This window comes from Cololabis saira, chromosome 20 (genome assembly GCF_033807715.1).
Source record: "Cololabis saira isolate AMF1-May2022 chromosome 20, fColSai1.1, whole genome shotgun sequence".
Taxonomy (NCBI): domain Eukaryota; kingdom Metazoa; phylum Chordata; class Actinopteri; order Beloniformes; family Belonidae; genus Cololabis; species Cololabis saira.
The window spans coordinates 34,908,585-35,052,763 of NC_084606.1; the positions used below are offsets into that span (position 1 = coordinate 34,908,585).

Here is a 144,179-nt window from a genome sequence, read left to right on the forward strand (position 1 = left end):
TGAGACATTTTAACTAGAAATAAGACAAATATTCTCGTTAAGATTTTGAGTTTTTGCAGTGATCCATTTTACTTATCCTGTGAAGGACAGAGTCATATTGATAAGTTCAGAAAAGTGTTTTTTATTGTTGTGTTTTGATGTATTTGATGTAAGCCCAGTGGATATTTAAAGCTTACAGAAGGCTGCATTTAACTGCTGCTATGTCATTCCTGCAGTATTTCTGCAGCTGTTTTGGTCACTGCTATTATTTGTAATATATTATTGTGGCAAGGTGCGTGCCACGGGGGCCCGAGAGGACACAGAGTTTCGTTCAGACCCTTTTATTTCTCACCCAAAACGTGCAGAAACACACACAGCTCCTCAGCAGCAGCCTCACAGGACCCCACCTGCAGTCTCCCAGTCCTTATCAAGGCTGGCAGGCTGATGGGACACACCTGTTTCCCATCCACCTGAGTGGCTGCAGCTACTCCACTCTGCCACAATTATATTATTTGTAATATGATAAAATCCACCATCCCCCCTGATGTGTTTTTACAACTCGAGTACTAGGCATGACTGATTATTGTCTGCAGTTTATTATTGAATATGATGAAATGAAGGATCCCAACATTCAACAGTTCCTAATATGTTAATTGTTTTAACATCCAGCTGTTATTTTATAGAGAGGTGATGTTCTGCTGATGTCCAGGTTTCCTTCTGCCTCATTCAAACCATCCGTCTTCATGCTTGCTCTCGTTTCCCTCTGCCCGGCTCCGCTCAACACCCTCCGTGGAGCTTCTCTCTCTTTCCATGCAGTAATAAAAAGATGATTTGTCTCATTCATCTCTTGCCTGACGACCTCCAGCTCACAACCATGTTATTTCCAGATAATGGAGATGAGATGGAGAAGTGTTTGCAGCCCGAGACTGAGGATTAACGCTCCTTGACTGTTCTCCCCCCCCCTTCTCTTCTCCCCTCTTGACCTTCAGAGTCTTATCAGGCTCACCCACGCAGGACTACTTATATTTTTGTAAAAGGATACATGAGCTTTAAGGGAGCAGGGGGAAAAGTGAAAAATCAGTTAATTCGGGTCATTAGTTCACTGAGTTATTAAGCGATGCTTAACTGCTCCCAGCAACGGCCAGCGTGTCATTAAATGGGCTTTACGAGTGACACCTTCCTGCCGCCGGCGTCGCTTGACATTGCTGGAGGGAGCTCCGACTTTCAAGGTGGTGACACGGACATATGCATGCTAGGCCATCCTTAAAGACACAAACATAAAGATGAGCGCAAGGTAAATGTCAGAAAGATGATGGATGAGAGTAACCAGCAAATATTGACTCTTGTTGCTGGTGTGTGCCAAGAGAGAAATAGAAGAGGTCTGTGCAGAGGTCGATAGTTGAAACCAGTTGGTAGGAAAAATTGTCTTGGCTGTTGAACACTGTGCCAGGTCTATACACTCTCTACGGTCTTGAAAGGCACGTGGGAGTTTGTAGACTCGGAGAATGGTTTCAAATGTGTGCCTTGGTGGGGTGTTCTGTGGGGGGGGGGGGGGGGGGGCAAGGGTCGGACCAAGGGAAGGACCCAAGGACAGACCAATTGGACCAAGGGGTGGACGGGGGGCGGTTTTTCTGGCCTCAAAACTACATTATTGTGGGGAAGCTGAAAGGTGAAGTGCAACATCTTTTAGACCCCTGCCAATTTGCGTATAAGGATGGCCTAGGCACTGATGACGCTTTGAACACAATAACACACTTAGTTCTAAAACACCTTGAAAATCCTACTGCTTATGCAAGAGTACTGTTTATGGATTTTACATCTGCATTTAATACTATACTCCCTCACATTTTGTTAAGCAAATTAAAGCACGTGGAGGTGAATCCTTACATAATCAGATGGTACTTTTCATTTCTCACAGGTAGACAGTGAGAAATGTCTACCTGTATACATAGTATAAAATAAGACAGCAACAGGTGAAAGTCAACTCAACTCTCTCCGACATACAGGTTATCAATACTGGTGCTCCCCAGGGTTGCGTCAGTTCTCCTATTCTTTTTACATTATATACAAACGACTGCAGGAATCACCACTCAAACAACTACATTTTTAAGTTCTCAGATGATACGGCCATACTGATTCTCCTGACAGGCAGCTCAGATATTTCTGTGTACAAATCAGAGATAAAAGAGACTGTACAGTGTTGTGAGGTATATAGTCTGGTTTTAAATGCTAAGAAAACAAAAGAAATTGTGTTTGACCCCAGCTGCATTGGCGATCATAGCCCTGTTTTTATTGGTGAAGAGAGAGTTGAGCAGGTAACAGTATTTAAGTATTTAGGCATTTGTTTCGATTCTCATTTGCAATGGGCTCATCATGTGGAGTATATCTGTTCAAGAATCAGTCAACGCCTGCATTTTCTGCGTAGGCTCAGGATCCATGGAGTTGATAAACACATAATGTTGTTGTTCTGCAGAGCAACCATTGAATCTATTATCCGTTATGGCATCGCAACTTGGTTTGGTAATTTGACCGTTAAATTTAGATCACAACTCCAGAATTTGATCAAAAGGGCAGGGAAAATAATCGGTCTGCTGCCCCCATCCACTCTCCAGGAGATTTTTGAGCAGACAGTGATGAAGCAAGGTCAAAAAGCCATTGCTGACCCAAACCACATCCTGCATAAGGAGTATGTGTTAATGCCTTCAGGCAGAAGATACAGGCAACCTATCTGTAAATTGAACAGGTATAAATTCTCATTTGTCCCACTATCAATTAAATTACTGAACAGTAGGAGATGAAGTGTGTGTGTGTGTGTGTGTGTGTGTGTGTGTGTGTGTGTGTGTGTGTGTGTGTGTGTGTGTGTGTGTGTGTGTGTGTGTGTGTGTGTGTGTGTGTGTGTGTGTGTGTGTGTGTGTGAGATTGGGAGTGACGTGAGGAAAGAAATGTGCAATAATGTGTAGGTTTTTCTGTGTGGGTCAGTGCAATAATGTGGACATTTGTGCAATATGATTAGTCGGGCTTTGCAACAATGTGTAGGTTCTTTTGTGTAGGTCAGTGCAATAATGTGGACATCCGTGCAATTAGTTCAGTCGGGCTCTGTGCAATAAGTTTCTTCTTCTATTGTATAATGGGTTTTCTGGGAGTGGGAACTGATGTGGGTTAATTATAGTGTGGTTGATTCTATGTTTGGGCAAAGACTTCAGGGTTGTTTATATGTTTGTTGGAGTATGATTGTCGCCGTGCCTCGTGTCCAAGACAAATTTCTCCTAAGGGAGACAATAAAGATCCATCTTATCTTATCTTATCTTATTTCCGCTCTTTGCGTGTTTCTCAGACAAGTGTAATACAACAGACATGTGAACCACAGTAGCCTACTGTGGACCATTCAGCCCCTATCCAATCAGAGCAAGAGCTTGCGCCGTCTATCCAGTAGAAAGTTGGATTCAATGCGGGTGAACGTCGGACCAACTGTCGGACCAAGGGAAGGACCAAGGGACGGACCAAGGGGCGGACCAAGGGTTGGATCAAGGGATGGATCAAGGGATGGATCAAGGGACGGACCAAGGGTCGGACCAAGGGACGGACCACGGGTCGGACCAAGGGACGGACCACGGGTCGGACCAAGGGACGGACCAAGGGGCGGACCAAGGGTTGGATCAAGGGATGGATCAAGGGACGGACCAAGGGTTGGATCAAGGGATGGATCAAGGGACGGACCAAGGGTCGGACCAAGGGGCGGACCCAAGGACAGACCAATTGGACCAAGGGGCGGACAGGGGGCGGTTTTCTGGCCTCAAAACTACATTTCCGCTCTTTGCAGATGATGTGGTCTTGTTAGCGTCATCAAGCTGTTATCTCCAGCTCTCATTGAAGTGTTTCTCAGACAAGTGTAATACAACAGACATGATAACCTCCAAATCTTCACGTTCGAGTGTCTTATTGTTCATGAGTGTGGAAAGAGTGGAGCGGGAGACATGGCCAACAGAGAGGAGAGCACAAGGGATGGATCAAGGGACGGACCAAGGGTCGGATCAAGGTACGGAACAAGGGACGGACCAAGGGACGGACCAAGGGTTGGATCAAGGGATGGATCAAAGGACAGACCAAGGGACGGACCAAGGGGCGGACCCAAGGACAGACCAATTGGACCAAGGGGCGGACAGGGGGCGGTTTTCTGGCCTCAAAACTACATTTCCGCTCTTTGCAGAAGATGGCGAACAGAGAGGAGAGCACAATAGTCTGTGTTTGATTGTTCCTTCCCCTCACCTCTGGTCACGGGATGTAGGTTGTTGCCGAAAGAACAAGATCACATACTATTTATATACAAGCAACTGGCATGAGTTTCCTCCACAGGTTGTTTGTAGTTTGTCCTAGAGAAAGGGGCTAGTAGTTAAATCATTCTGAAGAGATTAAGTAGTTCAGTCACTGTTCCCTCCCAACAGAAGGAGCCAGATGAGGTGGTTCAGGCATCTGCCTAGGAAGGACGCCTTCCTGGGGATGTATTTGAAGCATGTCCAGCTAAGATAAGGCCCTGATGCAGACCCAAAACACGATGGAGCGACTATATTTCTTGGCAGCATCTATCCGGAGGAGCTGGAGGAGGTAACCACAAAGAGGGAGATCTGTGCCTCATTGCTTGGGCTGCTTTTCAGTTGATGGATGGTTGGTAACCAATGGTAACCAAACAACTCATTTTTACAATAATAAACACAGCCCATCAAAATGTTGGCAGTAGCTATCACCTCGCACATTTAAAATTATAAACCAACAAGCATTTAAAACTAACTAATTTAATTCAATTCAATTCAATTTTATTTGTATAGCGTCTAATACAACAGATGTTGTCTCTAGACGCTTTCCAGAGATCCAGAACATGAACATAAACATAAACATAAACATAAACATAAACATAAACATAAACATAAACCCCCGAGCAATTATTATATAAACAATGGCAGGTAAAAACTCCCATAGTGGGAGAAAAACCTTAAGCCAAACAGTGGCAAGGAAAAACTTGAGCAGGACCAGGCTCATAAGGGGGGACCCTCCGGCCGAAGGCCAGACTGGGGGAGTCAGGGACGTCAACAGCACACAGCAGGCAGGTGGAAGCAGCAGCGGGATGACCAGAGGTGGGGGGGGGGCGTCAGCAGCACACAACAGTCATGTGGAAGCAGCAGCGGGATGACCAGAGAGGGAGGGGGGGGGGGGTGCAGGCAGGCGGAAGCAGCAACAGCAGACATCCACGTAGGCAGGTGGAAGCAGCAACGGGATGACCGGGGATGGGGGAGGGCCGGGAACACAGGCCAGAACGCAGCTCCCGAGGCTCCAGCCTGCAAACATGCACAAAAGAGAAAAAAAGGGGGGCCGGCACAAGAAACTACAGGAACAATGGACAAAAATGATAGCTATGAGATATTTATAATAAATAAAAATGGTAATGGAGAAGAGAGGCAGGGAAAAGGAGAGGAGAAGAAGGGTGAGAGGCACCGCCCAGCGGATCATGTCGGTGCCCCCTGCAGCATAAGCCTATAGCAGCATATCTACCGCAAAGCTATATTTGAGACTAACTATTATAGTCTTGTTCTATAGCTGCAACTATGACTACTGACTCTAACACACTAGAGTTTACACTACCTAGAGATTTACCAACACCAGCTAGAGGTTTACTAAACACTAACTATAGGCTTTACTAAACAGAAAGGTTTTAAGTTTAGTTTTAAAGGTGGAGGTGGTGTCAGCCTCCTTAACCCAGATTGGAAGTTGGTTCCAAAGTAAAACTAAACTAAACTGACACTAAATAGTAGATGTCCACCTAACAAATGAATAACCAAAGACCCCTCCCCTCATCCATTGTAGTGTTAAAACGCATTTTCAACAGTGTTATTTGGCATCCTTCATTCATTTATTGGTGCAGGTTGCACAATAGTGTGGCGAAAAACACAAAACCCTTCCTGGTTGACTTCCCTGAATTTGAATCCGTTGTATTTGCATGCTCTGGCCGTGCTTGCAGGGGATTTCCCCAGGTACTCCGGCTTCCTCCCACGGTACATAAGCATACACAGTCATTGACGACTCCAAATTGGGATCCAGTGTGAACACTGATAGCTGTTTGGTTTGGATTGGCTCTACGCTCTGTGACAGTGACTAGTGCATCTTATTATTATGATTATTATGAAACGGTCCACGTTGTTTTAAGAAGAGAAGGAAATTTAAGTCACGGTGCGTGCGTGCCCTGCGGGGGCTATTCCTGTGCTTTGATTGCTTCATTTGTGTTTAGTTTAGCTCGCAGCAGAACAAGAAACAAAAGGGTGGCAGCACTTCTGAGAAAGGGTTGTCAAACACCTATGAGGTGTATGCACATTATGATGTTTGCGGACATGATGCGTCTCTTTTGACATGACTTAAACACAAGCAGTAACTCTATCTCAGGTGCTGAATTATTCAGGCCTCCAGGCGACACAGTTCTCATGCCGATACCAAGCATTTCACCCCCCATCTTATCTCCGTCCCTGGCCGTCAGCCAAGAGGGCGGTGGGATGTGTTTGAGAACTCAGACAGAAAGTGCAGTCAATGTTCAACGCCGCTGAGCTGATCCTCTGGGATTACTCCCACCAACACTGTGTTTCCTTGAATGTTGTTTGCTCCGGCGAGAAGGAAGCAGTGAATGTTTCAACCGGCAAACGTTGTCCCATCTCCGGGAAAGGTGAAACAACAGACAGTCTATTCCGGTCCCAAGTTAAATACTTAATCTTTAACCCCCGGTAAAACATTAGCAGAACTCTGAGGATGTTTGGGTCAGTTCCATGAAAAGGGACGTTTCAAAGGTGAAAGACGACATTAAAGTTGGTGTTAAGTTTACTTGGGTTTAAGTAAAACCAGCAGGCAGCTTTATCAAAGCAAGATCTGGAAATGCGGTTAAAGACCAGGGGCCTCATCTATAAAGCTTGCTTGCGCAGAAAAAGCGCCTGAAAGTTGCGGAAGCCGCCATCTACGCAAAGCCTCGGATCTAAAAAGAAAAAACTAACCAAAAATCTGCGGATCCCTACGACAACCCGGACCCTCCCGTAAGAATGTACTTAAGACACAGGGAACTGGCGACGCAGGCTGTGAGGTGGTGAAATGAAGCCAGATTCATGTCATACTCTTAATAATGTCATCACATATCACAACATATATCAGACTTATAATAAAATAGCGCTGATCGTGTCCCTCTGTGTGTGAAGCTCAGCGTCAGTCAGGACTCTGCTGCTGCAGCCGCAGTGCAGGACACGCCGGGAACCTCCTCTTCACCCACCGCTTTAGGACAGAACTAATGAGGGGCTGCGTTTAGGGAGCCCCACGGAGCCCCTAAAGGGACTCCTTTACGTGCGGGTGTAAAGGCTGAGGTATGGTTCTGCGGCACGGCGTCGTGGTTTTCGTCCACGCAGACCACACGCCGTCACCTGCGCCGTCACTGACGTGCACCTCCCGAAAATTGTAACTACGCGTCGAGGCGACGCAGACCACATGCAGAAAGAGAGGGCTGTGATTGGTTCGCTTGGAAGCAACGCATTTCCGGTTTCCGGTTTGAAGCAGTCGTGAACTTTCAGGGCTCTTTTCTTCGTTTATATGTGTTTTTTTTTGTTTTTTGTTGTTTGCACAATAGTTGTCCTTATCTCTTTGATTTAATGTGACCGGAAAAAGTCGGATAAACCATTCAGAAAAAGATCGCTAACTAGTGGCCGCGGGGGGTACTGCACCGCGACGAAATGGAGTGACGGAGCAGTCCGAAGGGTTCAGCACGGCGTCACGGCTGCGGCGTGTGCTCTGCATTGGTGTGACGCAGAACCTTAATTCAGCCTTAGGCCTAAATTAGGGTCCCACGTTAAAACGACGCAGAGCCTACGCCGTTGGCAGAGCCTACGCCGTAGGCTCTGCGTTGGTGTAACGCAGAACCATAAACCCGCCCTGAGCAGCTCTGAGGGGAGACGGGAGAGGAGGATGGGAAGCGGGGGGGTGAAGCGGGGCTGCGGGGCCGTTTTCGTATCGCTTTCATACAGTGTCTTGATAATTTGCAATTTAAGGCTGAGCCTACCGTTAGTTTTTAAACTGTAAAAAGTAAGGGGAAAAAAAACATGATTTTGAAAAGACGGGGGGACATGTCCCCCCTGTTGCGCCGGGGAACTCACGGCGTTTAGCGCAGCAACGGCGTGCTGCCACTCACTCTCTTTATTTCATACTGTTTATATACTTATTCTAACTTTTACTGTGACCACCAAATAATGTGGTTTTCCTGTCCTCCACCTCATCCACAACATCTAGATCTCAGTCTCCGTGAAATTCAGTGGCACAGTGGCTGGATACTTCTCATTCATTCTGAAGCCAAACAGGCTGCAGGAAGCCGCTGTGCATGCTCAGTAGGCTCATCCATATGCAAATACTACTGTGCATTACGCTTTTAAGGTAAAAAGTGGGCGTGTAGAGGGCGGGCTATGAGGCGGATTCAGCTGCGCAACCTTCCAGCTGGACTGTGATTCATAAAGGAACATTGCCTGCAAGTGTGCGTGCACGCGGTTTTATAGATCCGGATTTTTTTTTGTGCCCGCCATTTTCGGCTTTTGGGTGTACGTGCACTTTTAGTATGAATCCTACGCAGTCCATTTTAAATGAGGCCCCTGCTAATTTAGACTTGGGCTGATCCTATGTTGTGTATGTTCTTTCTTGTGTTTTTCATGTTTGTTTTTCATGCTTGCTCTCTGCATGTCTTATTTTTTTATATGGGTTTGTGAAGCACTATCCTGAGATTATTAAGCACTGTTTTCTTCTGAAAGTTTACACATCTCTTATTGAATTTGTCTGTTGTTAACCTGGCACTATAAAAGCCATAAATACAGGACTGTCTCAGAAAATTAGAATATTGTGATAAAATTCTTTATTTTCTTTAATGCAATTAAAAAAAAAACTAAAATGTCAGTTTAAGATTAAGATTACCAGAATATTCAAATTTTTTGAGATAGGATATTTGAGTTTTCTTAAACTGTAAGCCATGATCAGCAATATTAAAATAATAAAAGGCTTGCAATATTTCAGTTGATTTGTAATGAATCCAGAATGTATGACATTTTTGTTTTTGTAATTGCATTACAGAAAATCACAATATTCTAATTTTCTGAGGCAGTCCTGTATACACCACAGACTGTATAATAACTGCACAACCGGTTTTCTGAAAAGTGCCAATGAAGTCTTTTCTTTCCTCGTTATGATTGGTGCCATGTTTTTGAACGAGTCGAACAAACGGACCTTAATTTAGTTTTAATTTGAAAATATGAATCTATTTCAGTCTAAAACAGTGGTTCCCAACCTTTTTTCCTTGTTCCCCCCGACCCGTACGTACTAGCACCAAAATAATCTTTAATTGAAAAAATGAACATTAATTATGTTTTTTGATACATTTCTCTTTGGTTTACTCTGAATACATATGACTTTATTTTTCTCCAATGTCACCAATACATTAATAAAAGGAGAGAAAAACATTTCTGAAAAATGTCTCTTTTAATATGAGACCAACATTTTTTAACATTTTTCCTTTAACAACCTGTTGGAGTAGATTAAATGTTGAGTAATGATATAATAATAAGGAATTAAATCATTTCCTGTGTTTGTCACCAGTGTATAAAAAACACAAAAGATATTCAAGACATTCATAAATTATTCCTAACAATGTCTTATGAATGACTCATTCGCAAATATAATTTTTACAACTGCATAATTTCAAAGCAGACAAAGTTTGGCGCCCCCCCAGAGATCTCTGGCACCCCCCCAGGGGGGCCCGGACCCCAGGTTGGGACACACTGGTCTAAAATGTCAAAGGCGATTCTAGGTGGATAGGTTTTCTTTAAATATACTCTCCTACGTGCTCCTCTGGGACCAGGGAGTGTGTTTGTGTGCCACAATTACGGGTGACATCATTAACTTCAACATGCCCCGAGAAAAAACAAACACATTACCAGAGCCCTGACACCTCGGGGACAACACAACACGCTGCTTAATGGACCCAATAAAACACCACATGAAGGAATGTGACTCACAAAAAGTGCTTTTGCTTTTCTCATACGAGGACTGATCGTGGAGATGAACTCATCTATATATACAGAGGTGGTAGTAACCAGTTCCATTTACTCCATTACATTTACCTGAGTAAGTTTTGGGAAATGTTGTACTTTTAGGAGTAGTTTTGAATCACTATACTTTTTACTTTTACTTGAGTAGATTTGTGAAGAAGAAACTGTTCCTCTTCCTCCGCTACATTAGGGTACGTTGAGCTGTTACTTTTCTTTTATCCCTTTTATCCACGTACGCGTCAATCTCATGACATCACTGGGTGATTCTTTGGGAAAAATATTTGTTTTTGCATGTTTTGTCACATTTACACAGACTCAGAGTTTCTATGAGTTCATGGGCTTGTTCTAGTTCTGCTGGTTAAAAAAGAAAAGTACAAAGGATTGACATTTTGTGCTACTTGTGCTTAATTTATTTTTTTATTCTGTTATTTTATTTATTTTATTATTTATTAAAGTACTTGAATTTACTTTAAGATTATTTTAATTTAAGCTATTTTTTATTTTTTTTAATAATTTTAATTGATTTTATTGATTTAATTTGCCTGAAGATGATTATTTTGTACTTTTGTCTGTTTGAATGGTTGTGTTAAAAAAATAAATCAGACGTTACTCAACAGTTACTCAGTACTTGTAGTAGTAGTTTTTTCACCAAGTACTTTTTTACTTTTACTCAAGTAATTATTTGGATGACTACTTTTTACTTCTACTTGAGTCATATTATTCTGAAGTAACAGTACTTTTACTTGAGTACAATGTTTGGCTCCTCTACCCACCTCTGTATATATATTGATGTTCTGGAACACCTTACTCCGTCCTAGTTCAGTCACTGCACATATTTATCCAGGCTTGCCACCCGTCCCTTGAAATACGGAATTGTTCCATAATTGGGAATTAAAAGTTGCGTTCTGTATTGAACCAATACGGAGTTTATTCTGTTTTTCACAATTGTCCCATGATGCACGTCTGTCACACACACACACACACACACACACACACACACACACACACACACACACACACACACACACACACACACACACACACACACACACACACACACACACACACACACACACACGAACAACAAACTAATAATAATGAACAAAATAAAGGACAGGATATATTAAAGACAGCAACATGTGTTGGTTCTCTCTGTTATTTATTGACGTCATGTCTCTTCATTCGTTTCAGTAAATTCAACTAAGGTGAAACAAATATATTAATTAAATATATTATTTCCCACTACATTCAAAGTGAGATATTTCAAGCCTTTATTTGTTATCATTTTGATGATTATGACTCACAGTTTATGAAAACCCCAAATAAAAAAATTTGAATATTTTATGAAATCAATAAACAATTCAATCATCAAAATGATAAAGGCTTAATATATCTTGCTTTGCATGTATTGAGACTATGTAATATATTAGTTTCACCTTTTAAGTTGAATTATTGAAATAGATTAACTTTTATACCATATTCTAGTTGTCCGACCTTCACCTGTAGGTTATATTCTACATCTGGGCTGATGTGGACACGCATTTCAGTTGCATGGTTGTCTGTCTATACAGTCATGCAAGTTCAATGCTATTGAAGCACTTTAAACTTTAAATCAAAGCATTTTGTTTTTTCATATAAAATAAATACATTTTAGAAGTTTTGGGGATGTCCCTTTTTTTGGCGCCTACGCTGCTGAAATCGGGGCGTCCCTTATTTCTATTTCTGACAAGTGGCTGCCCTACTGTACCTACAATCCATCAATTTTCTGAACCCGCTTCCTCTAGTGAAGGGTCTGCAGAGTTTCCCAGCACAGACAGACACAGGTCCAGCAGAGGTCCTGTCTCGTGCATGATGCACTTTATGTCACTGAGCAGCGTTGTTCTGCTTTGGCTCACAAAGGAATCTGCTTATATTCTTGTGTAATGGGTATATATATATATATATATATATATGTATATATATGTATATATATATATATATATATATATATATATATATATATATATATATATATATATATATATATATAATATATATATATATAGAATCCAAATCAAACATTACATTCAAAATAACAATTAAAGCCTGTATGTTAAGTAAATATAATGAAATATGTTAGTTAAAGGGGACATATTATGAAAAACACGTTTTTTCTTGTTTTAACATATATAAAGTGGTCTCCCCTCACCCTGCCAGCACAGGGGAGACAAAATACCATGAATTTCTGCAAGGTTTCTGACCCCCGCCGGACAGAATCCCCCAGTGTCACGTGATTTTTTTTGAGCCGATTAGAATCTGCGCCTAGGGTGCCGCGGCGGAGCGGATCCGGGTTAAATCCGGGTTCCCGGGTGGTTTGGGAGCAGGGATTTCTAGGGTACGTCCCAGGCTGGATCAGCTTCACCCTCTGAGATTTTCAGCCAAATCTGTCGGTTTGATCCCCGACAACGGGCGATGCGCCCCGGAGCCATGCTGGGCGCCCGCCGTGGGGTTGCGGGGCCAGCGCGCAGTGACTAAAGGCTGATTTATGGTTCCGCGTTACACCAACGCAGAGCCTACGGCGTAGGGTACGCATCGATTTAACGCAGAACCGTAATTCAGGCTCCGATCCGTTTACAGGGTGTAACTGAATGCGAGCGTCCGACTATCGAGCTGCGTGACATCGGACGCTCTCTGTCCACACTGAAACTGTTAAACTCTCTCTGTCCACACTGAAACTGTTAAACTCTCTCTGTCCACACTGAAACCGTTAAACTCTCTCTGTCCACACTGAAACCGTTGAACTCTCTCTGTCCACACTGAAACCATTAAACTCTCTCTGTCCACACTGAAACTGTTAAACTCTCTCTGTCCACACTGAAACTGTTAAACTCTCTCTGTCCACACTGAAACTGTTAAACTCTCTCTGTCCACACTGAAACTGTTAAACTCTCTCTGTCCACACTGAAACCGTCGAACTCTCTCTGTCCACACTGAAACCGTTAAACTCTCTCTGTCCACACTGAAACCGTTAAACTCTCTCTGTCCACACTGAAACTGTTAAACTCTCTCTGTCCACACTGAAACCGTTGAACTCTCTCTGTCCACACTGAAACCGTTAAACTCTCTCTGTCCACACTGAAACCGTTAAACTCTCTCTGTCCACACTGAAACCGTTAAACTCTCTCTGTCCACACTGAAACCGTTAAACTCTCTCTGTCCACACTGAAACCGTTAAACTCTCTCTGTCCACACTGAAACCGTTAAACTCTCTCTGTCCACACTGAAACTGTTAAACTCTCTCTGTCCACACTGAAACTGTTAAACTCTCTCTGTCCACACTGAAACTGTTAAACTCTCTCTGTCCACACTGAAACTGTTAAACTCTCTCTGTCCACACTGAAACCGTTAAACTCTCTCTGTCCACACTGAAACCGTTAAACTCTCTCTGTCCACACTGAAACCGTTAAACTCTCTCTGTCCACACTGAAACCGTTAAACTCTCTCTGTCCACACTGAAACTGTTGAACTCTCTCTGTCCACACTGAAACCGTTAAACTCTCTCTGTCCACACTGAAACCGTTAAACTCTCTCTGTCCACACTGAAACCGTTAAACTCTCTCTGTCCACACTGAAACTGTTAAACTCTCTCTGTCCACACTGAAACTGTTAAACTCTCTCTGTCCACACTGAAACTGTTAAACTCTCTCTGTCCACACTGAAACCGTTAAACTCTCTCTGTCCACACTGAAACCGTTACACTCTCTCTGTCCACACTGAAACCGTTACACTCTCTCTGTCCACACTGAAACCGTTAAACTCTCTCTGTCCACACTGAAACCGTTAAACTCTCTCTGTCCACACTGAAACCGTTAAACTCTCTCTGTCCACACTGAAACCGTTAAACTCTCTCTGTCCACACTGAAACCGTTAAACTCTCTCTGTCCACACTGAAACCGTTAAACTCTCTCTGTCCACACTGAAACTGTTAAACTCTCTCTGTCCACACTGAAACTGTTAAACTCTCTCTGTCCACACTGAAACTGTTAAACTCTCTCTGTCCACACTGAAACCGTGTTAAACTCTCTCTGTCCACACTGAAACCGTTAAACTCTCTCTGTCCACACTGAAACTGTTGAACTCTCTCTGTCCACACTGAAACCGTTAAACTCTCTCTGTCCACACTGAAACCGTTAAACTCTCTCTGTCCACACTGAAACCGTTAAACTCTCTCTGTCCACACTGAAACTGTTAAACTCTCTCTGTCCACACTGAAACTGTTAAACTCTCTCTGTCCACACTGAAACTGTTAAACTCTCTCTGTCCACACTGAAACCGTTAAACTCTCTCTGTCCACACTGAAACCGTTAAACTCTCTCTGTCCACACTGAAACCGTTACACTCTCTCTGTCCACACTGAAACCGTTACACTCTCTCTGTCCACACTGAAACCGTTAAACTCTCTCTGTCCACACTGAAACTGTTAAACTCTCTCTGTCCACACTGAAACCGTTAAACTCTCTCTGTCCACACTGAAACCGTTGAACTCTCTCTGTCCACACTGAAACCGTTGAACTCTCTCTGTCCACACTGAAACCGTTAAACTCTCTCTGTCCACACTGAAACCGTGTTAAACTCTCTCTGTCCACACTGAAACCGTTAAACTCTCTCTGTCCACACTGAAACCGTTAAACTCTCTCTGTCCACACTGAAACCGTTAAACTCTCTCTGTCCACACTGAAACCGTTAAACTCTCTCTGTCCACACTGAAACCGTTAAACTCTCTCTGTCCACACTGAAACCGTTAAACTCTCTCTGTCCACACTGAAACTGTTAAACTCGCGGCCAGTTAGGACAGTCCAATACAAAAAAAATAAAGCAATGGATTTTATTTTGTCGCAGAAGCTTCTCCCATGGGACACAGTTTGTGTACGACGCAGCCGGGTGCTCTGGCCGGAGCGAGGTTTATTCTCCTCCCCTGCTAACCGTCATTCAGGGAGCCAATCAGCGCAGAGCCTCATTATCATAGCCTCCCCTCCCCTAAAATGAAGCACAGAAAATGAAGTGAGAAGCGGTAAAACTAGAGACATGGCCCACAGGCTGGATTTCTGATTTATGTAGAAAAAACAAGCTTTAGATTGTTTTTAAGACATTCAAGGCCTGTTTAAAATATACATTAAATGCCATAATATGTCCCCTTTAAGTTTGATTGACATACCTATAGCCGGCGGTAATTTTATTTTATTTTAGTTTTTTATTTACTTAGTTGTTGTTTTTAAAATTTTTAATTTATGTTATTTGTGAATTTATTTCTTGGGAAAAGGGGGCAGATTAGATAAGATTCTTCTTCTTTCTGCTCCCTCTTCATTCACAATTTATGAACATTTGTGTTTGTATTGAATTGTTTTTTTTTTTTGTTTTTTGAATGAAATAAAGAATAAAATAAAAAAATAAATATTAAAGTGAGGATGTGTGTGAAAAATGACCAGGTTTGTGTTTTTAACCATGAGTGTGTGAGTTTGTCTATGTTAAATGTTGATTTTATTATGTAAAGCACTTATTGTTGTATGAAAAGTGCTATATAAATAAAGTTTGATTTGATTTGATTTATAAAAGGATGTTCCACACTTTTTATAGTTATTTAAAAAATATATATGGTAATTTTAATATCAATTTGGAAAAACTTTTTAAAAGCAGTTGGGACTGGTTTAAGAAAACTTTGGACAAATGTAATGCTTATCAACAAAGAAAACAAATCAGTTTTACGATTGGATATATAGGAAAACAGCTTCCTGCATGCGAGGGTAATTATATTTACCATAAAAGACGCCGTGGTTCAAAGCATCCATTATTCCTACTTTTGGGGAGTAAATACTTGCCCCTGTCAGAGGATTGTTATATCCATGATTAATGCTGCAGGAGTATCAACATTACAGTCCCGGCTCTCACCTATCCTAACGCTTGTTTGAGATGAGAGCGTCCACTTCATCCTTTTATGATGATGAAGTGGAGGGATTGTGTTTGTGTGATTACGCAGCGCTGGGGTTTACTCGGGCAGCTGCTGACATCTCAGTCAGAGACGCTGCACACATTCAGCTCATTAAAGCGTTAGTTTTCATCGTTGTGGTGCAGAGGTCTGAAACTCTCAGGCCCAGTCAGCTTTAACTGATACGAGCATCATGGGAGTGGTTTTTGGGCTCTGGGGAGAACATGAGCACCTGCAGGTACACATGTGCTCAATCTGACTATATTATTAGAGTCTAATCAGCCAAAAACACATAAAAATACCAAATATCCAGTACTGGAGTTGAGGGGGGATGAGGGGGGATGCCATCCCCTCTGAAATAAAAACGGTCCAAATCATCCCCCCTGTAAAACTTCCATCCCTCCTTTCCATCCCTTATGTCATTTCATCAATGAATGTGGTTTTACTGCTATTTCAACATTTAGAGTCATCACCAGAAAAATAACACCAGAAAAATAACTTATTTGACAATTTTCACCTGTTTCAAGTAAATTTTCACTTGAAATAAGTAGAAAAATCTGCCAGTGGGACAAGATTTATCTTAAAAAAAAATCGTTGTTTTTTCCAGTGATGAGTCTTGTTTTAAGTGTAATGAGATTATTTTCACTAAAATGAGACATTTTAACTAGAAATAAGACAAATATTTGGTAACCCTTTCTTTCACAGTACAGTAATAACCAGGTAATACCGTGGTAATTACACTCTAATTACCTAGTAGTACTTTCTATGTACAAGGTAATTACATGGTAACTACCGGGTAATTTACCCAGTAAGTACTAGGTAATTATTACGTATTTTCTTGTACCATGTAATCATGTGTATTTACCATGTAATTACATGGTAAATACCTGGTTGTTTACTAAACATTACTAGGTAATTACAAAGACATTAGATGGGAACTACGAGGGAAATTACAGGTATTTACTAGGTTAATATTGGTAACTACCAATTTTCACTTGAAATAAGTAAATTTTCACTTAAAATGAGTAGAAAAATCTGCCAGTGGGACAAGATTTATCTTCTCAATCCAAGCAAAAAAAATCTTGTTCCACCGGCAGATTTTTCTACTTATTTTAAGTGAAAATCTACTTGAAAAAGGTGAAAATTGTTGTTTTTTCCAGTGATGACTCTTGTTTTAAGTGTAATGAGATTTTTTTTACTAAAATGAGACATTTTAACTAGAAATAAGACAAATATTCTTGTTAAGATTTTGAGTTTTTGCAGTGATCCATGTTACTTATCCTGTGAAGGACAGAGTCATATTGATAAGTTCAGAAAAGTGTTTTTTATTGTTGTGTTTTGATGTATTTGATGTAAGCCCAGTGGATATTTAAAGCTTACAGAAGGCTGCATTTAACTGCTGCTATGTCATTCCTGCAGTATTTCTGCAGCTGTTTTGGTCACTGCTATTATTTGTAATATATTATATTATTTGTAATCAGCACAAATTATCTGTCTCCATATGATAAAATCCACCATCCCCCCTGATTTTTTATACAACTCGAGTACTGGTTGTATGTGTGTACGTTACCATAGCAACCGGGTGGGTTAGGCAACCAAGGTCACACAGATTGGACCTGATCAGTTGCAACATGTCAGCCAAATGGTCAGTCAAAGATTCTGATGCTAAAAGTTGGATTTATAATATATTTGATTGACTGATAAAACGTATGTGGCTCATAATTCTGCTCTTATCTCTGGAAGTTACGTGTTTTTGTCGAGATTTTAATTAAAAAAAGTCTCAGTTAAAAGATGAAATCTTGATGAGGTGTGCACGTTCTAAGGCTCACATCTAGAGCCAAGGTTTGAAAATGTACATTTTCATTCTCCTGCCATGTTTCCTTTCAAAACGCTTCTTTTACAAAGTCATTTTCATCAGAGAAAAAAAGAAAACAATAAAAGACAAAGCCCGGCCGCTATCATTCCGGGATCTACCTTCATGCATCCTCGGTCTGATTGGGAGGAAAGTGTTTCTGGTGACGCACAAAGCTCAGCTCCGTCGTTGCAAAGCGCTGCAAAAACGGCGCCCTGATGAAAACATCACCAGCCTGATTGAGCAGATCCCGTTGTCGTCACTTCCACAGAGAGATGCAAAAAGTCTTTTCTCATTTGCAAAGCAATCTCACACCTTTGATGCAGGTCATAGGGATTTTTTTTTCTTATTACCGAAGTCGTATGGAACTCTTTCTTGCTAAAACTTTTTACCTTTTGCATGAGCAGGTGCTTCATTTGGGTTTTTTCTGTGACTGCTGATCCTTGGCATGTGATTTCACCCTCCTGGAAGCCGCTTTTAGAATAAAAAGGACTAAAAAAAGCATTGCGAGGGGGGGATGGAGGCCTATGAAGATGGAGGAGGGGGGTTGACATGACAAATGAACTGTCCAGAGAGCTATTTTGGGTATTACCATGTCACCCGCTTCCTCCTGCACGGAGACACGGCCACATCCTCTCCCGCTGCCAGAGACTCAGCGCTTTCTGCTGTTGTTTTTCTAGTGGAGGCTGTCAGATTGTTGAACTGAGGTTCATGTGCATGTGTGATGTGTACAGCTCATGCACAAACCCCAAAGGTGTTCATTAGCTGAAGTCTCAGGGGCCACAGACGCCGCCTGTCGAGGCTCCTAACTGCTGCAACAGGGGCGGTTTGGGGACCTGCAGCAAATCCCACAGTAACCACTCTTATTTATGAAGACGGAGAGATGAAGCACTCACAAGCAAACAGTTGTCATCCTGCAAAATCAATCAGAGTTGGTTTCCAAGTGGATTCCAGATACCCAAGTATGTGGAAGATTGTCTTCTGTGCACCTGTGTCTTTGTCTCCGTTTTGTTTAGACATGGGATCAATGTACTGTAGGCATGTGTAGCGTATGAGGTGTTTGTATCTTAACGTCCCCTCTGTGGTTACTGTACCTGTCTTGCCCCAATTCCATCTGTCTTGCCCTCTAATTAGTTCTCGTGTATTTATAGTCCTGCCCCCCCACAGTTTTACGTTATTCTAGTTCCTGTCTTCTCACATTTTCACCCACTACAGTTCTCTCTCTCTTGCATCATGAGATCATGAGATCTTTGATCTCATGAGGTTTAATTAAAAAAAATAAATAAAATACACTGATGATCTAGACCAGGGGTCGACAACCCAAAATGTTGAAAGAGCCATATTGGACCAAAAACACAAAAAACAAATATGTCTGGAGACGCAAAAAATGAAAAGTTTTGTATAAGCCTTAGAACGAAGGTAACACATGCTGCATGTTTCTATATTAGTTAGAACTGGGGGGAGATTTTTTTTTTTCATTATGCACTTCGAGAAAAAAGTCGAAATGTCGAGAAAAAAGTCAACATTTTGAGAAAAAAGTCGAAATGTCGAGAAATAAACTCGAATTGTCGAGAAAAAAGTCAAAATTTTCGAGAAAAAAGTCTAAATGTTGAGAAAAAAGTCAAAATTTCGAGAAAAAAGTCAAAATGTCGAGGAAAAAGTTGAAATGTCGAGATTAAAAAGGAAAGGAAAAAGGGAGAAAAAATTGAAAAAAAGAAAAAAAAGAAGAAAAAAAAGAGAAAAAAAGAAAAAAAAAGGTCAAACATTTTTGAAAAATTCAAAAAAACTTGAAAAAAGCGCTAATATATATATACATATACTTACATGATCACACACCTTTACTGTATTTTTTTATTTTACAATACAAATACATGGGTAGAAATGATTTGGCAGGCAAATGACTGCAGTGAGTCTGAAATAGATTAAACCTCATTGAGAAAACAGCTTATTCATCGTGACTCTTAAACTCTCATGATAGAGAAAATGAAGTCAACGTCACGCCTGGGTTTGTCTTGTACTGTACTCCTGCTTATTTTTTCCAGATGCTAAACATCAAAACCCAATGCTAAACATGTCCGTCCACCACAACTGAACAACTTCATATTTAAGTGACTTCAAAGAAAGAAACAAAACAAATCTTTGTCAAAAAAGTGGCTCATAAAACCCAATGCATTGTATGAACACAAAGCCCACAATGTTTGCAAGTACAGTCATTTGTTTACTTAAATGGGTCCAAAAATAATAAAAAATGTACCAGGAAACAGCAGCAGCAGCAGCAGGCGCTCCCATTCCCGCCATCCAACTCAGACGTGCCGTCCGTTCACAGTCTCTACCACGTCTTCAGCACTCTCCAGCCTCAATTAGTTCATTATTAGGCACATGAGTTGAACTAATGTCACAGGCCAGACAAGAGACACAAAACGTGACCTTTGAAGCGTCTGCAGAAATTTGACCTTCCCTGAACTCGCCGAGCTCGGGCTGGAAAAGCTGAGAAACGACGACGGTGTCAGTCACAAGCTCTGCTCGCTGGCTCTTACCGACTGACACATTAAACTGTAATTATATGCATGCAAATTCCTCTTACAGACTCATTTATGCATGGAAGTTTGTCCTTATTTGCAGGTTGATTATATGTTAATGGTGTTTTATTCTGAAAATCAGTGAGGAACGAACAAATGGGAAGCGATGAAAAAGAACAGCGTCCTCATTCTTCTGGTCTTTAGAAACATCCACTTTTTCTCACAATAAATCAAATAAAACATGAAGATTTCACAAATAATGAAGAATCCATACAGCAGTGTTAAATTAATCCAACCTTCTGCTTGGTGAAACGGGGACATTCCTGCAGAAACACGACAATATGTAGAGGAAAGCTTTCACTAGAGGAATATTAGCGTTTGTGGCCACAGAAATGTGGTGGATAAAAGTTAATAAAAGGGCGGTTTGCACATGGCAAATGAGTGACTGAACACATACAGGCCTGTTAGCACTGAGGAGTGTTGAATACACGTTGACACGGCAACAAGGCATCTCTCCGGCTGTAGCTTTGTGCACGCCTCCCGGCTCTGGAAATGCAGCGTCCTTCACATGGCAGAGGTTATATATTTCAAAGATAGTTCAAAAATAAATCTGTTTTTAATAAACAGAGCCTTCCTTAATTGCCTCCACGGTTGGAGAAGAGAATGTCGCGGCTCAGAGCCGTTTCTGAACGTTCTCTGAAGTCTGAGTCTGATCACTGCTGATGTGAGAACGGTCCGTGGACTTCACGGCCATCCGTTTTTTGTTTTGAAATGACAAAATAAAAATAGAGAAATAATCCAAAATAATCCGTTTCCCATCTTTTGTTTTGATAATAAAAAACGGAAAACGGATCATTATCCGTTATCCGTTATCCGACTTCATTGATGTGTTTGAAAATCGAAATTGGGAATTAAAACAGCGAGTGGAAAACTCTTTTCTCTATTTCCTATTCGTTTCCAACGGAAATAGGTTTAATGACGGAGTGAAGACAGATTAAACTCATGTTTCAATCCCAGGTTTCATATTTGATTTATTTTCGGTTTCAACATTAAAAAAAATCTAAAACTGTTAATTTTCATTGAGCATGTGCAATCCCCCCATTTGTCCTATCCTTGGGTCAGTGTATCTTTTGGTCATTGGATTTTTCCATCATGAGTGGGAATCAAAAAACAAAAAACGATTGGTTTATTTGATTTTCCTTTTAAAACAAAAAACAAATATTGAATTACACTGCATTTTTTCTTTTTTTGTGTTAATATGATTTAACAAAGATTCAAAACACGCTTTTATTTTCGTTTTCTATTTCATATAAGAAAAATGAAATCACTAGTCAACAGGAACGAAAAAACGAACCAAAAACAACCGTTTATTCATATTCGTGCACCGGAAGCTGGCATTTACAACCAAGTGAACTTAGTTCTGGATATTTGACAGGCATTCCTGTGACAATTCTCTCCAGGGGAAGTTGTTCTGTACCACCCCGTCCCACTCCAGCCAGCCACTCTAGGCTACTATTCCCCCCCCCTGTGTTTTCTGCGGTGCATTCACACTATACGTGAGGCATGTATTTTACTCGTATTTACTGACATTACGCCCCCAGATGTAGCTACAGTTGTCATAGCAACAGTAAACACCAGGTCAAAGCAGCAACGGGACTCGGGTCATTTGTTGTGGGGATAATGGGCTGACGTCAGTTCTAGAGCTTGTTAAAAGATAGAAAAATGTTCTTTACCACAGGCTGCTGCATGTTAGCATCTCAATATCATGTGAAAGTTCACTCTTCTGATGGATTTGAACTACATGCATTTGCAGCTACAACAATGTCAAGACGGTCATTCATGATTTCCACTGCAGCCTCCATGTTTCTACCGGGAGAAGGGTCGTGAAAAGCACGGAAAAATAATAATTAAAAAAAAAAACTAGAATAGGCTACAATATGCCGACAGTCCATTATGCCGAAGGTCGTGCTATAATTGTTACAACGTTTGGGTAGGCTTTGACCTTCATCAGGTTAACTGTCAGACAGCAGAAGAGGACAGTTCATGTAGGTGGAAAAACACGTCACTCATTGTGTCATTCAATCTTCATTCATAAATTCTGGCTCAGGTCTGACACTGAGTGGCCTAAATAGTAAACGGTCACGCAGCGCGCATCAATTACCACTTGAAACAAGAAACACACACAGGAAAAACGCCGAGATAAATATCTATCCATACAAAATAAAGAACAGCAACAACAATAATAATACATCTATTAGACCAAAAGGTAAAATAAAATTAACTTAGGCTTTTTTACCCACAAAATGACAAGATGGTGATAAAATAAAAATAATAAACTCTATTGTCATAGAACTTTTCTAAGTTTGCAAGGCACTTCAAAAACAGATTTTTTAAAAAGCACAGATACAAACAACACAGACAACGAAATATACAGGCCCTAATAGCTTATAAGATAATATAATAGGCTATATTAGGCTATGAATAATTTTATAAATGCACAACGACGTCTGAGTTAAGGAAGTCTGAGAGAGAGAGAGAGAGAGAGAGAGAGAGAGAGAGAGAGAGAGAGAGAGAGAGAGAGAGAGAGAGAGAGAATTAGCAGAGCCTACAGACGTTTAAAAGTCCAAACAAAAGTATTTACTCACAAGAAGTGATTGTAATCAATTACATAATTTAAAGTAGATTTTTTTTTTTAAATATGATAATACATCTAGGCCTATGCGTGGTCTAATGATCAGCTCTCAACGTAAGACTATATTAAATTCTCTGTGGATTAATGCTCCACCTGCATCAATTGGATCCTCGTCAAAAGGACATGTCATGTTCGTAGCCTAATAGTAGTGAAAAGAAAAGTTGTAACACTGATTTTTTTTTCTAATCAATGAAAGACGGCATAACTGCCTCAACTGCGCTCTTGGTTGGTAAAGAACAGCTCATTCGCGCGCTTGCTTTGTAAATGCCAGCTTCCGGTGCACGAATATGAATAAACGGTTGTTTTTGGTTCGTTTTTTCGTTCCTGTTGACTAGTGATTTCATTTTTCTTATATGAAATAGAAAACGAAAATAAAAGCGTATTTTGAATCTTTGTTAAATCATATTAACACAGAAAAAGAAAAAATGCAGTGTAATTCAATATTTGTTTTTTGTTTTAAAAGGAAAATCAAATAAACCAATCGTTTTTTGTTTTTTGATTCCCACTCATGACGGAAAAATCCAATGACCAAAAGATACACTGACCTCCTTGTTTTCAGTATCCTTGGAAACCAATAGGAAATAGAGAAAAGAGTTTTCCACTCGCTGTTTTAATTCCCAATTTCGATTTTCAAACATATCAATGAAATCGGATAACGGATAACGATCCATTTTCCGTTTTCTATTATTAAAACAAAAGATGGGAAACGGATTATTTTGGATTATTTCTCTATTTTTATTTTGTCATTTCAAAACAAAAAACGGATGGCCGCGAAGTACACGGACCGACGATGGCGTTTCCCGTCACTCGCAGTCCTCCCCGGCGGTGGCGGCCTCCAGCGCAGCCAGGGCCTCGGCCACCATGGAGTCCGTGACGCTCTGCACCTCCTCCTCCCCGTCCTCCTCCTCCTCGTCCTCCTCCTCGTCCTCCCCCTCATCCTCCTCCTCCTCGTCCTCGCTCTTGGCCACCGAAATCCCGCTCTCCAAGGTGGAAACGTCCGGAGTCTTTGCCGACGTGAGCTCGTCCCGCGTGCCGGCCGAGGACAGGCTGGTGGTGCTGGTGTGGATGTCCACGGACAAGACGCTGCCCTCGTCGCCCGTGTCGCACAGGTACTCCGGCGTCCCCCCCACGCCCTCGTCCGTGTCGTCCACCGACGGGCTCCGGGTGGTGACGGCGTTGTCCCAGCCGTTCCTGGCGGCCCGCTGCTCGCCGCAGCTCCTCTGCTTGTCCGACTGCTGCGTGTCGGGGTAGACGGGCACCTGGCACGGACCTTTCTCCGTCCAGCGCGCGTCCGGCTGGATGATGTACAGTCCCCCCTCCGAGGGCGGGCGGTGCAGCCGCTGGTTGACGTGGTTGTTGTCCGACTCCAGCTTCAGCGTGCTGTCGTTGGACCGGCTGTAGCCCAGGTTGTGGAAGCCCTGCTTCTGCTTGTGGGGGTCGCGGTGCGGCCCGCCGCCCCCGTCGGCGTGGCGGTGGGGCTGGTAGAGGGAGCCGCCTGCCGAGTCCGTCTTCCTCACGTCCACCGCCACCGAGGGGTCGTAGATGTAGCTGCAAGAGAGACAGTGGCAAGGCGGGTCACTTCAGCAACGCATGTAAAAGCAGGTGTTTCAACAACATGCACAAACATCCAGGTTGATCGGTGCAACTCTGGAGCCACGTTTCAACTAGGGCTGCAACGATTCGTCGACGTCGTCGACAAAAATCAATAATCAAAATTGTCGACAATGAATTCCATTGTGGACAATTGTCGCCAGACGTGTTTTTCCAATGGAGTGAGGCGTCTCACTTCAATACAATCTCTGCCGAGAGTCGCGCATGCACGATAGCGTCTCAGCGCAGCTGCAGGTAATAAAACTTCAAAAGTTTGGGAGCATTTTAGCCTGGATACCCCGAATAAAAAGATGACTTGATGACTTGAAGATGACAATTTAAAATTGTATTACTTGCGTATAAAGCCCAAAACGGCTTAGCTCCGCATTATTTGCAAGACCTGATAGTGCTTTATGTTCCTGGCAGAGATCTCCGTTCTCAGAGTGCAGGTTTACTCGTAGTTCCTAGAGTATCTAAATGTAGATTTGGAGGGCGGGCTGACACCACCTCCACCTTTAAAACTAAACTTAAAACATTTCTGTTTAGTAAAGCCTATAGTTAGTGTTTAGTAAACCTGTAGCTGGTGTTGGTAAATCTCTAGGTAGTGTAAACTCTAGTGTGTTAGAGTCGCTACAGTAGTTTCTTTGTTTATTTCATGTTATTTATTAGTGTTAATTGAGCCACTCACAGCTGCTCTCGTTGCTATAACCTCAATCATAATTGATGCAATTGCTCGGGGGTCACGTTCTGGGTCTCTGGAAAGTGTCTAGAGACAACTTTTGTTGTATTAGACGCTATACAAATAAAATTGAATTAAAATTTAATTGAATTGAATGCAGCGCGAAAGGCGAAAAAGCTTGTGTGATGATGACAATGATGGATTTGCGTCTAACTTTCAGTCAGGTGATCTATGAACTGTCAATTATCCATCAAGCTCCACAATGATCATGTTAACAATAAATCAGATAGATTTGTCTGGACATTTCTCTTGCGGGATGGTAGAAGACACTAAATCAATGCATCTCTATTATTGTGCGCCGTGCGGGCATGAATTCTCTGATTTGCGGATGCGGGATGAAGAAAACAGTCCCGCTATAGCAGGGCTCTAGTGCCATTTTTCTTGTGTTTATTATCATTTGCCACATAATTAAAGCAACCTCACATTAAATTTAAAAAAAATTACTAATTATCCGATTAGTCGACTAATCGCTTCAATGGTCGGTGACTAGTCGAATATTAAAATAGTTAGTTGCAGCCCTAGTTTCTACAGATAGTTAGGGACGGCAGCATCTATCTGTTAATTGATGTTCTGACAGTTTGTTGTTTCTTAGTCCAAACTCTTTTTTCTTCCCCCCTTTGACTTTTAAATGTGAACATTATTTACTTCTTTTAAATACGTCATTATAGAAAGTGTTCTTTATTTTTATTATTCCGGTAGTGAGGATGGTTTGATGGTGTCAGTTCTCACCACATTAACACTTTAAGGTGTAAAACTAAAGGGGTTGATCTTACTCTATTATCATGATCATGTTGATATTTTTCTGGATTAAATTTTCAAGTAAAGTTTATCTGTAGGAGACATTTATTATTAAGATAAGTCATGTAAACTAAGTCACTGATAAATTCTCCGAAAGACTAATTGATTAAGTTAATTGATATGAAAATAGTTGATAAGAAAATAGAAATTGGCCAAAATCTATTTTATCTGGTCAAATCTTTTAAGAAAACTGTAAATAAGAATCAGCGAAGAAAACTGCAATTTCTAAAAAAAATTTGGGCCACGCTCATTAATGGAAACCATTAAATATCAAATTTTTCACCAGCCCTGGCTTGCGTGCAAAATTTGGTGACTTTTGGGGCACATTTAGGGGGAAAAAAGACCCTCATTTCGTCGGAAGAAGGAAAAAACTTCCTACACATACAATAGGGCCTTCGCACTGTCAGTGCTCAGGCCCTAATAACCTAACAAATTAATAGAAACAAAGACAAAAATAGAATAAAACCAGACTTGGCCCTAATTATACCAGAAAACCTGATGGGAGAGAAACCTATTGAGCCGTTAACGAGTTTGACCAGAGTTTTAATTTTCATCTGGAATAATAATTGAATGCATTTCACTTCTTCATTCAACGTTCCTGATCACGCAACAAAAAAAATCTTCTACACGTGTTCCTGATAAATTGATCGTATAGGTGGATAAAGGTCAGACTGACTCATTGTGGTTCTTATGGCGGGTTTATGTGGCTGTGCCGGTGGTGGGGTGAGTGGAGCCGGCCGGCTCTCCCACATACATGCAGGTACAAGTGTGGGGCAGGTAGGGTTAATGCCAACGCCCTGTCAAATAAATAAGGGACACCTCATCAACCCGATTGCCTTCACCCTTCCTGGCTTGGAGATTTTTTTAGCCCCTTTTTTTGACTATTTGACTCGATTTGAATTGAATTGCATGCATATTTTTGAATGCCATGAACACATGGAAAACAAATTATTATCCTGCAATTCACTTTAATACAAAATAACAAAATGAACTGAATAAAATAAGTATCTTTCTTAAACAGAAACCTGTCCGGCTTAACTTAAAATTGTATAAATTAATATAAAATAATAGAAAGAAAGAAGAACATCCATTCTGTAATAGTGTGAATTTTTAGTGCAATAACAAAAGTGCAAACACAGAAATTACAGAAAGTCTGTAGTAAAGACTGCAGCTGCAGGTAATAAAACTTCAAAAGTTTGGGAGCATTTTAGCCTGGATACCCCGAATAAAAAGATGACTTGATGACTTGAAGATGACAATTTAAAATTTTATTACTTGCGTATAAAGCCCAAAACGGCTTAGCTCCGCATTATTTGCAAGACCTGATAGTGCCTTATGTTCCTGGCAGAGCTTTCCGCAAAAATAAGTATCTTTCTTAAACAGAAACCTGTCCGGCTTAACTTAAAATTGTATAAATTAATATAAAATAATAGAAAGAAAGAAGAACATCCATTCTGTAATAGTGCACATTTTTAGTGCAATAACAAAAGTGCAAACAGAAAATCTGTAGTAAAACAAAAAAAATAACTCATGAACTCAGCAGCTCAATGCCATTTTCCATTGGTTTTATGACAATTTTTTTGACTCTCACAGTAATACGGGACAAAGTGCGTCCCTTTTCAGCTCAATACGGGACGCTACTTTAGTTTATAAATACGGGACGACGGTTGTCAACCCTAGGGGTAGGTGGGCTTTATTCTGCCAGACGTCACCTGCTGCCAGCTCCTGGTGTCTTCCACACCCACCTCCCCCTCCTGAACCCTGCAGAGCTTCCTCCATCTCACACCTCCCCAGGTGATGCTTCTTCAGAGACCTCCTCCCGTCTCTCCTTCAGCGTCACCGTGGCGACGCTGCAGGTTCCTCATCTGCTCAAACTTTGCAACCTTTCTTGTTTTAAGCGTCTTCCCTTGAGCTCTTGTTTTCCCCGCATCCTACTGCCTCCTCCTCCTTGTGCTTCCTCTTTCTCGAGTCAAAAACTTTCGATAATAACTTTTCCTTCCACCCCGTTTTGGGTTTACTTCTCAGTGTTTATGAGCTGAACAGCAGTCCTGAGAATTAGGAGCATGACTTTCAAATGTATTGATTGATTCAATAACAGCTTTCTTTCTCCCCTGCCAGCGAGCAGCCGGAGAAACATCCCACCCGCCCACGCGGTTGTAGTCACACTCATCCACGCCGGCTCCCCCTCCGACTGAAGCCCCTCCATCCAACCCAGCCCCTTCTGTCTCCTTTCACAGCAGAGAGCTGAGAAAACGCAGCTTTTTCTCTGTTTCTCTAGCTCCCGGGCAGCGCTGGCGCCGTGTCCTCGCTGCCAAGGTGAAATTTGAAGCACGCTTTCAGATAGCGCGAGACAAACAAGAGGGGGGAAAAAAAAGGCCAATAAATCACAAGAGGTGGAGAAAAGAAAAGCTCTGTCCCAGAATGAGACGGGATTTTGGTTAACAGGAGGGCACTCGCTCTGCCTGCAAGCAGGAAGCAAACAAGTGCATGAAATGTTGCTCCTGTTATTGTTCTTTTTTATCTCAACGTAGACAAGCAGAACAAAGAAATCTCAATTTGAGACACATATTTGGGCTGGAGTGGTTGATTGTGCAGACTCTGGGCTTGTGTTTCGTTGAGGAGCTGACGCCAGACGGCCTGCTGCAGGCCAGACTCACCAGAGCATCAGATCACGCTCAGGGTATTGAATATCATTTCATAATAACCTCACCAACTCTTTCTGTTTCACACGTTCAAGATCACTTCATTTGGGGATGTTTCAGTTAACTTCAGCTTTTTAAGGGATGACGAACCTTTTCACTGAAACATACCGCAAAAACAAACCCATATATCAGGGGTCGGCAACCCGCGGCTCTAGAGGTTTTTCAAAAATGTTTGACCTTTTTTTCTTTTTTCTTTCTTTTTTCTTGTTTTTCTCATTTTTTCTTCTTTTTTTCCTTTTTTTTCTTCCTTTTTCCTTTCCTTTTTAATTTCGACATTTCAACTTTTTTCTCAACATTTCGACTTTTTCCTCAACATTTCGACTTTTTTCTCAAGATTGTACTTCAACATTAATCTCGATATTTCGACTTTTTTTCTCAACATTTCGACTTTTTTCTCGACATTTCGACTTTTTTTTCAAGATTGTACTTCAACATTAATCTTGACATTTCCACTTTTTTCTTAACATTTTGACTTTTTTCTTGAAATTTCAACTTTTTTCTCGAAGTGCATAATGGAAAAAAAATCTTCCCCCAGTTATAACTAATATAGAAACATGCAGCATGTGTTGCCTTCATTCTAAGGCTTGTGCATGTTTCTTGTGTTTTTGGTCCAATACGGCTCTTTCAACATTTTGGGTTGCCGACCCCTGATCTAGACATAAACTTAATGTTCCTAAATGTAGTTAAATTGTCTGATTTTAACCAGAAATATCTCATCAGGGTAAGAAAAATGTTCTCAGCTAGAGTTCTTAACACTATAAAATGGTTCATGCACCAGATAAAAAGTAAGACTTTCTTGGAAGAAACTTTCTTAGAAATGATCTTTTACTGTGTCTTGTTCTGCTGTTGCACACACTCGTCGGTTGGTCTCACACACTTTAATAACTCCTCTCAGTCTCAGTTTCTGCTGCACGTGTGTTTCACCCCGTCAGTCTCACACCTCTGGACCACCACCCGTTCAGTGTGTGTGTGTGTGTGTGTGTGTGTGTGTGTGTGTGTGTGTGTGTGTGTGTGTGTGTGTGAGCCGCCCTTGTTTAGGAGCACGTGAAACACTCGTTCATATAATCGTTATAATCTCCGGGCGGCCCCTGGTCATGTGGAAATGTAAGTATCCTCTCTTGTATTTCTGATGTTGTGTGCGTGTACAAATCCTTTGATCTCAGTGCATTTTAGTTTGAGGTAAAAGCAACCTTAAATGAAGTGGATCTACATGTAACTTTTTTTTTTTTCGTGCCATTATTTAAAAACAAAAATGTCAATGAAATATAAATGAATTAAAAAATACACGGGCAATACTAAGTACCCCCTTACTGCACACGTCTGCAAAAATGAATTGCTGTTTTTCATTTAAAAGTTATAATCAGAGCCGACTGGGAGATTTGCGAGGCCCTGTGCGAAATGGCTGGGGGGGCCCTTTTTGGGTTTTTCGGGTCGGATCGGGTGTCTATATGCGCAATTTTAACTCTCCAATTAGCAAAATACTGGATACCTTCCCCTGCCTCATCATCATTTGGCTTGCCTCGACGCGGGGCCCCACGGCTGCTTGAGACCCGGTCGGATCGGTGATTTTTGTAGCAAATTTATCAAACGAGCCTTTCAGAGAGGCATTAAACTCTTCCATTTTCTTTAGTTTTTTTCTTTTTTCATCCCCTGATGGAAATTTCCTGAATCTGTCTCGTTCTCTCGACATTGTGTGACAGTTTGTTCCACACTGTCTCCACCCGTCTGGATCAGAGCAGCTTGTGTCTGCGCTTGGTCTGACGCAGTTGTATTGAACAACAGACACGCGCATCATTGCACATATATTTATTGATATGCACAGACTAGTACACATTTAGGTCTGTAATGGAACGTGACTGTTGATATTTATAACGGAAAAAACGAAAAAAAAAAACGAAAACATTTTTTTTGAAAAAAAAAAAAAAAAAAAAAAAAAAAACGCCCATAGCGCGAGGCCCCCTGGGGCGCGAGGCCCCGTGCGGTCGCACGGTTCGCACACCCCTTGCGGCGGCCCTGGTTATAATTACATGAAAATGCTGCTATTAACCTTCTCAAATCCTATGAAAGCAATAAGGGGGTACTTGGTATTGGCTGGCTTTTTTTTTCTTTTCCTTTTAGACTTTATCATTGTTAAATAAACAATGGAGTGGAGAAAAGAGTTTGTTTTCCTAAAACTATGTGAGAGCTGTGATCGCATGATTTGTTACTGTTTTTAAACACATAAGAGAAATAGGATTAAAAGAGGGGACACTAACTTTTCCACATAGCTGCATGTCAAACTACAGTATTTAGAAGATAAAAAGGAACAAGTATTTCATTAAGGAAGAGGTATTACTACACTACTTCCTGGTGCATTGTGACTCAGTCCTTACTGTTGACCCAGTAACCTAAAAATCCCACCCCAGCCTCACTCGAAAACCGGCTAATCCCAGAAATGTGACACTCCTGACAATTAGGGAGGTATGCGTTTTTGTCACAAGCATTCACATGTGTGTCTTTGACATGGGGAAGGGGCAGGGGGGGGATTACAACCTAGGCATGCAAACCCCAGCAAGCACTGTACTGGATTTGTAATCAAGACTGTTGCTTCCCTGCATGTCTGCTTACGGACACAACACTGATTACGTTTACATGCAGTCAAAATTCGGGTTATTGCTAATATTCCGGTTACTGAAACATTGGGAATAATCTGTTTACATGCTTGAGCAAACAGGGTTATCCCTGTTTACATGGTGATTAATCATTTGGGATATCTGGATCAAACCAGCGACGCACGGAGAACGTGATGACGCAATTCCCGTCATTTCCGCTTCTTCTTCCTGTATCCAAATTCAAAACAAATGCTGCTTCGCGCAACTTTTCGCTCACCTTCTTGTAAATCTCGCTATCCCCGTACTTTCTACCGTCTATAAATGTCAAAATGTTCATATCCTTCATTACATTTATAAAATGATTACCGTATTTTCTGGACTATAAGCCGCACCTGCATATAAGATGCATAAAAAAAGATATGCAAGCCGCAGATATTTATGTTGTTAGATTAGATTTTTACTACATGTACAGAAGGATTTTGAACTGTAAATGATGTACATGTATGTACCTAAATAGATCCTTTCCAACAGTGTCTTTTAACACGGCAGCAACTTTGCTGATTAAAACGGGACAGAACCAAGAGAAAATAACTGGTATTTATTTATCTGTTTATCTGTTTGAAATCTGCTTCTACCTACTTCTATCTGCTAAAGAAGCAGTAGCGTATTCTTCTTTACATTTATTTTGTATTAGTTTTGATTCTAATTCCGGTTAGAGCGCCCCGAGTGGTGGAAGAAAAATCCACAGAATAGCTGCACCTTTGTATAAGCTGCATGGTTGAAAACCTATGAAAAAGTAGCGACTTATAGTCCAGAAAATACGGTAGTCTCCTTCTCACTCCAAAAGTGTGGCGTGGTCTTGCGTTTCTCATGTTTATAAGAACTTCCTGGACTCAAAAGACCAGGATTCCTTGCGAACAGAACATTTGCAGAAAACAAATTCATGTTCCGTTTGATGGGGATATTCCGTTAGGCGTTTACATGACCCAATATTCAGGTTTTAAAAGGAGTAACCCAGGGCTCATATTGGGGTTTTTAAAAACCGTAATATGAGCAAATCCGGGTTATTCAAAGGGGTTATTGGTGTTTACATGGCCGTACAAAACCGGGTTATTGCTAATATTCAGGTTTTAAAAGGGTTATTGATGCATGGAAACGTCTGACCATGATGCCTCGGGGGGGTTTCACGAGTATCCGTCCAGCCAACAAGTACAGTAAGCAACGGCTGAAGGCTATCGCCGTATTGACTCGCAGTTCGTACTAAAAGCCCACGTGAGGCTTGCAGTGCAGACATTTTTATAAATGAACCTCTCACTATCTGCATGAGACGAGACAAGAAATCATTATGGGGCCGAGTCGGCATTTGAATTGGCGCTGCGGAGCGGCAGATAAGGAGACGGGGAGAGGTTGATGCTGAGGAGGTGGACGGTGAAGCAAGCCCACCGCACTTGTGCGGCCTTAAATCACCGCCCGCTCCTTCTCACGTCAATAGCAAGCTTGCAGGCACATCACTTCACAAAGACATTCCTACACACATTCACAGAGATATCATTTTGATGATGCCCATCCAGCACACCGGCCGACCTTCGACAAGGAGAACACGTTTGATCTCTCCTGTAAAACTCTGCTGTAGCAACTCTGGGACATCAACAGACAGATTTGAGTCATGGAGGTTTTGTTGGTCTGAGTCTCCAGAGCTGCAGCCCTGAAGGCAGCAAGTGCTTTTTTTAGTTTCCCTGTTTCATACAAGCAGCATGTTTGTTACCACCAAGCACCTAAATCCAGAGGAGCATGTACATATTTTAGGCTCATCATAGGGCTGGGGATCGATTCAAATATCAAGAATCGATTCGATTCCGATTCTTAAGATTCAGAATCGATTATCACGCTTTGATTCGATCCAATCCAATTCGATCCGATATCAATTTGGGTTACTGTTAATAAAACTGTTTTTTCAGATGTTGCATGAATTATATGACTGTCTAGTTATGCAAAATATTACTACTAGTATTATATTGAGATTCAACAGCAAGTATTGCAGCTAATGATGCTGTAAGGACCAATCAGCTCCCAGAATGCTGATAGAACTGCTTTCAGAAACATCGTGGGTCAGAATTACCAAACAGATCCAGGGAGGAAACAGAGACGGATGAAATCGGTTTTATTTTTTCCCCATTTCTGAGAATTTGGTTTTTAACATTTATGCAAATGTAACCCCAAGACAGTATATAAAGCAAAGAAATATAGACAATTTATGCAATTATAACTGAAAACTTTAATGTTTTCATACCTTTAAACATATTTAAAGGCAAAAACATGGCACCAGTTATTCTTATGTCCAACAAAATATTCCTTTTTTGGGCAAAAACAAAAAAATAACCGAAAGTTGTAATGTAATGATGAAAAAAAAACATTTTTTTTTTTTAAATCGATCTTTAGACATATGAATCGATTTTTAGGAATTAATATGAGAATCGATTTAAAATCGGAGAATCGATCTTTTCAGCACAGGCCTAGCTCATCACGACCAAAAAGCAGGATCCACGTAAATGCCTTCATGGTCACACCACTCGTACCTTCTCAACTTCAACCTTTTTAGCCAAGTTTTTGACGGCAGCTAGGGAAATCCACTCCTCAGGTCATTAAATATACTTGCTTATACTGGTTTTATGTTTTGTGTTGGTTTTATGTTCCATTTTACATACTGTTTTATTAACTATTTTTACGCGTTGGTTTTAATTATCCCTTTTATGTCGGCTATTGTTGTACGACAGGGTACTGTAAAGGGCCACACGAATAAACTTGATTTGATTTGATTCTCCAAGTTCACACTTATTTACAAAAATAAACAGTGTGCATTGTTTCTTAAAGGGGACCTATTATGAAAAACATGTTTTTTCTTGCTTTAACATATATAAAGTGGTCTCCCCTCAGCCTGCCAATTCAGAGAAGGAGGAAAGCAACCAAATTCTGCAGTGTCTGTACAGCCGCCCGGATGAGCCGTCCAGTGTGATGTGGATCTACGAGCCAATAAGATTCTCTAACTCTGGCCAGAACAACAACAACAACTCCGCCAGTAAAAATGTCGAGAAAAAAGTGGAAATGTCAAGAAAAAAAGTGGAAATGTCGAGAAAAAAGTGGAAATGTCGAGAAAAAAGTGGAAATGTCGAGAAAAAAGTCAAAATGACGAGTAAAAAAGTCTAAATGTCGAGCAAAACAGTCGAAATGTCGAGAAAAAAGTCGAAATGTCGAGAAAAAAGTTGAAATTTCGAGAAAAAAGTCGAAATGTCGAGAAAAAAGTTGAAATTTCGAGAAAAAAGTCGAAATGTCGAGAAAAAAGTCAAAATGACGAGTAAAACGGTCGAAATGTCGAGCAAAACAGTCGAAATGTCGAGAAAAAAGTCGAAATGTCGAGAAAAAAGTCGAAATGTCGAGAAAAAAGTCAAAATGATGAGTAAAACAGTTGAAATGTCGAGCAAAACAGTCGAAATGTCGAGAAAAAAGTGGAAATGTTGAGAAAAAAGTGGAAATGTCGAGAAAAAAGTGGAAATGTCGAGAAAAAAGTCAAAATGACGAGTAAAACAGTCGAAATGTCGAGCAAAACAGTCGAAATGTCGAGAAAAAAGTCGAAATGTCGAGAAAAAAGTCGAAATGTCGAGAAAAAAGTTGAAATTTCGAGAAAAAAGTCGAAATGACGAGTAAAACGGTCGAAATGTCGAGCAAAACAGTCGAAATGTCGAGAAAAAAGTCGAAATTTCGAGAAAAAAGTCAAAATGACGAGTAAAACGGTCGAAATGTCGAGCAAAACAGTCGAAATGTCGAGAAAAAAGTCGAAATGTCGAGAAAAAAGTCGAAATGTCGAGAAAAAAGTCGAAATGTCGAGAAAAAAGTTGAAATGTCGAGAAAAAAGTCAAAATGACGAGTAAAACGGTCGAAATGTCGAGCAAAACAGTCGAAATGTCGAGAAAAAAGTCGAAATTTCGAGAAAAAAGTCGAAATGTCGAGAAAAAAGTCAAAATGACGAGTAAAACGGTCGAAATGTCGAGCAAAACAGTAGAAATGTCGAGAAAAAAGTCGAAATGTCGAGAAAAAAGTGGAAATGTCGAGAAAAAAGTTGAAATTTCGAGAAAAAAGTCGAAATGTCGAGAAAAAAAGTCGAAATGTCGAGAAAAAAGTTGAAATTTCGAGAAAAAAGTCGAAATGTCGAGAAAAAAAGTCGAAATGTCGAGAAAAAAGTCAAAATGTCGAGTAAAAAAGTCGAAATTTCGAGAAAAACAGTCGAAATGTCGAGAAAAAAGTCGAAATGTCAAGGAAAAAAGTCGAAATCTTGAGAAAAAAGTAGAAATGTGGAGATTAAAGGGGACCTATTATGAAAAACAGGTTTTTTCTTGCTTTAACATATATAAAGAGAAGGAGGAAAGCTACCAAATTCTGCAGTGTCTGTACAGCTCCCGGATGAGCCGTCCAGTGTGATGTGGATCTACGAGCCGTTCAGATGCTGCTCCCTTTCGTTACGTAACCAAAATACGATTTACATCGGTTGGCCTCCGGTGCGTGAAACCACGGCCACAACTAACTCCGCCGGCCGGAGCTTCCGACATTTTTTCGTAGCGGTGTATCGCGTCATTCAGGCAGCCAATCAGCACAGAGCCTCATTATCATAGCCCCGCCCACTCAGAATCCTGCATAGATAATGAGGTTAGAGAATGGGAAGATAAAGACATGGTTTAGAGGCTGAATTTCTCATTTATTTAGCAAAAACAATCAAAAGCTTGTTTTTAAGACATTCAAGGCCTGTTTAAAATAGGTATTAGATGCCATAATAGGCCCCCTTTAAGACACATCCTTATAACATTGTAAGGTTGGGTCAAATTAGGACTTTTTTGTGGTACAGAAGATGAACAGATTAAAATCGGCCTATACTTTGGAAGTGAACAAAAACTGTGATGTTTTCTTTGTTTTTTTGCTGTAAAAACAAAATGAAATGTCAGAATCATTTTTTTCCATTTTTTTTTTTTTTAATATGTGAGAAAGACAAAACAGAAATTAAGGTTATTTGTTTTGTTTGTACGATTAAAATGAGGAGGCGCAATCACACTGGTTATAATTAAATGCAGAGAAATATTGTGATTTTTGACCTTATCCTCACATAATCATGCTGTTTACACGATTTGCACGTAATACACTTCAATCTTGAAGTTGTTTAAATGCTACAGAGCATAGTCTGATTAATATTGTGAATCATGTTGCACTATATTTTCCCTGCACCACTGAGAGGTTTGTGTCCATCAAAGCCTTAATTACATCCACAGTCCTCCAAACACAGAGCATTACTCAGGTTTCTCCTTTTCCTCAAAGCTCTGGCTTTTTCTCTCCCCCCCCAGTCATCCTGATCTGCAGTGACTCAGACGGCGTTGAGGGCATGTGTTGAAAGGCAGCGGTGGCTACATGATCTGGCTACGATTGGACTATTGATTAGAAGATTCTGTCAGAATTTGGCTGTGCATGTAGACGTAGCCAACAACGCAGCTCAAAGAGGCGATGACTAAGAGAGGAGAGCGACAACGAATGACCTTGCTGTTTTCAGGTCAGAGAAGCCCTGCAGTTGGATGGTAACAAAGGTCATAAACAGAGCATCTTAAGATCTGAAGTCAAAGTCCTGAGTGTGCATAGATCCTCCTCATGTGATGGCAGTAGGACCTTTTTCTCGCAGCAGATACAGTTTAAGGCCCAGTCCCAATCCCCCACTAGTCTTACTTTTCAGTCCTACCCCTAAATTTTGCACGTTCCCGTAAGGGTAGTGATGTCCCAATTCCTCTTTGCATGTAGGGCTAGTGGACATAACGAGGGCTAGTGTGTATGAATCTAGCCCTTCACAGCGAGGGTTTTCGGATGTTGACTCGCCGACCGAGGGCTAGAGAAAATTTCCCAGAATGCTTTACGTCATCATTTGCAGACTGAATCAAACAAAAAAAAAGGCGGACATTTCTCATTTTTAGTGAATAAAATCAATATTTTGAGTTAGTTTCTGCATAAAAATGCGTTTTGATTACATTTCTAGCGAGAAATATATCTTTTACTTTCATAATATTCACTCAGTGAATGTACATAATCACTCGCTTGCTCGTTGTTGCGTTGTTTTTTCAGATCTCGCCAGAATAAAGGCTGATTTATGGTTCCGCGTTACACCAACGCAGAGCCTACGGCGTAGGTTAGGCGGCGACGCGTGCCGTACGCTGTACCCTACGGCGTAGGCTCTGCGGCGATTTAACGCAGAAACATAAATCGCGGCTCTTCTCATCCCCGAAAACGTTGGAGCAAATTTCTTAACAGCCGTTATTTGGATAAACTGAGCCCAGGTTGGGGATCTTAACGGTTACTTTTACGCCTGAAAAAATATTAAAACTTAATAAAGTGGCATATTAACAGCGCTACAGCGGAAATTAAAAGCTTTTAGCTCTGGGCTTCCTGATATGGTGTGACGTATGTGCAAACGTAACTACGCAGTCGCTTACGTACCCGAACCTAAACCACGCAGTGACGTAGCAAGTGGTGTCCCAATCCCTAGGGGAGATTACAAAGCCCTACCGCTGTGGCTTCATTTTGAGGGTTAAGTGGTAGTGAGTGAGGGCTAGTGGTAGTGAGTAGGGGGAACATTGGGATTGGCCCTAAATAGCGACTCTAGTTCTTGGCTTTAGTTCCTCCCTTCTGTATTCTTCGGATTCTTGCCAACTTTTTGTTCCAGATCTGCCCGTGGAGCAGTCACGTCTTTCCAGGCCACATTAGACACGTGATCTCTCCAACAAGCTGATGGTGATCCAATCAGTTGTGTTTGAGCAGGAACAACCTCTAAAACATGCAGGACAGTGGAGCCCTGAGGACTTGATGTGACAGAGAAACCTCTCTGCTCCAACCCTCTGGAAGTACGAGCTCTTCCACGCTTTCCCCTGGCAGAGCTCAGCCTACTCGCAGCAGATCATCACTGTTGCTACTTGTGTCCGTGATCTAATTCGTTACTCAGAACACCCGCCCATTGATGATTGGTTAAAATACAATCCTTAAGGCTCAGCTCCACCAAAACCTCAATCACTGCTTACAAACTCACGCTCCACTTCACATCACTTGTGAAGAAGATTCCAGGAACTTAAAGGGGACCTATTGTGAAAAACAGGTTTTTTCTTGCTTTAACATATATAAAGTGGCAACCAAATCCTGCAGTGTCTGTACAGCCGCCCGGATGAGCCGTCCAGTGTCATGTGGATCTACGAGCCGTTCAGATTCTGCGCATTTTCGTTACGTAACCAAAATGCAAACCACGCCCACAACTATAAAACCGTGTAACTGCATGTGAGCGTCCGACTATCGCGTCACACTGCGTGACATGGGACGCTCTCTGTCCATCTCCCTCCAGCAGCTGCCACTTTATTGAGGTTTTTGTAGTGAAATGAGGAGGAATCATAGAGATAACTTCTCATTTCAACTAACTGGATCAGCCGTTCCTCATCCGTGACCGTTTCCTACAGCGCTTTCAACCGGCTTTCAACGTGAGCGGCAGGAAGAAAATAGTTGAAGGCCGTCCGACAAATGTTCAGCTCAAAATGGTGCTGCGTCGCTGCGGCCAGTTAGGACAGTCCAATAGAAAATAAAGCAATGGAATTGATTTTGTCGCTGACGCTCGCTCGCATCGCATACAGTTATGACACGGTGTAAAGGCTGATTTATGGTTCCGCGTTACACCAACGCAGAGCCTACGGCGTAGGGTCTGCGTTGGTGTAACGCAGAACCGTAATTCAGGCTTAACTCCACCGGCCGGAGCTTCCACCATTTTTCCGTAGCGGTGTATCGCGTCATTCAGGCAGCCAATCAGCACAGAGCCTCATTATCATAGCCCCGACCACTCAGAATCCTGCATAGATAATGAGGTTAGAGAATGGGAAGATAAAGACATGGCTCAGAGGCTGAATTTCTAATTTATATAGAAAAAACAATCAAAAGCTTGTTTTTAAGATATTCAAGGCCTGTTTAAAATAGACATTAAATCCTTTAAGTTATCCAGCCTGACATGTTTGTTCTTCCTGCTCGTAGCCTTAACTACACTGTAGATCAGGGATATTCAATTGGCGGCCCGCGGCCCGCGGGCCACATGCGGCCCGCGGGCCACATGCGGCCCGCCAGGAGCTTTTATGTGGCCCCTGGTCATATTTAAAAAAAGGGGGTGTTTGTTGGAAAAAAAAAAAAAAAAAAAAAAAAATTTTTAATAATATTTTTATAACTGGCTACTATGGACTAAAATGGTTGTGCTCAATGCTTAATATAATATTCAAATAAGGAAATCTTGGTGGAAAGTGGTGCTTTGTCATTATGGCGTATTTTATTAAAAGTAGGTCAATATCAATTTCATTAAGTTTGCACAATGCATGGTTTCAAAATGAACTTGCATTCAAAATAATATTTATTTATCTGAATATTATATTTAACATTCACAATTACTAAATCTGGAGACAATGAATACATAATTCATATGTAAACTAGATATATTCAAATGTATAATACAAATGTATTATATTTACATAAGTCTTCGTCTTTGAGTGCAAAATACATTTTGAAAACCCCCACATTTTCAAATTGTGCGGCCCTCTCCATACAGTCCTTTTGCAGATGTGGCCCCCGGCCGAATCTAGTTGAATACCCCTGCTGTAGATACACTGAAGAGTTGAAATGGTCTGGAACCAGGCAGGGATAAGGAGGGTTTTGCCTTTTCAAACTGCTAAAACAGACTTCTGTTCATCCAGATTACAAAATAATGTAGAGACTAATACTTTACACTAAAATAATAAATGTAAGCTGCTCATAGTGACTTGTATGGTTGAAGATCTCGAAGAAAAAATTATTTTTACATCTGATTTCGGTGCATGGATGAGGTGGGGGGGGGGTCCTCTGGGATTAAAGTACAGAACATAAACAGATTTGAGAAATATTGTGGTGTCCAATAAGAGAAAGGGAAGATCGCAGAAGCAAACAGGCTGAAGAAACGACCTCTCACCTTTTTATCATCCTGCAGCATCGGCACCCCATTTGGCCGGCTGTGTTGTGGAGCTGTGGAGACACATTAACAATGTAATTAAACTTTAATTACAGACGAATGCTTAGAGCTAAAATAGCGCAGGCAAATAGAAAAAAACAACCCTCATATTGTTTTTCAGCACATGACATTTCTGCTCATCAAGGAAAGGTTACAGGTCGCTCTTCAGATTCACTTCTGTACGACTTGTGAATGCTATCGATCGCTCGCTGCTTCTGTCACGTTTTAAATGAAATCTTTTTCTTGTCTGCCTTGAAGATTTTAACCTCGTCAGTTAAGTTTTTCGCTTTGCCTTTGGTGATGTTTGGTCGCGAGGATGAAAACTCCGACTGCCTGAAGCGCAGATGAAGATGTTATTTCCATCCGTCCCTGCTGTATCTGTGTGGAAGAGTGTGTATCCGTGAGCAGGGAGGGAGTGACCTTTTCTCCCCTGGTGGTGTGTTTTCTCTCGGCTTTGGCATTTCATTGCCCAAGTAAATAATTAATCACTGACTCTTGAATGGTTCTGTCTGAAAGTAAAGGAGAAGGAAAGCCTGACGGAGGTGGAGGACAGGCTGTCTCTTTGTGGACGGACATGAAAGATATTTGCCCTCTGCAAAAAACAATTTCTGACCTGAAGCGCTTCATTTCAGTTTAACATAAAGCATTGAATGACTACAGAAACTATGCAGGGTGACATTTATACAGATCCACAATGCTCAACAAATTAATCACAGATTTCACGTCACAGTCAAAGTGAATTTATTAATTTAGTACATTTAAAAACAACAAATTGTATTTCAATTTAAATTAAATTAACATTTGCGAACAATCTCATTTTTTGGGGGGAATATTTGGTTGTATAGAAGATGCATAAATAGGTAAAAACATCAAAGAAAGGATATTTCTTTGTTTTGCCTGTGATGTTAAACAGAAATGTTTTTAAAAAGATTAAAGGTATAGTCTGTAATCGTATTCAAAAACATTTATTGTTATACTGGGTGAAATGGTCCTTACATCCTGAGAGTAGCCAGTGAACAGAGCCGCCGCAAGGGGTGTGCGAACCGTGCGACCGCACGGGCCTCGCGCCCCAAGGGGCCTCGCGCTATGGGCCGTTTTTGAAAAAAATTTTTTTTTTTTTTTTTTTTTTTTCGTTTTTTTTTTTTTTCGTTTTTTCCCTTATAAATATCAACAGTCACGTTCCATTACAGACCTAAATGTGTACTAGTCTGTGCATATCAATAAAATATATGTGCAATGATGCGCGTGTCTGTTGTTCAATACAACTGCTCAGACCAAGCGCAGACACAAGCTGCTCTGATCCAGACGGGTGGAGTTGGAACAAACTGTCACACAATGTCGAGAGAACGAGACAGAATCAGGAAATTTCCATCAGGGGATGAAAAAAGAAAAAAACTAAAGAAAATGGAAGAGTTTAATGCCTCTCTGAAAGGCTCGTTTGATAAATTTGTTAGAAAAATCACCAATCCGACCGGGTCTCAAGCAGCCGTGGGGCCCCGCGTCCAGGCAAGTCCAGATGATGATGAGGCAGGGGAAGGTATCTAGTATTTTGCTAATTGGAGAGTTAAAATTGCACATATAGACACCCGATCCGACCCAAAAAACCCCAAAATTTCGGGGGCCCCCCAAGTCATTTCGCACAGGGCCTCGCAAATCTCCCAGACGGCTCTGCCAGTGAATAATGTGTTCAGGAAAAGGAAAGAAAAATCTCTGACCTCTCTGACAGCTTTAATCCTGTAAAAACTCTGACCAATCTGTTTTTTGTGCACCGAATGGCACGGATTGGTCAGAGGACCAGAGGATTGGCAGGGGGGAAAGAACCAATCAGATGCCTTCATTTTAAGTCCCGCCCACGCCCCCCTCTGTCCTATGCGCGCACTTGTCACGTCGAAAATCTTGCCGGAAAACTTAACACACTCGAGTCACGTTTGCTGAAGAATTTTTTACAAAACAAGATGAAAAGGTAAAAAAAACAAAACATTTCCTTTGCCGAAAAGGTGTAGCTGAAGCCGTAGCTTATAGTGCCTACCCTTTTTTTCTTATGATCAGCTTAAATATGAAACAGTATTACTCCGTGGAAACAAACAATACATAAAAAGGACAAAAATAAGTAAGACAAAATATAAAATTGACGTTTCACATTCTAGAATATTTTTGATAGTATACTTTATATTGATAGTGTTTTATATTTATTTACAGTGTTTTCTTTAAACATTTCCTTAAACTTGAAGATAGAACTACACATTTTTAGGTTGTTATCACAACTATTCCAAATTTCTCTAGCCTTAATTGATGTCCATCTCTTTTTAATATTAGTTCTTGCTGTCGTCATCTCAAACATGAGTTTCCCCCTCAGATCATAGCGGGTTTCTTTTAACTTTAGGGGTCCGTGGGGATGGAGGTGTCTCCATCCCGGCGAGGGCAGAGAGCGCCGGTGCGGGTGGTGGTGCTGCGGTGCTGTGCAGGCTCTGTTGCCACAGCTACACCGTAGGGTACGGCGTAGGGTACGAGGCGATGCGCACCATTCTGCGTTGGTGTAACGCGGAACCATAAATCAGCCCTCAGTGTGTGCTGTGTCTGCTGTTCTGAATCTTCTCTGTTGTGCTCATTTTGCTGGGACGTCGGGTCCCTCCGCCGAGACACAACTTTTGCGGTATGCGCTCATTGTTTTGTCTAAAAATGATGCGCAGTGCCGACCCAATCAGAAACGGTACAGATATTCTGTATTTTTTTTATATTTATAAAAAAATTAAAATATAAAAAAATAAAGGATCCCCATAACTTTGATTGGGTGGGCTGGACGCACGTTTGGGTGGGCACAGCCCCCCCCCTAAAACCGGCCTCGCTTACAGGTGAATGAGACATGAGGTAGTTTTGTTGAAAATGTGCTGTCCAAAATGTCCAGGAAAACTGGACTCCTGCAAATGCGAGTTCCCCAAAGTTTGTGGGGGCGTGGCTTTGGACGGAGCGCTGACGGGAGGGAGAGGAGGGGGCGGGGCTTAAGCTTGAGTTATGGTTCTGCGTCAAAACGTCGCCGTGCCTACGGCGTGTGGTCTGCATCGACGCAGACCACACGCCGTCACTGACGCTGTCACTGACGTGCACCTCCCGAAAATTGTAACTACGCGTCGAGGCGACGCAGACCACACGCAGACGAGAGGGCTGTGATTGGTTCGCTTGGTAGAAACGCATTTCCGGTTTCCGGTTTGAAGCAGTCGTGAACTTTCAGCGCTCTTTTCTTTGTGTATGTGTGATTTTTTTTTGTTTTGTTTTTTTGCACAATAGTTGTCCTTATCTCTTTCATTCACCGTGACCGGAAAAAGTCGGATAAACCATTCAGGAAAAGATCGCGATTTAGCGGTCGCGGGGGGAACTGCACTGCGACGAAATGGAGTGATGGAGAAGTCCGAAGGGTTCACGACGGCGTCACGGTGACGGCGTAGGCACAACGCCGATTTGACGCAGAACCATAATTCAAGCTTTAGAGGAGGTGCCACTTTCAAATCTTGCTAGCTCTCCAACATTACTGACTATACCTTTAATGTTTGCCGCAGTAAACCCACTCTTATCTGAGAGCCGGAGACCTTATTTTGTACACATTTCTACAAGTTAATGTACTGGACAACATTAATGTTAACATTTCTCAATATATTAACAAGCAAAGGCAGCATTTTTGGCAGTTGTTTTCTCTTCATCCACTGTTAGTGCCAGAGTGAAAATCTTGTGAATTTTAGGACAACTATAAGCAGAAATGCAGTACGCTCAAAAGGGTTCACAGATGAAAGCTACTATTTGATAAATGTAACTTAAATAACAATAAAATTGTAACTGATTGTCTATGAAAACCGTATTAAAGCCTTCTATGTGGGAGTGCCTGCAGTTTTGATGCTAATGACGGAGCAGTGCAACAGTGAAGCTCGCTGGGATCAATTTATTGTAGGTGTTGCATCATTTTATGAGATTTGCTGACCTTTATAAAGAAAAAAACCCAGCCTTATCTGTTAAAAACCAGCATCATTTCTAGACATAGAAACATGGCGAAGCTCCAGTAAAGTGTAACAATTACTCCTGTACATTTCCGAGCAGCTGTAGGGCCGGGCTGCTGTGATGCAAGATTTTATTTACTCTGAGACTGTATACATCTTTTACACCCGAGGGAGTGAGCTAAGTGGTCCAGATGAGCTCTGCTTGGAGAACTGGTGTTGAAAAATGCTTGTGAGAGCAGTCAACCTGCCCCTCATGTTAATAGTGATGAAACCGATCCAAGTAGGGTGTGTTTACATGCTACTCGGTACATGGTAGCACTCCAGAAAAAATACTGTATTCCGTTAGAAAAAAACTTGGAGACTTTGACCTTATTTGGGGACCCTTTTTGGATTTTTTGCCTTCATTGGACTAGCTAATGATCTGAATCATATACTGCATTAATGAATGTGTTTTTGCAGGACTTGATTATTTACTTTATTATTCATTTGCTCCTGTATTGATATGCATATGTGAAAAGAAGCTAAATGATTTCGAATGATGTAATGTACTGACCATATGAGGGGGTGTGTTGTTGTATTTTTTTTGTTTTATTTTATTTTTTTCTCTTATTATTATTAATTATTATTATTTTTTTTTATTATTGTTATGAAAAGTAAAAAAAAAGGGGGAAAATATTGATATTTCTATTTTTATTGTAAATCTTATTTTTTTATTGCCCTCAATAAATATATCTATCCAAAAAAAGAAAAATGCTTGTGAGACCAGTCCACCTGCCCCTCATGTTAATACTGATGAAACCGATCCAAGGTGGGTGTGTTTACATGGTACTCGGTTGTATAAGAGGCCCTACAAACAAAACCATCCATCCACGCCAGTGAACGCGGATCCATTTTGTTGCATGAAAGGCTGTTTTATTTGTGGAAAAGCAACAATGGCTGATTCAGCTTTCCCAAGAGGCCGTATTATCCTCCTACAGGTCTGCTGCTGTATGTAGAGGCACAAAGACGTCCGAGCCAGAGGTGGGCATCACTGAAGATACCGGAAAAAAATCATCTCACTCCTCCCGTGTCTGACTGCCTTGTATTCTCCCCATTGAGACAGTCTCTTGTGATTTGAGGACGGTTTGACTGCAACCTAGCTGCAAAAATACCAACACATTCATCTACATGCTGACTAAACCTATGATATATTCACAGCTAGTTATGAAAAGTAGTGAAGCGTGGAGCACAGACACCCGAAGAGCAGAGCGGTGGTTCGACAGAAGGCACATTAAATAGAGGACCCCGTTTCACACACAGTTGATCTGGCGAGCGTCCGTCCCTTATCTCCCATGAAGGGGAGAGAGGAGCTCATTCTTCATGGGTACTTAGGACAATAACAGTCATGGAGCAGGCTGCTTGTTCGGGAAGAACAATGAAGTAACACTCAGCAGAGTCTAATACCGATACCCGTATCCGAAATACTCGCTGATATTATTGAAAATAAGGGTATTAGCATTGGTGAGTATTTACTTATATGCATCATGCAAACCACGCAATTGTTATAAACACAATCCATATTTTTCTGTACTGCTCTAAAAGCCAGCACAGGAAGTTACGCATTACTGCCTTGCAACTTCCTGTTTTGCTGGATAGAAAACAGCTTATGATTTGTTGGATACACGTCATGTGAGTTGTGTACTCGAGTTGTAAAAAAAAAAATCAGGAGGGATGGTGGATTTTATCATATGGGGACAGATAATTTGTGCTGCTTACAAATAATATAATATATTACCAAACAAATATGTACCAAAACAGCTGCAGAAATACTGCAGGAATGACATAGCAGCAGTTAAATGCAGCCTTCTGTAAGCTTTAAATATCCACTGGGCTTACATCAAATACATCAAAACACAACAATAAAAAACACTTTTCTGAACTTATCAATATGACTCTGTCCTTCACAGGATAAGTAAAATGGATCACTGCAAAAACTCAAAATCTTAACAAGAATATTTGTCTTATTTTTAGTTAAAATGTCTCATTTTAGTAAACAAATCTCATTACACTTAAAACAAGACTCATCACTGGAAAAAACAACAATTTTCACCTGTTTCAAGTAGATTTTCACTTGTAATAAGTAGAAAAATCTGCCAGTGGAACAAGATTCTTTTGCTTGTAATAAGAAGATAAATCTTGTCCCACTGGCAGATTTTCCTACTTATTTCAAGTCAGGAGCCAGTCACAACACAGATGATATGCACACTTGGATCACGTATTTCAAGTGAAAATTTACTTGAAACAGGTGAAAATTGTCAAATAAGTTATTTTTCTGGTGTTATTTTTCTGGTGATGACTCTAAATGTTGAAATAGCAGTAAAACCACATTCATTGATGAAATGACATAAGGGATGGAAAGGGGGGATGGCAGTTTTACAGGGGGGATGATTTGGACCGTTTTTATTTCAGGTGGGGGATCATTACACTTAAAACAAGAGTCATTATAAGAAAAATAACTTGTTATTTGACAGTTTTCCCCTGTTTCAAGTAAATTCTCACTTGAAATAAGTAGAAAAAAATCTGCCAGAGGAACAAGATTTATCTTTTCATTACAAGCAAAAAAATCTTGTTCCACTGGCAGATTTTTCTACTTATTTTAAGTGAAAATCTACTTGAAAAAGGTGAAAATTGTCAAATAACAAGTTATTTTTCTGGTAATGACACTTGTTTTAAGTATAATGAGATTTGTTTGACAAAAAATTTGACATTTTAACTAGAAATAAGACAAATATTCTTGTTAAGACTTTGAGTTTTTGCAATGTAAAGACGGAAATCCAGAGCAACGAAGACCAGCCCCTCATCAGTTTGGATTTTGCTGGCTAACTACACACTTTCCCACATTTGGTGATTGTTCGCCCCAAATGGCATGAGACCGAAGATATTTTTACTCATGTTTCATGAGAAAGGAAATGCAGGTAGACATCTTTACGATGGACATTTGAACCTTCAATGTGTTCAAAATGTCAAGATATAAATGCCTTTTTATTTCCTAGATTTCTTTAATTAATAGAATTGCTTTTTTAATGTCTATACGATTAAAAATACCACTGATATTGGATCAGTGCCCGAAAGAAAAAATGGTATCGGAAGATCTCTAATTACTAGTTTCATTCAAGCAGGCCAATATCTCCTGACAACCTGATTATCAGTTGGGCAGCAGCTCCGTGTGCACACACATCCTTCAGACGCCACTGGCTTCTCCCTCCTGCTGTTTTCTTGTTTACAGTGGCGTTTCTTTCCTTTGGTGTTATGTATATCCCACATGCAGGGGACGTGTGTTCACCGCTCTGCGCTCTGTGCGCCTCAGGAATACTTCAATGTGCTTCTCTCAATGGTTTGATGGCTGCTGGAATTCATACGAGGAGCTTCCACGAACTCAGCGCCTCCTAACAAACACGCTGTTACAATGAAGCATCCTGCAGGCTAAGTGGCTCCAACTGAACTGTTGGAAATTAATTACAATGTGTTTATTTCCTCCCTGGTACTTTGTATCCACTCTAAATCAAAACACTGCACCGTTGCTTTAGATGGGTGATTAAGCAATAAATGACTTGAACTCAATACTTCTTTATATGATGAAATAATAAACTATGCTAGAATGAAAGCTAGATCGATTGCAGGAAGACACTGCAATCGAAACATCTTCATTACCATTTAATTTTGAAATATAAGACTATTTCTTTGTATATCATTTACTCATGTCAGTAACAGATAACTTTAGCTTTATTATGGGATGGACATTTCTGCCAAGAATACTATTCAATAATGACTGGAGTCCTTATGAGCAATTTTCAAAGACTGGATGGACCTACAGGTGATTCACTCTCAACCAACACAGTCCCAGGACATACTAGTTTCACCTGGAGCACATTTCGGTGAATCTTTTTATTTTTAAACCAGTTCCTCACAGAACTTTTTGAAAGCTGAAACTTTGCATGCAAGCTAGTATTCTGTAAAATCAAGAACTTGCCCTCAATGTTTTAAATTCTCATTTATTTAACTGGTTAGTATGAATGGTTAGCAAAACTCTTAGGTACTTCAGTCCTACTTTGGTTGTGACGTTTTCATGCCAGGTATTGGTGCTGACTTACATAAACTACTTGTTTTTTGTAATTTAATGGGTTAGGGTTAGGGTTAAATTGTAAGATCAAGAGCTCAATGTAAAAAAACAAGCAAAAAAACCTCAAAGACGTCATGACGGTGGTTTGTTTGACAACCTCTAAAGCTCTACTAAAGTTATACATTACACTGCAGACCCGTATCTCGCTCTACCTGCTCCTAAAACAAACATGTCCATTAATCACAACGTGAAGACGTTCACAACATGTGGGTGCACTAAAGAGAAGACGGCATGTGATGAACTTTTTTTCATAAATGTTTGGCCTCGACTTCCACTCTCATGTGTGAAATCAACTTTACAAGCATATTTTGTTTAATTCCACTTTTATGAAATGGTGGTTTTCCACTAATGTGCAGTGTATACCAAATATACGTATATCAAAAGGTACATAGATGTTAAAGGGGACCTATTATGGCATCTAATACCTATTTTAAAGAGGCCTTGAATGTCTTAAAAACAAGCTTTTGATTGTTTTTGCTAAATAAATTAGAAATTTAGCCTCTAAAACCATGTCTTTATCTTTACCATTTCTAACCTCATTATCTATGAGGGATTCTGAGTGGGCGGGGCTATGATAATGAGGCTCTGTGCTGATTGGCTGCCTGAATGACGAGATACACCTGTCAGGGTGCGGTTTGCTGAGGACCCAAACGCAGGAGAGCAGGAGGCAGGAGTTGCAAAAAAGCAGGATTTATTGAAAAAAACAAAAAAAAAACAAAAGCGCTGCTGGCAGGATAAAGAAACTAAGGATTTCACAAGGATCAAAACTGGGCTAAGGAACACAGAGGGAGGAAACCGTACAGACCGACAAGGAGCAAGACCAGATATACACAAGGGGGTAACGAGACACAGGTGCAGACAATCAGGGCAGATGGGAAACAGGAGGGACAGAACTGAAACTCAAAAACTGGGGGGAAGTGTCAAAACCTGACAACATATGGGCTCAAATTAATGCCATAAGTATTTTGTATCTGTAAATAAACTTTGTACTTTTAGAAATATTTTGTGCGTGTGCAAAAAATATTTGTACTTGCAAAAAATATTTGTACTTGTAAAAATATTTTGTGCGTGTGCAAAAAATATTTGTACTTGCAAAACATATTTGTACTTCTAGATACAAAGCTACAAACTTTTTACAAAGCTACAAACTTTTTTTTACAAAGCTACAAACTTTTTTTACAAAGCTACAAACTTTTTTTACAAAAGCTACAAACTTTTTTTCAAAAGCTACAAACTTTTTTTACAACTACGAGTTATGGCACTGGTTTGACGTGCCAAAACTAAGAGCCAATCAACGATCTTTGGCACGGGTTTCAAAGGGTTTCTGGAGAGCCAATCAGATCATTGCATCGGCTACTAACGTCGCCGCCATATTGGGTGTGGCAAGACTGGGCTGCAAACTAATACAAGTAAATTGACTTATTTTCATAAAGCACCTTTCTACAAAGAAATGTAGGTTTTACGTCTCATTTATTCATTCACACACGCACTAATATACTTGGGAAACAGTTAGGCACCAAATATAATATATTTTTTAATTTTCTCAGACGGCAAAAATAAGAACTTTATTGATCCCACATAGGAGTAATTCATGTTATATTAGCTATAGAGAACAAGGTAGTGCCGAAAAACAATATATATCCCCCCTCACAAAAATAGAGACATATTTTTTTATCAACAAAACAAATAAAAAAAATTCAAATAACAAAATAACATATTTGAACCATTTTTCTCAATAAAATAACAATAACAATAAAATGTAATGTAATGTGTAAAGATGTAAAATATGCTTTGTTAATTAATTAATTTTTACGTACATTTCTTTGTAGAAAGGTGCTTTATGAAAATAAGTCCATTTACTTGTATTAGTTTGCAGCCCAGTCTTGCCACATCCAATATGGCGGCGACGTCAGTAGGCGATGCAATGATCTGATTGGCTCTCCAGAAACCCTTTGAAACCCGTGCCAAAGATCGCTGATTGGCTCTTAGTTTTGGCACGTCAAAACACTGCCATAACTCGTAGTTGTAAAAAAAGTTTGTAGCTTTTGAAAAAAAGTTTGTAGCTTTTGTAAAAAAAAGTTTGTAGCTTTGTAAAAAAAGTTTGTAGCTTTGTAAAAAAAAGTTTGTAGCTTTGTAAAAAAAGTTTGTAGCTTTGTAAAAAGTTTGTAGCTTTGTATCTAGAAGTACAATGTTTTGCAAGTACAAATATTTTTTGCACACGCACAAAATATTTCTACAAGTACAAATATTTTTTGCAAGTACAAATATTTTCTGCACACGCACAAAATATTTCTACAAGTACAAAGTTTATTTACAGATACAAAATACGGCATTAATTTGAGCCCATAACAACACTACTACGAAAAAATGGCAAAAGCTCCAGCTAGCGGAGTTACCGTGTCATAACTGCATGCGATGCGAGCGAGCGTGAGTGACAAAATCTATTCCATTACTTTATTTTCTATTGGACTGTCCTAACTAGCCACAGCGACACAGCGACGCAGCGACGCGGCGCACCGTTTTGAGCTGAACATTTGTCGGACGCCCTGCTTTTATTTTCTTCCTGTCGCTCGCGTTGAAAGCCGGTTGAAAGCGCTGTAGGAAACGGTCATGGATGAGGAACGGAATAATTTGGTTGCTTTCCTCCTTCTCTGAGTTGGCAGGTTGAGGGGAGACCACTTTATATATGTTAAAGCAGGAGAAAAACTGTTTTTCATAATAGGTCCCCTTTAAAATGTTCTTCCAGTATTCATGAAAGAAAACCATGTTTATGATGTATAGCCTTATCTGCTTTTCAATCCTCTGAAAATCAGTTAAGATCTTACTTTTTTTGCATTCTTGCTGCATGTTTACTCAGCTATTTTCTGTTATTATCAATGTCACACTAGTTTAAAATGAGTAATAAAAATATCTGGATGTGCGTACACATTTTTAGACATCAAAAAAACTCAAGTTCTATTTTTGTCCTGTTGTGGAAACGGACTTCTCATTTACAGTGAGATAGCAGGTAAACATGTGCTTTGGTTAACCTCTAACGTCCGTCCAGAACACAGTCATTCAGGCTGATTAGTGGCTGGCTGACTGTGTCAGAAAAGAAAGAAACAAGCTCGTTTGCATCAGAGTGGAGCTGGATTGCAAATTTGCAAGGCAAAAAGTAGCTCTGGCTTGTCCGAGTGCTGACAGTGTGATTGCAGTGTTCCCAGCCCCGGGCCGACCGCTGTGCTGCTGCTCGGCAGAAACAGCTCACAGTTGGACTGAGACTAGTCCTGCAGACGAGAGAGATGACTCAGTGCTATCTTCTCCTCAAGAGTTATAAACGCACCTCCCAGCAGCAGCAGCAGCCGGAGAATTACTAGTTTGGTTCCTTCAGATAAACCAGTGACTTAGCATAAAAAAGCAAAGAAACCTCCCTAAAGACTCAAGATAAACACAGTAGGCTGAGGTACATTTGTACTCGGAGCTGTCATCCTGCCACGCTGTGTTTGCTGAGTAAATAACCACAGTTACAATAATAGGAGTGGAAAAAAACTTAAGTTTAGTAAATGCCCATTTAGCTACACCCTGTTCCCTCTAAGTGAAAGCAAATAAAGACATGTAGAAAAGTTCCTCCTTTAACCCTATAGCATAGTGTGTCGTTCCATTAGACACTACCTCTAACAAACAACGATGTAAAACTTTGTATTTTTATTGTCACATCATTTATTTAACGAAAATCAAAAACAAAACTGTAAAAAAAACAATGTAAGCAATGCTCAGGGGGACACTAAGCATTGCTCACATGTAACCTTTGGCTCTGGGAAATTACACCACAACTTTTTCAGACGTAGAAAAAAAAATCTCATCAAAGAATAAAAAGTGATATATCAGCTGTAATTTGATACAATAAAACCATTCAAGTTGATAATTGCAGCCAAGCGCTGATAATCATCAGCCCTCTTGGTGTGGGGTTGATTTACAGTCACAGGACCTCATAGTCGGCTCTAAGTAATCCTGAGGTAAATGTGAATTTATGACATGAAAGAATCAAGGTTTTTGAAGGCCTTAGGGAAAGTCCAGATCTCAATCTTTTACTGTACATTACTGTCCAAGTGTTGAGCAGTGAGGTGCAGCGGAGACGACTTGGACCCGGACAGCTCGCAGTACTGCAGTCGACCGTGAACTCGATTGTGTACAAAAGGATTCTGAGTCAAATGTGAGGACTCTGGCCGGCAGATAAGGCTTAATCAAATCTGGGTTATGCAATAGGACGATGACACCAAGCACCAAAGAAAAAAGGAACAGAAAAAGAAAAGGAAAAGGTTAAGGGCCAATCCCAATACACCCCCTACTTTCTACCACTAGCCCTAAAAATGAAGCCACAAACCTTAGGACCCTTGTAATGTTCCCTAGGGATTGGGACACCACTTGCTACGTCACTGCGTGGTTTATGTTCGGGTACGTAAGCGACTGTGTTAGGGGTGTAACGGTACACAAAAATCTCGGTTCGGTACGTACCTCGGTTTGGAGGTCACGGTTCGGTTCATTTTCGGTACAGTAAGAAAACATAATGCAAAATATAAACGTGCTAGTTGTTTATTACACACACACAAAATAACATTGGCCCAGACTTAAAAAAAAAAAATATCTCCCTGATGTGCAAAATTGAACAGTTGCAACACTGAACAGTTTAAAGTTGTTGCTCAGATTAAATAACATTTATAAATAATTTACTTTTATTGCCAATACTAGCGGCATTACCCTGCATTCACACTGAAAGCGTCAGTGCCTGCAGCGGGGCGGGGGTGGGCAGGGTTTATAGCTGCGCTGCAGAACTGAAGGGAACAGTGGGAACAGTCTACACATATAGCGTACACATCTTAATTTTCCTATTTCACCATAGATTTGGGACGCCTTCTTTATATTTTAGCGTTATTTCCGCGTAGATAAGAGTGAGTTTGATGCTCCTTAACAAGTTTGGTCCGCGGATCAACATCAACCGTCAGCGAGCCCTTGCTCGCTGATTTATGGTTCCGCGTCACACCAACGCGGAACCGACGGCGTAGGGTTTGCGGCGACGCACACCGCACCGCGTCCCTACGCCGTCGGCTACGCCGCCGATTTAACACGGAACCATAATTCAGGCGAAGCTGCAGTCTGTCAGCGGTGATCACAGACACACCGGGTCGGAGCGGATTTGGTTGGCTACAACTGTTGCTTGTTGTTTCTCGGTGTGAGCGCAACTGCCTGTGCAGCTGCAGCAGCGCTCTGCTCCACAACGTGCGGTCCTCTACTTAATATGTCCGTGTGGAAACTCGTTCGGTACGCCTCCGTTCCGAACCGAACACGCTATACCGAACGGTTCGATACAAATACATGTACCGTTACACCCCTAGACTGTGTAGTTACGTTTGCACATACGTCACACCATATCAGGAAGCCCAGAGCTAAAAGCTATTTAAATTTCCGCTGTAGCGCTGTTAATATGCCACTTTTTTCAGGCGTAAAAGTAACCGTTAAGATCCCCAACCTGGGCTCAGTTTATCCAAATAACGCCTGTTAAGAAATTTGATCCGATGTTTTCGGGGGATGAGAAGAACTGCCGGCTCAGGAGATGATTTACGGTTCTGCGTTAAATCGACGCAGAACCTACGGCGTAGGCTCTGCGTTGGTGTAACGCGGAACCATAAATCAGCCTTTATTCTGGCGAGATCTGAAAAGACTTCGCAACAATGAGCAAGCGAGTGATTATGTACATTCACTGAGTGAATATTATGAAAGTAAAATATATATTTCGTAATGTAATCAAAATGCATTTTTATGCAGAAAATAACTCAAAATATTGATTTTATTCACTAAAAAATAAGAAATGTCCATCCTATTTTTTTGTTTGATTCAGCCTGCAAATGATGACGTAAAGCATTCTGGGAAATTTTCTCTGGCCCTCGGTCAGCTAGTCAGCATCTGAAATCCCTCGCTCTGAAGGGCTAGATTCATACACACTAGCCCTCGATATGTCCACTAGCCCTACATGCAAAGAGGAATTGAGACACCACTACCCTCACAGGAACACGCAAAATTTAGGGGTAGGGCTGAAAAGTAGGACTAGGGGGGGATTGGGACTGGCCCTTAAGGTACAGTAGCCCAGTTAAAGCTGATAGGACCTCAAGAAACTGTACGGATGGATACCTGAAGCAATGTTGTAAATAAGAATTGGCTTAAACCCCCTCTATAATGATATGAGAGACTGATACCACACACAAAACAGTTAAAGGTATTTGGGTAGCTTTGAAATTCGTTCAATAGATACCAAAAACAGTATTTTATCATCGACGTTGACTCCTGAGCTTTATTTTGATATCAATTTATTAAAATCTGTTCCCCCATACAAGACATAACATGAGATATTAATATTAATTAAAACATTATTAATTCATATTAATTAAAACTTTTATCATTTATTTTGGTTTCAGACAAAACTGATTAGAGAGCCTGCGTCTCATTTTAAGTGTCTTAAAATGAGGTGCCTGCCAGGTCATTTGTTACCTGCAGCAAATAAAGGGTGCAACTCTAAAATCATTTTTATGGCTGTGTTAAGAGAAATGCTTTTAGGACATTTGTGATTTTTCCAGGTTTAGAGCATCAGTCAGAAAAATAGCAATAAATAATAGTAACTGAGACAGTGGAGTGCATACGCACTACATTGTAGTGTAAGTTGAATATGTTTAAATGAAGCTGAAAACTATGATGCAGATAAAGCAGATGGAGTCAAAGCTGGGATTCAAACCTTTCACTTGTGTCAACCTCTTCTTCTAGGCTTCTCTCATTAAAAACAAGCACAGGCTGAGAGCTGCATCCAAACTCCCAAATGCCCGACCACGTTTCTCCTCTGGAGACGCTCCAAATTCATAACGAGTTCCCAGATTCAATCTGGGCATCAAATGATTGTCATTCATTCGGATATGGGCCCTTGTTGTCTGGCAATAATGGTGCTCTATCTGTTTTCTGCACCGTTCAATATATTAAATATTGCTCCTGTTTTTATGACAGGGAAGATGGCGGGAAGATTACCAAAAGGGAGAGAAATTTCAGCACCAGTAGCTCGGTGGGGCTTTCATTTTTTCTCTCTCACTTTTGCGCTTCCTTCGGAGGGAAATTGAAACATTTCATCCTGGAGAAATGGTGCAATAAAGCGAGAGAGCTGTAGAGTGTCCCCTAAATGTGGTATGGATTTAGGTCCAGGGGATACCTGCAGAAGTGTTAAAAAAGTTAAAGTTAAAAATACTTTTTGCTGATTGGGATTTTACCTGCAAGGAGCTTTGTTTGGAAACAGTATTTATTTAACATTGAGTTATTCAAGAGTGAATGTTACAACACAGAAAAAGATACTGCTCTAAATAAGGGCCACAATTCATACTATTCATCTCAACATTCTGCATCTAAGCGTTGAAAACAACAATGACAATAAAATAAATAATAGGGATGATAGTGATGCTCCCTAACAAGTATGCTTTTGGATTGCAGGAGGAAGTGGGATTAGCCAGAGAAAAGCTACACAGAAAGATATAAATGGCAAAAAAATTAGCTCCTAAAGAACTCTTTCCTGTTCTCTCTCACATATGGTCAAACATGCAGGTCTGTTTGCACCTTTGTCTTTGATTATTTCACTTAAAGATAACTTGATAAATCTGCAACATAACTATACCGCCACAGTACGTTTACATGCAGCAGTTCAATCGAATTTCTGATCGTATAAGACATCGTTTGGACTTTTAAACTGCATGTAAACACCTCAATACGATCTACTTCTGACCTACTTCGGACCTGTATCGGACATTTAATAATCGGATAGCAACACCTAGATCAGTGTTTCTCAATCCTGGTCCTCGAGTACCACTGTCCTGCATGTTTTAGATGCTACCCTGCTTCAGCACACCGTGATACAAGTACCTGTGTCATCAACAGAACTGTGCAGACCTTGGTGACAAGCTAATGAGGACCTTTAATTAGAATCAGGTGTGTTGGTGCAGGGAAACATCTAAAACATGCAGGACAGTGGTACTCGAGGACCAGGATTGAGAAGCACTGACCTAGATAATTCGTTCACAGTCGGAATTTTAACGCCATGTATACGGAGACATTGGATATTGCAGTCTGCACATGCTCAAGAATTTAAGTGAAAGGAGACGGCATGTGTTAAATAGTTGTTTAAACACCTTTAAAAAGATCGCGAAAGAGATGGCAGAAGCTTCATCAGGTCACCGGAGCAGATCAAAATAAAGTGGAAAAATATACGGAAGGCGTAACATTGGAGCCAAACAAAACAACCGTCAACCGGAATTGGCTCTTTGTTGAAATGGTTACAAATCGTTCCAATGGTTACAGCACCACCTAGCGTCACGGAGTCAGCCATGATCTGGCCATTTATCCGATTCTCTGAACAGCATGTAAACTCAGACAAGTGATTCGGTCTGGATGTCTTTATCTGATACGATCAGAAATCCGATTTCTTTGCTGCATGTAAACGTACTGTGTGTCAGAAGTAGGCTGTGGTGAAGGAAAGAGTCAATTGCTGGTGTGTCCTCATGCCACACCGTTGGTCAGCATCAACTCTGAACCATTTACTCAAATTAAGTTCTCAATCTGAAATAGTGGAATCAGTACATTTCAAAGACTGCAACTACATTACGCATTATGCAGTGTAAGCTTAAAACATAGCTACTCACTGGTTTTAAAGTCACAATATCTTCCTTGGGTTACAGGCATCTCCATGAATAACTGGCCTTGTGTACTATTCACGCCAATCAATCAAAAATAGACCAAGTCTCAGTGAGTGGAAGTGGAGGAAAAAATGAATACTTCCCAAAACAAAAGGGGCCTCTGTTGTCAGGAAGTATTTTTGATTGAATAAGGGAGATGTGCAGCAGAAAATTACCGCTGAGTAAAATGCTGCAATCCTTTAGCCACGGCAAGAGCCAGGAAAAGTAGATTTAAAAACTGGCACCACGTTGCCAGTTTTCTGCTTTTCTTCTCTGTCTGATAACCCAAAAGACATACTGGGCTCTGATGTCCCCAAATGAAGGTCACATGGAAACAAACTAAAGTAAATAGGGAGCAAAGCAAGATATTTGAAAATGTGATATTTGCTTTGGTGATTAGATCTCCAGCCTCCTCTCACCAGCTGAGGTATCAGCCCTCCGTCACCTTGAGACTCATTCCTCCTGCTGCATATTTGATACCGTATGTTAGTGTGGCGACCTGAGGCTGAAACCCATCCACAAGTATTTCTGTATATTTGTGAGTTTGAGTTGCAACTCCAAACATTACACAGTCCTACAGCAAAAAAAAAATAAATAGAGGTAGATTTTTTTGTTATTTTGGACACATAATAACATCTTTATTGTCAGCAGACAGTAAAGATGAGTTTGAAGTGTAGATGTGAATATTTTGCAGGAGGATTGTTTGAAGGGGACGTATTATGAAAAACAGGTTTTTTCTTGCTTTAACATATATAAAGTGGTCTCCCCTCAGCCTGCCAACTCAGAGAAGGAGGAAAGCAACCAAATTCTGCAGTGTCTGTACAGCCGCCCGGATGAGCCGTCCAGTCTGATGTGGATCTACGAGTCGTTCAGATTCGGCGCATTTTCGTTACTGAACCAAAATGCAAACCACGCCCACAACTATAAAACCGTGTAACTGCATGCGAGCGTCCGACTATCGTAGCACTGCGTGACATGGGACGCTCTCTGTCCATCTCCCTCCAGCAGCTGCCACTTTATTGAGGTTTTTGTGGTGAAATGAGGAGGAATCATAGAGATAACTTCTCATTTCAACTAACTGGACCAGCCGTTCCTCATCCGTGACCGTTTCCTACAGCGTTTTCAACCGGCTTTCACCGCGAGCGACAGGAAGAAAATAGAAGCAGCTGGGCGCCCGACAAATGTTCAGCTCAAAACGGCGCGCCACGGCGCGCCGCGTCGCTGCGGCCAGTTAGGACAGTCCAATAGAAAATAAAGCAAATGGATGGATGGAATTGATTTTGACACGGTGTAAAGTCTGAATTATGGTTCCGCGTTAAATCGACGCAGACCCTACGCCATAGGGTACGGCGTAGGCTCTGCGTTGGTGTAACGCGGAACCATAAATCAGCCTTAACTCCGCCAGCCGGAGCTTCCGCCTTTTTTTCGTAGCGGTGTATCGCGTCATTCAGGCAGCCAATCAGCACAGAGCCTCATTATCATAGCCCCGCCCACTAAGAATCCCACATAGATAATGAGGTTAGACATTGGGAAGATAAAGACATGGTTTAGAGGCTGAATTTCTAATTTATTTAGCAAAAACAATCAAAAGCTTGTTTTTAAGACATTCAAGGCCTGTTTAAAATAGGTATTAGATGCCATAATAGGTCCTCTTTAATGAACAAAAAAGCTGATACTTTCACCTGGATATTTGTTTTTCTGATTAAAGATCTTAGTGACCTCAGAGTTCTCTTAACTTGAGCTTATGTAATAGTTGTTTCACAACAGAAAAACCACAACCTATTTCTCAAAGCCTACTTGGGGGTTTTCTTGGAGTGTGTCTTTTGTGTGCGATGGGACAGTGAGAAGAGCGAGATAACGTTCATGTGGGTGACATGGACGGGGTGTGGTGATGAAAAAGTGGGCTAACTGGTCTGACATCCAGCTCGGTGTTTGTTGCTTCAGTCTCTTGTTCTTCAGCCCATCTTCTTCGTATGTATGGGAATGTATTTGACCGCGTTAAGGGCCAGTCCCAATACACCGCCTACTTTCTACCACTAGCCCTCACTCACTACCACTAGCCCTAAAAATGAAGCCACAAACCGTAGGGCCCTTGTAATGTTCCCTAGGGATTGGGACACCACTTGCTACGTCACTGTGTGGTTTACGTTCGGGTACGTAAGCGACTATGTAGTTACGTTTGCACATACGTCACACCATATCAGGAAGCCCAGAGATAAAAGCTGTTTTAATTTCAGCTGTAGCGCTGTTAATATGCCACTTTATTAAGTTTTAATATTTTTTCAGGCGTAAAAGTAACCGTTAAGATCCCCAACCTGGGCTTAGTTTATCCAAATATAAGAAATTTGATCCGATGTTTTTGGAGATGAGAAGAGCCGCGATTTATGGTTCTGCGTTAAATCGACGCAGAGCCTACGGCGTAGGTTACGCGGCGAGGTGCGCCGTACTGCGTTGGTGTAACGCGGAACCATAAATCAGCCTTTATTCTAGCGAGATCTCAAAAGACTTTGCAACAACGGGAAAGCGAGTGATTATGTACATTCACTGAGTGAATATTATGAAAGTAAAATATATATTTCTCGCTAGAAATGTAATCAAAACGCGTTTTTATGCAGAAAGCAACTCAAAATATTGATTTTATTCACTAAAAATGAGAAATGTCCGCCATTTTTTTTGTTTGAGTCAGTCTGCAAATGATGACGTAAAGCATTCTGGGAAATTTCTCTAGCCCTCGGTTGGCGAGTCAGCATCTGAAATCCCTTGCTCTGAAGGGCTAGATTCATACACACTAGCCCTCGATATGCCCACTACCTCTAGATGAAAAGAGGAATTGGGACACCACCACCCTCATGGAAACGCGCAAAATGTAGGGGTAGGGCTGAAAAGTAGGACTGGGGGGGGATTGGGACTGGGCCTTAAGCCCATCTTCTTCGTATGTCTGCGAGCCGAGGGGGGTGTATTTGACCGAGTTAAGTCACCTGCGTCTACTTGACTTATTTTTCCTGACGCTCTCTTTTCAGAAGCGCCGTGTTCCTGTTGGTTTACCCAATGCTTTTTCAAGGAAAGGCAGCCTAGATGGCGGTTAGGCGGGAAGGTGCCATCATGAGAAATGTGTCACTGATGTGCATGAATCGAGAAAACCTCAAACATCCAGCTTTTGAGGTGGTGTAGGGAAGTCTTTTTTTACGGATGTGTGACTATAACGTCTCAGTGGACCAAAACCGCTTCACAGCCTGGATTACAGGAGCACAGCAATTTCATCGCCTCTGATGTGTTTATATGCTTTGTTCAAAACCAAAATCATCTTAGAAATGCTGACATAAACTGAACAGCATGTATGCTGACATAGAAGGCACCTGCTTCTTGCTTCTTGAAAAGATTTCACCTCTAATCTGAGGGCGTTTGCACCTCTGAAGTGAAGAAGATGTAGGGAATGTAAGTAGTTGGTGTGGTTCGATGACGTTTCCCATGGTTACCCCACAATGCGGTACATGGCATCTCTGTAACGGCTGCTTTTGTCTTTCACTTTAGAAGTGAGGCAGGAAGACCCATCTGAGAAAATCTTTGATCGCAAAAATGTCATTCAACCGTAAACTAAAGAGAAAAGATAAAGAATCTAAAGTTTCTTTGAACAATCTCAATGTCTCAAGTCTCAACTTGTCAACAAAAAGAAAATCTCAACGATCACTTTTATCTGTTCTAGCTGCTTAAATATGTGGATTCACAGCTCTTATGCCATTTTAATTTAATGTCAAATAAGCATTCGATAAAACTTAAGCCCTTAGAACAGGGGTCGGCAACCCGCGGCTCTAGAGTCGCATGCAGCTCTTTAGCGCCGCCCTAGTGGCTCCTGGAGCTTTTTCAAAAAATTCTTGACCTTTTTTTTCCCTTTTTTTCTTCTTTTTTTCCTCTTTTTCTTTTCCTTTTTTTTATTTTTTTTTCTCTTTTTTCTTCCTTTTTCCTTTCCTTTTTAATCTCGACATTTCAACTTTTTTTTGTCAAAATTTTGACTTTTTTCTCGACATTTCGACTTTTTTCTCGACATTTCAACTTTTTTCTCGAGATTGTACTTCAACGTTAATCTCGACATTTCTACTTTTTTCTCAAAATTTTGACTTTTTTCTCAACATTTCAACTTTTTTCACGAAATTTTGACTATTTCCTCGACATTTCGACTTTTTTCCCTAAATTTTGACTTTTTTCTCGACATTTCGACTTTTTTCTCAAAGTGCATAAGTAAAAAAAAAGTCTTCCCCCAGTTATAACTAATATAGAAACATGCAGCATGTGTTTGCCTTCATTCTAAGGCTTATACAAGACTTTTCATTTTTTGCAGCTCCAGACATACTTGTTTTTTGTGTTTTTGGTCCAATATGGCTCTTTCAACATTTTGGGTTGCAGACCCCTGCCTTAGAAGATGCAACCTTTGGCTCTGGGAGATTACACCACAAATTTTTCAGACATAGAAAAAAAAATCTCATCAAAGAATAAAAAGTGATATTTCAGCTGTAATTTGATAAGATAAAACCTCTTCTGGATGTATTACGGTATTGCATCTCCACAGGAAGGACTTCAGTTATCAGCTGACCTGCTTCCACATGTCTGAACTCCTAAATCTGTTCATACGTTTACATAAATTGTGTGATAACTTCTGTTTCTCTTTACGAATGTACGGCCTTGATCCAAAGGCTGTTTCATGGTCGAAGTACTGTATACTTTCACTGTTTTATGACGTGTGTGCACTGTGCCGTTACATATCCAGATGGCACAATGAAGCTGCTACTCCGCTGATGTGTTGTTTTCACGGCTTTCGTGTCACAACAATATAAGCAGCCATTTTTTTATTTATTTATTTGTCCTCCTCCTCACAAGCACATCAACACCAGATCCAGGTCTGGAGGTGGGAGGAGCGAGGTGCTGTCAGGAGAAGCACTGGTAGTGACAACTGTGACTGCAGTGTCATTCACGGTTTGGCAGCTGCAGCAGGATGTGTGACAAGACAGATAAAAATGGACATTTTTATCACCTTAACTCCACAGTTTCAATCTCTAACCAAGCCACGCAGTAGATAAGACATCTAAAAGCAACCAAATGTATGATTATCTGGTGTGTGAAGAAGACCCGAAAATTAAAGAACCTAAAATTAATTGGTAACAATTTTCATCTTGTTAAAATGTTTGTTTTTTAAAGCAAAAAAACTGTTTTTTTAAGTCTCTAAATTAATATGCTATTAATACACTACATTTAAAGCATTTGAATTTTAAACTGCTGCAAAAATAGAGTTTAACTCTGTAAAAAAAATTAAATAATCACTAAAGTAGTTTGGTCCAGAAGTATTTGGAGGAAGACAAAGTTGTTTTGATTTGTCCTGATACATTTCAACACTGGACTTAATTTAAAAAAATAAAATCAACATGTGTACAAGTGTAAACGTTCACCTTCAGTTTAAGGGGGTTTCAAAAAAATATGCCATTTATCATTTAGGACTTACAGCCACTTTAAGAAAAATATTTTTTCTGGGGCTCAAAATTATTTGGACAAAGTGACATGATTGTAAATAAAATATTATTTTTATTACTTGGATGAAAATTGTGGGGGTTTCTTCCCTCAGTTTTATCTACAGTAACCCAAAAGCATGCTCTATTGGCCTCAGATCAAACAGCTTACTTGGCCATTGAAGTATATTACATTTCTTTGCCTTCAAAAAGCCTTGAGTTGCTTTTGGAGCCAAATGTTTCTGCTCATTATCTGTCTGCAATGTGAAACACCTATCCCAGCAGAAGAAGAAGAGCGGATTTGTCCTTACTGTGACATTAATGATATTGAAAATGAGTTCCATTTTGTATTTTATTGTCCTCTGTATCATGAGTTGCGTCAGAAATTATTTGATAGGTGTAAGAATTTGGATTTGATGTGGGTAAGTGATGCTGAGAGGCTGAAATGGATTTTTGATCATAAAGTATTTGCACTTGCTGACTATTTAGAGAAAGCGTGGGATAAACGAAGAAAAGTAACATATGTGAAAATATCCATTCTGGTTTTTGTTGGGGAGAAAGAAATATTAAGTATTTTTATTCATTTATTTTTTATTTATTTTGTTTTCCTGTACATTGTGCAGCTCCCAATTAAGTGAGTGTGATATTGTACATTGACGATTTTCTGTTTCTGGTGTTATAATCCTGTAAGGGATGGGTCTTCGGACATGACACAAAAATAAAAATCATTCATGCATTCATTCATTCATTCATTCATTCATTCTGTAATAAGATGGGCATAGTCTGAGCCAATAAGGACAAGGGGGCATGCATGATCAATAGACAGTAATGGAATGTCTCTGAGATGATGATACTGTTCTCGTAGCTGCTTCACAGGGTATGTGTGCTCTGACAGTCCAAGGTTCTTAGCAGTGAATGCTCCATGGATAACATGCTTTTCAGTTGGCTGGTTGATAGGGGAGATTGCAAAGGATACAGATGCTCCATGCAGTTGTACTATGTCCTGTCTCACTGTGCGTAGTGAGATGGTTTCAGGCTGAGTTATGAGACCCAAATACTGGACCGCTTGAGGGAGCAGAATAGATCTCTCTGCACCATCATCGAGGACGGGCATGAGTTGCAAGGGTCTTTTCCCCATTGTGGAGACACACGTTAACAACTTTCAGCATGACTTTACAGGAGCGCTTAGGTTTATCCATGTAGATGAGGTCTGAGGGAAAGGATGGTCACCATCACTGTGGCTGAATTGTTTGCACTTACATCATGGAGAACAGTCAGGTGAACCTCCTTACAGATGTTGCATGGCCGCTTTAATGTGCATTTGTCCATTTTGTGTGTTCTCCCACATTTAAGACATCTGTCTTTCTCCTTGATCCATTTCATAATGTCAGCTTTGGACAGTTTTTTGAATTCTGTGCATGAACCAAGGAAGTGGTCTTTAACATTACAGTGGGGACAGTAATGTTAAAAACCACTTCCTTATTTGAAATTCACAAGGTGAATGTTGGTTTAGTGAAGTTTCAGGATGATTGCCATGTTTCTAAAATAAAGAAAGAACAAATTAAATTATCTTGACAAATGAAATCAATTCACTCTTAAAGCATGTTGAAAAATGACCACAAATCTCTCCAATAACCAAAACATGATTCTCAATAACAAACCAAGAAAGGGTCAAATCTATCCATTCTTCGTGTCAGAGACACTTTAACTAAAGGAGTATAAAGAAACTACTTACATTGGATGTAAAACCAAAAGACTCATGGCAAACACCTGAAAACCCCTCAAACACTCAGTCAAGGTGTGAATGTTTGGAGACAAAGAGGAGGAAGTTCTTCAGACCTCTATTTATAAAGGTGGGATTTGGCTGAATGTGAGCAGAGAGAATAGGCCTATACACCTCAAATAATCATGTTACTTCTGTAGGCAGTCACATCATCGATAAACAGCAGTTTATTTAGCAGTCATACACCATAACACTCCCTCCACCGTGTTTGACACATGACGTGGTATAAAAATACACAATGACCTACAATATACCGTTGACCCCTAGTGGTGCTGGTTCACAGCATGCCATGAGCATGCAACAAGTTTATTGTCAAGATTTATCGTCTATTCAACGTCTACAGAGTCAAACCTCGCTTTGGGCATTTAAATATAGTGTTTGTGTTTCACGTCGTCAATTTCCAAACATCTGTAAAACCAGAGAAACAGACAATGATCACTGATGCACTACTGTTTCCCTGCCAGGACCACAACAAAACCATTTCAACCAGTTCCACCCAGACATGGAAACCAGTTGTGATAATTCCACTGAAAATTATACTTTTTTTTCAGAGAGAGAGATCACTCTGGAGGATTTTTTCTTCATGCCTTTGTTGTCACATGTTTGAATATTTTAATTTAACACTGTTCTCAGTGCGGCATCATTCAGTTAATTCAGTCATAAAAAGTTGCTAATTTCTAATCAATTTCTTTCTCTTGTTAATCAAACTATATATTCATACGTACATATTTTCCAACGAACTTTCGCAAAGTCAAATCACAGAATCAAATCAATATATCATCAAACCGTCGTCTGTTTGTTTAAAAATCATGTTCTGAGATAAATATTTTCTCCCCCTAGATGAAGAAAAAAAGGTATTTTTTTCTGTAGTTTGTATTTGACTTTTTATAAGTTTTTATTTTTTCAATAATAAAAATGATCACTTCCTCTCCCAACAGTTTCCTTGGTGTATATGTTACGGCTGTATTTTCTAAACTGTGCCCCCTAGTGGAGCCAGCTGGTATCACACGTACAAGGCTGCGTACCTCTGTACCAGGAAACCATTCCAACGCACCTGTGTACACAGACAGACGCCATCATTTAGATAAACTGCAAGTATATTCCAGGCCTTCATTTCTTCACCCAGGAAACGTTCTGCAATCATCTACTTTAGTTTTTTCTGAGGTGACACGTAAGAATGGGCGATATTTTACCGTTCACGATATACCGTCAAAAACGATAAATTCCCATTGGTGACATTTTTGTGTAAAGCCGGATTTATGGTTCTGCGTTAAATCGACGCACAACGTACATGTGCGTGAAGGAAGGAAGGAAGGAAAGAAGGAAGGAAGGAAGGAAGGAAGGAAGGAAGGAAGGAAGGAAGGAAGGAAGGAAGGAAGGAAGGAAGGAAGGAAGGAAGGAAGGAAGGAAGGAAGGAAGGAAGGAAGGAAGGAAGGAAGGAAGGAAGGAAGGAAGGAAGGAAGGAAGGAAGGAAATGAGCCTGAAAGAAAGAAAGACATGAGCCTGAAAGACAGAAAGAAAGAAATGAGCCTGAAAGAAAGAAAGAAAGAAAGAAAGAAAGAAAGAAAGAAAGAAAGAAAGAAAGAAAGAAAGAAAGAAAGAAAGAAAGAAAGAAAGAAAGAAAGAAAGAAAGAAAGAAAGAAAGAAAGAAAGAAAGAAAGAAAGAAAGAAAGAAAGAAAGAAAGATAAATTTCCGTTGATGACGTTTTTGTATTGGTATTTTTTTTATCGTTATCGGGATAAATGCCAGAAATTATCGTGATACATTTTTTAGTCCATACCGTCCATCCCTAGTGACACGTAAGATTCTTACTGTCTTATCTCTTAAATTTAAGCTGAAAGTCTGCCATTGGATCTTGTCTTGATTGTTTTACGTCAAATCGACTGTGGTGTAAAAAGGCAGAATCATAAAACCTCTGCCAGGGTTGAAATGACTTGAGCTAACTGTAAGCATTAATGAAAAAAGGATGAAAAATTGGGAAACGCACTTGCATATTCTGAAAAGTTGTCCAGAAAGAAAAGAGGAATCAAAGGAAGCCTTTTTGCAATATTCCACCTTAAAGCTGCACAACGTAACTTTCAGCTTTTCTGAGTTTGGCGGCATCTTTTGGACAAAAGCGGTAGTGTTTTACCAGAAAGAACACTATGTTTCCCATGAGCACCAGCGCGTACTGCTGGAAAACTCCTGTCCCGTCGCTGCATTTGTTTTGAGAGAAGACGGGACGCTTTTCTGTTTCACCAAGTGAACAGACGGATCGCAAAAAAAAAAAAAGTTAAACTGCTGGAAAGGAACTGGAATTTACCGGGATACCTTAAACAAGGAAGCCAGGGAGCGGTATATGGAGAAAATAATGATTATTAACGGTCTGGATCCATATGAAATCCCTCCTAAAGAATGGAGCTCCTCGTCGGAGCGCCAGTCTTTAGAAGGATTTACTGCCGCAGTTCTGCAGAACCACCGTCTCCGGCTACCTTGTTTAGGAGTGTTTGGCAGCTGCTTTGGTAAATGTTTGACTCGCCATGTGTTTCAATAAATTAGTATAATAGTACAACATACAGTACATGTTTTGTATTACTCTTACTTTTCTTTTCTTTTTTTTGACTGCTTTGAAGAGGCTCCGAGGTGTGAGCAATATTTTTTTTTCCTCGTGAAATTATTTTTTTCCTCTGCAGCTACAAATCAAATAGTTAATATTTTTTCCTCAACAAAATTAATCGCACCGCAGAGAGCTGGCCAACAACTGCGTTTAGCTGGAGAAGTGGGGAATAAAACCCGTTTGAATGATCCGACCGGTCTGTGAGTGTTTGTTTGTGGTTTAATAAACCCGTGTTTTGATCCGACGCCCGTCTGTGTGCGTGTTAGTTTGTTTACTGAGGAACGTTATGTTTGGTCGTTACAGCCGCGATCCAACCGAGCCGACTTTTACTCTTTTAATCTGTTATCTCAGATAATTGGCCGGCCTCCGTGGTTCTGCCTCCGAGCAGGAAAGCGGTGAAAAGTTAAACCATTATTGATCTTTTCCCCACGTCTGATGTGTGGAGCTACTGCAGCTACAACACAGCAACGGGTTACCAGCTTCTGCGGAGCTCTGAGCTCCAAGCCCTGCCCATTTTCGTCTCGACTATGAATCAGGAAGGAGGGGGAAGTGACGTATGCCGTAAAGCAGTCAAAGCCGTAGAAATGTGTAGTTTTTTAGTGTGGCAGGGTTCCTACCATGCTCCTCAAAGTTACATAGTGCCAGTGAAGGCGATACAGACCCCTCAGACCATGACAGAGGTTCATTAAACCTGTTGGAAGTTGATGTACCATCACAATGATGATGATGAAATATGATATTAAGGTGGAAAAGTTACGTAGTGCCGCTTTAAAACAGACAGTCACATCAGGAAAAATTTAATTTACCTGAGAGTGTACAAAAACAACTTTGTCTAGACGTAACATATTTTCATTCTGCACTAAAGACTTTCTGTTCTCTTTTGTTAGTGTGGATTTTCCCTCTCTGTTTACAGCCAGCTCCATGCTATCAAGCTACAACTGGCTTTTATCTAACATAAAAGTAATAATGAAAATAAACATTATCTTAAAACAATACCCAAAACAAAAGAAATTATGGACAGAATTTCCATGAGGTGAGTCTCTAATGTGACTCTGCAGAACGAGAGTCGCAGATTTTGATAAGGCCGGCCATTGAGAGCCTCTTATCAGCTCTGAGGCTTTAAAAATATAACTGAAATGTCAATACGCTATTTTAAAGTCGGTGACAAAAAAGTGGCTCGGCCTTGGTGCTGCTTTTCATAGCTTATCATGCACAGAAGATGCGATAAACTTCCTCACCTGATAATGCTTCCATAAAAGAGCTGGAGCGTTTCATCTGATTGATGTTGCTGCGCAACTTTTGACATTACACCTGTGAACACTATTAAACGCGTGTCCCTGTAGCTGAAGCCGGAGCTGCTTCCATAACGACACTTTCAATTTGAGTCTTTGACACACGATATCTGACCTTGAGGTGGCTGATTTGAATGAGGCGGGCGTGATGAGATAAGCGCATCCATGATGAGTTGTCACGGCAACAAATTTATATAAAGTCGGGCCTTGTTTTTTTTTTTAAATATTTTTTTATCCCCGATTTTTCCCTATTTTATCACCCAGTGCTCATACCTAAGTCAGTCCTGGGCATTGCTCCCTCTACCAACCCCGGGAGGCCCAACACTGAGCTCAGGTCTCCTCCTTTAGGCCGTCAGGTCACCCACCTTTTCGTCTCACTCCCACCTCTGGTGTGTATATCCTTTTCACTTTAAAAAAAAGACCTATTTATGTTAAGCATAGGATAAAAAGTTGAACTCGGATTTCTAGGAAGTATTTTCACAATCGTTATTTTAATAGCGGGACTCTTTCCAGCGGCGCCTGCGGCTGCGTCACGTGATTGCGCTGGACCGATAACAGCGGCCCCTGATGTAAACAAACCTGACGTAATGCCCCTTTGTCTTCCCAAATATGTAGAAAAATACAATTTAATGAGCTGAAAAGTGCACAAAAATGACTAAAAACAGTGTTATATGATGCCACAATGACGATGAATTATAAACTAAAGTGAAATAATAAAAAGTGCCCATAATGTGATTTCGTTTTTATCATTGTGTGTATTTTTCTCCTTAGACATATCTCTATGCAACACTATCTCCATTAATGTCACGACCATGATAAGTAATATACCTAACCTCAAGTTAATATAAAACCATTATGTACAACACGTGTAAAGTATATTTATTTGGGACTATTTCAGCATATCTTGATTGAATTTAAATTAATAACAATCAATCAACAATGGATTTGATCTACTTACTTAACTACACCTACAGGACTGTCTCAGAAAATTTGAATATTGTGATAAAGTTCTTTATTTTCTGTAATGCAATTATAAAAAACAAAAATGTCATACATTCTGGATTCATTACAAATCAACTGAAATATTGCAAGCCTTTTATTATTTTAATATTGCTGATTAGGAGTGCAGGACCTTGTTGCTGTGAGACGGCTGCACCACCAGCTGCGCCACCGTGCAGGCGGGCCTTGTTAACGGACGATACACAGCAGCGAAAAAAAACGTAATCATTTGATTCTACAGTACGTCACGGCTTACACCTGCCTACAAACCACGTATTGAGAAAAATCAACACAACAACCTCTGATGATCGTGAAACTGAGTCTGTCTCATTTGTGTTTGCGTATCATGACGTGAGGCGGCTCAACACGCATCGTCAGAGTGAAAACAAGTCCCGTCTCATGCGTATCACCCAGAAGCCCACACTTATCAATGCTTCTCCCCTCCTCTCTTTTACGAGCAAACAGAGCCGCTGCTGTTTTCCTCCCAGGGTTCCTCCTCACCCAGGGGGCCTGAACTTTACTTCAGCGAGTAAACAAGTGTGCCGAGCAGGCGGTGAAGAAGCGTGCGTTCATACTTTAGGTTTCTCTTCTGGAAGCAAAGACCTGCTTTGTAAAGAAATATCCCCCATGTCTGACATCCACACGTTAACCTGTGATCCAGGTTTGATGCCTGTTTTAATAAAACTGCTTTAAATTCAGCTTAGCAATATTTTCATTTTAAATTGATCAATTTTTTAATGATCTCCTGCAGATGTATCAGAAGTATTGTTTTTAACAAAATGTCTGTTGTTATAAACTAAGACAAAAAAATTGGAAATTACGAGAATAAAGTCATAATATAATGAGAATAAAGTCATAAAATTACGAGAATAAAGTCATAATGTTGCGAGAATAAAGTCGTAATAGAATAAAGTCGTAATATTATGAGAATAAAGTCGTAATATTACGAGAATAAGGTCGTAATATTATGAGAATAAAGTCGTAATATTACGAGAATAAAGTCGTAATATTATGAGAATAAAGTCGTAATATTATAAGAATATAATTTATGAGAACTCTAACAGGAAGAACATCTTCTCCCTGTCTTAAAATTAGGAATATTGAGCATCTTCTGAAGTTACATTTATATATTTATATATTCATAATATATTTAATATTACCACTTTATTCTCGTAATATCACGACTTTATTCTCAAAATATCACGACTTTATTCTCGTAATATTATGACTTTATTCTCGTAATTTTACGACTTTATTCTCGTAATTTTACGACTTTATTCTCATATTATTATGACTTTATTCTCGTAATTTCCCTTTTTTTTTTGTCTTAGTTTGGCCCCAATACTCCGTCGTATTATTAAGCTTCTAGGCAAGTAAAAATTAAGATTTTGATAAAACCACAGGAATCATTGATCTGCTGTCAAACCAGCTGTCAACATAGTATTACTGCTTTATTGAAGGTTAAATTCAAATGTCTCCTTGTCCTGTATTTATACAGTGAATTTATATCAGAAACATGTGGCAAACTTCTCTGGTTTAAACTTCTTAATCCACTTAAGGGCTCAAAGTCGAGATTATTTCCAATAAATATCTACTGGAGACATTCCACGTTAACTCAACCAGGAGTTTTCACCTCAGGTTTTTGCATTATGATTTATTTATTTACTTCATCTACAGGAGGGGGGGAATCACCAATAGTAGAGCCATGTGGGAACATTCAACAGACTGCAACCACTCTAACAGTGGGGTCAGATTTAACGCTTTTGTCTCAGTTATTGAGGGTATATAAGATTCATGAAGGGCCCTACTTGAAAAATAGTTGAAAACGTGTTTGTTGTTACATTTTTAGGTCTTAGGGCTCCGTTCGATTTCCCATCATAATGATGGGCTATGGTAATGAAGCACTGTGCTGATTGGCTGCCTGAATGACACGATACACCGCTACGGAAAAATGGCGGAAGCTCCGGCCGGCGGAGTTAAGCCTGGATAATAACATATATAATATAATATATAATAACTGCTCGGGGGTCATGTTCTGGGTATGGGTCTCTGGAAAGCGTCTAGAGACAACTCTGTTGTATTAGACGCTATATAAATAAAATTGAATTGAATTGAATTGAATTATGGTTCTGCGTTAAATCGACACAGAGCCTACACCGTAGGGTACGGCGTAGGGTACGCGGCGACGCGCACCGTACGGTGCGTGTGTTGGTGTCACGCGGAACCATAAATCAGCCTTTACACGTGTCCTGCATGCGATGTGAGCGAGCGTCAGCGACAAAATCAATTCCATTGCTTTATTTTCTATTGGACTGTCCTAACTGGCCGCAGCGCTGCGCCGTTTTGAGCTGAACATTTGTCGGACGCCCTGATTCTATTTTCTTCCTGTCGCTCACGTTGAAAGCCGGTTGAAAGCGCTGTAGGAAACGGTGACGGATGAGGAACGGCTGATCTAGTTAGTTGAAATGAGAAGTTATCTCTATGATTCCTCCTCATTTCACCACAAAAACCTAAACAAAGTGGCAGCTGCTGGAGGGAGATGGACAGAGAGCGTCCAATGTCACGCAGTGCTACGCGGAATTTGGTTGCTTTCCTCCTTCTCTGAGTTGTCAGGCTGAGGGGAAACCACTTTATATATGTTAAAGCAAGAAAAAACGTGTTTTCATAATAGGTCTCCTTTAAGATATCTAAAAAATTCCAAAAACTACCAGAAGTGAAAGAGGACATGAAGTTAGTAGGTGTGAGAGAAGAGGATGCAGAGGATAAGGTTGCTGCTGTTGCGACCCTTGAACGGACGGGACGCCCAAAATAAAAACACCACGGGAAAACAGAGAAATATTGCTTTGCGTGCATATCCATGTCTTTAATGTCCCCCAGAACATCTGAAGTACGACTACAAACAAGATTCACCAACGTGTCACAAACATGTTCACAGTCTCACTACCATTATTTCTAAATGGCTGGTGCAAGTACAAAACTGAAACAGTGGAAAACGAGAGCTTTGAAACACTAGACATCATGGTAAATGTACGCTTAGCAAACATGAGTAGTGGAAGTTATGAAGAGTTTTATCGTGTTTTGGAGAGCAATTTCTGAGATATTTGGCCCCTTGTCTCTGCATTTTTGTTGTTGTAAAGTCAACTGATGTTATTAAAAGAAACATGAACACCATTATTCTTTTAAGAAATGCTGCAATTTTCAGTCCACAGTATGAAACAGATGTGTGGTGACGTAACCAACTAATAATCGATAATTACGTTTGTGGCAACTAATTTTGTAATAGATTATTATCGACTACATCGATCTTTCATTGGAGCCCTACTCGTAGTAAACGTTTGTTCTAGGTGGGAGTTGGACTCCATCTGTCACAGTTTTGTTATTTAGTTTCTGTTTTATTTTGAAACCTGTGTCTTTGTTTCAGTTCTGTCTTGACTTCCCTGGTTCCATCTGCCCTGATCGTCTCCACCTCTGTCTCGTCAACCATTCTGTATATCTGGTCTTTCTCTTGCTCCCTGCTGGTCCGTACTGTTTGGTTCTTCATGTGTCCTGTCAGGTTCATGATAGGCTTTTGTGCTTTTTGTTAACCCTGCTCTGCAGCACTTTTCGTTTTTTTTTTTTTTTTTAACAATAAATCACCTATTTTGGAACTCCTGCCCCCTGGTCTCCTGCATCTGGGTCCAGCTCTACCACACCGTGACACAATCAGGGCTTTTTGTTACAGATTCATGACCATTTTTTGGCACAGTTTCTGCAACAGTTCACAGCTGAGTGTGAAGCAGCAGGAACGAGAGTCAGCATCTCCAAACCTGAGGCCGTGCTTTTCAGTTGGAAATAAGGGTGGTGTGCTCTCTCTGGGTTGGGAGTGAGGTGGTGCTGCCTCGGGAGAAGAAGTTTAAGGGCCAGTCCCAATCCCCCCCCTACCCCTACTTTTCATCCCTACCCCTAAATTTTGCGCGTTCCCATGAGGGTAGTGGTGTCCCAATTCCTCTTTGCATGTAGGGCTAGTGGACATAACGAGGGCTAGTGTGTATGAATCTAGCCCTTCACAGCGAGGGATTTCAGATGCTGACTTGGCGACCGAGGACCTGAGAAAATTTCCCATAATGCTTTACGTCATCATTTGCAGACTGAATCAAACAAAAAAACATGGCAGACATTTCTAATTTTTTAGTGAATAAAATCAATATTTTTTTTTTAGTTAGTTTCTGCATAAAAATGCGGTTTGATTACATTTCTAGCGAGAAATATATATTTTACTTTCATAATATTCACTCAGTGAATGTACATAATCACTCGCTTGCCCGTTGTTGTGAGTCTTTTCAGATCTCGCCAGAATAAAGGCTGATTTATGGTTCCGCGTTACACCAACGCAGAGCCTACGGCATAGGTTATATGTCGATTTAACGCGGAACCATAAATCAGCTCCCGAGCCGGCGGCTCTTCTCATCCCCCGAAAACATCGGAGCAAATTTCTTAACAGGCGTTATTTGGATAAACTGAGCCCAGGTTGGGGATCTTAACGGTTACTTTATGCCTGAAAAAATATTAAAACTTAATAAAGTGACATATTAACAGCGCTACAGCTGAAATTAAAACAGCTTTTAGCTCTCGGCTTCCTGATATGGTGTGACATATGTGCAAACGTAATTACGCAGTCGCCTACGTACCTGAACGTAAACCACGCAGTGACGTACTGTAGCAAGTGGTGTCCCAATCCCTCGGGAAGATTACAAATCCCTACCGCTTGTGGCTTCATTTTTAGGGCTAGTGGTAGTGAGTGAGGGCTAGTGGTAGAAAGTAGGGTGAACATTGGGATTGGCCCTAAGTCTCTTGGGGTCTTGTTCATGAGAGACAAAAGACTCTCCCCCTATAGCTCTATATAAGTATACAGATTGGGTGAGATGAGGTGGGTTACCCAGGACGGACTCAGAGTTGAGGTAGTTTGGGGTTTCGGTGAGATGTCCAACCAGGAGGAGGCCTCAGGGCAGACCCAGGACACGGTACAGCCATCATTATTCATTTATAAATACGGTAACCCTTTCACTTCAATAATATTTAATTCAAGCTCCATAAAATAGTACTCATGCCAACCCTAAATATGACATGACGTGTTTACCGGAGCCTAAGATGACAATCATGTCGAACAAAATAAAGTGGGCAGCAAAGTTTTGAGAGACATTTGAATGATGTTTTTCGGAAGACTCATGAGAGACTATTTTGTCGGCTCAAACGTTCATAATCACATAAAGATGACAAAAACAAATGCAAACTCTGTCATCTGAAAAGCTGGACGCGCTACCCGGATGAAACCAATTACAGTGATCACACTGATTGCAAAAAATGGATGTTATTTTTCCTGCTGTCTGTTTTGTTTGCCACTTTGAGGTACTGCTGATTAATTACCCAAAGCAACGATTTGTCACAACGGCCCCAGACTGTTGTTTTGTTTGTTTTTTTACTTTAATTGCTCTAACCTTCAGCTAAAGAAGAAAATATAAATATATATAATTATCTTATAATCATATAAGACAAGCAAATTACTTTTGCCTGTACAGGACTGTCTCAGAAAATTAGAATATTGTGATAAAGTCCTTTATTTTCTGTAATGCAAAAATGTCCTACATTCTGGATTCATTACAAATCAACTGAAATATTGCAAGCCTTTTATTATTTTAATATTGCTGATCATGGCTTACAGCTTAAGAAAACTCAAATGTCCTATCTCAAAAAATTAGAATATTCTGGGAATCTTAATCTTAAACTGTAAGCCATAATCAGCAATATTAAAATAATAAAAGGCTTGCAATATTTCAGTTGATTTGTAATGAATCCAGAATGTATGACATTTTTGTTTTTTTAATTGCATTACAGAAAAATAAATAACTTTATCACAATATTCTAATTTTCTGACACAGTCCTGTATATTTACTCATTTCTAGCTGAGGTTATTTCAATTTTGATCAAATCATGTAGCTCTCTATTTTTAATAATAAAAAGAAAAGCAAAAGAGGCCAGGGGCATCCTCACTGCAGAGCATGTTAGTGTATTATATAATAATAATAATTGTGTGAGTCGTCCAACATTAAAACATTTAATTGTCCTTTAGAGATAGATAGATCATTTTAAGTCCCTTTCTTTGACGTTATTCTTTCATGGGAACTGGTTTCCCTTCTCTTACGAGCCATAACTCTACCACGCTATCTTGTCCCATCTGTTTTCCACAGACAATGCAAACACCAGCACTGAGCTCGTGTTTACATCTCGCTCCAGGTGCAGTCCTGCAGCGGCAGCAGCATTACAAAGCAAACGAGGGCTAAATATGATTTGCATCCACTTTTAATGTCTTGTTTTGTCTAATGGGAGGAGTCGGCCACGAAAGGAAACAAAAAAAAAAAAAAGAAGGAGGTTAGCAAACCACAACTGAGCCCGTGTGCATAAATCAGCGTCAGTGACTTGGTAAATGTCACCTGCCCTGGAGCTAAAAAGCTGTTTTAAGAGACTCGTTGACGTATGACCAGTACTGGAGTTGAGGGGGGATGAGGGGGATGGCATCCCCCCCTGAAATAAAAACGGTCCAAATCATCCCCCCCTGAAATAAAAACGGTCCAAATCATCCCCCCCTGAAATAAAAACGGTCCAAATCATCCCCCCCTGAAATAAAAACGGTCCAAATCATCCCCCCTGTAAAACTGCCATCCCCCCTTTCCATCCCTTATGTCATTTCATCAATGAATGTGGTTTTACTGCTATTTCAACATTTAGAGTCATCACAAGAAAAATAACTTATTTGACAATTTTCACCTGTTTCAAGTAAATTTTCACTTGAAATAAGTAGAAAAATCTGCCAGTGGGACAAGATTTATCTTATTACAAGCAAAAATCTTGTCCCACTGGCAGATTTTTCTACTTATTTCAAGTGAAAATCTACTTGAAACAGGTGAAAATTGTTGTTTTTTCCAGTGATGAGTCTTGTTTTAAGTGTAATGAGATTTTTTTTTTACTAAAAATTAGACATTTTAACTAGAAATAAGACAAATATTCTGTTTATGATTGTAATCGTAAACATTTCAAACAATAAAAAGAAAAAAATACCATGTGAAATGATCCAACTTTAAAGCTTGCACAACCAAAACATGTTTTGTATTATTAGGTTACTTTAAATGTGAGCGGGCTGTCAGGTTAAAGTTTATCTGATCTTCCAGACGGATAGAGGCAGAGAAACAGCCACATGCGTGGCTTTTAAGTGTAATGAGATTGTTTTACTAAAATGAGACATTTTAACTAGAAATAAGACAAATATTCTTGTTAAGATTTTGAGTTTTTGCAGTGATCCATGTTACTTATCCTGTGAAGGACAGAGTCATATTGATAAGTTCAGAAAAGTGTTTTTTATTGTTGTGTTTTGATGTATTTGATGTAAGCCCAGTGGATATTTAAAGCTTACAGAAGGCTGCATTTAACTGCTGCTATGTCATTCCTGCAGTATTTCTGCAGGTGTTTTTTTATATTAAAAAATTATAATTAAATTAAATTAAAAATAAAAAAAAAAATAAAAAATTATAATTAAATTAAATTAATATATTAAATATTATTATAATATGTGTAATCAGTACAAATTATCTGTCCCCATATGATAAAATCCACCATCCCCCCTGATTTTTTTTTTTACAACTCGAGTACTGCGTATGACAGCATTAATGCAAGGCGATTAACATCAGATGATGACAAACAGAGGATATTGACAGTTTTGGGCCCTGAATCAACAGGTGGAGGGTTCAGAGAGGCGACATGTTGCATGTGTAAATACAGGCCAAGGCCGTGTACATGAGCTGTGACAGTAGCCACTCCTCCTCCTCCACCTCCATCCCAACTACACCCTCCATTCACTCATTAACCTCACCTGCACGAGCACCGGGCTCTGCCTATTATGGAAATTTTCAAGCCTGACTCTTTTGTTCGGAGGGAAACCAGGGAACATACTGCCCTTGTTTCAGGTGTACTTTAGTTTAGAGGCATTATTTAAGACTCCCTATACTTAAACTGTACAACTTTGCAGCTGACAGAGTCAATAAATCACAATCTTCTCCACATTTCTACCCAACCTTTAGATGCTAGTGTAATAACAGGGAAGAATACTGATCTTTCTTCAAAAATAGCGTGTTTTGTGATAATTTTTTTTGGTTTTATTGTCGTGTTGTGGCAATATTGTTGCAAAAACGTTTCTTCTCTGAAATCTTATGGAGTTTTATGATGTCCCTAATGAGAACCTTTGATTTCTGTTTTTTCCCCCCACTTTTCTTAATATAACAAATAACTACAGAGGTCTGTGATGTGAGGGTAAGGAAGCTTCTCAACTAGTTTTAAATTCTCCAAATTTTTTTGAAAAGATTTACTGCACTAACTTGAAGTGGATTAAGTATTTTTCTATGAATGGTTCTTTGAGCCTTTACTTTCTTATCTGTTTTCAACGTTTTAGTATGTTTTTTATTGCCATTGCAATAAAAAAACAGGTGTGCAACAGGTGTATTTCCAGAAAGAAGGTCTTAAATCAAAATATGAAGTTTAAAAAGTGCTGTTTGTTTACTATAAAGTAACTTGTGACAGTTTTGACGTTGTTTCGTTGCTTTTTTCACGTTGTTTTCTGCAGTTCCACTCGCCATATGGCTGACACAACGCGCTTTACAAAGGCTTAATAACAACACTTTCCTCTGTAAAGCACACTTCACATCAGCGTCGTCCTGTAAGACCCACAACGGAGATAAACTCTGGAGAATAAATTAATAAATAAAATAGTAATATGAATACTTTTCCAGCCTACCTGTCGTGGTAAGCGAAGGTGTGGCACTTTGCCCCAGGTATCAAAAACACACGGGCGCCATCTAACTTATCTCTCTTCCGGGCCTTTTACTGAGCAAAAAAAAAGTAGAAATGCAAGTGTGGGAAAAGGAGGTTTTTCTCAGATGTTGTCAGGGGTTTGAACTCCGAGGGTTGTGTGTGTGAAGTTGCAGCTGCTCGCTGCTCCACAGGTCCATGTCTGCTGCTGGAGCTCTGATGGGAGTTTAAACGAGGATTTATGGTTCCACGTTACAGCAACGCACGACACCTACCGCGTAGGGTTACGCGGCGACGCATAGACTACTCCGTAGACTACGCCGTCGATTTAACGCGGAACCATAAATTCAGGCTTGAGAAGCTGCTGGACCTCGGTGACGACACCGCACTTCCGCTTGCACCCTTCACAATAAAAGCAAATGGGGCAACGATTTTCTTTCTTCATATCTGGCAGAGGTGTCAAAAGTATTCACATTCATTACTCAGGTAGAAGTATAGATACTAGAGTTTAAAAATACTCCTGTAGAAGTTGAAGTATCAACTCAAGTTGTTTACTCAAGTAAAAGTATAAAAGTAAAAGTAATGTAAGGGGGAAAAAGCCATTAAGGACAAAAGCCATTGAAAATGAATGGATCTTAGTATAATGCAAATATATTAAAGAACCATATACCGTATGTGTACTATTGAGCATTAACATGTGTTTCAGAGAGCAGGAGATATGATGACTAGTTGCCTATAAGTATTGTAATGGTGCAAAAAGTCAAACTTCAGAGGCATGTTATCATTTATCCTAACCTTTATTGGAATGTACATCCAAGTTTAGTTGCAGGAATCTGAGGGAACGGATGTAAGAACAAAACTGGACAAGAACATCTGAAACAACCACAACCAAATTCACTCTATCCGGATGGAGCAATTTAACTGGATAGTTTTTATTTAAAGGCCGAAATGAAATAGAGTAACGAGGCTGTTTTTAAAGTGAAGTATAGATAACCAAAATTTCTACTTAAAGGAGCCGTCTGTAAGAAATGTCCAAAACTGGTACTGCAGTCACTTTCCAAATATTGTTGAGCGGCGTGTACCCTCCCCCATCTCCCCCGACCAGAGGTTGCCAGGTAGGCTGCAGAATGCAGCAGGAACGTAGGCTGCCATGGCTGTGATAATTAGAGCCGAGCTGGCAACCCGGATGCCGAAACAATACTGACTTGGTGATTGGGAGATAGGTGGAGGGTGGAGCTTCAGAAACAATACTGACTTGGTGATTGGGAGATAGGTGGAGGGTGGAGCTTCAGGCCAAAACAAAAAATGACAACATAAACATCAGTTGAGGGCTGCAACTCCTCTTTTTAAACTGGAATATCCTGGCTTGAGTGCTGTTGTCAGTGACATAAGTATTTGAAATGAACATGATTTTTAAATGTCTGTTGACATATCGGGGTCATTTTATGATTTGTTTTATTATTGCTCTTACATACAGCTCCTTTAAGTAAGGTAACGGAGTATTTGTACTTCGTTACAAGACACCTCTGGTCCTAACCTAGGCCGGATTATCCGTATCCTGAACCGGGCGAGCGGCCAGCGGCACCGGTCAATGAGGGGGAACCAAATCAAATGACTAACTGGACCATATATGTCATATTTTGTTATTTTCTCTATATATTTGCTGGAAGAGGAGCAAAGAGGTACAGCAGTAACCAATGATATAATAAAAATACGTGAATATAATAATAATAATAATAATTTAAGAAAAGAATTACGTTTCAGTGAGTGCCTTAACAACTTAAAGGGGACCTATTATGGCATCTAATACCTATTTTAAACAGGCCTTGAATGTCTTAAAAACAAGCTTTTGATTGTTTTTGCTAAATAAATTAGAAATTCAGCCTCTGAGCCATGTCTTTATCATCCCATTCTCTAACCTCATTATCTATGCAGGATTCTGAGTGGGCGGGGCTATGATAATGAGGCTCTGTGCTGATTGGCTGCCGGAATGACGCGATACACCGCTACGAAAAAATGTCGGAAGCTCCGGCCGGCGGAGTTAGTTGTGGCCGTGGTTTCACGTATCGGAGGCCAAACTATGTAAATCTATGTAAAACTATGTAAATCGCATTTTCGTTACGTAACGACGGGAGCAGAATCTTATTGGCTCGTAGTTCCACATCACACTGGACGGATCATCCAGGCGGCTGTACAGACACTGCAGAATTTGGTTGCTTTCCTCCTTCTCTGAGTTGGCAGGCTGAGGGGAGACCACTTTATATGTGTTAAAGCAAGAACCTGTTTTTCAGAATAGGTCCCCTTTAACCTTAAATCTAACAGCCTACACATTGCTATTTTATTAATGTGCTGTTCCCTACCTTCACATCAGCTCATTCAATTCAATTCAATTCAATTCAATTTTATTTATATAGCGTCTAATACAACAGATGTTGTCTCTAGACGCTTTCCAGAGATCCAGAACATGAACATAAACATAAACATAAACATAAACCCCCGAGCAATTATTATATAAACAATGGCAGGTAAAAACTCCCATAGTGGGAGAAAAACCTTAAGCCAAACAGTGGCAAGGAAAAACTCCCCTTTAGGAGGGAAGAAACCTTGAGCAGGACCAGGATCATAAGGGGGGACCCTCCTGCCGAAGGCCAGACTGGGGGAGTCAGGGACGTCAGCAGCACACAGCAGGCAGGTGGAAGCAGCAGCGGGATGACCAGAGGGGGGGGGGGGGGGGGGGGGGGTGCAGGCAGGCGGAAGCAGCAACGGCAGACATCCACGTAGGCAGGTGGAAGCAGCAACGGGATCACCGGGGATGGGGGGGGGGGACACAGGCCAGAACGCAGCTCCCGAGGCTCCAGCCTGCAAACATGCACAAAAGAGAAAAAAGGGGGGCCGGCACAAGAAACTACAGGAACGATGGACAAAAATGATAGCTATGAGATATTTATAATAAATAAAAATGGTAATGGAGAAGAGAGGCAGGGAAAAGGAGAGGAGATGAAGGGTGCGAGGCACCGCCCAGCGGATCATGTCGGTGCCCCCCTGCAGCATAAGCCTATAGCAGCATATCTACCGCGAAGCTATATTTGAGACTAACTATTATAGTCTTGTTCTATAGCTGCAACTATGACTACTGACTCTAACACACTAGAGTTTACACTACCTAGAGATTTACCAAAACCAGCTAGAGGTTTACTAAACACTAACTATAGGCTTTACTAAACAGAAAGGTTTTAAGTTTAGTTTTAAAGGTGGAGGTGGTGTCAGCCTCCTTAACCCAGATTGGAAGTTGGTTCCATAGTAATGGTGTATAATAATAATTCAGTAGGCCTGTTTTATTGTTTAGTCATATGCTGTAATAGTTTTGCATGTAGTCCTCAGACAGGCCATATATGATGGAAATGATGGTAGTTAACATGTGGTGTTACCGGTACATTGGATTGGAGCGTCAGTGTAGTACGGCGTTTGTAGACTCATGTCTATCTGTGGTGTTACTCTTCGTTGGTTGCTTGTCTTACATTTATTTGTAGTATGAGTGTTGAGCATGTACTTCAGCAATACGTTCATGTAAATCTATGGTCTTTATAACCATTGTAAATTTCCTTTTTTTTTTACAGTAAGATGTGGGAGGAGGGGGCACTTCAAGGGTGGTCACTCTGGGGATACACACTAATTCGGGGGTCGGCAACCCGCGGCTCTAGAGCCGCATGCGGCTCTTCAGCACCGCCCTAGTGGCTCCTGGAGCTTTTTCAAAAATGTTTGACCTTTTTTTTCCTTTTTTTCTTATTTTTTTCTTTTTTTTCTTCTTCTTTTTTCCTTTTTCTTCCTTTTTCCTTTCCTTTTTAATCTTGACATTTCCAATTTTTTCTAGAAATTTTGACTTTTTTCTCGGAATTTCGACTTTTTTCTCGACATTTTGACTTTTTTCTTGAGATTGTACTTCAACATTTATCTCGACATTTCAACATTTTTCTCGAAATTTCGACTCTTTTCTAGACATTTCGACTTTTTCTCGAAGTGCATAATGAAAAAAAATATTCCCCCAGTTATAACTAATATAGAAACATGCAGCATGTGTTGCCTTCATTCTAAGGCTTAAACAAGACTTTTCATTTTTTGCGGTTCCAGACATATCTGCTCTTTCAACATTTTGGATTGCCGACCCCTGCACTAAGTTAATCCGGGTCTGGTCCTAACCCTCCATTTTTTAAGTGGACCTCCTCATAAGAAAATTAAATTGTTTATCTTTCTATATAGTAGAAGAAAGATAGATAGAAAGACTTTATTTTTCATTGTATGTCAGACATGAAATGAAATATAGAACGCTTCTCCATTTTGTACCACAATAAATAAATGCCATAAATATAATAAAATAAGAACGAATAAAACAATTTAAAGATAGAAATAAAAGCAAGGCAGAGTAGAATATTCGGATTTCTGCTGGTTGAAGTGAGGCTCTGTAATCAACTGATTTTCAGAAGTTATTAAATATATTTGAGCTGATTTCAAACAGGAAATAAAACTTCACATCAAATATAATTTCTATATTATAAAAATGGAACGGAAATGAACATGCGAAAGTTCACTGGTGTTGCTGCAAGAACTTCAGGAAGAAGTGACCTGTAAATCCAAAAATCAAATGTTGGTTAATCTAATGTAGAAATAACCAATTGCTCTTTTGTGAAATAGGAACTGATGAAAGGAAATGATAAAATATTACTAGCAGTAGAATGACATTTACAGTGTCTGTATTCCTTGCTGTTGTATGATTTCACCAGGATTCTTTCTTATGGATTGGTGTGTGTACACAGACGGGGATGAACTGAGTATTTACCTGCGTCATGGTTTAAATATACACAAAAAAGGCAAGCTGGGTTGCACCCACAGCTTCTTCTCCAGTACGAAGTACTAGTACAAATATGAGCCTTGCTTTGTTATCTTGTGGTACTACGTTAAGTTGTTTGTTTTTGTCTTTTGACTTTCATTTAAAGAATATATATTTGAAAGAAATTTGTATCTCAGTTCATAGAGTGTATATGAATTTGAGTGCTTGATTGTGAAGCATGGCGACTGTATATATATATATATATATATATGTATACACACATTTCTTTTTTTTTTAGACCAAAAAGGTATAAGCTGAAGCCTCATGGCTTATTTTGCCTATCCTTTTCAACAAAAGGCAGACTACAGAAAAAGAAGAAAAAAAAAGATACTAATAAGAAGAAAACGAACGAATAAAACAAAGAAAATGAACAAAGAAGAGAAGAAAATAAATGTGGTCACTCACGATTGAGGACAGCATCATTTAGACGGTTGGATATTTAAGCAATAGCTTATCTTTTTTTTTTAAAGATTTTTTTGGGCTCTAGTGACCCTTTATTCAAGCTGCAGATATGAAAGGGGGTAGAGAGAGAGATCGGGGATGACATGCAGCAAAGGTGCGCAGGCCGGGATTGGAACCTGCGACCGCTGCAGGAGGACTGTAGCCTCAGTATATGAGCCGCTGCTTAACCCACTGCGCCACCGAGCGGCCCAGCAATAGTTTATCATAATAAATATATAGTTGGTAATAATTAAAGTATAGTTTCTGTTAGCGTATCAAGATAATTTATATTACTGTTCTATATTTATCTCTTATTTTAGATTTATAATTTTTTTTAAATTTGTAAATTGAGTTGCTTTTTTTTTAGCTCCTCATCCAGGCGGTTCCACAGTTTCACCTTCCACACTGATACTTGATATTTGATTTGTTCTTGGCCATTTCTGCTCAAAAATGCCCCTTAGGTTGTAGCTACTTTCACTCACCTGTTAGTTAGTTAGTTAGTTAGTTAGTTAGTTAGTTAGTTAGTTAGTTAGTTAGTTAGTTAGTTAATATTTACCTGGAACAACTCCAGGATACAGCGTGGGAGCATCTGGTTGTGCCTTGTACATTGTTATTGTTGCTGTCTTGAATTTGATTAAATGGTGTAGTTTTATGGTGTTTGACCGGATGAAAAGTGGATTTGTTGGTGCGTAGTATTCTGCATGGTTGACAATTCTGATTGCTTTTTTTTGGAGTAGAAATATTTGATAGTTGTTCCCCCATGATGGGATGAGGAAGTGATAACGTCTGAGCCAGTGAAGGCTGCAACCTAGGGCTGGGCGATATATCGAGATTTTAATATATATCGATATATTTTCAAACGCAATATGGTACAAGATAATATCGTTTATATCGATTATTTAAAAAAAAAAAAAGTTTTTTTTTTTTTTTTACGATTTTGTTATAGCTTATTTTGTGACAAATTGACTTGAAATGTTTTATTTGAGATTTGCACAAATGTTTTGTTATTTGCACAACTGTCAACCTCAGTGGAAAAGTCTGCCTGTTACTGTCTACATTGTATTAATTGCACAGTGTATTTTAATTTAATTGTTATGCAGGAAAGGGATATTTGTTTTATTTTATTCAAGAAGCATTTTTATTCTATATATGCAGGCAGTTTATTTTTATTTCATTTGTTTTATACATTTTGATATTGTGCAGACCTCTGTTAATAAAGGAACCTGTGTGACATTTGGCACGAGGCTTTGTATTAAAACTGACTGTTTTTTTAAGGGTTTGCCTCAGAAAAAATGAAGCTAACAGAGATGCTATGCTATAATGGTTTGGGGGAAACCCCAATTATGGCACAGAAAAAATATCGAGATATATATCGAGTATCGACATTCAGCTAGAAAATATAGAGATATGACTTTTGGTCCATATCGCCCAGCCCTACTGCAACCCATATTATAGTATATAGAATGTTCCTTTATATAAATGGATGATGATGGGATTGTGTTTGCAGATCCATGTTGCTTCCACACTGGATTCATATTTTTTGTTTTACTGCTTGAAAAACAAAAATGAAAAATAATTTTCTACCCAACCTTTACATTAGAGGCTAGTGGCTATTTTCCCCTAACAGGGGAAAATACTGATCTTTCTACAAAAATAGCGTGTTTTGTAAGAAATGTTTTTGGTTTTATTGTCGTGTTGTGGCAATATTGTTTCCAAAAAGGTTTCTTCTCTGAAATCTTCTCTGAAAAATGGAGTTTTATGTTGTCCTTAAAGAGACCCTAGACCACAGAAGGACACCTTTGAGAACCTTTGATTTCTGTTTTTTTTCCCCACTTTTCTTAATATAACAAATAACTATATAAGTCTGTGATGTGACGGTAAGGAAGCAGTGCACTGTATTTTTTATATATTTTTTGCTAACTATAGAGTTATTCCAGTGATTTTACTGAAACCACAAGAGCATCCTGCATAACAGTTATAAACTTTAACTGTGCGCTAACTTCCTGTGTTGACCTGGTCACCTGTGTGCAGCTTGACGGCTTTAACCTGACCTCACACCGCCACCGCTGATCATATGACTCAGATGCGATTAGAGGGAAATAACTCTCAACAATTGCTCAAAATGTGGGAGCAACATGGTCCCGTTGTGTGACGTATAATCCAGGTAGATGCTTTTTTTTGTCCCTCATTTCATTATTTATTTCCAAGAATTGTACATAAAAAATAAAAAAGGGTTTAGTAGAAAGGCCAGGTGACAGAATTCAAGAACATTTTAAAGTTCTGCAATCTCTTTCCCACTTACACTAAGAATGCCACCACATGACATGAATTAATTTAGAATTTATTAAAGGATAGCCCCTTGAGATGTAACATCTCATTTTCAAGGGGGTCCCAAGAAAACATACAATATTACAATAGAATCACATTACAGTACAGACATACATGACATCAAACAAACCCCCTCCCACACACAACCCCTACACACATAAGTCTATTTACAAAATAGGCTAATTAAATACCCGAAACAATGAGATAAATATAACATAACAGAGAGAAAAGAAAAAATAAATAAATAAAATAAATAAAAATAAATAAATAAAAAAAGGACTGGGGAAAGATTTTTCTTTTCATTATGCACTTGGAGAAAAAAGTCGAAATGTCGAGAAAAAAGTCGAAATGTCGAGAAAAAAGTCAAAATTTCGAGAAAAAAGTCAAAGTGTCACGATTAATGTTGAAGTACAATCTTGAGAAAAAAGTCGAAATGTTGAGAAAAAATTTGAAATGTCAAGAAAAAAGTCGAAATGTCAATAAAAAAATCCAAAATTTAAAGAAAAAAGTCGAAATGTTGAGGAAATAGTCAAAGTTTCGTGAAAAAAGTCGAAATGTCGAGAAAAAAAGTCGAAATGTCGAGATTAAAAAGGAAAGGAAAAAGGAAGAAAAAAAGAGAAAAAAAGGAAAAAAAGAAAAAAAAGAAGAAAAAAAGGGAAAAAAAGGAAAAAAAGAAAAAAAAGAAGAAAAAAAGGAAAAAAAAGGTCAAACATTTTTGAAAAAGCTCCAGGAGCCACTAGGGCTGCAACATAACAGAGAGAAAAGAAAAAATAAATCAATAAAATAAATAAAAATAAATAAATAGAAAAAAGGACACAAAATACATTATTAAATTAAAAACATAGGCAATTTGTTTTAAGATGAGAATATAATGCCAACTTAAAACAATGAAAAGAGGTAATAGAACGCAAAAAGAGGGGAAGATTATTCCAATCTGATGGAGCTTTAAAATAAAATGATCTTTTACCAACCTCTTTTGAAATTCTAGGAACAAAGAAAAAAGGAACATTCTTATGTCTGAGTGAGTATGGAGAGGTCTTTAAAATATGGAGGACAGTGAATGACTTTCTAGCGTCCTGGTTTGGAGAGTTTTGTGTGACATGATGGACAAATAATTGCCATGAGGAAAACACACCTGAAAAACCGGTCTGAGTGTTTATCCATACACAAAGCCAGTTCACCCTTGAATGGGTTAAAAAAAAAGAAAAAAAAAGCCTAAACAATGTCAGAAGAAAGGAGAAAATGTAGTTGGACAATGACAATTCTGCTTATATGTATGTATGTATACTAGGAGTGAATGCTATCTCCTCTGGCAGCTGTCAACATCTGTGTGGTTTTTGTGTGACTCTCGTGAGATTTTCAGATGTGTTTTGAGGATGTGAGTGTCCTGTGAGGATGGAGTTTATTATGACATCCTGGCTCGGACACAAAACATGACAACAGTGTGACACATCGGATACAAAATAGTGTCCCTCTAGATATTTCTCAAAGATTGGGCCTGTGCCATCCCAGAGATGCTTCCCATCAGTTTTCACTCCACTGCTTCTGTCTTCTTCTTCTTGTTCTTCTCTCTAAAGTCTCTCTTTTTTTAATAAAAGTTTTCATGGAGAATGAAGTCTGGAGACAGAGGACATTTTTCTTTTTCCAAATTGAAGACTTATGATATGGATAATCATCAATGGAAATGTCAAACATGTTAAATGTGAGTGTACTGCCAGAAGATTGTCTTCTAATACGAGCTTCTCATTTAAGGTGTCGCCACAGCAGATCCCCTGCTTCCATTTGACCTGTTTCCATCTTCATTTGTCCCACCAGCAAACTGCATATCCTGTTTACCACAACCAGGTCTTCCCTGTCCCAGGCAGCTCCATCTCCAACCCCCTTCTACCTGTGTATTCACTATCCCCAGTACTCCAGTTGTGAAAATAAATCAGGGGGGATGGTGGATTTTATCATATGGGGACAGATCATTTGTGCTGATTATAAATAATATAATATATTACAAATAATAGCAGTGACCAAAACACCTGCAGAAATACTGCAGGAATGACATAGCAGCAGTTAAATGCAGCCTTCTGTAAGCTTGAAATATCCACTGGGCTTACATCAAATACATCAAAACACAACAATAAAAAACACTTTTCTGAACTTATCAATATGACTCTGTCCTTCACAGGATAAGTAACATGGATCACTGCAAAAACTCACAATCTTAACAAGAATATTTGTCTTATTTCTAGTTAAAATGTCTCATTTTAGTAAAAAAATCTCATTACACTTAAAACAAGACTCATCACTGGAAAAAACAACAATTTTCACCTGTTTCAAGTAGATTTTTACTTAAAATAAGTAGAAAAATCTGCCAGTGGAACAAGATTTTTTTGCTTGTAATGAGAAGATAAATCTTGTCCCACTGACAGATTTTCCTACTTATTTCAGGTGAAAATTGTCAAATAAGTTATTTTTCTGGTGTTATTTTTCTGGTGATGACTCTAAATGTTGAAATAGCAGTAAAACCACATTCATTGATGAAATGACATAAGGGATGGAAAGGAGGGATGGCAGTTTTACAGGGGGGATGATTTTGATTGTTTTTATTTCAGAAGGGGATGCCATCCCCCCTCATCCCCCCTCAACTCCAGTACTGACTATCCCTCCTCCTTATGTGTCCGAGCATCTCAATCCAGCCCTGAGATGTGTGTTCATGCTTTAATTCTATCCATCCTTGTCACTCCCTAAGAAAATGATTGTATTCTTAACTGTCACCTCCAGCTCTGCTTCCTGTCTCTTAGTCAGTGTTCCCATCATCTCCATAGAGGGGATGGTTTCAATACTGGTTTGTAAAGCTGTCTCTTTCCTGCCACTGCTACTCTTCTATCACAGATCACTTTAGGCAAATCTTCCCCAACCCATTTCAGCTCTGCCTGCACTTTTCTTCTTCACCTCTTGTCCAAACTTTCCATTGTTCTGCACAGCTCAGCTAAAGTATTTACATATTTAGCTTCACATTTATTTTCACTCGCTGATTACTTTAATTGTCACTATCTGCTTGTTTAAACCGAGGGTCGGCAACCCGCGGCTCTAGAGCTCTTTAGTGCCGCCCTAGTGGCTCCCTGGAACTTTTTCAAAAATGTTTGACCTTTTTTTTTTCTTTTTTTCTTTTTCCTTTTTCCTTTCCTTTTTAATCTCGACATTCCGACTTTTTTTCTCGAAATCTTGACTTTTTCCTCGACATTTCCACTTTTTTCCACGAAATTTTGACTTTTTTTCTCGACATTGACATTTTTCTCATGATTGTATTTCAACATTAATCTTGACATTTTGACTTTTTTCTCAAAATTTTGACTTTTTTCTCAACATTTCGACTTTTTTCTCGAAGTACATACAGTAATGAAAAAAAAAAAATCCTCCCCCTAGCATGTGTTGCCTTCATTCATTCTAAAGCTTATACAAGACTTTTCATTTTTTTGCGGCTCCAGACATATTTGTTTTTTGCGTTTTTGGTCCAATATGGCTCTTTCAACATTTTGGGTTGCCGACCCCTGCTCTAAACAAACCTGGTTAGTATTATGTCTTAAAAACCATTTGTAGCAGAGCGAGTGCTACGGGGCCCGACCGACAGGATAGAGGAGGACATGGAGTTTTGTGCAGAACCCTTTTATTCACTCCACACACCGCCACACGTGCACAAGCACCACACAGGTCAGCAGATCCAGCTTTAGGCCACGTTTACACGTAGCCGGGTATTTACAAAAACGGATATTTTCCCCTCTCCGTTTTCAAAAATATCCTCGTTTACACGGACTCGCATGAAAACGCTGGTAACGTCATGCCAGCCAATCAGAATCCTGGAAAAAACATCAACAAATGACACGTGTAACTTCCAGTTAAGGCTGATTTATGGTTCCGCGTTACACCAACGCAGAGCCTACGGCGTAGGGTACGCGGCGACGCACACCGTACGGCGCGCATCGCCGCGTACCCTACGCCGTAGGCTCTGCGTCGATTTAACGCGGGACCTGTCACGGCTCAGACAGGACAGAGAACCCACATGCACAACACCAGGCAGAATCAGAGTCCAAGAGGCTTTATTCGGGTCCAAGGCAGGCAGGGGTCAAAACCGGGCAGACAGGCAGATCAGGCAAACAAGTCCAAGGGGACAGGCAAAAATCAAAAACCGAGAGTCATACCGGGAGTCATGCAGGGTTACAGGCAGGCAGGCAGGAACAGGACAGAAATCAGGAAGGCTGGAAAGCGAGGCAAAAGCACACGACAATCTGGCAACAGGTATGAGGGAATGGGCAGGTTTAAGAAGGGGAAACTGATGAGGGAAACCAGGTGTGGAGCTGGGCCAGGGAAGCACAGGTGAAGGGAATGAGGCTGATGAGGGTGGCAGGATCCAGATGACAGGAGAGTGAGTTAAACAGTAAAAAAAACCTATCCTACACTGTGAAACTGTGACAGAACCCCCCCCTCAAGGGACAGATTCCAGATGTCCCAAAACCACCCACCCAGGGTGGGAGGAGGGGGTCCGGAGGAGGGCCCCGGCCAACAAACGGCCAAAGCTCCGGGGGCCGTCCTCGGTGCCGGGCAGACCGGTGAGGCAGTTCGGGGGGTCGCCCTTGGGGCATAACAGGCGGATCCGGGGGTCGGTCTCGGGGCTTGGCAGGCTGGTCAGGGGGTCGGTCTGGGGGCTTGGCAGGCTGGTCAGGGGGTCGGTCTGGGGGCTTGGCAGGCGGGTCAGGGGGTCGGTCTGGGGGCTTGGCAGGCGGGTCAGGGGGTCGGTCTGGGGGCTTGGCAGGCGGGTCAGGGGGTCGGTCTGGGGGCTTGGCATGCTGGTCAGGGGGTCGGTCTCGGGGCTTGGCAGGCGGGTCAGGGGGTCGGTCTCGGGGCTTGGCAGGCGGGTCCGGGGGTCGGTCTCGGGGCTTGGCAGGCGGATCCGGGGGTCGGTCTCGGGGCTTGGCAGGCGGATCCGGGGGTCGGTCTCGGGGCTTGGCAGGCGGGTCAGGGGGTCGGTCTCGGGGCTTGGCAGGCGGGTCAGGGGGTCGGTCTCGGGGCTTGGCAGGCGGGTCAGGGGGTCGGTCTCGGGGCTTGGCAGGCGGGTCAGGGGGTCGGTCTCGGGGCTTGGCAGGCGGGTCAGGGGGTCGGTCTCGGGGCTTGGCAGGCGGGTCAGGGGGTCGGTCTCGGGGCTTGGCAGGCTGGTCAGGGGGTCGGTCTGGGACTGCGGCAGGCTGGTCAGGGGGTCGGTCTGGGACTGCGGCAGGCTGGTCAGGGGGTCGGTCTGGGACTGCGGCAGGCTGGTCAGGGGGTCGGTCTGGGACTGCGGCAGGCTGGTCAGGGGGTCGGTCTGGGACTGCGGCAGGCTGGTCAGGGGGTCGGTCTGGGACTGCGGCAGGCTGGTCAGGGGGTCGGTCTGGGACTGCGGCAGGCTGGTCAGGGGGTCGGTCTGGGAGTGTGGCAGACTGGTCAGGGGGTCGGTCTGGGACTGCGGCAGGCTGGTCAGGGGGTCGGTCTGGGACTGCGGCAGGCTGGTCAGGGGGTCGGTCTGGGACTGCGGCAGGCTGGTCAGGGGGTCGGTCTGGGACTGCGGCAGATCCACCCAGGATCGCCTCAGGAACAAGAGTCGGGGCAGACAGGAGGCGGGGAGCCGGAGTCGGGGCAGACAGGAGGCGAGGAGCCGGAGTCGGGGCAGACAGGAGGCGGGGGGCCGGAACAGGGGCAGACAGGATGCGGGGGGCCGGAACAGGGGCAGACAGGATGCGGGGGGCCGGAACAGGGGCAGACAGGATGCGGGGGGCCGGAACAGGAGCAGACAGGATGCGGGGGGCCGGAACAGGGGCAGACAGGATGCGGGGGGCCGGAGCAGGAGCTGGAGCTGGAACAGGAGCCGGAGCAGCAGCTGGAACAGGAGCCGGAGCCGGAGCAGGAGCTGGAGCCGGAACAAGCTGGGGCTGGCGCTGACGCCGTCGTCGTTGCCTGCCCTGAAGGCTCCTGGGCCCACCCAGAGCCAGGCGTGTTCCCCAAAAGGGGTCCCAATACTCCTCCTCCTTGGCCCAGCGCATGTTATCAGCCGATTCTCGGGGAGCAGGAACAAGCTGGAGCTGGGGCCGACGCCGTCGTTGTCTCCCCTGAGCCTGCAGGCCTCTGGGCCCACCCAGAGCCAGGCGTGTTCCCCAGAAAGGGGGAAGGGACTGGGGTGGGTCTGGGACCACCTCGGGAACAGCAACAGGCCGGAACTGGGGCCATGTCCCCGTCCCCTTCACCGTACGGTGGTAGAACTCCACTCGGTCCCCATAAAAAAAATCCCACAAATCCTCTTCCTTACGTGGTAGGTCCATGTTGGCTGGGTTCAGTCTTGGCCAGATTGTACTGTCACGGCTCAGACAGGACAGAGAACCCACATGCACAACACCAGGCAGAATCAGAGTCCAAGAGGCTTTATTCGGGTCCAAGGCAGGCAGGGGTCAAAACCGGGCAGACAGGCAGATCAGGCAAACAAGTCCAAGGGGACAGGCAAAAATCAAAAACCGAGAGTCATACCGGGAGTCATGCAGGGTTACAGGCAGGCAGGCAGGAACAGGACAGAAATCAGGAAGGCTGGAAAGCGAGGCAAAAGCACACGACAATCTGGCAACAGGTATGAGGGAATGGGCAGGTTTAAGAAGGGGAAACTGATGAGGGAAACCAGGTGTGGAGCTGGGCCAGGGAAGCACAGGTGAAGGGAATGAGGCTGATGAGGGTGGCAGGATCCAGATGACAGGAGAGTGAGTTAAACAGTAAAAAAAACCTATCCTACACTGTGAAACTGTGACAGGACCATAATTCAGGCTTTACTTCCAAGATGGAACGAGAGTCTGAGAGAATTTAAAACAGGTAAAATAAAATAAAATATTGACGGTGGCCAAACAAATTGTAAACACAGGTCGCACACATGACGCTGCTGGTGACGTTTCTGTCGCATAATGTGACGTAAATCTCCGTTTTCCTCCGTTTCCTCTGTTTAGACGCAAACGTGAAAACGGAGTTTTTGAAAATCTCCACTTTGGCCGGAGTTTTCAGAAATGATCGTTTTTGGGGGCTTTGACCTCCGTTTTCGTGTAAACGAACGGCCAAAACGCATCTCTTTTGTCCATGTTGCAGCATCCTTTGCCGGACACCGGAACCTGCAGGTGGTCGTGGGTGGCTTGTAGCTTGCATTACGGAGCACAAGTCTTTCCCCGACCCTGCACCCCTACCTGGGACTTGCTGATTGGGCCGGAGCTTCGGGAGCTGCGTGCTGGCCTGCGGTCCCCATCCCCGGTCATCCCGTTGCTGCTTCCACCTGCCTGCGGTCCCCACCCCTGGTCATCCCGTGGCTGCTTCCACCTGCCTGCTGTGCTGTTGCCGTCCCTGACCCACCAGTCTGGCCCTCGGCAGGAGGGTCCCCCCTGATGAGCCTGGTCCTGCTCAAGGTTTCTTCCCTCCTAAAGGGGAGTTTTTCCTTGCCACTGTTTGGCTTAAAGGTTTTTCTCCCACTAGGGGAGTTTTTACCTGCCATTGTTTATGTAATAATTGCTCGGGGGTCATGTTCTGGGTATGGGTCTCTGTAAAGCGTCTAGAGACAACTCTGTTGTATTAGTTATATAAATAAAATTGAATTGAATTGAATTGAATTGAATTGAATTGAATTGAATTGAATTGAAAACGCCTCCGTTTTTGCCCCGTGTAAACGGGGCCTTAGTCTCACCAGCAGCTTCTCAGTCCGACCCCGCTGCAGTCTCCCGGTCCTCCTTATCAAGGCTGGCAGGGTGGAGAGGCTGACGGGCCACACCTGTGTCCCGTCAGCCTGAGTGGCTGATGGGACACAGGTGTGTCCCGTCAGCCTGAGTGGCTGACGGGCCACACCTGTGTCCCGTCAGCCTGAGTGGCTGCAGCTACTCCACCCTGCCACATCATTGATGAGAGTTAACAATAATAATAATAATAACTTGCACTAGGTCACTTTACAAAGGTCATATATTATTTATCCACTCCATTTCTACTTGGTGATGGTAAACTACATGTGTAGCTACAGCTGCCCTGTGAAAACATCCCAGTTTAGTTGACTACTGACCCACTTACAGTCACATGGAGTAAAAAAAACGACAACCTTTTTTCTATTCTAAGATTTTATGTATCAGGACATCCAAATCAAATCATCTGGTGTTTAACGGGTCTTTAGATTAGGTAATTACAGCCTCACATGGACAACGGAAATAAGAGGTCAAATAGCAGCCAGGCTGTTAAATGAATTCAAAGCCAATGGTGATACAACAAAAGATTAAAGTGAATTACTTTTTTTTTTTTTTGCCGTGTAGTGTTTATTATATACGTTACATCTCAACTATGTTTCATTCCAGATGGAGTTCAGTCATTACACAATACACAGAGAGCCGAACCAGTCGCGTCAAGGTTCGGTGCCTTCATGTGAGATATAGATGCAAATAAAACATTTGCACCAAACTGTTTTCAGCTTCTGCTTGATCCAGATGTCTGATGAAACTCAGCCACTCTGGGGGAACAGTTCCACCTCATTTACTGGCTGCTCAGTAACCACTAAACACATCCTGCAGTGAGAGCGTTTGCTGCTTTTTCCAAGGTCAAACATCAGCTTTGGTCTTCACAAACACTGACTGTGTTAACAAAAAACACAGGTTTGAACACGTGTAAAATAGTGGTGATTCTCCTCGTTGTTGGGCATCACAAACGTACAGACGGGGATGAACTGAGTATTGATGAGTTGATATTGAAAGGGTTTTTCAGACTAAATTCCTTAAGGTTGTCATCAGTGGTGTAAAGTACTTCGTTACTGTACTTAAGTAAGATTTTTGAGAATTTCTACTTTTATTGATACTTTCATTTTTCTCATTTCTTTGCAATCCTTTTTTGAAAATAAATTTGTACTTTGAATTTTGTATTTTGTACTTTTTACTTTTTACTTTTGTACTTAAGTACATTTTACACCATGTACTTTTGGTACTTTATTATATTTAATTTGAGGTACTTTTATACTTTTACTTAAGTAATGTTCTTAATGGGTACTTTTTACTTTTACTTAAGTAATTTTCAAGCAGAAAATCTGTACTTTTACTTAAGTACAATATTTTTGTACTTTTTCCACCTCTGGTTGTCATTGACCAAAAGTTAACATGGAAACAACACACTGAATACATTAAAGGGAACATTTCAAAATCACTCGCAATCCTGTATAAATCCATAAATGTACTGAATTCCAAGGCCTTGCATTTGATCTACCACTCATTGATGTTCCCTATTTATCTTACTGTGTGGAATTGTGGGGATCCACCTTTAAAACCACCTTAAATTCAATAATAAAACTGCAAAAACGAGTCATACGTGTCATTAATAAGGCTGATTACTACGCTCACACAGAGACACTTTTTCTAAATTCTCATGTTATTAAATTTGATGATTTGTTTTATTATAAAATCATGCAAATTATGTTCAAAGCAAAATCAAAAATGCTCCCTGACTCAATACAGACGTTCTTTTCAATTCAGGAGACTCCGTATAATCTTAGAGGTGTCTGCAATTTTACTGTACAAAAAGCTAAAAAAGGTATGAAAAGGAGACGTGTCTCCATTACTGGAGTTTAAATCTGGCAACATAAATTTAAAAACATGTAATTCTCTTTTTTTCTCTTTTCTCTTGGTTTGCAAATGGTTTGCAAAGCTATTTTTGAAGCTTATAAGTGCGATTGACTCTCTGTTAAAGGAGCATGAGGCTCCTTTTAAGAAATGAGACTCTCTAGCGCCACCCTTCACCACGACGGCCGTCGGGGGTACTGCAGCCAACCGAATTGCAGCACATTTTGCAGCACACAGCCTGTTCAAGGCAACGGAGAGATACACTAGAGGGCTCATTCTTTTTGGTTTGGAACGCTTCATCTGACATTATTACTAGAAAACTTAAAACGTATGCAAATTTTTTTCATAAATCCTGCCTCAAGCTCCTTTAATGTTTCTTTGCTTTTTTATTGTTTCTTTGCCCTTTGTTGTTTCTTTGCTTTTCTGTAGTTTTTTTTGCTTTTCTATTCTCTTTTTGGTTTTCTGGAGGTCGGTAGCCAAAAAAAGAAACTTGATAATAAAGGATAGGCTTTTATAAGCAGTTTGCTTTTACCTTTTCAGTCATTGTTCAACACATGATTATTGGTTTTGTGTGAAATGTTAACGCATGTGCACAATGTTTTTTGGTGTTGTTTTTGTGTTGTCAGGATTGAATAATCTTTCTTCTTTTTTTTCTTTTTTACTTTTTTTCTTCTTCTTTTTTTTCTTCTTTTTTTCTTCCTTTTTCCTTTCCTTTTTAATCTCGACATTTCGACTTTTCTCTAAATTTTGACTTTTTTTCTCGACATTTCGACTTTCCTCTCAAGATTTCGACTTTTTTCTCGAAATTTTGACTTTTTTCTCGACATTTTGACTTTTTTCTGAAGATTTTTTGCTTTTCTATTCTCTCTTTGGTTTTCTGGAGGTCGGTAGCCAAAAAAGAAAGTTGTTAATAAAGGATAGGCTTTTATAAGCAGTTTGCTTCTGCCTTTTCAGTCATTGTTCAACAACATGATTATTGGTTCTGTGTGAAATGTTAATGCTGTGCACAATGTTTTTTGGTGTAGTGTTGTTTTTGTGTTGTCAGGACTGAATAAACTTCATTCATTCATTCATTGATTCATTCATTGATTCATTCATTCAGTATTTACCTGCGTCATAGTTTAAATGTACACAAAAAAGGGCAAGCTGGATTGCAATCCTTAGTTTAAACCAAAGGAATGTGAGCTCAGACTCAGACTGAGCATTTTCTGCAGTGTATTTATTCCTCCTGTGTTCCCTGTGATGGGATTAACCCCGCGGCTGCTTCAATCTCTTTAACTTATCACGAGAAAACAGCTCTTTTAACATTTCCCATTTCCTACTGTTCACCTGAAATTGAAACAGAGAAACGGCGGTGGAGACGCATGCGTGTCTCTCCTCGCAGCTTCAGAGGAATTAGGTCAGGGCTCGCGGGTCGTTATCTGCTCCTCACTGAAGGCCGTCCTTCATGTGACGGGAGAATGGGAGGAAATGATGAGAATAGTGGATAAAATGAGCGCTAGATGTAGAGGTTGTTTCAGTGATGGTGTTCAATACCAGTGACCTCACGGTGACCTCTTTTTGTGCAACAAAAATAAGATGAAATTTGAAAGTGTGTCATGAAAAAGCCCGGCCTCGTTCTTCTAGCGTTCTCTCTGCTTATTATCCATATGTGTGGCTAGCGGTTTATTTGAGGTTTCTTCAAAGAAAAATGTACAAAGTGGTTACCAGTAGGGTCGCCACCCGTTCCTTGAAATACAGATTTTTTTCCGTATTTGGGAATTAAAAGTCGCGTTCCGTATTGATCCAATACAGACACGTATTATGCTCTTATTTATTGATGTCATAATATACAGGTGAAGGTTGGAAAATTTGAATATATTGCAAAACTTCATTCGTAGTAAATTGAACTTAAGGTGAAACAAATATATTATTTCCCACTACATGCAAAGTGAGATATTTCAAGCCTTTATTTGTTATAATTTTGGTGATTATGGCTCACAGTTTATGAAAACCCCAAATAAAAAATCTCAAAAAATTAGAATATATTATGAAATCAATAAACAATTAAATCATCAAAATTATAACAAATAAAGGCTTAACATAGCTTGCTTTGCCTGTAATGAGACTATGTAATATACATGTATTAGTTTCACCTTTTAAGTTGAATTATTGAAACAAACTAACTTTTACACTATATTCTTCACCTGTAGCTAATATTATACGTCTGGGCTGATGTGGACATACGTATCATTCAATTCAATTCAATTCAATTCAATTTTATTTATATAGCGTCTAATACAACAGAGTTGTCTCTAGACGCTTTCCAGAGACCCATACCCAGAACATGACCCCCGAGCAGTTATTACATAAACAATGGCAGGTAAAAACTCCCCTAGTGGGAGAAAAACCTTAAGCCAAACAGTGGCAAGGAAAAACTCCCCTTTAGGAGGGAAGAAACCTGGACCAGGACCTGGATCATAAGGGGGGACCCTCCTGCCGAAGGCCAGACTGGTGGTCAGGGACAGCAACAGCACAGCAGGCAGGTGGAAGCAGCAGCGGGATGACCAGGGGTGGGGACTGCAGGCCACCACGCAGCTCCCGAAGCTCCGGCCCAATCAGCAAGTCCCAGGTTGGGGTGCAGGGTCGGGGAAAGACTTCTTCATAGGAGGCTATTTTAGTTGCTATATGGTTGGCTGTCTGTACAGTCATGCAAGTTCAATGCTATTAAAGCACTTTAAACTTTAAATCAAAGCATTTTGTTTTTTCATATAAAATAAACACATTTCTATGCATTTTAGAAGTTTTGGGGATGTCCCTTCTTTTTGGCGCCTGCGCTGCTGAAATCCTGCATGTTTCGGTCAGTTGATGTAAGACGTTTTATTTTTTTAAAGACAAATCTAAACCACTTTCAATAATACAGTATATATTATAGTTCATCAAAATAAATCAAATCATTTCTCACAAACCACTCCTAAAGTGCTTCCACCTAACTTGTTATTTGACAATTTTCACCTGTTTCAAGTCAATTTTCACTTGAAATAAGTAGAAAAATCTGCCAGTGGGACAAGATTTATCTTCTTATTACAAGCAAAAAAATCTTGTTCCACTGGCAGATTTTTCTACTTATTTCAAGTGAAAATCTACTTGAAACAGGTGAAAATTGTTGTTTTTTTTTTCCAGTGATGAGTCTTGTTTTAAGTGTAACTAGATTTTTTTACTAAAAATGAGACATTTTAACTAGAAATAAGACAAATATTCTTGTTAAGATTTTGAGTTTTTTCAGTGCAGAATAGAGATTTAAATGTTTATGATTGTAATCGTAAACATTTCAAACAATAAAAAGAAAAAAATACCATGTGAAATGATCCAACTTTAACACAACCAAAACATGTTTTCTTGTTTAAAGTGTTAAAGCGACTGGTTTATCTGATAGAGGCAGAGAAACAGCCACATGCCTGGCAAATAGGCTTCTCCATTTCACAAAATAAAGGTTTCAATTAGATGCAATGATTATAACAAAGGTTCTGGCTTACAGAGTTAATACTGCTGACAAGAAAGCGGCTATTTTAAGCCTGGGTAAATAATGCCGTACTGTACGTAGCGTGTGACCTGTGGAGACCTCCTGCTCCACAAACAAGAGGTATAATTATATGCTTGTGCGGCGCTGCAGGTGGAATGTGCTAGCGATAGTCAAGCCCTTGTTGTCCTTAGGACTGGAAACCAACAGACATGAGCTCACCATCATTACAATGAGAGGTGTGGCCATGGCCGTGACTGCTGTGGACCTGATGTTGCCGTGGAGACAAGACACACACACACACGCATACACACACACACACACACAAAATAGCTTAGAGTGACACCACTGGGAAATTAAAACGGTAGCCCAAAGCAACAGGATTTTATTGGTGCATCACAGCTTGATCCTGGGATTGATCACTTGGCAGGTTTTGTGTGTTTGAAGCGGGTCACCGTGCAGGTGCACCGCACATGCATCACCTAATTAGAATGACACCGTCATGCGCCAGTGTTGGGGGAAATACTCACCACGCTCATCTGGCCTTCAGCATCAAGCACAGGCGAGCAATTACTGGCCCATCAAAGCATTTTACAGCTTTGTTCTGTATCTGTGTGTGTGTGTGTGTGTGTGTGTGTGTGTGTGTGTGTGTGTGTATGTTGAGGGTGTTGCTATTGTTTGTGTTTTCTGGCTCTGGTTAGGATAATAATGATAAAAATTAAAAACAACCCCACATGCACGACCCGTTTCACCGCCTGCTCTGCAACGTTACATGGAGCCACTGATAATTCTGAACTGGGTTGACTGGGGCCAATTAAATCTGAGTTCATTTGTTTTAGACGCTTTCATGACTAAGGCCCCGTTTACACGTAGCAAAAACGGTGGTGTTTTCATGCGTTTTGGCCGTTCGTTTACACGAAAACGAACGGAACCATATTATCCAGAATCACGGCATACACTTTCATTGCTATGCTGATGATACGCAGCTCTATTTGTCTATGAAGCCGGATGAAATAGAACCGTTGGTTAAACTTCAGGCATGTCTTAGGGACATCAAGGACTGGTTGTCCAGAAATTTCTTGCTTCTAAATTCAGATAAAACAGAGGTTATCATTCTTGGTCCAGAGCATCTTAGGAAGGGATTAGATGGTGTTGCGATGGCTTCCAGTGCAACTGTGAGAAACCTTGGTGTTGTTTTCCATCAGGATTTGTCATTTAAACCATATGTCAATCAGGTTTGTAAATAGCGTTTTTCCATCTCCGTAATATTGCAAAGATTAGGAATATCATCTCGCAGAGTGATGCAGAAAAACTAGTTAATGCGTTTGTAATGTATCTTCTAGACTGGATTACTGTAATGTGTTGTTAGCAGGATGTCCAAGTAATTTGCTGAATAGGCTCCAGCTGATCCAGAATGCAGCAGCACGAGTGCTGACAGGAATCAGCAGGAGAGACCACGTCTCTCCAGTGTTAGCGTCGCTCCATTGGCTACCTGTAAAATTCAGAATTCAATTTAAAATTTTATTACTTGCATATAAAGCCTAAAACGGCTTAGCTCCGCAGTATTTACAAGATTTGATAGTGCCTTATGTTCCTGGCAGAGCTCTCCGCTCCCAGGGTGCAGGTTTACTTGTAGTTCCTAGAGTATCTAAATGTAGATTTGGAGGGCGGGCGTTCTGCTATCAGGCACCATTACTTTGGAACCAACTTCCAATCTGGGTTAAGGAGGCTGACACCACCTCCACCTTTAAAACTAAACTTAAAACATTTCTGTTTAGTAAAGCCTATAGTTAGTGTTTAGTAAACCTCTAGCTGGTGTTGGTAAATCTCTAGGTAGTGTAAACTCTAGTGTGTTAGAGTCAGTAGTCATAGCTGCAGCTATAGAACAAGACTATAATAGTTAGTCTCAAATATAGCTTTGCGGTAGATATGCTGCTATAGGCTTATGCTGCAGGGGGGCACCGACATGATCCGCTGGGCGGTGCCTCTCACCCTTCTCCTCTCCTCTTCCCTTCCTCTCTTCTCCATTACCATTTTTATTTATTATAAATATCTCATAGCTATCATTTTTGTCCATCGTTCCTGTAGTTTCTTGTGCCGGCCCCCCTTTTTTCTCTTTTGTGCATGTTTGCAGGCCGGAGCCTCGGGAGCTGCGTTCTGGCCTGTGTCCAACCCCCCCCCCCAATCCCCGGTCATCCCGTTGCTGCTTCCACCTGCCTACGTGGATGTCTGCTGTTGCTGCCATAGACATATATAAAGGCTAGATGACTCACGGCGGAGTCTCCAGCGTCGTTCACCCGCGGCCATCTTGCCACAGGAGACTCTCTGGTGCGCATGCGTGCGCTATAGTTGTTGCTGTTGGAGGGTGAGTGGTCTGTACAGACAAAAATACTCATAACTTGCTGAAATCTTGACGGATTTACAAACGGATTGGTTCATCATAAACGTCATTAACGTGGGTATGATTCGGGATGCTTGGACATGTTGAAATTGTATCTCTTCGTTGCGAAAAACGACCTAATCATGCAGCATATACAATAGTTGTGTATCACCACTAACTAACGTTACCTGCCCAAGTTATCAAGGGTGATCACCAGTACTCAAGTTGTAAAAAAAAAAAAATCAGGGGGGATGGTGGATTTTATCATATGGGGACAGATAATTTGTGCTGATTACAAATAATATAATATATTACAAATAATAGCAGTGACCAAAACACCTGCAGAAATACTGCAGGAATGACATAGCAGCAGTTAAATGCAGCCTTCTGTAAGCTTTAAATATCCACTGGGCTTACATCAAATACATCAAAACACAACAATAAAAAACACTTTTCTGAACTTATCAATATGACTCTGTCCTTCACAGGATAAGTAACATGGATCACTGCAAAAACTCAAAATCTTAACAAGAATATTTGTCTTATTTCTAGTTAAAATGTCTCATTTTAATGCAAAAATCTTATTACACTTAATGGATAGAGGTGTGTATATATATATATATATATATATATATATATATATATATATATATATATATATAGACACATATATGTAATGTGATGTCATGATGTAAATACATCATAATGTAATAATATATGAATATGTTATGTCATATGAATACATGTTATATGGTAATAATATGTATATGTTATAATGTAACTATAAATATTACTAAGAATACTATAGAAATATTGATTTAATATAAATACCATGTCATGGCTATCTGTTTCTGGTTATTTTCATATAAAAGTACGTTTTTCAATGTTTATAATTATTCACAAGTATGCAGTGTCATAACTACATCTCTGACGTTCATGACAAACCAAACTGTTTGAAAATCTGTTAAGAATTGAGCAAGTTAAGGTTGTTTAAGCAGTACATGCTCCATTAAACACAATGTTAAAGTGAGCGAGCTCTCCTGTGGCAAGATGGCCGCCGTGTGACGACGTCGCTCTCCATTGGCAGCAGCGCGGACGAGTCATCTAGCCTTTATATATGTCTATGGTTGCTGCTTCCGCCTGCCTGCACCCCCCCCGCCCCCCCCACCTCTGGTCATCCCGCTGTTGCTTCCACCTGCCTGCTGTGTGCTGCTGACGTCCCTGACTCCCCCAGTCTATGGAGCCAAATCAAGGCCAAAAGTTTTGCTAATTTGAAAAAAAAATTTGAACCTGAATTTTTTTTTTACAGTTTCAATTTTATTTTTTTCAGTATCAGATCTTTTTTTCAGTTTCAAATCTTTTTATTTCAGTTTCAAATCTTTTTTTCAGTTTCAAATCTTTTTTTTTCAGTTTCACGTCTTTTTTTTTCAGTTTCACATCTTTTTTTTCAGTTTCAAATTTCAAAGTTTCAAATTTTTTTTTCAGGTTCAGACTTTTGGCCCGGATCTGGCGTGGGGGGCGTGGCATCAACTGAGAGGGGCGTGGCATCATGAGTGACAGCAGAACAGAGAAGGCGGGGGACGTTCCTCAGTCATGTTGCCTTCAGGAAACGTAGGTTGCAGAAGTGATCAGTAGAAGTATGATTCAACACTGTATATACACCATATTCACGTGATTGGCAGTGGAAAAAACTGATATTAGTGACACATTTCTGTTTAAAAAGCTGTTTTAGACCGTATTTGGCACCAATCGCAGTATAAAAGCAATAAACTATGCCAGACTGTACAGTTCAACAGCCACACTTTAAAGTTTGACATTTCCCACTTCAACATACTACCAAGTACGGTAGCACTAATATCAATTTTTTCCACTGCCAATCACGTGAATATGGTGAATATACAGTGTTGAATCATACTTCTACTGATCACTTCTGCAACCTACGTTTCCTGAAGGCAACATGACTGAGGAACGTCCCCCGCCTTCTCTGTTCTGCTGTCACTCATGATGCCACGCCCCTCTCAGTTGATGCCACGCCCCCCACGCCAGATCCGGGCCAAAAGTCTGAACCTGAAAAAAAAATTTGAAACTTTGAAATTTGAAACTGAAAAAAAGAGAAGTGAAACTGAAAAAAAAGACGTGAAACTGAAAAAAAAAGATTTGAAACTGAAAAAAAGATTTGAAACTGAAATAAAAAGATTTGAAACTGAAAAAAAGATCTGATACTGAAAAAAATAAAATTGAAACTGTAAAAAATTTTCAGGTTCAAATTTTATTTTCAAATTAGCAAAACTTTTGGCCCTGATTTGGCTCCATACCAGTCTGGCCTTCGGCAGGAGGGTCCCCCCTTATGAGCCTGGTCCTGGTCCAGGTTTCTTCCCTCCTAAAGGGGAGTTTTTCCTTGCCACTGTTTGGCTTAAGGCTTTTCTCCCACTAGGGGAGTTTTTACCTGCCATTGTTTATATAATAATTGCTCGGGGGTTTATGTTTATGTTTATGTTCATGTTCATGTTCTGGATCTCTGGAAAGCGTCTAGAGACAACATCTGTTGTATTAGACGCTATATAAATAAAATTGAATTTAATTGAATTGAATTATTCAGGCTTGACACGTGTCATTTGTTGACGTTTTTTTTCCAGGATTCTGATTGGCTAGCATGACTTTATCTTCTCGTTACACTGCCCCCTGTAGGTTTGGCTGCTCATAGCACCTTAACAGATATTTATGCGGGTTCGTGTAAACAAGGATATTTTTCAAAACGTAGAGGGGGAAATATCCGTTTTTGTAAATACACAGCTATGTGTAAACGTGGCCTAAAACTGAGCAACCTCTAACTGCGGTGAGAAGGAAGGAGCAGCACTGTTGAGGCAAAAGAGTGAACCATTTTATTACATTAAAATGTTTCATACAAACAATGCATACACACTAGTTTCATATTGCTTCAGACATAAGTTTCTTTTCTCTTTGATTTTTCAGTTAAACAACTCTGTAACAAAATCTAAGTACAACATTTATGAAAATATAAATCTCTAAACAGGTAAGTCAGTCCTGACAATACAAACAATACCATAGAAACATTCATTACCAGTATGTCAACTATGAGTTGCAAACGTAATTTATTAAAAGTCATTCAAGTTACTTAACATACAATAATACTGTTTACTGGCTTCCATAATGACACATTCAAATATACTCTTAGACTGGCATTCCAATATATTTTTATAAGAGGACTCTTTTAAACTTTTTTTTTTTTTAATTTATTAATTTTTTTTTTTTTAAGCAAAGATAGCACATTTTCTCTATCATAAACATAATCACAGTCAACACTTTAACAGTTTGGTAACAATATAATTACAGTACAAGCCTCAAAAACAAATGAGACGGTCAATAAAATGAAATAAACTATAGTAGGGACTTTGGACCTAATTAATAAATTTAAAGCTTGATGCTGTTACCCAGTCCGAAAGGGCCATTGTCTCAACTTTCAAAACTAGTAAACGTAAGATAATATGGACTAGCCCTTACATAGTAAACGTTGAAGTGAAAGTGTTTTTTTTTTATTTACTATTACTATTAATTACTATTGATATTTCATGCCTGTCAGATGATTCCACTTATCAGAGCTTGAAAAAGGTGAATTTAAGGGTACCGCGGACATGCTTTATAGAAAGCTTCCCCAGCAACTGAAAGGTACAACCTCACGGATATATCTTTGAGATTGTCAGCACATTTTAATTTCAGCCTGTGATGAAGCCTCGAGTCAGACACTACGTCAGAAATTTCACACCATGCGCCTCATGTTCACTATGTGTGCTATTGTTTATCCTACTTTTGAATGAAGAAACAATGCAATTTGTTTTTCTGGAAATATTTGATAAGTGTATTATCATGTCATCTTGTTCACACTACCAGGCCAAATCAAGTTTTTAGCAGATCCGATCCACCGGTCTACATCCGGCTCGCTCATGTGACGCTATCCTGGAAGTGGAAAATGCAGTTCCTCTACCGACCACTAGGGGCTGGCTCCAAAGATTAAAACATTCTCCTTTGACCTCCATGGTAAAACTGATCAGTTTTGCAGCTAAAATAAACATATTTTCAGTCTGGCAACTTTTTGGTCTCCATGGCTTCCACATCCGTGACAACTGTAGAGTAGGTTGAAATTTTAACAAACCTTAGGTAAAAGTTTATAATGCCACAAATGTATGCATGATTAGGGCTGTATCTTTTCCAGTCTAATATGCTAAACTGTTATCACTTTAGCTACTAAGCAATTAGCATTTCTATTGAATCTGACATATAAGCTCTGAACTAAAAGCTAGACTAAAACTCAGCTTTGGCTGTGGTTGAAGCTTAGCTAAGCAGCCAGAAACAGCATTTAGCTTGTTCTACCTCTTGCAGCAGCAGAATGAATGAATACAAGTTAATATTAATGGGTATTGTAGGTTAACATGAACTAAGCCTAAATAAATGAGCTAGCTTGTGGTAACTGAGCTAAAGTGTGTTTGAGCTAGAGTCTAGGCTTGATCAGTGGTAGAGCGGGTTGTCCAATGAAGGTTGGCGGTTCGAATCCCGCTCCGTCCCAGTTGCTGTCTTAGTGTCCCTGGGCAAGACACCTTACCAAGCTTGCCCCGTGTGAATGTGTTTGAATGTTGGTGGTGGTCGGAGGGGCCGTTTGGTCAATATGGCAGCCACGCCTCCATCAGTCTGCAGGGCAGCTGTGGCTACAAACGTAGCTACCACCACCGGTGAGAATGTGTATGAATGAATAATGGTCTAAGTGTAGCACTTTGAGATTCATTGAATGGAAAGTGCGTTACAAGTTAAATTCATTATTATTATTGATCATTATGCCCATTGGCCCTTTTTTTCTTTTTAATTAACTGGGATTCAGCAGAGACAGCTTTGTTCTTAGAGTCTCTGATCCGATTATGATCCAATCTTTCTGACTGGTTGCTATGGTAATCTAAATGCATAGGATGGATGTAAAGTTACAGGAAAGCGCCAGAGTTTGAGGACCCTAATACTTTATTTAAGGAAGCTGACTCCACCCTTGTGTCAGTACAGCAGAGCGTATGAGCTACGCAGGTTAGCTGTGAGCTAATCTGTCTGTCTGTCACAACAGTAGTACAGCACTACAGTAGATGTAGTCGTCGTTTGTGTCACACAAAAAAAAACAAACTAACAAACAAAAAAACAAACTGCATGTGATTTGAATCCAATTAAGAAAAAAAAATATTTTATGAAGTGTTTGACTGTTAAAAAGTGTATTCATAGACAAAATCTGGATTTGCTAAATTCAGACTTGGGATAGCAGTGTGAACATAGCCTACATCCACCGATGTGGCAAAAGGATTGAATGTTACTCCTTGAAAATTGAAATGTTACAACTGTATGTTAAATCAGCATGACCTGACTTACCATGCTTCACCACTGCCATGCACTGTGGAAAATTTAAACCAGTATACTGTCCAGAGCTTAAATGCTGCATTACTAAGCCATAAATGTGGGCTTTTCATACGACTAGCTTTTTGCTATGGTCTTGCAAAAATATTCATACCATGGTAGAATAGTACATGGCGTCTTTAGTGTGAAATTTCGGACACAGATAGTGCCTTTGAGGCCTACAAAACCTCTGCCACCTTTTGTAAACTATGCAACAGAACTTGGAATTCAAAATTAATGCTGAAACGTTTTCCATAAAATCAACATTTTCTTTGAATTTGTGCTCAGACGTTCAAAAACAAATACATTTTCTTTTCCCTACAGCTAGTTTTTCCCCTGCACATTCAGTATCTTGAATATCTTATGCAAAGCTGTTTTTTTTCTTTTTTTTTTCTTCTGTTTTACAAAAGGTGATACAACTACAGGCTTTGAAATGATTCTCCGACATCATGTCCCCAATCATTTCCCTGACCAGGAGCAGATAATTCAATTCTACTGATTTCCAAAAGGGCTCCACCTTTCCATTTTAAAGATGACAGGATCTTTGCTTTTTGTTAAAAACAGGCAAATGTGGGGAGAATGTAGCATTTCAAGTAAGCCTCCAAAGATATCCTGCGTGTTTCGATCAGTTGATGTAAGACATTTTCTTTTTTTACAGACAAATCTAAACCACTTTCAATAATTTATACTACAGTTCATCAAAATAAATCAAATAATTTCTCACAAACCACTCCTAAAGTGCTTCCACCTAATGGTTAAATTTCTAAATGTAGCCACGTTTTCTTCAAAACTTACTCTCTCCTTCTATACTGAAACATTTGAAGTAACTCCATTACACCTAAAGCAAGTACACTGGTTAAGGCGTGAATGTGTATGGTGCTATGCTACACTGTATGCTCAATAGTGGTGTTTCCCTTAACACAAACTGCACACAAACTGATGGAACCGCCAGTAAATTCACATCAAATTTACGTAAACTGTTCCAAAAAAAAACTCCTACAGCTATCATTATACAAAGCAATGCCATCAATCTCTCCTGATGTTGACTGGATTTCGGTAGATTTAACTTCAATGCAAGTATTATGCAACGGTGCGTATAGTGTGTTTACAAAGTCCCTGCATTTTCATAAATCTTGTAATCTGCACATAAAGAACATTTTGAATTCCAGGCACTCACTTTGATTGCATTAAGCACAACATAACATTTTTAAGGAGTTGCACAAATTGCAGCAGCCAAAAAAGATATGTACATATGTCAATAGTTCGTCCTTTTTGTACAGTACTCTCTGATGTTATTACAAACATAAATCTAAGTTTTTAATAACAATATTATGTCTTAATGTGTTCAATGTAAATAAAAAAATGAAGATGGATAAGATCACTGCTTTAAAAATGTTTGACCAAGACATTTGAATAATAACTTAGTTCTTCAAATGCAAAAGGACACATAATGGCAAACTAATACCCTACAGCTTACATTTTTCTTCTTTTGTAAAACAGTATTTTTAACAGTCTTCATGTGTAAAAGTAATATAAGGAGTATCATAAGTTGAAAGTAAGTTATACAATATTTGAGTGCAGCGTTAAAATGGTCGGCCCACTAACTACCCACAGGGCTGACATCTGCAGCTGAATCACATGGCTGTAAACAAGAATCAACTGCAACCCCAGAGATTCTAAGCTTTGTCACCTGTCTCCACCCTCCTGGCTGGACTCCTCTTGCTCCTGTGTTCTCCATCTTTCACTGCAGCAGTTCTGCCTTTTTTGTAGGTGTTGTCGACTCACCCTCTCCAGAGTCTGACACGTTGATGGGGCTATCCCTGGAAAAGACCTCTGTTGACTCCCTCCAGACGCAGTCGGAAATGCTCTTGAAGGAATGGTTGCCACATTTGGGGCGGACCTTCTGGGAGGCGTTGTTGACGATCTGTCGGCTGTTGGAGGTGGCTATCTTTATCTTCAGGGCAGCATCCACACGGTCCACAACTGTATATGTGCCGATGCTGCCGTCCTCAAATCCAATAATGATGTTTAGTGCTCGCTGGGAGAGAGACAGGAAGGTGGGTGTCTTGTAAAGTGAACATGTGCCGATGCTCTTACCATCAGCAAGGCGCATCACGATCAGATTGGACACTACACCTGCATCATCGTCCTCATCACAGTTTCGGAAACAGACATACACAAGGTAACGCCCATCTCTTGATAATTTCTGACGCCAGATTATGCCTGCAGCATGTACAAGCCTCAGCTTCCCACTGTGAAGATCAAGGACATTAATATTCTCATCCCCTTTGGAGACTATTCCTAATTTTCCATTGGGCGAGATCTGAAATTCCTCTAGATTTTTGAGGAAGTTGGGTGGCAGCTGGACACGCCTGCACACTGATTCATCTGCCACACTCCAGATGAAGACGGTTTCCGTGGATGTGATGAAGACCACACAGTCTGGGCAGTCAGGAATGAGCTTGAAGTTGACAATGCTAATGCCGTCATCACAGACAAACTTCTTTGACACACTGCCTGACCAAAGGCTGACAGCTAGGAGTTTGTTCTTGGATGTTCCCACCAGGAAAGTGTTTGCTGTGGTGATCAGTGCACTTTGGAGAGTGACTAAGATGTTGCACACTTTGTGTCCAGTTGCAAGCCTCCAGACTCTGGAGGCATTCTGCTCACAAAGGGACACCACAAACTGGTCATTGTGGGTGATTAGCAGCTGTGATATTCTCTGTCCATTGATGCGGAAGATGTTTTCTCCAGTGTTAATTTGCCAGATGTACTGACTAGACTTGTCATCTGAAGTCACCATGAGATCCCCTGAGGAGGTAAGGACGCAGTTCTCCACTATGCCCTCGTGTTTGAAGACCATCTCAATAAACCCAGTGCTAAAGTTCCACTTATGGACAGCTTCTGAGCCATCCATGGTGAAGACGTAGTCCTCTCGACCAGAGAGCTGCAAGGTCTGTATCTTCTTGCCTGTTTTGTCAATGTTGGACATGGCGGTGATTATATCAATATCCCAAACCGACAGAACTCCACTGCTGGCAACAGAAAGAAGCAGGTTGTGGTGAACTGATTTGATAAGTTTAACAATAGCTCCTGAGATCTCAATCAGACTAGCCATGCACTGTCCACTGTCCCTCCTCCAGACAAAGATGGAGGAGGTGTTCTCCATGGAGGCCACAATGCTTTGCCCATTCTTGGAAAGAACAGCAGCAACAAAGCGTTCAGTACGTTTAGCTTTGAACTTCTCAACCATCTTCCAAACTTTTGTGTCAAGAACCTCGATACTCCTTGCCTTGCAAAGAAGAATGGACCGCTGGTCTTCAGATAACTCAATGCCCACCACTTCACTGTCATCCCCTCTACAATCATAGTCCTCCATCAACTTCGGGTTGGTTACCTCTTTGGTGCTCCATACTGACAAGCTGCCTTCATTGTCAATCATCACCATTTGGTTAAGGGTGTCCAGTACAAGGATGGATTTGACAAACCCACCAGAAAACTCAGACGTCACTGTGGCCAACTTGTCCCCATTACCTAGATGAAAGATGGAAGTGGTGTTGAGGTACTGGCCACAGAAGGCATACATTCCATCTGGTGAGCACTGGACACAAGTAACCTCGTACCAGCAATGGAACTGGTAGAGAGGCCACCCATACAAGAGGTCAATGACATTGACTTCTTTACTGGCCTCAAGCCAAGCCAAAGCATGATGGGTAGACAGAGTAAAACCATTGATGAAAGCAACTTCACCGCTGACACCACTGTGCTTTGATCCTTTGATTTCAACCTCTGACAAAAGGCAGGATTTGTGATTATCATAGATGAGCAGGGTATTTTTGGTTGTGGCAACAACCAGGTACTTCTCATCAGAGGTTAGCCTGATTCCCAGCACAACAGATCTGGCTGTGTCAATCTGTCGTAGGAGTTGCCTGCTCTCTACATCCCAGGTGCTGACAGACCCATCTTCTAATGCTACAAGGACAATGTTTGGTGCTAAAGTGGGCAAGATTTCAACGATCTGCATGTAGCTGGAGCAAAGAGGAAGTCTTTCTGGACTGTAGGTGACATCCATAGAGGAGTGAAGAGGCATAATGGAGCAGTACTTTGGGCCATCTTTGTCACACTCCAGAAGGAGATGTCTAAGCTTAGGTAGGGAGGTGACCACTGGCAATAGTCTCTGCTGTAGCTCTGCGGACAGAGACGCAGGGTTTTTTAGAACTTTTACTTTGACACTACGAAGAGTGGTGGCTAGAAACTTGAGCTCCTTTTCTTGGGTGTAGCTGTAAGCTGTGTCAATGTCTGTTAAAGCCTTTTCAAATTGTCCAATCTTGATCATTGTGTACAGCCAGCTGAAGTTCATGATCACACCAAACATCAGATCATCCGTTCGCCCACTCCTGGTGAGGTGGTACACGAGCTCTGTCATCTTTCTGTGATTGACAAAGAAAATGTCAGGCTCCAAAAGGTTGCACTGGAACACCCAAGGCTGTTCGGGAGTCTGTCTGTCGTAGGAGTATTTATCAGATGATGTTTTTTCATGGGACTGTTGATGATGAGGGTTCTTGTGATGAGAAATGTTCAGGGAAGTGAAATGGTTGTTGTCATAAGTAAAGATCTTTTTCCTTCCTCCTGACCAGGCCCCAAGGAAGTACTCAGCCAAGAGGCTGTGCATCTGATGCACATCCTCCTCATTGCTGAGGTACAGCTTCTGGGCTATGAGATGAAGGTGCCTGTTGGCCCAAACCAACAAGGTGACGTTCCGTACCTGCCGTTCTATCAGATAGCCCTCAAGCTCTTCCCTGAGCTTTGCAACTAAGTCATAGGAGATTCTCAGAGGGTTTTTGAGGTAATTTGCCACAATGACATCGCCAAGAACAATGTTGTCAAGAGACAGGATATCTTCCAACTCAACTTCCGTTAGCCCAGCCTTGGCCATGGTGATATACCCTAATGCTCTGAAGACAAACCGTTGGCCCAGTTTGTTCTCCACAGAGTAGAAAAGTTGTTCTATGCTCTCATGCACTGTTGAGCAGAGCGACTTATCATCCACATCTTTGTGAGACCTCCAATGAACTACTTCTCTGTAGATGAGATTAACAAACATTGGCAATGTACACTTGGCAAGTGCCTCGTTGACATATATTTGTTGGCCTGAAGTTACCTTTCGCTTCACCCCAAGCAATTGCTGTTTTAATGTTTGGCTGCAAAGTTTTCGGTCTCTCTGGATTAACTCCACGTAATATCCGTCATCATGGATGAGGTGGCGGAGCTTCTGCAAGATTCCATGTTTATTGGGCAGCGTTGATACAACAATGCGAACTGTGCGAGGCAGATGTATGGGAAGCCACCACAGCTTGCGAGCTTCGTCTCCATCTGAGAGCTGCTCCAGGCAGTCTAAGACGATTACCAAGGGCCTGTGGAATGATGATTCCCCTAGGAGGTTGATGAAGAGCTCCCTCATCTCCTGAATCTTGTTAGGCAAAAAGTGAATCAGGCAGCGGTAGTTTATCGCGATCTGTTCACAGATGCTCTGGAGGAGAGTTCGTAGGTCAGTAGAGAGCAGGCTTGAGCCAATAAACCGAACGACTACCACAGGGTCTGTTTCAGGGCCCATCTCTTTCTGAAGCCATGTGTAGGCCTGAAAACAACAAAAACAACAAAACAGCACTGAGAATTGATGACTAAATTAGATAGACTTATATTCTGTATCTGGTCTTTCATAATGTTCCAAAACTACTTCTTGGGACAAGAACTGAGAATTGTCTTCAGGTGGCGAACACTTATTTATATTTAATGAAAGTCTGATAACTAGATCCTCCTCCCTGGAATATTCCATGAAGAGAGAAGGGGATTTAATTAACTGTCATTATAACAGTAGGTGTTAAAAAGTGGGTGTTAAATATTTTAAATCTATGAAACACCAAATTCCCAGTAGAGATTTCAGGAAGCAGAAAATGGACAACACTGAAGGCTCCTACTCCACTATTAGCTTTGAAACAAAAGATCTGTCTTTGGAACATTTACTATGTAAATATATGTATGTATATATATATATATATATATATATATATATATATATATATATATATATATATATATATATATATACATATATATATATACATACACATACCACAGTCTGTGTGAATACTCGATTCTGATTGGCTGGCAGGTGTAGGTTATAACTTAACCTAGAAAACAAGTTTGGTCAAGTTGCCTGATAACTTTAATATCATTGCGCTGGATCAACTGCCAGGTGGTAACCACGGCAACGGAGATTCAGAGAAGAAGAGCCGGCTACCGCAGTACGGTGACATGAGTGATTTTGTAATTTCTTTTAATTTATTTGGTGAATTTAACAATTTTGATGACTGGGATGCAGAAGAGGAGAGAACAGAAAATGAAAAGAAACCGGAGAAACGGCAGAAGGAGGTGACATAGCCTACAGAGCACGGTTGCTGGCCGTCTCTCTGATGCTGGGCTGGAAAATCGCTGGGAGAGCAGCCTGCAGGCTTACTGGACTCCATCAGTACAGGAGAGACCAAAATGGAGCAACATTTTATCATCTCCCAATGCTCCGGCAAGCAGTGGCGAGGATCGCGAGCCTAAAACTTTAAACGAACAAGCGGCTGCAGATGAGAGATTAAATAGTCCGCTCAGCCGCTCAGCTGTGGCTTGTTATAAAACTAATGATTTCAACTGAAAACACATTAAAGCATGAATAACTGATTTAATATTTATGTTTTTTGGTAAGTGACCGTGGTATAAGCGGGATAATGCCCTTCGAGGTGGACATTATCATAAATATATGGACTTCGCGGAGGCAAAGCGGTCAAAAGAAAATCAAAAATCAAAAAGGCCAGGCATGACTTGCAGGACTTGAGTAGAAGCAGAGCAGTTTTGTCTTCATTTACCACCTTTGGTATTCTGGCTTTAGTCAGATAATATTCCTGTTTTATTCTCATCCCACAAAGGGCTTGAAGCCATCATTTAATCTTAAAATGCAGTGAACACTAATCAGCTGGAGATGACTATACAGGACACAACGGAGTTGTAAGAAACAGTTGTGTGAGTAGTTGGAGATTTTTCTTCAGTTGATGCAAAAGCTAGCTTCTATTAACTTGCATTCAGACATTAAAGGCATGTTTGGAAATCACTTGCTATCAAAAATGAAAGAACAAGATGTTAAGATGCTTGAGACTGTAAATCCTAACTCGAAAACAGACATTAGGTCCTATTATTGTGAAGCAATAGAGGTGTTTTGTAGCAGTATCAGTTAAAATGAAACTGTTAGTGTGTGTATGCTGTTTATTACTTTTAGCCTGAGGCAAAAAACCTTCAGGTCAATTTATCCTTAACTTGATTTAATTCTCAGTTTTAAACATTATCTTTTAAAGATTTGCTCCCTGGTGATGTGCAATTTTCACATTTAGAATTTTACTCTATTATTTTTGCTGTTATACTTTTACAGAACCTGCTGCAAGCTAAATATGTGCATTATACTGACGGTGGATATAAGTACTGAACAGGAGGAGTAGATATGACTGTCTGCGGCCAACCAATATACACGTATAAAACACACATATCCTTAAAAACATACATCTGGCATTATTACATACATGACTGTCTCAGAAAATTAGAATATTGTGATTTTCTGTAATGCAATTAAAAAAACTAAAATGTCATACATTCTGGATTCATTACAAATCAACTGAAATATTGCAAGCCTTTTATCATTTTAATATTGCTGATCATGGCTTACAGTTTAAGATTAAGATTCCCAGAATATTCTAATTTTTTAAGATAGGATATTTGAGTTTTCTTAAGCTGTAAGCCATGATCAGCAATATTAAAATAATAAAAGGCTTGCAATATTTCAGTTGATTTGTAATGAATCCAGAATGTATGACATTTTTGCATTACAGAAAATAAAGGACTTTATCACAATATTCTAATTTTCTGAGACAGTCCTGTATATAAATATATTAAAAAATATATTAAAAAGGGAGAAATGCACAAAGCAGATGTGGAACAGTGGGCACACACTTCAGAGAAGCATAAAAACAAATGCATGACAATGGATTGCCTCTTGGCAGATGCGCAGATGGTCGTGCAAGTGTTTGATGAGATGAAATGAACAGTTGCACGCCTCCTCATACTCTGTTGCACAACGATGGACACATGTTGAGATCAAACAGATGGATGGAAGGAAACGTTAACACGCTGTGAGAGCCGAACAGGAGGAGGGATGAGGACAACACAAAAAAAAGAAGTGATTAAACATTCTGCTGTGCACGTCTCACCTGTTTGGCCACCTCAGACAGCAGCAGGGTCTTCCCCGTGCAGGGTCCTCCGTACACCACTAGAGGGCTCATCCTGCTCCCCTTAGACGGCATCACATACTCCTGCACAAACTCTAGAGACTCTGTTTTGTACTCGTAGAGCGCTGCGTAGGTCTTGCAGAGGGACAGGTGCTGCAGGATCTCGTCGTACAGCGGATCCGTTTCTGTGTCAAAGTTCTGCTGGACCGTGGCCTGGATGATGTCCACCATGTCCTCGTAGAACTGCTTACACAGACCTTCCACGTAGTGGCTCTCCACCTCCTGGGAGTAGCCCAGCTTCATGTCGCAGTGAGTGACGGAGGAATACACGCGGAGGTTGGAGGCGGCCACGATGGTCGGGATGAATTCGTCCCTCACCTTCAGGAGGCGTTCGTAGGATTCCTGGTTGCGCATCACGCGATCGGCAGCGACCACGATGTCCATGTAGCGGGACATTTCGGGGAGTTTGGCGAAGCGGTCGAAGTTGGAGATCTTGCGGATGTAGCAGACACATTTCCTGAGAAAGGCAGGTGTTTGTTTCCCAAGGGCAAAGTCTAATTCATCCTCCAAAGCTGAAATGAGAGACAAAAAAATATATATTTATCATTCTCTGGTTCAGAAATCTCCTTTGTAACATCTTCCAATTGTGAAAGCAACCAATCCTTAACATATTACAATCTGCAAAAGTAAAATAGTGCAGTAGAAGAACATTTCCCATATTCTTAATCTCACAAAGTACGGTAGTATTACAGTTTGTATTTTCACTATGTAATTAACCCTCCGGGACAGTTCTAATAATTGTTACACTTGTACCCTTCAGCGCAAAAAATGCGCATTTCATAAAGTAACTATAAAACATATTATACATTAATATTATATTCTACTTTCATTGAGCTATTTTTTTCACCTACATCTGACCTAATTATTGATATCAAATATTCATGATTCTTTTAAGATTTTAACCCTTTAAATGCCAGGTTTTTGTCATGATGCCACCATGTTTTTAGATGAAAAAAAATGAAAAAATGAATTATTTTACTATATACTATTTACTATATACTACATGCAAAAGTAGATTTTTTTGTTTTGGACAAAAAATGTATCCCGATAATTTCTGGCATTTATCCCTATAACGATAAAAAAAATACCAATACAAAATACGTCATTAACGGGATTTTTCTTTCTTTCTTTCTTTCTTTCTTTCTTTCTTTCTTTCTTTCTTTCTTTCTTTCTTTCTTTCTTTCTTTCTTTCTTTCTTTCTTTCTTTCTTTCTTTCTTTCTTTCTTTCTTTCTTTCTTTCTTTCTTTCTTTCAGGCTCATTTCTTTCTTTCTTTCTTTCTTTCTTTCTTTCTTTCTTTCTTTCTTTCTTTCTTTCTTTCTTTCTTTCTTTCTTTCTTTCTGGCTCATATTTTTCTTTCTTTCTGGCTCATATTTTCCTTCCTTCCTCCCTCCCTCCCTCCCTCCCTCCCTCCCTCCCTCCCTCCCTCCCTCCCTTCCTTCCTTCCTTCCTTCCTTCCTTCCTTCCTTCCTTCCTTCCTTCCTTCCTTCCTTCCTTCCTTCCTTCCTTCCTTCCTTCCTTCCTTCCTTCCTTCCTTCCTTCCTTCCTTCCTTCCTTCCTTCCTTCCTTCCTTCCTTCACGTACGTTGTGCGTGGATTTAACACAGAACCATAAATCAGCTTTACACAAAAACATCATCAAGGGGAATTTATCGTTTTTACCGTGAGATGACAAATTCTTACCGTGGGGAATTTTTTTGACGTTACATCGTGAACGGTAAAATATCACCCATTCCTAATGAGCAGCAACATTGATTTTCATGCATTATTATTTTTTGTGCAGTGTCAAATACTCACACTTTGACCCTTCAGCGCAAAAAAATGTGCATTTCATAAGGTAGCTATAAAACACATTATACATTAACAAAGGGAAAGCACAATAATCTCTAAATCATACCATCAAACCAGTTTAGCCCTCGTCCTGGTTGTTCAGTTCAAATTTACAACAGATACTCCTCCTTTTCATCCCCTTTCCAGTATTATTTGTTCTTTATTTCAGAGTTGTGTCTGGGTTATAAAACACTGACGTGTCATTTTATTGCTGAGCTCGTGTCCCAAAATGACAGCCTAAGAGATAAAAAGGAGCATCTTGGAAGATTAGTTTAGTGCTGTCCAAATAATTCAGTAATAACTTGGCGATTCCCACTTGAAATGTCTTTTCGAGGGAAGAAGTGATAAGGAACACATTCAATCAGCTTCACAGTATAAAAATAAGAATGAGAGGAACTATGTTGTTCTTCTCCTTTTTTCACCCGACTACATGCGCAATGGTATGAAGATCTAAGGATTACGGTTTGATCCCAGTGGGAAAAAAAACATGTGGAGAGCATGCAAAGAAATCAATAAAGACAACATTAGCATCTTACATATTAAAAATGTATTTGAAGTCTTTGTTGTCATCCCTGAAGCTTGTAAAGAACTGGAAAAACTGTGCTTGAATATGACATTTACATTCATACAATCTTATTTCCTGGTTAAATAAAGGTTAAATAAACTGAAATACATCTCTCTGGTTTGGTTTAATATTTTATTCTAGTCTGCCTTCCTCATTGATTCTTTATCTGACCAATATTTGTGAATTTTAGAGTCTGTGGCCTCAGCCATGACTGTGAAATGTCAGTAAGAGTAATTACGCTGGGTAAATCTGTGCTGCTGTCTGTGGTGCTGAAGTAAGAGCCATATATTTAATTGCACCTTTTTCCTTTGTCAGTTTTTTCATGGATCTACTTATTCTTCTCAATATACTGTGCATCACGAACACCAAACTCTATATTTTATCGTCACTTTCTTGATGGAAGTGGCAACATGCAAATCATTCCCACAATATATTAATGGCACTCAGTATCGTCTGCACTGCTGGAAACAGCAGCCTCATAGACAAATGCAATAGAAGAAATATGACTATTGGTTAGGGCTGAAAAATGTGTGAATTCTTTTATTGTAATGTTATTTTATGTACATTTATGGTACTGTGGCCTGTGGGGCTTCTTTAATGTGGCCAGTGCTGCCTCTTGACAGCTGGACTGCAGCGCATTTTCAATTTTCTCAGCATTTTTTCTGTTTTGCATCTCACTTATAATAATAATAATAATACAAAATAATAAAAAAATCTTCATTTATATAGGACTTTGCCAAAACAATGTTACAAAGTGCATAACATGGCAGTGAGGACTTAAAACAGCAGCAAAAACAAACAATAGCAGTGATTCTCAACTGGTTGGTAGTGGACCCGACAGGGGGTTCACAGGCTGGTTTTAGTTGCAGGGCCTTAAAGGAGCTGTATGTAAGAGCAATAATAAAACGAATCATAAAATGACCCTGATATGTCAACAGACATTTAAAAATCATGTTCATTTCAAATACTTATGTCACTGACAACAGCACTCAAGCCAGGATATTCCAGTTTAAAAAGAGGAGTTGCAGCCCTCAACTGATGTTTATGTTGTCATTTTTTGTTTTGGCCTGAAGCTCCACCCTCCACCTATCTCCCAATCACCAAGTCAGTATTGTTTCTGAAGCTCCACCCTCCACCTATCTCCCAATCACCAAGTCAGTATTGTTTCTGAAGCTCCACCCTCCACCTATCTCCCAATCACCAAGTCAGTATTGTTTCTGAAGCTCCACCCTCCACCTATCTCCCAATCACCAAGTCAGTATTGTTTCGGCATCCGGGTTGCCAGCTTGGCTCTAATTATCGCAGCCATGGCAGCCTACGTTCCTGCTGCATTCTGCAGCCTACCTGGCAACCTCTGGTCGGGGGGAGGAGGGGGAGGGTACACGCCGCTCAACAATATTTGGAAAGTGACTGCAGTACCAGTTTTGGCCATTTCTTACAGACGGCTCCTTTAACTGAGGTAAAGGTAAAGCTGAAGACGGACCACATGAGAAATATTGGTCTACATAACACCCCTTCCAAGAAAATTAAAAATGACGAACCCAAAAAGAGGGGAAGACAGCTAAAATGAACAATAAAAGATGCAACATATTCATCCTATATCCAAACTACTTCTGCTGGACAGAAGTCCTGCTTTTTTGCAGGATAGATGCTCCATCTATGCTTTTATGTTGAACAGAAGCAAACATAAATGTTATGCTTTCCTTACACCCAGGTGTCAAGACTTGAGCCATTCTCTGTTGTTTGGTGTGAAAAGTGCACGAGGAGAATGGTATTTGTCATTGGTGGGGATGACTGTAACGGATAGGGCATTATGACTTTGTAAAACCAGTGAATGGCTACAGTAGGTTTTTGACGTTATCTCTAATGTGCAGCCTTTTTTTTTCAAATCATGGATTTGATTTAAAGGGGACCTATTATGAAAAGCAGGTTTTCTCTTGCTTTAACATATATAAAGTGGTCTCCCCTCAGCCTGCCAACTCAGAGAAGGAGGAAAGCAACCAAATTCTGCAGTGTCTGTACAGCCGCCCGGATGAGCCGTCCAGTGTGATGTGGATCTACGAGCCAATAAGATTCTGCTCTTGTCGTGACGTCACGACAGGAGCAGAGGTTTGGCCTCCGATGCGTGAAACCACGCCCACAACTATAAAACCGTGTAACTGCATGAGAGCGTCCGACTATCGTAGCACTGCGTGACATCGGACGCTCTCTGTCCATCTCCCTCCAGCAGCTGCCACTTTATTGAGGTTTTTGTAGTGAAATGAGGAGGAATCATAGAGATAACTTCTCATTTCAACTAACTGGATCAGCCGTTCCTCATCCGTGACCGTTTCCTACAGCGCTTTCAACCGGCTTTCAACGCGAGCGACAGGAAGAAAATAGAAGCAGGGTGTCCGACAAATGTTCAGCTCAAAACGGTACGCCGCATCGCTGCGTCCAGTTAGGACAGTCCAATAGAAAATAAAGCAATGGAACTGATTTTGTCGCTGGTGTAAAGGCTGATTTATGGTTTTATGGTACCAATGCCGACCCTATGGCGGGGCAGGGTCTGCGTCGATTTAACGTAGAACCATAATTCAGGCATAACTCCGCCGGCCGGAGCTTCTGCCATTTTTTCGTAGCGGTGTACCGCGTCATTCAGGCAGCCAATCAGCACAGAGCCTCATTATAATAGCCCCGCCCACTCAGAATCCTGCATAGATAATGAGGTTAGAGAATGGGAAGATAAAGACATGGCTCAGAGGCTGAATTTCTAATTTATTCAGAAAAAACAATCAAAAGCTTGTTTTTAAAGACATTCAAGGCCTGTTTTAAAATAGACATTAAATGCCATAATAGGTCCCCTTTAAAGTCAACTAATTGTTCAGCTCTACTACAAATAAGGTTTTGCTGAAGATGATTTACATGTATCTGTCATGAAGACAGATGAGTTGATGTATGGCCAAGCAAAAGAAAAATAAAAAATAAATCAAACAAACACATGACCTAAAAAGATGCAAAAGAAAGAAAAAAGAGAGTGTAGACTAACCAGAGCAGAGGAATTTCTTGGCCTGAGGGCTCTTCATGGTCCCCTTCTCCTGGAGCTGCAGCACAGCTGTTCTGAAGATCCTCTTGATCTCCTCCGACACATTCCTCCAGGCCTTGTCGTTCTTGGTCTTTGCTGCGCCGCTGGACTCCATCTAGGTGGGACAGGGGCCAGAGAGAGGACAGACCGTACTACCCAGACTGTACACTCATCACGCACTGAGGGAACGCTGTCATTCCTATTTGTCCAAGTAGTGCGGAGACATGTACGCTAACAAAAGGAACATTCACGTCTTATTCAAGTACATTTCCCAATCGGAATAAAGTCGAGATGACATGGAAAAAAAGTAGAAGCAGCAATTCATAAGATTTACTTTGACTTTAACAGCAGACAGTATGAACCCAAGATAGTTCATGTTTTGTCTCTTTAACTTCATTTAGGCCAGCAAATCAGAAATCCTTGTATCAAATATGATAGAGCTGGGATTATAGGGTTAAACTCCTCTGTTAAACTAGATATTGGTAGCTGCAATATTCCTTTCCTGTACAATGCTACACTACTTAGACCTCTAGGGAAACCTAAACACTTCCTTATATCGGAGCCAACTACCCTCTCCATTCTCTCCATGGTAGATATTGGAATTTGTGAAAATGGACAATCCACCTGGGGAATAAGCCAAACTGCTAACACCACAACTTCAGCTTTTCTGGAAGAGATTACTTCTCTATTCTATCCAATCCTCTAGCAACATCCTCTCAAACTCGCTCTACCTGCTCTTTAATACTCAGGTCCACACTGTACCACCTGCCTAAACTCTTCACTCACTTTTTTAACTGTTGGGATTTCCTCCTCACCAACGATACACTTCCTATCACTTAAAGGAGCTGTATGTAAGAGCAATAATAAAACGAATCATAAAATGACCCCGATATGTCAACAGACATTTAAAAATCATGTTCATTTCAAATACTTATGTCACTGACAACAGCACTCAAGCCAGGATATTCCAGTTTAAAAAGAGGAGTTGCAGCCCTCAACTGATGTTTATGTTGTCATTTTTTGTTTTGGCCTGAAGCTCCACCCTCCACCTATCTCCCAATCACCAAGTCAGTATTGTTTCTGAAGCTCCACCCTCCACCTATCTCCCAATCACCAAGTCAGTATTGTTTCTGAAGCTCCACCCTCCACCTATCTCCCAATCACCAAGTCAGTATTGTTTCTGAAGCTCCACCATCCACCTATCTCCCAATCACCAAGTCAGTATTGTTTCTGAAGCTCCACCCTCCACCTATCTCCCAATCACCAAGTCAGTATTGTTTCTGAAGCTCCACCCTCCACCTATCTCCCAATCACCAAGTCAGTATTGTTTCGGCATCCGGGTTGCCAGCTGGCTCTAATTATGCAGCCATGGCAGCCTACGTTCCTGCTGCATTCTGCAGCCTACCTGGCAACCTCTGGTCGGGGGGAGGAGGGGGAGGGTACACGCCGCTCAACAATATTTTGAAAGTGACTGCAGTACCAGATTTGGACATTTCTTACAGACGGCTCCTTTAACTTTCCCCTAGAAACGGAGATGCTCCCAGACTTGCTAGGCTTAATCTTCATGTCAGCCCACCTGAGATTCATATTTAGTGTCAAATCATCCATGGAAGCCCTAACTGGTGGGAGTGGTATCCCATTCTGACATCTCTCTCCACCTACAACCCATTTGGAAGCTCTGACAATTATTAGGGCCCGAGCACTTACAGTGCAAAGGCCCTATTGTATCTGTAGCAATTTTTTTTTCTTGTTTTTATTTTAATTTTTCCGACGAAATGAGGGCCTTTTTGCCCCCCTAAACGTGCCCCAAAAGTTAATGGTTTGTATTAATGGGCGTGGCAAAATGGCTCAACAGCGCCCCCTAGAAAACTTTGTGCCTCAACGGTTTGACGTACATGCAGGAAAATCGGTACACACCTGTATCATGTCGCAACTTAAGGAAAAGTCTCTTGGCACCATGGCAGAAACCGAACAGGAAGTCGGCCATTTTCAATTAATCATTAATGTAATTTTGGCGCAATTTATGCCATTTCTTCGGCTGCTTCTCGCCCGAACCGTAACGTGCACCCAGGTGTGTTATACATCAAAATGTTCGTTTCCATCCTGCGACGACGCGCATTACTTTTCTCAGTCAAAAGCGTTACCGTGGCGACGATAGACGCCAAAAAGCGCGCCCCCCATCTGATTGGTCCATATTTGATAGTCCCTACTTTCTGCCATAACTTTTGAATGGTTTGACATAAAGAGTCGTGGGTGATGTCATCGGACTCGGTTTTGAGTCCTTGAACATAATTGGTGCAAATTAGCCCCGCCCCTTCTTCTCATTGGTCGATATGTGATAGTTCCTATTTTCTGCCATAACTTTTGAATAGTTTGACATAAAGAGTCTTGGGTGGTGTCATCGGACTTAGTTTTGAGTCCTTGACCTTTATCCATGAAAATTGCACGAGCGAGTGCCCGTTCATCGCTGCTTGCAGCTTTAATTTCCATTGCAATTGTGAATGCCATTGGGGAAATCGTACATCCTGCCATAATACCTGTTTCTAACCTCTGCCAGCATGTTGTGAAACTTACCGTATTAATACACAATCCAATGTCCTGAAAATATGCTTTCATAAAGTTAACAACTATCCCATGCAGAATAAAATAATCAAATGCACTCCAAATTAGGCTATGTGGTGCTGAACCAAACGCAGTTGCAAAATCTAAAAATATCCCATCCAAATTCCTTTTTCTCAATCTTAGCGCACCCACAGCTGCTTTCTGCACTGCAGTATCTATTAAACCTTTCCTTTCTAAGTAATTCACTAATTTCTGTGTAACTGCACTTAAGAAAATGTTACCCTTTACATCCCAAAGAGAAATCATCCAGAACTGGCTGAGGTCCAAAGACTTCTTCTCCTTTGGAGTAAGGACACTCCCTGCCCGACGCCATGCCCTTGGAATTATACGCTTCTCCTAAACTATTCTTAACTGCCTCCACAAAAACAGAAGGATATCAGGTGCACCTTTACAGACCCGGTAGGGAACACTTCTTGGCCCTCAGGCCAGAGAAGCCTTTGTACGCCTCAGTACTTCCTGAACTTCCTTCCACTTAGGTGGCATGTCAGGTGGAAGACCTGCCTTTCTTTCGTGCTCTGAGTAAATCATTCTTAAATATTCTTCAACCTCAAGTCTTGTTCGTTTAAGCTGCCCTCCTTTTTCCTGGCTAAACTATCTTTTAACAGATGTACTTTTTCTTTCCTCTTTTTTTCTCAGATGTTCTGCCCTTCTAAGTACCCTTAACCTCGTATAACACAGATCCCCTCCCTCTCTACTTCTGTCGCCTTTTCCAACTGCCTTCTGAACTGTCTCTTTTCCTTAACCATTTTCTATTTCTCTCTCTGCCGTCCATCCTCTCGCTCCTCTTTCAATCAAACCCAAACCTCCCTACACCATTTGAATATCTGCCATCTTTTCTAATCTCTATATTGCATTCCCTCTAAGCCTGCTTAAAATTATTAACAAGTCTTTAACGATTTAATTGTTTCCTATCCTCTACTATAATTTGCATTAGGCCATCTAACTCTAGCTTTTTTAGTAATACCATATAACAGACTCACATTGAGCATCATTCCCTCCATGCCCAGTGCTCTGCTGTTTATGTCATATCAAGATGACTAGTTTGAAATTGCAGGCGGTCCTACTGTGACAACGGGTTAAATATCCTTTTTAAGGGCTACAATCTAGAACAGGGGTCAACAACCCGCGGCTCTAGAGATGCATGCGGCTCTTTAGCGCCGCCCTAGAGGCTCCCTGGAGCTTTTTCAAAAATGTTTGACCTTTTTTTCTCCTTTTTTTCTTCTTTTTTTTCCTTTTTTTTGTCTTTTTTTCCTTTTTTTTTTTTTTTTTACATTTTTCTCTTTTTTTTCTCTTTTTTTCTTCCTTTTTCCTTTCCTTTTTAATCTCGACATTTCGACTTTTTTCTCTAAATTTTGACTTTTTTCTCGACATTTCAACTTTTTTCTCGAGATTGTACTTCAACATTAATCTCGACATTTCAACTTTTTTCTCTAAATTTTTACTATTTCCTCGACATTTCGACTTTTTTCTCTAATTTTGACTTTTTTCTCCACATTTCGACTTTTTTCTCAAAGTGCATAATGAAAAAAAAATCTTCCCCCAGTTATAACTAATATAGATACATGCAGCATGTGTTGCCTTCATTCTAAGGCTTATACAAGACTTTTCATTTTTTGCGGCTCCAGACATATTTGTTTTTTGTGTTTTTGGTCCAATATGGATCTTTCAACATTTTGGGTTGCCGACCCCTGATCTATACTGAATAAGAAAATGCTTATTATCCGTATTAAACCATGCCAAGATTAAACTATGCTCAAAATGGAAAAAGCAACTTTGAAAAAAACCTGGATTACAAGAACAGTTTCAGTTTCCGTTTTATGTAACAAGTTAGTTAAACTCACTGAGTTCTGGAAATTCTTGAGCATTTGAGATTTGGGCTTGAGGTAGTATGCGGGCGGCACAGAGTTTTCATCTCTGCAGTACCACTCTTCCAAGATGTGGGTGTCCAGCCCCGCTTCCACGGCCGCATCCAAGATCATCTCAAACTCTGCAGATTCCACCTCCCCCGGCACTCGGATGCTGCCGTATTTCTCTCCCACCAGCCCCTGAGGAAGACAGGAAGGACAAAAAGAAGAAGGGGAGGGAAGGTGGAAGTGAGAGACGAGAAGTTTGACTCATCATTTCAAAGTGCTTTCAGGCTTTATTTTGCAGAGCAGTGGTGAAGTCAGTGTTGTTCACAGCGTGACTTTTCTCAGGCAGTTTCAACGGTGGTGGAACATCTGGAATGTGGCTCCAAACCGCAGCCCTCCCACTCTGTGTGCACCATACCCAATACTGATAGCTGGAGCCGGGTGGTAACTGCTTTACACCAGTGGTCCACAACCTTTTACTGAACCAGGACCGGTTTAATGTCTGACAATATTTTCACGGCCCAATCTAAAGGTGTAGTTGATAAAAACTAAATAAAATGACAAGATCGGCATTAAAAACTGTGGTATTTTCTCTATACTACTACTACTACTACTACTACTACTACTACTACTACTACTACTACTACTAATAATAATAGTAATAATAATGAATAATAAAACATCATTTTCAAAAAAAATTTATAAAATAATGGAAATTAATATGTTTTTATGTCTGTTTTTTTATTAACGTTATTTAAAGCCAGGCTTTTATTTTTATTTGTTATATATTAAGGAGACCGATATTTAGTGCTTTTATTAGGCGTCTCACCGAGACCTTGTAAACATCCGGCACTTTAACGGTAAAAGTTTAACGGCAGTAGAAAGTGTGTCTGAAAGACTAAACGAGTGTCGGGAATGCTAAAGTGTTTGCAAATTTGATGCCGTATTTATGTCCAGCTTGAGTTTGGTTGCCATGGTTACTCATGTATTGCGGTTAACGGTAGCTGCAGCAGCTGTCGGTCTGTATTTAAGTTAAATGAAACTTATATGAATGTAGAAGACTAGCGGTGTAACGATACACTAATCTCACGATACGGTACGATACACGATACTGAGGTCACGATAACGATACGATATTATAGCAGTATTTTTTTAACAACCTTGAATGAGGAACATATGACTGGAAAAAAATTGGCCGGGTTTCCCAGATCAGTTAAGTAGTTCTTAACAGCGAAAGACTTCTTTCAAACCTTCTTAAGGAGCCTGTGAAAGAAAATCGCGTTTCCCAGAGTTGCTCTTAGCTTAAGTATCTCTTTCATTAAGAAGGAAATGAAAGATGCTGCTGACCCAGTCTTTACAACCATCTTAGTGAACAAAGACTCACAGATCCAGCCGCGTCAGGCAAAACAATATCACACCAAGCAATGAGATATTAAAACAATGCACCCCGCACAAATTTTGATCTATTTTATACTTTAGATTTATATTGTTTAGCATTTATTGGTGACAGCAAAGGGGGAAAAAAAAGAAAAATAAGGAATAACAAGTGTGTTCCTGTATATGCTTTATGCTTTACGCACAAATAAAACGATCATCATGAATATCATTTATTTGATAATTTGGCTGCTATACAGCATGTTCTCGCTGCAAATCAACCGCGTCACCGTGCGCGAAGCAGAACTGTTTTTATGAACGCATTCGTGCGTCAGCACTTCAATCCCCTGGACGTGCTGTCGGACCGGGCTGTCCAGGCAGCCGGGACACCTGCCCGAGCCCGAGCCCGAGCACCTATATGTGTGATGACAGGGAAGCAGCAGCTGAAGAACGAGATCCTTTGATGAATCGTTCATTACAGTCTCAAATATAATCAATGGTGTCGGTTTATATTAAAGAATCTTTTTGCCCAGAAGAAAAAAGAGCGAAGACAACGACCCATAACTATTTTCTTCTCTTGAAAAAACCCACCTGCCGACTCGCGCTGTATACAGCAGGAGTCGGGATGCAGCATCATTCAGTAAGAGGAGGAATACGTGCGAGGCGGGGATGATCTCTGCAATCTGAAGCCCTCTATAATTGTAAAAATAATTTCACTTATCACGGGTTCTTTTTGGAACATAACCCCTGCGAAAAACCAGGGTTTGCTGTAATTCCACGTTGCGATTTGCGAAACTCGCCTTCTCTTGGCTCATGTTTTTGAACACACACACACGCCCACCCTGTTTCCTCCCGGTTTCTGCGTGTGGGGAAAAAAAGCCTCACTGTAGCCAGAAATAACGGAGTAACACACCGTTTGGATGAAAAAGGGTCATTGAATTATATTTATCATCTTAATTTTTCATTATAACGCACAGGCAGCAGTGAATTAGTGCGTTAGGCAGCAGTGCTGCGTGTGAAAATGCGCTGATAGTGATCGGTGATCGATTTGCCTGGCATCGATTGATTTGGTTTCAGAACCGGACAGCTGCTCCAAAGAGCTTCTGAAAGAGCGAAACTAAAGAACGGTGTTAAGAAGTCATCTGGGAAACACCCGTATCTTAGGGTTCTCTCTTAGTTCAAACCTTCTTTGAACCTCTCTTAAATCCTTAAGAGAGGTTGGATCTGGGAAACCCGGCCATTGTCTTTTATTTGAAAGACACAAAATACAAAACAATGCTGTGTGTTTGCCCTATTGTAACAGTTTGTAATGCTTTATAACTGTTTAAGTTTTAAAGAGAAAGCCAGGCCAACCATTTTCCACAAACTGAATTAAAAGTAAATGTCAGGTTTGCATTATGATCTTCAGTTTCATACAAACTATTTGGTCACAAACTGAATAGTTTCTCTCATGTATGATTTGACTTTTTTCTTTTCCAGAAATTTAACAACTAAAATTAAATAAATAAAAGTAAATAAATACATACAATTTTACATCATAAAACAGATTGATTCATGCTCAACTTATAAGAGGAGATTTATTTTTGTTAGGAAGGTTATTTTGGTAATTCAGGGTTCATTATTTTATAAATATATTCTTTATATTCTGATGTAAATTAGGGACTATAATTACCGCAAAACGGTACTAGTTTCTTCTGAGCGTAGTAAGATTTTGGTCCGCGGGTCGAGGCGCGGTCGCCACGCGTGGTCGGATGCGTGTTACTATCAACACAATAGATTAATATTAATAACACAATATCGCAATACACAATACACGTATCGTGACGTTTCTGTATCGCGAAATTTCGTGGCACGATATATTGTTACACCCCTAAGAAAGACTAACTCTATTTTATTTTATTTAATTCCTTTATAGCTCTTACGGTGTGTTTGCAGTGTATTTACATCCAAGGAATAAAAACTAACAATCAGTTTGAGAGTCAACCATCATCAGTCGGGGATGCTACAGAAATGATTTTTCCTTTCTGTGCGGCCCCGTACCGGGCCGCGGCCCGGGGGTTGGGGAACACTGCTTTACACCACAGACATGTTTGTGCTGTATGGTTTACACCTCAAATAAGGAAATACTGACGCTCTCATCCAACATCAAATATTAATGTCTGCTACAGGTGTTAAGAATAATGTGAGCAAGAAAAATGAGATACTTTAAATCAAAGTGAGATTAATATGGACGAGATCCCCTTGCTACACAATTTGAAGAAATGGACAGCAGGAATAAAAGAAAAGATATAAAATGTTTTTTTAACAGCTTAAACTATTATTAAAGCCACCACATGTTGCAATACCATTTCTGACCATAAAGGGTCATCCCCACATCTGAAGCAATAACATTCTTGTGCTATGACGCCCACATGTGGTCAAAATTGGAAGTGGAAAGACATGAAAATATCATATATCAAATAAATGTTATGAATATTATGATTTGAATTAAATATTAAAAGGACATGAAATATGGTCCAAAAAACCCCGGGCGCCTACAGTTTCCTGAAATAGTGACCAGTGGTTAAAACCTTTGAGAGGCATATCTGCCATGATCTACAAGGAGATTGTGAAAAATTATGAGGATTTTTGTAAATATAGACCAGGGGTCGGCAACCCAAAATGTTGAAAGAGCCGTATTGGACCAAAAACACAAAAAACAAATGTGTCTGGAACCGCAAAAAATGAAAAGTCTTGTATAAGCCTTAGAATGAAGGCAGCACATGCTGCATATATCTATATTAGGTATAACTGGGAGAAGATTTTTTTTTTCATTATGCACTTGGAGAAAAAAGTGGAAATGTCGAGAAAAAAGTGGAAATGTCAAGATTAATGTTGAAGTACAATCTTGAAAAAAAAATCGAAATGTTGAGAAAAAAGTCGAGAAAAAAGTCTAAATTTCGAGAAAAAAGTCAAAATGTCGAGATTAAAGTTGAAGTACAATCTCGAGAAAAAAGTCGAAATGTCAAGAAAAAAGTCGAAATGTTGAGTAAAAAGTCAAAATTTCTGGAAAAAAGTCGAAATGTCGAGATTAAAAAGGAAAGGAAAAGAAAAAAAAGAGAAAAAAAGGAAAAAAAGAAGAAAAAAAGTAAAAACAAAAAATAGAAAAAAGGGAAAAAAAGAAGGAAAAATAGGTCAAGCGTTTTTGAAAACGCTCTAGGGTTGCCGACCCCTGAACTGATATAGACAGATTAACACTGAAATTACACTTAACAATTTTTCAAGCAATTTCAAAACTGCAGTTTGATTCAACAGCAAATGGGAGCACTGTTTGTTGGCTGTAGTCATGTGAATAGTGACCCCACAAGACATCCCATAGTACAAAATATCATGTAAAACCTTCAGATTGTACCTCTCCAGGTAGTCCATTGTGGATTTGTGAAGAGGACCTTCCATTTCTGCAGAAACCATCCTCTTTTCATCAGCACCTTTACGGATGATGTAATGATGGCTCACAAAATGTGATATGACTCAGTTCCACAAGTGAAACTGAAAACACGGTTGATCCCTGTGATGTTGTGTTTAAGATGCAGGACAGGCTTGCTCGTGAAATCTTTCTGAAGTCTTAGGAAAAGGTCCTTTAGAACAACATATTGATCGTTTGTCATAAATCTGTGCAAGGTTGAAAGTTGTTTATTTTTAGTCTGGTCCTGTACAGTAAAATGTTGCTTTTGATTTGTCTTTAAAACAATTCCAAAAGCATGCTTCTGAAACCATGTAAGAGCAATCTTTCATCTGTCTTCTCACATCTTTCTTTTGCTTTGTAAGCTTCATGTGCTGTCATTGTCGGAGTGTGAGACAGTTGCTCAGAGGAACCCATGGCTACTGATTATTGGGTTTGAGTAGGCTGAGTATTTCTAAAGCTTTGACATTTGCATTATCAGGCCTTTCCTAATGATGGCTGAGAATGGGCCATAGCAACAGCAAGCTAATTAGGCTTGGGGAATTTAGACATCTAAGAGATCTAATCTTGCTCATCATTTTGAAAAGAATAAAAACAAAACCATTTTTTTTTTTTTTTTACTAAACAACACAGCATTTTTGGCTTTTTTGTTCTTTCTTGGTGCTCATGGACCTGCTTCATTCAGATAAATCCCAAAGCTGTGTTTTCTTCCACACACAGCTAAAATCCAGCCAAATCCAAACTAAAATACCTTCCTCTTCGACGTTTTATGTTGGTGAAAATCACGCATTTGTTCCGCTGCTGCATGCTAAATGTTTGAATGGCTCATTGCTGTACGAAACGGACAGGCTTGGCAAAATGTCCTAATTCTCAGTAATCAGGGATATTAAGAAAATTTGCACTTTCACTTGTAATCTATGGAAGCATATGAGGGACTATATTCAAATTAAAATGCATTTGCGGAAATGCTTTTTCATTTTAAGAATGTGCCCGCATTATTTGAGTCAAAAATGAAATTGATAATATATAATCCGATTTGCATTTAAATTTTCGTATTCAACACTGCTTATTCTTGTACTTAATTCAAATTAAAAAGAAAAAGACGTTTGAGATTTAATTTTCAAATCATGCCTCAGCAAATAGTTCACAATATTCAATTTTAAATCTAAAATTTGAAAATTAAAATGCATTTGCAGAAATGCTTTTTCATTTTAAGAATGTAGCTGCATTATTTGGGTCAAAACTAAAATTGATAATATATAATCCGAATTGCATTTTAATTTTCGTATTCAACACTGCTCATTCTTGTACTTAATTCAAATTAAAAAGAAAAAGACGTTTGAGATTTAATTTTCAAATCATGCCTCAGCAAATAGTTCACAATATTCAATTTTAAATCTAAAATTTGAAAATTAAAATGCATTTGCAGAAATGCTTTTTCATTTTAAGAATGTAGCTGCATTATTTGAGTCAAAACTAAAATTGATAATATATAATCCGAATTGCATTTTAATTTTCGTATTCAACACTGCTCATTCTTGTACTTAATTCAAATTAAAAAGAAAAAGACGTTTGAGATTTAATTTTCAAATCATGCCTCAGCAAATAGTTCACAATATTCAATTTTAAATCTAAAATTTGAAAATTAAAATGCATTTGCAGAAATGCTTTTTCATTTTAAGAATGTAGCTGCATTATTTGAGTCAAAAATAAAATTGATAATATATAATCCGAATTGCATTTTAATTTTATTCTTTACGCTGCACATTTTATGTCATAATCAAAAAGAAAACAAAGAAGACATTGCTTTTTCTTTTTCATGCTCTGCCCGCAAAAAAGTGTACAATATTCAAAATGAATTCGCAATCCCAGCGGCGCAGGAGAGTGACGTCACGGCTTCTCCTGTTCTCCAGCTGCAGCCCAGAAACCCTGGAAAATGCTCACGTTTTTTAAGGTGACATCGTATTTTGCCGATTTCCCAAAGTCTGTTAGAAAAGGTCTGATTTCCTACAACTCTAACAGAGTTCTAGATGTCAACATGAGACACAGACAGCAGCGTTTCTCTACACGGAGCGCTGGTGCCGGGCTGACTCCTCCTATTCAGACACGTGTGTTTGTTTACAACCTATGGAGCACGAAATGCAAAGAGGAGCAACGTCGACCGACAAGGTACAGTAATATTACCGGATTTTCACACAAAAATGACTTTACTAGCATTTTTGCTTGTTTTTAGCATAATGTTTGCATGTTGAGCATGTTATTTTATAAAGAAATGTTGGCTTGATGTGTGCAGATCACATCTAACTTACATCACTGCATTTACAATCGAGAGGGTAATTTATTACTTGCAGGTAGACGTGTTTCTAAGGGTCAAAAAATAAGGTTTGGCTGTGGAAAGACAATTACAAAGGCAACTCTCTGGCGTAACATTTATTTATTTGTTAGCTGGGTTAGATAACTCATGTCATCCAGGAAATCTCGTAATGCAATCTCGTACAATAACATAAAATATCAAATAAATGCTTTATGTGTAGGATAACCTCACAGCCCTGACTCCACCACAGATGAAAACCTTTCTGGGGCAGGTCGTGACCAGACTGCCAGGCCTGGTGTTTGATGTGATGGCGTTACTTGAGCGTCCAAGTCCAGGTGGTCCAGATGAACCCCAGCTGCACAAACTGCAGGGACATGCCCACAGACCTGGAGAAGCTCTGCATAAGTAATCATATGGCACACATGCAGTATTTTATATTAGAATATGGGGTTTTGTGGCCGGCCCGGGCTGCCTGGAACAACATCTTCACCACGATGACCACCAGAAGCCTGGAGTGGAGCTGAGAGTTGCGGCATGCGGAAGGAAATCAGGTTGTCATCCCAAGCTGTGTAGTTTGGGTCAGGAAACCTATCTGTAATCTTCCAAACAACCAGTACACCGGATTTCTTTTGCACTGGCTGGTGTGAATAGTGTTTAGCTGGGTTACACTTTCAATGTAAATAGTTTTTATTTTTATACATTTTATTATGTACAAGTCAGAAATGTTGAGTTCTGTCCTTGTTTACAGAATAAAAAATATATATATCTTTCCGATTCCGAATTATATTCATTGTGAAAAACACCAAATGCAGAGAATCTCCCAGAGATTTTGATTCAAGTGAGAAGTTATGAGAAAACAGGTTATGATAATCAGATAATTTGCAATTACAGCAACATTTATTTAGGGATTGTGACAAGACATGAACAAGAAATTATGTCAGTGAATTATTTTACTCTGTCCTGAAATCCTGGAGCTTTGCTCCCGAGTATTGAGACAGATATAACAACAGGCAATCAAAGTTTTAGCTGTCATCACGAGGACCTGCATCTCCACGTGACACCTTAGTTTTTACCAGTCCATGTGTAGGAGGTGGCTGTGATATGGCAGCAGACCCAGGGGCCTTGGATCTCCAGGCCTCAGACTGTCTCCTGGGAAGGCCCTTTCCACTCTGAAGCCTCTTTGAAAGAGTGGCCTTCTGTAGTTCAGGGATGTACAGTAGCCATAGTCCTTTTTCTCTTTCAGGGTATACACACTTCAGCTCTTCATGTTTTTATTGTAGAACCATCGGTAACTTGGGAAAAAACAACAACATAATTTAAAACAATTTCACAACGAGATATGGTAACAGTGCTAAGAATCTATTGGGGTGTCAGACAACTATGATATAAAAAACCCCAACAACTTACATCTTGTGTCCCATCACGGTTTCGTGCAGGGAGGCGTTGCTTGTAACCAAGTGTTACAAGCAATGTCTGAGCTGTGTATACAGGTGGGCTAAAGCCAAAATGCTTTCCTGCAAACATCAGGATGTGATTTTGGAAGTTCTCGAAGTCTGAAGTTGTCCTGTTAGTTGAGAAAAAAACAACAGCTCTGTTACTGTCACATTACTCACTTTTATATCATATAGTGTTAATAGTATTTTATCATTTCAAATAAAATCTGTACTATACATATTACAGTATATGTATATGATATGTATATATCATAATACATATGTACTTTTATACATTTTCTAAATACTTGATATACAACCAATAAGTAAAGCATACCATAAACAAAGGTGAGGAATATATTCCTCATCAGAGCCGTCTCCTTTTCCTGAACTTCTGACCAGGATCATCGATGAGCATACATAAACACATAAGAATGGAATTACATACCAGTAAAATAAATAGGAGACAATGCACTCAACTGTGTGCTGAATTCCTAATAAAGTATAGCTTAAAAGGATAAAAGGAACAGCAATTCCAAGTGTAAAAATATATTTATCTTGCTATGTTGGCAGCCAGGAAATGTATAACCTTAAATTGGAAAGAATCTAAACCCCCAGTATTAGCCCATTGGTGGAACGAACTCTCACGCTCCTTACACTTGATGATATTTACTACAAGAGTAAAGGCAAATCCTCAGACTTTTTAAAAATATGGCAATCTCATACAGAATTTGATTTTAAGAAATCCGTAGGTAATTGTAAGGCATAGTGACAATGATAAGACCTGAGTGTAATGGTTTGTATTGTTTTGTTGTCGTGTTTGTTTTAAGTGGGGTTTTCCCACCGTTTATGTCTGTTTTGTTTTGTTAGGTTTTTTTGGTTTTGTTTTCGTTGTGTTTTGAGGGTATGTATTTGGATATCATTTTGGTTCTTTAACGGACCAGCCCCAACTTAGGATAAGAAAGTAATGACATTAAGTGTTTCCTACTTTTTTTTTTTTTTTTTTTTTATAAGTCCCCTTCATCAAGAAGTAGGTAGGAATATTATTTAACTATTTAATTATTATTTCAGAGTCATTGATAGAACAGATAGGGTAGTACTATCTGGTATTCTCAATTAGTGCATTGAGTAGAATTTTTGGTTAGTATATTTGGCATGATTATAGCACTATGAAATATGTTTTGGTATGTATGGACTTTGACTTTTTTTTTTTGGAAATTGAGTTGTGGGGGTTTGTGTTCTATGTATTTAAGGTATACCCCTCTTTTTGTGGCTGAAAATATAAAAATACAATAAAAAATTTAAAAAAAAAAAATATATATATATATATATATATATATATATATATTTATCGTCACACGTTTTCGTATCCCCCTTCTTCAGTGTGTTTCTGGCAAACAATTCAAGGCATTCGCAGGTACATTTAATTTTGAATCAACCACAAAATGAAGCGTACCTGAAATCTAGGCTCAAAACTAGAGGTGACCGAGCTTTTGCGGTGGCCGGCCCTAAGCTGTGGAATAGTTTGCCACTAAATGTTAGATCTGCCCAGACCCTAGTGGTTTTTAAGTCTTCTTTGAAAACTTATTTATTTTCTTTGGCTTTTAGTGTGTAACAACTTAGTTCCCCACATCTGTGTGAAGTGATTGTGCACTGTATGTGTACTGTTATGTTTTTTATTACTATTTTATTGATCATTTTAGTATGTTAGTGATTTTATTGTTTCTACACTGTGTACTGTGTTTTTCTTTTGGTATTGTTTTATTTTCTTGTATGCTGTACAGCACTTTGGTCGACCTCGGTCGTTTTTAAATGTGCTTTATAAATTAAATTGACATTGACATTGACATTGACATTGCAAGTGCCTTGAATACTTTGCCAATTACACACGAGTAAAACAAAACAAGACAAAAAGACTCACAAACATTCACTTACATTGTTTTTCTCAAATAATTGATCTCCTCCTCATCTGGAGACTCATGCTGCTCCTCAGCAGTCATTTTCAGGAAATGCATGCTATAACCAGGACCAAAACATACAATTTAGATTAGAGTAAATATTTAGCCATAAAAATGTACCTGGACTCTAAAACATTTTCTGGCTCCTCAGTCAGTGGTATGCCTGTATGCCAAACTCTGCTCTCCAAATTCAGAAAACAATAATAATCACATCTGACCATGCAATGAAGTGTACTTTTGAGAAGTGACAACTTTACTGTATGAAAAAATACCGTTGACGGTCAGACTGTCACGCTGGACAACGACAGGGGTAGAATTTCTGCGTGTCCCTTGCCTGGACTTGATGCAACTCGTCTATGTACAAAGCTGGAATAAATAAATAACATGCTCAACATGCAAACATTATGCTAAAAACAAGCAAAAATGCTAGTAAAGTCATTTTTGTGTGAAAATCCGGTAATATTACTGTACCTTGTCGGTCGACGTTGCTCCTCTTTGCATTTCGTGCTCCATAGGTTGTAAACAAACACACGTGTCTGAATAGGAGGAGTCAGCCCGGCACCAACGCTCCGTGTAGAGAAACGCTGCTGTCTGTGTCTCATGTTGACATCTAGAACTCTGTTAGAGTTGTAGGAAATCAGACCTTTTCTAACAGACTTTGGGAAATCGGCAAAATACGATGTCACCTTAAAAAACGTGAACATTTTCCAGGGTTTCTGGGCTGCAGCTGGAGAACAGGAGAAGCCGTGACGTCACTCTCCTGCGCCGCTGGGATTGCGAATTCATTTTGAATATTGTACACTTTTTTGCGGGCAGAGCATGAAAAAGAAAAAGCAATGTCTTCTTTGTTTTCTTTTTGATTATGACATAAAATGTGCAGCGTAAAGAATAAAATTAAAATGCAATTCGGATTATATATTATCAATTTTATTTTTGACTCAAATAATGCAGCTACATTCTTAAAATGAAAAAGCATTTCTGCAAATGCATTTTAATTTTCAAATTTTAGATTTAAAACTGAATATTGTGAACTATTTGCTGAGGCATGATTTGAAAATTAAATCTCAAACGTCTTTTTCTTTTTAATTTGAATTAAGTACAAGAATAAGCAGTGTTGAATACGAAAATTAAAATGCAATTCGGATTATATATTATCAATTTTAGTTTTGACTCAAATAATGCAGCTACATTCTTAAAATGAAAAAGCATTTCTGCAAATGCATTTTAATTTTCAAATTTTAGATTTAAAATTGAATATTGTGAACTATTTGCTGAGGCATGATTTGAAAATTAAATCTCAAACGTCTTTTTCTTTTTAATTTGAATTAAGTACAAGAATAAGCAGTGTTGAATACGAAAATTAAAATGCAAATCGGATTATATATTATCAATTTCATTTTTGACTCAAATAATGCGGGCACATTCTTAAAATGAAAAAGCATTTCCGCAAATGCATTTTAATTTGAATATAGTCCCTCATATGCTTCCATAGTAATCAGAGGTGTCTTCAGTATTCACATTCATTACTCAGGTAGAAGTATAGATGCTAGAGTTTAAAAATACTCCTGTAGAAGTTGAAGTATCAACTCAAGTTTTTTACTCAAGTAAAAGTATAAAAGTACTGGTTTCAAAACTACTTAAAGTATAAAAATAAAAGTAATGTAAGGGGGAAAAAGCCATTAAGGACAAAAGCCATTGAAAATGAATGTATCTTAGTATAATGCAAATATATTAAAGAAGCATATATGTGTACTATTGAGCATTAACATGTGTTTCAGAGAGCAGCAGATATGATGACTAGTTGTCTATAAGTATTGTAATGGTGCAAAAAGTCAAACTTCAGAGGCATGTTATCATTTATCCTAACCTTTATTGGAATGTACATCCAAGTTTAGTTGCAGGAATCTGAGGGAACGGATGTAAGAACAAAACTGGACAAGAACATCTGAAACAACCACAACCAAATTCACTCTATCCGGATGGAGCAATTTAACTGGATAGTTTTTATTTAAAGGCCAAAATGAAATAGAGTAACGAGGCTGTTTTTAAAATGTAAGGAGTAAAAAGTACAGATAATTGCGTGAAAATGTAAGGAGTAAAAGTAAAAAGTCGTCTGAAAAATAATTACTCCAGTGAAGTATAGATAACCAACATTTCTACTTAAGTAAGGTAACGAAGTATTTGTACTTCGTTACTTGACACCTCTGCTTTTAATACATGTTAAATGGGACTGGTTTCAAAAAATGAAAACGATATGTTGAAGAGTTCTCTGTGGATTTTCTTTTAGAAAGACTTTAGAATCTTTCGTGCTTTAACACGGTAAGGTTATCATCTCAATTGCCACTTTGCCATTTTTACACACCATGCCAATACCCACAATCCCCCTCTGCTATCTTTGTATTCAACAACAAGAACACTCAATACACTTGCTGCATAATTGGGCATCATCAAATCAACTCGTCGCCTTTTCACTCCACAGTTATCTTCCTCTCCACGCGCCATATCTACTGTAAGCCCCGGCGAGTCTTCCTTATCTCTGCACATGCTTTCTGACTGACAGCAGATTTAATATCGCTGGAAATAATCACGCAAAATTGCTGGCTTAGTGTTTGATGTTCTCTATCAGTCACATTTGAGGAGGATTGGAATAAAGAACCTCCCACATGACATGACCAGCTGATCTTTACTCCGTGTGTCATTTCTCACATGCACCTAAAGCGGCGCCGCTGGGAGGAGACACGGAAACGAGCCTGCAACGGGCCAAATGACTGTGAGCTTCAACGAGCAGGAAAACCACCGAGCGCTCTCGGCAGTGATGCTTCAACGCCACTCCACGTTGGAGTTCTCATTCCTTTGGCATTCACAGTGGGAACAGATGCAGAGAACAAGCAGCATTAGATGATGGCATGTGGCATAGTCTGTAGCACGGCCCACTCAAAAAACCCACTAACGCAAGTTCTGAATGTGCTTGTGTTTGGACGTTTCTGTGTCCGTGCTCCACCAATTACCACAAAGGTTAGTCTGGGTGTCAACTAGGGCTGCAGCTATCGAATATTTTAGTAATCGAGTATTCTACTGAAAATTCCATCGATTAATCGAGTAATCGGATAAAACATATATTTGTTTAGTTAAAGAGCAATTATAAATATACATAAGATGTTAGATGTTAATTGACATCACTAAGATTAAATGATATAATCCAGTAGGTTCATGGCTGTTCATTTAAAAACCCTGAACTTACACCAGTCGACCAAATTCACTGCCTTCACTCAAAAAACTAAGGATTTTATTTACCAAGAAATGTTCTTATTTCTAACCTAAAAATGCCATTACACCTGATATCAGACATAACTTAAAATGCTAGGTGTTTTCCCACGTGTTTCAATTGAACTTTCATTTTTGTCAAGCAAATTTTAAGTTCTAGTTAAGTTTTAAGTTAAAGTATAAGATTTTGAGTTTTGGCAGTGTTTAAAATAAACTTCTGAGACCTGCTGTATTGGACCACATTAGACACCAGTGCTGCTTGTTTTATCCATCAATGACTACAGAGATAAAATGAAATGAAAACTACCCAGTTAGCTTTATTACGTTTTTATTTTTCTGACATTTTCCGCCTTTTCTTTTAGTTAAAACTGTAGCGGGAACAGAGGTAAAGGCTGATTTATGGTTCCGCGTCACAACAACGCAGAATGGTGCGCGTCGCTGCGTACCCTACGTCGTAGCCTACGTCGTAGCCGTGGAGAGCCTGCACGTCAGCGCAGCACCGCCAGCCGGACCGGCGCTCTCCGCCCTCGCCGGAGAGCACCATAGGCTCTGCGTCGATTTAATGCGGAACAATAATTTTGGCTTTAGAGGGGGAACATAGGAGAACGGACCAGAAGAATATAGCGTGGATTAAAAATAAAAGTTAAGCACTGAACTACATTAGTCTCCCGTCTGGGCCATTGCAGACTGCCTGAGCATGGCATGTTACTAAAACCAAACCTCTTTCTCCCCCCTTTAACGTGCGCAGCGCATGGATGTACGGCGAAGCGTCAGCGTGTTGTGTCGCATTAAATGTGGTCCGGGCGTAATACGAGGCTTTGAGCTGGTGAAATTAAACGAAAAAAAAATAAAAAAAAATAAATAAATTAAACGATTCCTCGAGGCAGAGAAAATTCCTCGATCATTTTTTGTAATCGAATTACTCGAATTATTCGAGGAATCGTTTCAGCCCTAGTGTCAACGATGGCCACCATGCAGAAAACCAGTTGGTTCGGGGGAGGCGGCACTTGCAGGGATGGACGCTGTGTTTTTGATCCAAACTGAATATTTTGAATTTAATTGACAAACTTTCAAGGAACGAGAAGATACAAGATGTGAGTGAACGCGCCAAGTATAAACCGCATAACAACATGGGATTTCAAAAATATCAAGCAAGATTCTGCATGAATGCAGGCCGGAGCTTCGGGAGCTGCGTCCTGGCCTGCGGTCCCCCCCCCCCCCCCCCCCGGTCATCCTCTTGCTGCTTCCACTTGCCTGCGGTCCCCCACTCCCCTCTGGTCATCCCGCTGCTGCTTCCACCTGCCTGCGGTCCCCCACTCCCCTCTGGTCCTCCCGCTGCTGCTCCCACCTGCCTGCAGTCCCCCACTCCCCTCTGGTCATCCCGCTGCTGCTTCCACCTGCCTGCAGTCCCCCACTCCCCTCTGGTCATCCCGCTGCTGCTTCCACCTGCCTGCGGTCCCCCACTCCCCTCTGGTCATCCCGCTGCTGCTTCCACCTGCCTGCGGTCCCCCACTCCCCTCTGGTCCTCCCGCTGCTGCTCCCACCTGCCTGCAGTCCCCCACTCCCCTCTGGTCATCCCGCTGCTGCTTCCACCTGCCTGCGGTCCCCCACTCCCCTCTGGTCATCCCGCTGCTGCTTCCACCTGCCTGCGGTCCCCCACTCCCCTCTGGTCATCCCGCTGCTGCTTCCACCTGCCTGCTGTGTGCTGCTGACGTCCCCAACCCCCCCAGTCTGGCCTTCGGCAGGAGGGTCCCCCCTTATGATCCAGGTCCTGCTCAAGGTTTCTTCCCTCCTAAAGGGGAGTTTTTCCTTGCCACTGTTTGGCTTAAGGTTTTTCTCCCACTAGGGGAGTTTTTTACCTGCCATTGTTTATGTAATATCTGCTCGGGGGTCATGTTCTGGGTATGGGTCTCTGTAAAGCGTCTAGAGACAACTCTGTTGTATTAGACGCTATATAAATAAAATTGAATTGAATTGAATTGAATAAGCTTTCCTATGACTTGAATATTCCATACGTCCATAAACCATTAACTGCAATTTCTTTGTAATTACATTTCTTTTGAAAGTTAAGTCAACCTGAAATCACGCAGAAATACATGTGCCCACAAGGGTTTGTGCTCTTCTTTATGGAAACAGTTAAAAAGATGATTCTGGAAGTTAGTTGACACTTATTTGATGTTTCTACTGCGAGTGTGTACTTCAAGTTTACAGAGTTGGTGAGTTCATCAGTTTTCTGCATGGATGATCTTGCTATCTTGGCTACAAACAGCACCACAAACGAGTTCTTGTGAGAAACCTCTGCCCTTCAGGTCACCTTCTGTGGCTGACTCACCGTGCTGCAGCGATGTGTCAGTAAAGGATGGAAGCGCTGGTAAAGCTACTGTAATACTGAGAGAGAGCCGCGGCACAGAGAGGACAGTCACTCTTCATGTTGCTGACAAAGTTTCTGTCAGCTTGCCTTGTGGTGATAAGGCAGGATGAATGGAGCGGGTGACTGGCTGTCTGTGCACCAGCGTTTGCAGGGATAGATTTTTGAATAAAGCCTGATTCCAGTGTTTACTTTCAACATAAAAACAAAATGAAATGTTAACATGCTATCAGAGACACCTGAGCTTACACATTCGCGTCTGTCTGAGCAGATGTGTAATCTCTAATTATATTGAGTACTTATATTGTATTATATTAATTAAATTGAGTTTGGCTGTGAAAGCAAATTGTAAATAGTGTGCGGAGCCTTGTCTTAGCTGGAGAGTTAACCTGGAATGAGGTTCTCTAAAGTGAATTATTGCACAGCAGCACATGCGTGAGCTTCACTCTTTCGTCTGTGTTTCAATACCGAATGTGTGCTTGTGTCTTTTCGGACGGATCTGATAGCTCTTTTTAATCTCCAAGAACCGCAGGTGCAAGAAATGCAGAATGCTGAAGAGAAAAGAGAAGAGTGGCCAAATGCAATTCATGTGTTGGCTGAACTCCTCTCCCTCTCCCTCTCTCTCTCTCCTCCTTTCTCAGGTTTTCCTTCCTCATCCTTGGAGGGGTTTTTATGCTCTTGCTAAGTGCACTTTACTTGATGAGACGGCTGGGAGAGAAAGCTAAGGAGTTGTGCACAGCTACTGTATGAATTAACAAATCAATCACTCGCTTTCAATTAAGCAATGAAACTCACAGCGAGCTGTGTGGATATGTGCTGCATAAGCGTTGGTGTAAAACCAGACCGGATGATATGATGAAAATGAATTAATAAATAAATATGGTAAGTATTTGAAGTGACATAAAGTATACTATTAGTTACAAAACCGCATTTTATTCCACTATGTACAGAATAGGCTGCACATAACTAACGAGCGATTCTCATGATTGACTGTTTTCAAGTTTATATTTTTACGTAGTTGTCTTCATCTTCTTTTGTTTATGGGCAGTTGGCAAACAGTGAAAGACTTGCGTTACGGCTACCAAGTGGTATGGAGCGTTACTTTGCTCAATCAGTAGATCCTGCTGGCACTCAGTACGTTTACATGCAGCAGTTCAATCAGGTTTTTGATCGTGTAAGACATCGTTCGGACTTTTAAACTGCATGTAAACACCTTAATCCGATCTACTTCGGACCTATTCCGGACATTTAATAATTGGATAGCAACACCTAGATAATTCGTTCACAGTCGGAATGTTAACTCCATGTATACGGAGACATTGGATATTGCAGTCTTCATGCAGGAGAATTTCCTCTGGGTCATTCACCCGGAAGTGAAAGGAGACGGCGCGTGTTAAATAGTTGTTTAAACACCTTTGAAAACATCGCAAAAGTACGACGGAGTATTAGGGCCAAACTAAGACAAAAAAAATTGGAAATTACGAGAATAAAGTCATAATATAATGAGAATAAAGTCGTAATATTACGAGAATAAAGTCGTAAAATTACGAGAATAAAGTCGTAATGTTGCGAGAATAAAGTCGTAACATTACGAGAATAAAGTCGTAACATTACGAGAATAAAGTCGTAATATTACGAGAATAAAGTCGTAATGTTGCGAGAATAAAGTCGTAATGTTGCGAGAATAAAGTCGTAATAGAATGAAGTCGTAATATTATGAGAATAAAGTCGTAACATTACGAGAATAAAGTCGTAATATTACGAGAATAAAGTCGTAATATTACGAGAATAAAGTCGTAATGTTGCGAGAATAAAGTCGTAATGTTGCGAGAATAAAGTCGTAATAGAATAAAGTCGTAATATTACGAGAATAAAGTCGTAATATTACGAGAATAAAGTCGTAAAATTACGAGAATAAAGTCGTAATATTACGAGAATAAAGTCGTAAAATTACGAGAATAAAGTCGTAATGTTGCGAGAATAAAGTCGTAACATTACGAGAATAAAGTCGTAACATTACGAGAATAAAGTCGTAATATTACGAGAATAAAGTCGTAATGTTGCGAGAATAAAGTCGTAATGTTGCGAGAATAAAGTCGTAATAGAATAAAGTCGTAATATTATGAGAATAAAGTCGTAACATTACGAGAATAAAGTCGTAATATTACGAGAATAAAGTCGTAATGTTGCGAGAATAAAGTCGTAATGTTGCGAGAATAAAGTCGTAATAGAATAAAGTCGTAATATTACGAGAATAAAGTCGTAATATTACGAGAATAAAGTCGTAAAATTACGAGAATAAAGTCGTAACATTACGAGAATAAAGTCGTAACATTACGAGAATAAAGTCGTAATATTATGAGAATATAATGTATGAGAACTCTAACAGGAAGAGCTTCTTCTCCCTGTGTTAAAATGAGGAATATTGAGCATCTTGTGAAGTTATATTTATATATTTATAATATATTACGACTTTATTCTCGTAATATTATGACTTTATTCTCGTAATTTTACGACTTTATTCTCGTAATATTATGACTTTATTCTTGTAATTTTACGACTTTATTCTCATTACATTATGACTTTATTCTCGTAATTTCCTTTTTTTGTTTTTTTGTTTGGCCCTAATACT

At 40.3% G+C, this 144,179-nt stretch overlaps 2 protein-coding genes and 1 long non-coding RNA gene across 5 annotated transcripts in view; all 3 read right to left on the reverse strand.

The window, feature by feature from the left end:
* Window positions 1–23,777: 23,777 nt before the first annotated feature.
* zgc:194930 (uncharacterized protein LOC557813 homolog) lies at window positions 23,778–78,698 on the reverse strand. Its single transcript, XM_061709947.1, has 3 exons — window positions 78,471–78,698; window positions 40,568–40,620; window positions 23,778–24,652 (listed from the first exon to the last, which is right to left on the reverse strand). Exons 2-3 carry the CDS (start codon window positions 40,597–40,599, stop codon window positions 23,908–23,910), a joined length of 777 nt encoding a protein of 258 aa, XP_061565931.1. The 5' UTR covers window positions 40,600–40,620; window positions 78,471–78,698; the 3' UTR covers window positions 23,778–23,907.
* Window positions 78,699–104,563: 25,865 nt separating this feature from the next.
* Window positions 104,564–144,179, reverse strand: part of LOC133420678 (NACHT and WD repeat domain-containing protein 2) — a 115,531-nt gene continuing 75,915 nt past the window's right edge. For 2 of the 3 annotated variants that reach the window (XM_061710442.1, XM_061710441.1), the window contains exons 5-8: window positions 125,386–125,589; window positions 120,887–121,037; window positions 115,389–115,978; window positions 104,564–112,723 (exon numbers count right to left, since the gene is read on the reverse strand). In XM_061710442.1, coding sequence (XP_061566426.1) covers window positions 108,827–112,723; window positions 115,389–115,978; window positions 120,887–121,037; window positions 125,386–125,589 — 4,842 coding nt within the window. In that variant the 3' untranslated portion in view covers window positions 104,564–108,826. The remainder of the gene's footprint in view (window positions 112,724–115,388; window positions 115,979–120,886; window positions 121,038–125,385; window positions 125,590–144,179) is intronic. The other variant, XM_061710443.1, reaches the window with a different exon arrangement.
* On the reverse strand, window positions 135,812–136,606 carry LOC133420738 (uncharacterized). Its single transcript, XR_009770619.1, has 3 exons — window positions 136,387–136,606; window positions 136,188–136,281; window positions 135,812–135,973 (listed from the first exon to the last, which is right to left on the reverse strand). It is a non-coding gene; the product is annotated as an uncharacterized LOC133420738 (long non-coding RNA).

Bases quoted from the DNA above. Each gene is read 5' to 3' on its own strand.
- zgc:194930 (XM_061709947.1), bottom strand. From the start codon at position 40,599: ATGGGGTGCCGATGCTGCAGGATGATAAAAAG. The intron at 24,653-40,567 runs GTGAGAGGTCGT...TCTCTCTTGCAG, and splicing joins TGCTGCAGGATGATAAAAAG to CTACATCTACGACCCCTCGG.